The sequence below is a fragment of the Carettochelys insculpta genome, chromosome 13 (genome assembly GCF_033958435.1).
Source record: "Carettochelys insculpta isolate YL-2023 chromosome 13, ASM3395843v1, whole genome shotgun sequence".
NCBI lineage: Eukaryota > Metazoa > Chordata > Testudines > Carettochelyidae > Carettochelys > Carettochelys insculpta.
In genome coordinates this window covers 22,088,840-22,233,018 of record NC_134149.1, presented here as the reverse complement: position 1 = coordinate 22,233,018, position 144,179 = coordinate 22,088,840, and the positions used below count along the sequence as shown (strand labels likewise).

General features: G+C 41.5%; 3 protein-coding genes and 1 long non-coding RNA gene across 4 annotated transcripts; 3 read left to right on the top strand and 1 right to left on the bottom strand.

Annotated features, from left to right (window-relative positions):
- The first annotated feature begins 47,097 nt into the window (after window positions 1–47,097).
- Window positions 47,098–67,745, top strand: LOC142020169 (homeobox protein CDX-1-like). The gene is made up of 3 exons (XM_075007816.1): window positions 47,098–47,545; window positions 58,375–58,520; window positions 67,497–67,745. Exons 1-3 carry the CDS (start codon window positions 47,098–47,100, stop codon window positions 67,743–67,745), a joined length of 843 nt encoding a protein of 280 aa, XP_074863917.1.
- Window positions 67,746–79,449: 11,704 nt separating this feature from the next.
- CDX4 (caudal type homeobox 4) lies at window positions 79,450–88,644 on the top strand. Its single transcript, XM_075007852.1, has 3 exons — window positions 79,450–79,879; window positions 85,354–85,499; window positions 88,438–88,644. Exons 1-3 carry the CDS (start codon window positions 79,450–79,452, stop codon window positions 88,642–88,644), a joined length of 783 nt encoding a protein of 260 aa, XP_074863953.1.
- Window positions 88,645–103,490: 14,846 nt separating this feature from the next.
- Window positions 103,491–107,493, bottom strand: LOC142019995 (uncharacterized). The gene is made up of 3 exons (XR_012647251.1): window positions 107,423–107,493; window positions 104,159–104,208; window positions 103,491–103,607 (listed from the first exon to the last, which is right to left on the bottom strand). It is a non-coding gene; the product is annotated as an uncharacterized LOC142019995 (long non-coding RNA).
- A 589-nt stretch (window positions 107,494–108,082) lies between these two features.
- On the top strand, window positions 108,083–143,762 carry CHIC1 (cysteine rich hydrophobic domain 1). The gene is made up of 6 exons (XM_075008037.1): window positions 108,083–108,243; window positions 116,915–116,969; window positions 130,968–131,123; window positions 137,931–137,987; window positions 138,217–138,276; window positions 140,020–143,762. Exons 1-6 carry the CDS (start codon window positions 108,083–108,085, stop codon window positions 140,068–140,070), a joined length of 540 nt encoding a protein of 179 aa, XP_074864138.1. The 3' UTR covers window positions 140,071–143,762.
- The last annotated feature ends 417 nt before the right edge of the window (window positions 143,763–144,179 follow it).

Below are 144,179 nucleotides of genomic sequence, written 5' to 3'. Positions count from 1 at the left end.
GCATTCCTCATGGGAGCCTTATCGCTGCTTTCCTAAAAGGATATGTGATCTCCATCAGTGTAGCCATGAATTCCCCTCTGGCTCCTCTAAAAACCATTTCCTGGGGGTGTGATGAAATTTATGAATACAGGTGCTGGAACTAGGGACCCATGTGATGCATCCCCAATTTAAAAGGATTTCTCTATATTAGAGGACTTACAGTTTGGTTCAATGGCTATTAAATTTTTCTAGCATCTCTGCTTGCGCACATGACAAACAGCCATGGGCTGTCAGGGAAGAGGCAGGGAAGGCTCTTCACTGGGTAAATTCCAAAAGAAGGTGTGGGGCAGGTCAAGATGTTGTGGGAAGGTGTCTCTGTGTCTTGCCCAGGTCCCACACCTCTCTCTCTGGCTGGAAGGTTTACGCTGCACCCAACTGTTTTTCTGGAGGGTTGGTCAGTCTATACCCTCCCCTAACCACAGCCAGGGCTTTCAGTCTTGCTGGGGGAAGGGAGCCCAGGCATTCTTCCCACATCCCCACTGTCTTTGACAAACACTCTGCAGTCTCTCCATATCTTCTTCTTCTTCTTCTTCTTCTTCTCCACTACTTCCCTATCTCATCCACCTCGTCTCTCACTCTCCCCACTCCCTCCCTGACTGGGATGGCTTTTGAAAGCCCTGCCAGCCCACAAGCTGTGAGCTCAGCTGGCTCTCATTACTTAATTGCAGTTCTTCTCTGTTGCTTTCACCTGCATTCTTAAAAAACGGTTTCCCTTCCTCTCTTAGTTCAGGCTGCATCCTGAGGTGCCTTTCCCCCTTTCCAACACGCTCTTCTGGCCTGACCCTGTTATAGTGTATAAAAATATAAACCGCAGCCTCTCCTGACACAGTACCCCTAGCACTGTTTGTTTTTATTTTGGGGTGTGTTATTATTATGCTACTACAGGTTGAACCTCTTTAATGTGGTACTCTCTTATCTGGCAATATCCATAATCCTGCATGATTTTAGTTAGGTGGGTGACCACTTACCATGGGTGTGGCCAAGTTTTCCATAGACCCATAAAGTTTGTTTATAGCCTCCAATCTTGGCTATTATTTAGCTGTAATGTATCCCTAAATGTATTACAGCTGTTATTTAGCTGTAATGGATCCCTAAATGTCTTCTGAGAGTCCAGCAACCAGTGGAATTCTTGGTAAAGCTACTAGACAATATTCATCTCCTTGTTTCAGCAAATTTTCTCATTTGGCACTGGTCAGGTCCCGAGGATGTCAGACTACAAAGGTCCAACCTTTACCACAGCTGATCTTTATCCAGCACATCTCCAAGTGGCATGGACTTTTAGAGATCCTGACACCCAAATATCCATTTACATAATCTTAAGAACAGTCATACTGGGTCAGATCAAAGGTCCATCTAGCCCAATATCCTGTCTTCCAACAGTGGCCAATGCTAGATGACCCAGAGGGAGCAGACAGAACAGGAAGTCATTGATTGATTCCTCACTTGACACCCATTTCCGAACTCTGAGAAACAGGCTAGTGACACCATTCTTACCCCTCCAGGCTAATAGCCATTGCTGTACCTAACCTCCATGAATTTATCTAGTTCTTTTTAGAGCTCTGTTGAAGTCCTGGTCTTTGCAACAACCTCTGGCAAGGAGTTCCACTGGCCTACTGTGCAATGTGTGAAGAAAAACTTCCTTTTGTTCATTTTAAATCTGCTGCCCCTTAATTTCATTTGGTGGCCCCTAGTTCTTATGGGAACAAATAAATATTTTTTCCTTATTCGCTTTTTCTATACCTGTCATGACTTTATAGACCTCTATCATATCCCTCCTTAGCCTCCTCTCTTCTAAGGTGAAAAGTCACACTCTTTTTAATCTTTCTTCATATTGCACCTGTTCCAAACTTCTAATAATTTTTGTTCCTCTTTTCTGAATCTTTTCCAATGCCAGGATACCTTTTTTGAGATGAGATGACCACATCTCTATACTGTATTCAAGATGTCAGCATACCATGGATTTATGTAGCGATAATAAGATATTCTCTGCTTTATTTTCTATCCCTTTTAAAAGGATTCCTCACATACTGTTTGCTTTTTTGGCTACTACTGCACATTGAATGAATGTTTTCAGAGCACTGCCCATAATGACTCCTAGATCTTTCTGTTGAGTGGTTATAGTCCCCATCATTTGGTATGTATAGCTGGGATTATTTTTCCAGTTTGCATTACTTTCCATTTACCAACATTACATTTAAATTAGATTAATCGGTGCTGCCAGGAGTTTATTTTTCACAAGCATTTCCATGAGGCTTTTGTAACCATCTGTTCATGCTTTCAACAAAAGGCATGTCCTACGCCACACCCTTCTGCCCAAGAGTCAAAAGTTTGGGTGTTCTGTGCAGGGAGCAGTCCTGCTGAAAGGGATCTAGGGGTCCTAGCAGACCACAAGCTAAATATGGGTCAACAGTGTGACACTGTTATAAAAATAGCAAACATGATTCTGGGATGCATTAGCAGGAGTGTCATAAGCAGGACACAAGAAGTAAGTCTTTCAACTCTACTCTTCCCTGATTAGTCCTCAGCTGGAGTATTGTGTCCTGTTATGGGCACCACATTTCAGGAAATATCTGAAGAAATTGGAAAAGTTCCAGAGAAGCGCCAAAAAAATTAATAAAGGTCTAGAAACTTGACCCATGAGGGATGACTAAAAGAACTGGATTTGTTTAGTTTGGAAAAGAGAAGACTGAGAGGAGACATGATAACCGTTTTCAAGTACCTAAAAGGGTGTTACAGGGAGGAGAGAGAAAAATTATTCTCCTTAACTTCTGATGATAGAACAAGAAGCAATGGTCTTAAATTGTAGCAAGTGAAGTTTAGATTAGACGTTAGGAAGAAAAATTTAACTATCAGGGTGATTATGCACTGGAAACTGCATAAATAGTCTAGGGAGGTTGTGCAATTCCTATTATTGGAGATATTTAAGAGTAAGTTAAATAAAATCTGTCAGGGATGATCTTGATGGTGCCTGGCCCTGCCATGGATGCAGGGAACTGGACTTGATGACTTCTTGAGGTTCCTTCCAGTTCTAGTATTATTCTATGAATTAGCATGTCACGGGGCTGCTGCCAGTAACACCCCACCAAGAGACACAACAGAGGAGTCACAAGCCTCCCCCAGTGATGCAGACCACCCACCCACCCACATCAGTCCAGCCTACCAGCCCAGACCACTGATTAGGTATGTCAGCAAGCAACAGAGACCAGCCACAAGAGACATGGTCAGGGAGAGCTCACACTGCCCTCCCGGACAACCTACAGACTTTTCTTTAAAGAGACTCTGGAGATCGCTCACCCAGTAGGGATGTATCTACATTACCACCCTCTTCTTTCCCTAATGGGCTTTGCTTCTTTCCATAGATACTGGAGGAGACCATCGATGAGGGATGCCAGTGAGTGACAGAGACCATCTGTGATGGGGTTCTGGGGTCCCCAAAGCTCTGCACCCTGTCCGCAGGCAGGAGAGTCTTTCACTCAGCAGGAAAACAGCAGGTTTATTAGCCGACAGGACACAGCATCGTACAGAGGAGTCAGTGCAGCCAGCAGAGACAGCCAGTCCAATCCATGTTGGGGAGAGGAGGCCCCGAGGGGCCCCCAGAGCTGGGGCCTTGCCCCCTCCTTTGTCTCTCTCTCCCAGCCCAGACTAACTGCTTCCCAACTCCCAGTTCCAATTCAAACCCCTCAGGCTCCACCTCCTCCTTTGTCTGCAGTACAAAGGTGTTACCTGGTCATCAAGGTTACCCTCAGCAGGAGCCCCACACCCTCTGTGAGCCACTCACATACACACAGGTATCCCCCACTCCATCACATCTCTCCCCCCTTCCAGACCGAACTGAGCAGGGTCACTCAACTGGTGACCTGGGGAAGTTCGGGGCTCTCCCCTCGTGACAGGGCATCGGCTGTACCCTCTGTTCTCCCCTTGATGTGCACCACCTCCACATCATAGTCCTGCTGGGGGAGGCTCCAAGTCAGGAGCTTGGTCTTGGCCCTTTTCATGTGATGCAGCCGGGCAAGTCCCTTTAGTTCCCTTGGGTTGGTTGGTCTCGCTGCTTCGGCCCCGGTCCGTCAGCCACGTTCTCAAGTCGGGCGGGCAGAGCCCATACAGATGCTGCAGCACCAACAGATTAAACAGGTCTTTTGTGGTCTGGGCCCTGCCCCATCTGACCACCAGTCCATACAGCTGCTCCAGCCAATGTCTGGAATTCAGTTACAGTCCAGTAACGGAAGGTACAAATGCTTCCATCCTTGGCATTTAGCCAGATCACCACAATGGCTGTGTGCCTCAGTTTCCCCTTTCATGCCACACAATAGGTTTGGAATGTTCCTTCTCATGTCAGAGGTTGCAAGACTAGTTACAGGGAACAATGGTGACATTTTAGAGTTACAGACTCCTTCAACATACAATTCATGCTTTTACATCAATGTCCTCATGTCACATGGCTCTTTTTAAACATTTAGTGCATGGTACAATTCTACAGCTTTTGGTAGCAGCACCCCTTGGTTACAGCAGTCAGCGTGAGTAACAGAACAAACCCATTGCAACTGTACATTTACGTTGCTCTTTGGTAGACCACAACTTTTGTGTAACCTCCTTGAGAATCTGGTATTTTGGGGATAAATGGCTGAGGCCTTTTTTAGCACCATCAAGTTCTAATCTTCTCCCTTGCCCCCTGGGGTGGAAATCTGATCTCTTTGGGTGTGCCCTCCCTTCTAACAAGAGCTGGGCCATTGATGATCTCAGGGAGACGGCCCCCTTCCAGCCAGTCTGGAAATTTGCAAACCAAACTGCTTTCTGAGAGTTGTTTTGTGAGTTCCAGACGCAGAATTCACGTGAAGGAATTCCTGTTTATCCCTTACTGGCCCACCAGGCCCACAGCTCCTTTGTCCTTTTACCTCCAACTTCTGCCTCCCCGTGGAATTAGAACTGGAGTCCAGTGTGAGAATATAAGTGTTCCTAGCATCTGGAGATGGGGAATTGCTGAACCTCTCCTGCATCCTACAGAGATTGGCTGTGCAGCTGTTTTACTTGGTTCTCACACGGCTGCTCACATTTCCTGATAGTTTTTACTTTACTTGCACCAGCTTCCAATTCCTGAGAAACTTTTACACTGCCTGCTTTGGACCCTTGCAGAGCACAGCCAGTGGTTTCACACTCAGGCAGGTCCTGGCCATCAGGGGCTGAAACAAACTTCTCCCCAGGCAAAGGGCTGCTCTGGCTCTTACAGACATGCACCTTTCCTGTTCACTCTCCTTCACCTCACTCCCATTTTCTGCCGTCCCCACAGACGGGTCAGGAAAAGTTTCAGGGAAATTCTTTTCCTGAAGAGCTCCCCCAAACAATAACTCACCCCTATCTGGCTCCACAGGGGCACTGCTCCCTTGAGCCATAACCAGCTCCTGGGTTTCACCTACACCCAAGATCACTTCTGGCCCATCAGGCAGATTCCCACGTAATCCCCCTCCAGGCAGACAGCCAGTACCACCGGACAGAAGGTTAGGATCCCTTTCCTCCCTTCTGCTACCAGCTCCTTTATCTTCATCAGTCAGCGTAACTCCATTGCCCGTTTGTTCTTGTGTCCTGGCGAGAGGATGACTCTGGTAGGACAGAGTCCTCTCACCCCCTCCCAATAACACCTCAGCATCAGGCAAAGAACAAGTACCAGAATCGTCTGGTCTCTGGGATTCCCTGATGATACTAACTGGATTAGACCAAGTTAAAGCATCATCCCCCCTGAGAGACACAGAGGCAGGCCCACTTCCCATCTGGGCTTCAGCTGCCCTCAGATCCAGCTCTGGGATCTTGGCTCCATCTTGAGCCCCCACAGGCTCAGGCAAAGGATTCACTTCCCCAGAAGCAGAAGCACTTTTCTTGCACCAAGGACCAGTGTCCTTAGCAGGGATACCACTGCCCCATCCCGGAGCCATTCCCTCTGCTCCAGCCCCCATGGCTGGATTTAGAGACACACCTGGAATGCTCTTTTCTGGTGGATCCTTCTCCAGCCACCCCAGGCTGGGGAAGTCTTCCTTAGACAATGGGCTAGTTTCCTCATTGGCACCTTTTCCAAACGCAGGCTCTGCTCTCTCCCCAGGCTGCTGCTGCTGTTCAACACAGACAGACAATGGGAGACACTCTCTCCTTTGTCCCAGCCCCCCGGCTGGTCTCCACACACACACAGAAGGTGAAGCAGCTTCTCTCACAGACAACTTGCCATTCCCAGTGGACAAGCTGCTTTTCTGCACAGACACACAGGCACCTTCCTCGGCCCAGGCCTGGAAAACTCTTCGCAGGTCTGTCTTGGCCACTAGTAGATGATGGGTTGGAATCGCTCCTTCCCTCCTTGAGCCGTGGCAGGCCACTTGGTTCAGAGCTCCATGCAGTCCAGGGTTCCCTGCCCCGATCCGGGCTCACCTCTGCAGGATTTTCCTTAACCCTCACCTCTGCCACTGCACATCCACGCTGCCTTGTCCAGCTTCTTTAATCTCGATTCGGTTTCCAGGTGCTGCCACTTCACAGCGGAGTTGCTCAGCGTGGTTGCAGCTCTCAGGCTGATGCCCTCTGCACCCCATGATTCCTGGAAGAATCCCTTCAGTGTGCCAGGCTCCTTGCGGGTCACAAGCTCCCTGGGGTTAGGCCGTAGGCCCCTCTGCCCTCTGGGACCAACTCCAACAGACTCTCAGAAGAACCCCTTCTTCAGTGTGACACCCGCTCTCAAGGACCATGAGCACACTGTCTTGGGAAGAACTCATTCAGCGTTAGCCTCCTTGTGGGTCACTTGTTTTCTGGGGGTTGGGCCCTCAGCCCCTCCACCTTCTGGGACCGACTCCAACAGATTCCCAGGAGTAACCCCTGCTCGGGTGTGGCACCCCTTCTCGAGAACCACGACCGCAGTTGCTTGGGTTTGGCCGCAGGCCCCTCCGCCTTGGGGAGCTGCACCTCACTGCCCTTCAGCACACCTGGGTCTCGCAGGCCCCACTTCTTCCAGGGCCCCGGTCACTTACTGCTGGATGCTCCATCCTCGGGGTGCAGAACATCCCACTTCTGACACCAGTGTGATGGGGTTCTGGGGTCCCCAAAGCTCTGCACCCTGTCCGCAGGCAGGAGAGTCTTTCACTCAGCAGGAAAACAGCAGGTTTATTAGCCGACAGGACACAGCATCGTACAGACGAGTCAGTACAGCAGGCAGAGACAGCCAGTCCAATCCATGTTGGGGAGAGGAGGCCCCGAGGGGCCCCCAGAGCTGGGGCCTTGCCCCCTCCTTTGTCTCTCTCTCCTAGCCCAGACTAACTGCTTCCCAACTCCCAGTTCCAATTCAAACCCCTCAGGCTCCACCTCCTCCTTTGTCTGCAGTACAAAGGTGTTACCTGGTCATCAAGGTTACCCTCAGCAGGAGCCCCACACCCTCTGTGAGCCACTCACATACACACAGGTATCCCCCACTCCATCACACCATCAATGAGGGAGATGGTCAGGAAAAACTCCCACCTCCTTCCCTGATGGACTAAAAACTCTATACTTAACAGGACTCATGAGGCCACCCACCTAGGAGAGACACATCCAGGGGCATCACCTACTTCTTTCCTTGATGGACCTTGTGCCTTCTGACAGGTACCAGAGCAGACCATCAATGTGAGATGCTGATGACTGACCAAGAGGGATGACAACAACCAACTGAGACCAACAATAAGGACCTAGGTCAAAGAAAGTTCTGCAGCTTCCCCTCAGGGACTATGTTTTTGCCACAAAGTATGGCAAAACTGACAAGGAATGATGTAGATGGACCTGGATGACCAATGAGGGACTAGGTCAAGGGAAGCATCCACTTCCTCTCCTGATGGACTATGTTTATTGTTTCAGGTATCCCACTGGACCAAAGAGGACAGAAGATCCACTGCATTGTAGGGTGTGCTCCTCCCACAGGACTATGTACTTTGCTAGGGACTAAGACTTTCTTTGCTTTATGGATGGGACCCCCAAGGACATTTATGGACTGTGGTTTAAAAACCCATCTTCATCTAGGATAATATGGTTTACAGTTATGGTTTTGAATGTACTTTTGTTTACTTGTTTCCCCCCAACCCAAACTTGATCCCCAAATTGCCTTGACTTTTGTGTTTTAACTTGTACTTGCTGTAACCTTTGTTTGAAACATTCACTCAGTAAAACTTTGCATTCTATTATTCTATGATTCCTTAGTAGGGATAGGATCCAGAGTGACATAGACAAATTGTAGGATTGGGCCAAAAGTAATTTGATGAGGTTCAACAAAGATCAGTGCAGAGTCACATGAACTGCTACAGGCTGGGGACTAACTGGCTAAGCTACACTTCTGCAGAAAAGAACCTGGGTATTACAGTAGCTGAGAAGCTGAATATGAGTCATCAGTATGCCCTTCTTGCCAAAAATGCTAACAGTATATTGGATTGCATTAGTAGAAGCACTGCCAGTAGACTGAGGGAAGTGAAGTGATTATTCCCCTCCATTCAGCACTGGAGAGGTCATATCTGGATACTGCATGCAGTTTTGGAACTCCCAATACAGAAGGGATGGGGACAAATTGGAGACAGTCCAGCAGAAGGCAATGAAAATGAGTAGGGGGACTGGGCCACATGACTTGTTCAAGAGAACTGGGCTTATTTAATCTACATAAAAGAAGAGTGAGGCGGGACTTGATACCAGCCTTCAACTACTTGAAGAGGTTTTTCCAAAGGGTATGGAACTAGGATCTTTTTAGTGGTGGCAGATGTCAGAACAAGGAGCGATAGTCTCAAATTGCAGTGGGGTAGGTCTAGGATGGATATTAGGAAAAAAATATTTCACTCACTAGGAAGAGAATGAACCACTGGAACACATTACCTTAGGATGTAGTAGAGTCTCCATCCTTAGAGGTTTTTAAGGTCCAGCTTGACAAAGCCCTAAGTGGGATGATTTATTTGGGTTTGGTCCTACTTGCAACAGGGGGTTGGACTAGATGACTCCTGACATTTCTTCCAACACTAATCTCCTATGATTTCATGATTATATTATCATTATCCCCATTCTACAGATAGAAAAACTAAAGAGGTTAAGTGACTTGTGTAAGGTTGCAGTATGAGCCAGTGCCATAGTCAGGACGAGAAGAGAGGTCTTCTAGTTCCCAATCTTGAGCTCTAACTACTTAACCACACTGCTGATCCAGCCACTCTATCTCAGCTAGAAAATACTTCCAATCTCACCTTAATGATAAGGAAATCTGGACACCGGTTCTTGTCCATGTCCTCTATGCAAAGTAAAAATTATTCCATTCCAACCCCCTCGGGAAAACATAATGAACAGGGACCCTGCTTTCGTCCTTCTGAGCCTAAATGTCAAAGTTGCTATGGCTCAAAAATGCCACCTACTTGTACAGTGTATATTGCTCCATACTAACATCTATGGGGTAACTATGTTAAGCTAAAAGCCAATTTTTCTGATATTAAGTATGATATAAGTGACCTAGAGGACCATACTCTCTTATGTCCAGAAAGTCAGGTTATTCATGCTATCACATGTTACACATGATCACCAGAGGGGAATAAAAATAATACCCATATCTTACTTGATACATTGAATGCGCGAGGAAATAAATTCTATCTTATCCCATTCCTGGAACTAAAATCCTCTCACCACAGAGACATCAGGGAATGTTGAGAATCTTTCTTCCTTGCTGATTAACACATGTGCTTGCTAAACAAAAACAGACAAGAAACAAAAGTTAAAAATAGTCTGGTCACGTGATAAGATTTTATTTTCTCCTTCTCACATCCCAAACACCATCTGTATCCCCTAAAAAAAAAAAAATGAAAAGAGACATGCAGCCTAAAGCAGCTCATATTTATATATGAAACCTGTCAAGTTAAAATAACTGTTTAAAAATATTCTTTGTACGTATTGTATTATTTCAGATGACTAAAAAAGAAATATTTTTTAAAAAATCTGATTACCATTAACCAACTGTTGTTGACTTTCTACAGCACTTTACTGATCCCACTTCATCTTTCTTCCTAGTCTGTTTCTATGCACTTGTACTATGTTGTTGAGTTTGGGTTGTATTTGCATTAAAAATACCTTCCATTACATTAATTATTCTTGATTTCATGACATAATCTCTATTTGTACTACAGAATGTAGATAAAAGGGCTGAAACTGATCAAAAGTCCAGACAAGCAACTTTCTTTGGTGTTAGAACCTCATCTGAACTATAAGTCAAGTACTATTTGTCCTTTCCTTAATTTAGCTGGAGATGGTATATAAAGGAGAAGGGATATAGCTTCTCCATTGCATGATGCCACCACGCCATCAATTGTGTTTCTATGATTTACAATGAACTTGCCGAAATCACTGCTCCAATATGCTTATCCCAGGATACAAGTACATTCTAAAATATATGTAAAACAATGTAAATAGTGGCATATGAGTAAATGTAATATCCATTAAACTGTGTAAAAAATTAAAGCGCACAAAAGCCCTTCCGACATTACCCAGGCTTAGTTACAGTCATGTTCAAGCACAAGGATGAAACATGTCTAAAATTCTACACTGTAACTGTAGAGTCATCACAAGTAGTTGGTCTCAAAATCTGTTTGGATCTTCAGTTGATCACACTTATAATGACATTAGGATACATGAAAATAACACATACTAATTAGATGACCCAATGAGAGAACCCAAAGATATATTTCATGGACTAGAACAGTTTCCTGGGGAATACAGGAACAGAGTGAGCACAACTATGGATCTCACAGTGCACATTCCATGGAAAATCCCAGTTGCTCTGTGAAACCAAATGTTGAAAGGGATTTTGAGAATGAAAAATTCAGTGATAATCAGTAAGGTATATATTCCTATAGACTGGACTCCATGGCTACGTCTACACGTGCAGCCAACATCGAAATAGTCTATTTCGATGAATAACGTCTACACGTCCTCCAGGGCCGGCAACGTCGATGTTCAACTTCGACGTTGCTCAGCCCAACATCGAAATAGGCGCAGCGAGGGAACGTCTACATGTCAAAGTAGCACACATCGAAATAGGGATGCCAGGCACAGCTGCAGACAGGGTCACAGGGCGGACTCAACAGCCAGCCGCTCCCTTAAAGGGCCCCTCCCAGACACAGTTGCACTAAACAACACAAGATACACAGAGCTGACAACTGGTTGCAGACCCTGTGCCTGCAGCATAGATCCCCAGCTGCCGCAGAAGCAGCCAGAAGCCCTGGGCTAAGGGCTGCTGCCCACGGTGACCATAGAGCCCCGCAGGGGCTGGAGAGAGAGCATCTCTCAACCCCCCAGCTGATGGCCGCCATGGAGGACCCAGCAATTTCGACGTTGCGGGACGCGGATCGTCTACACGGTCCCTACTTCGAAGCCTCCTCGCTAACCTTCAGCACTGTCCAGAGTTGGAAACAGGATGCCAGACTCAAAGAACCATTGATCTCTTGTGACACATCAATTCCTGTGACCCTAGGCCAGCATGAGGTCTCTTTGCTTTTGCATATCACATATGGGGACTTTAATGCATTTATAAACAGAGGAATATCTCTTTGTTTCCTGACTTTCAGGTCTTTGTGCACAGGTTTCTTTCTCTCAGCACTACAAGAACTGCATGATGACCTATCCAGACTCCAGGAACTCTGCACCATACACAGTCCATGTGATCCCTGAAAGAGATTCCTTTATTCTGTTGCTCAGGAGTTTTTTTTCATAGACTGACATCAACAGACAAAGCCAATTCTTCCCATTTCCATGGGCAATGGAACAGAAAATAAATCACAATAATAAGTCTTTCATCAGATACCACTGGTGCTCAGAGACCTGCTATCACCTGGAGGCATGTCAACTGGCAACGACAAACCCAGTTTGTTGAGTTTGGATTGAACTGTGTCAGTGTGACTAGCTGGGATTCCCCATTGCCTCGGTGAGTGACAGACTTGTCTCCTAAAAAGGCAGCAGTGGGTGCCAACTGGAACTTTTTGCTTTTTGTGTCACTTATTTATCAGCCAAATCCAAATGCTCTCCCCAGTCCCAGAAAGGTACTCTGGCATGTCCTGCAATGTGTTTGTAAGCTAGTTAGTGGGTAGTAACAAAGGGGTTGGTCGGTTGTTTTAGGCTCAATATAGTACTGCACTGATCCACAGCCATGACAAGCTGAACATTTACACTGGTATTCCCTCAGGCCTTCCAAGGCATCTTTGTTGCATCCTTTGCATCAGTTTCCCAACCGAAGGGTAAATCTCACCATTATGGTATTTTGTGTTTTACCCAACAGAAATGATGAGTTTTTCCTAAAACCCAGTTTAGGAGCTATAGCTACCTAAGAGCAGCAAAGGGATAGGATCATAAGGAATGTCATGTTTGTACAAACACCCCACTCTCTTCTCTCTTTATAGACTCCTCACAAATCAGTCATCCAGCTGATGCTGACATAAAGCTGCCTGAAGTGACTTGAAAGTGTGACTGTTAGGAAGTAAGGCATAACCGCCAAATTGGCTGAGAGTTCAGTACTAAGATTTCAGCAATGATATTATCAAGTATAAACTCCTCAGTCATTATAATATCTTTAACATGAAGTCCCCTTTGGCTTTGTGATCAATAACACCACTCAGATGATGAGTACACGTTTGGGATAGGTGGTCCCTTATATGAAGAAACACAGCAATCTTCAGGCCACTCCCCCTCCTATTGGCCCAGTCGCTTACCCCAGGTCAATTACACTTGAAATTTCACACCAAAAAACAATGTTTGTTGCCAATCCTATAATAAACTACGTAAGAACATAAGACTGGCCAAAATGAATCAGACCAAAGGTTCACCTAGCCCAACATCCTGTCTTCTGATAGTGGCCAGTGCCAAATGCCCCAAAGGGAGTGAACAGAACAGGCAGTCACTGAGTGATCCCTCTCCTGTCATCCATTTCCAGTCTCTGACAAACAGAGGCCAGGGACACCATTCCTACCCTTCCTGGTTAACAGACATTCATGCACCTAACCTCCATGAATTTATCTAGTTCTTTTTTTAACCCTTTTAAAGTCCTGGTGTTCACAACATCCTCTTAAAAGGATTCTGCAGGTTGGCTGTGTGCTGCATGAAGTGCTTCATTTTATTTGTTTTAAACCTGCCACCTATTAATTTCATTTGGTGACCTCTAGTTCTTATCTTATGGGAACAAGTAAATAACTTTTCCTTATTCACTTTCTCCATACCTGTCATGATTTTATAGACCTCTATCATATCCACCCCTTACTTTCCTCTTTTCTGAACTGAAAATTCCCTGTCTTTTAATCTCTTTTCATATTTCACCTATTCCAAGTCTCTAATCGTTTTATTGCCCTTTTCTGGACCTTTTCTAATGCCAAGATATCTTTTTTTGAGTTGGGGTGACCATATCTGTACACAGTATTCAAGATGTGAGCGTATCATGGATTTATACGGAGGCAGTAAAATATTCTCCATCTTATTCTCTATCCCATTTTAAATTATTCCAAATATTCTCTTTGATTTTTGACGGCTGCTGCATGTTGAGTGGATATTTTCAGAGAACTAGCCATAATGATTCCAAGATCAGTCTTTAGAGTGATTATAGCTAAATTAGTCCCCATAATTTTGTATGTATAATTGGGATTATATTCTCCAATGTATATTACTTTACTTTCATCAACATTAAAATTCACTTGCCATTTTGTCGCCCAATCACCAACTTTTGTCAGACCCCTTTGAAGTTCTCTACAGTCTGCTTTGGTCTTAATTATCACGAGCCGTTTAGTATCATCCGCAAATGTTGCCACCTCACTGTTTACCACTTTCTCCAGATCATTTATAAATTTGTTGAATGGGATTGATACCAGTACAGATCCTTGGGGCACACCACTAGTCACTTTTCTCCATTCTGAAAACTGACCATTCATTCCTACTTTTGTTTCCTGCTTTTAACCAGCTAACCTGTGTTTAACATCTGGACAAAATGGGCTGAAGCAAATAGGATGAAGTTCTGTAAGGACAAATGCAAAGTACTGCACTTAGGGAGGAACAATCATTTTCACACATACAAAACAGGAAGGGACTCCCTAAGAAGGGGTATGGCAGAAAGGGATCTAAGGGTCATAGTGGACCACAAGATGAGTATTAATCAACAGTGTAATAAAAGCTAACATGATTCTGGGATGCATTAACAGGAATGTTGTGAGCAAGACACGAGAAGTAATTCTGCTCTATTTTGCACTGCTTAGGCCTCAGCTGGAGTATTATGTCCAGTTCTGGGTCCCACATTTTAGGAAAGATGCAGAGAAGTTGGAAAGGGCCCAGAGAAGAGCAACTAAAATGATTAAAAGTCCAGAAAATATGACCAATGAGAGAAGATTAAAATAATTGGGCTTGTTTAGTTTGGAAAAGAAAAGGCTCAGAGGTGACATGATACCAGTTTTTAGGTCCTAAAAGGGTGTTATAAGGAGGAGGGACAAAATTATTCTCCTTAGCCTTTGAAAATAGGATAAGAAGCAATGGACTTAAATGCAGCCAGGAAGGTATAGACTGGACATTAGGAAGAACTTTGTACCTGTCAAAGTGGTTAATTATTGGAATAAATTGCCTAGGGTGGTTGTGGACTCTCCATCATTGGAGATATTTAAGAACAGGTTAGATAAATATCTGACAGGGATGATACAGATGGTTCTTTGTCCTGCCTTCAGTGCTGGGAACTGGACTTGATGACCTCTTGAGGTCCCTCCCAGTTCTAGTATTCTGTGATTCTATGTCCTCTGATATTATTGGGATTTGTGTGTTGGAGCAACTAGCTCACATGCACACAGAATGAGTGAGAGAGAGAGAGATGGCAGTTACTATTGTGTTTAATTTCTCCAAAGTTGGTTACCAGACACTAAGGCTATGTTTAGATTGCCAAGAACTGTTGGCAAAAGATACGCACATTGTGCAATGCATTTGCGGCGTATCATTTGCCGACAGTTCTGTCAGGAGAGGCTTTTCTGACATTTGGCCCATCCACATGGGGCCAAAGGTCAGAAAAATAATCTAATGAGACATCCCTTCTTCCTCACAGAATGAGGTGTATAGGGATGTTGACAGAATGCTCCTGACTGGCAGACCTCTTCCGAGAGATCTGCCGTCTGGCTGCGTGCTCTGTCGACAAAAGTTCTGTCGACAGAAGCCTACAGTCTAGACATATCCTAAGACGTACTGCTACTAACACACTCAACGTCCTCCTAGTCCATGCCTGCACTCCAGGGTGAGATGCTCCACAACCTTTCATTCCTGTGTAAGATCTTGGTAAGTTTGTGTGGGAAGATCTAAGCAGACCTGGAGAAGAAAATATCTTCTGCTCCCTTACCTGGTGTTTTGCATATGTGTCCTACTGTTGTTATATTGGCTCATGACAGTAGAAGCACCAGAGGCTACTGCATGTGCATATAAAGGATGGTTTAGGTCCATAGATATGTGTAATGGGTGATCTACTTGCTACTTCCTCACCACACCTCCTACCATTGCTCTTTCATAGAAAAGGGTGAAATCTTCACTGAAACACCTCCCTGTGCTCTGCATATTCAAACCTCAGTAGACATGGAGGTGTGGATCGGAAAGGGAATTAAAAAGGGAAAAGGGTCCAGAACATGACTTTCTTGGAGAAGCCATGGAGAAGGGTCATGTCTCAACAATATTTTACACACACAAGCCCCTTCCTGAGATGAGATCTGATGTATCAGATATCAGCTCCAAATTCCAACTTGTGATTCATGAGGCAGTATGGAACCCAGCCATCATTCCAGTGGTGATACTGAAGGAATCTATATCCCTCATCAATCTCTAAGCAAAATTAACAGGGATAGAAAAATAGTAACTGCCGATGTCTGTCACTAACATGAGCAGAAAGCTTTCTTGAGAAAGAAGCTATTTATAGTCAGTTGTCAGAGCAGAACCACACTTTAGCATATGCCTCCAACCTGACACAACCACCAACAGTCATCAGCTATAGATGTCATATTAAACTTTTGCACCGACACAACAGTTGCTTTAGTTTAGTTTGGGGTTTTTAAAAATAAGATTTACTTTTGTTTCTAAGCAGGTACGGATGCATGGACTGGTCACTGTGTAATGGAAACTTGGTTTTGTTTGTATTTATGTGTCAGTCAGCAGAATTTATATCCAAAACTGTGGTTTATAAAAAGAATTTTCCTGGTGTTTAAAACTTAGGCTGCATTTGAAGTGCCTATCTCAATGGATGATAAGATAAATCCTGAGACAAAGCAAAGCAAACAGGTTCCTTTTGACATTTCCTGCTAGAGCTTCCTTTTCTTGCAAACCTTCAAAAGACAATGCTCATGGTTTTGTTACATATGGCTTTTGCTAACATTTCAGATCTACATTCAGAAATCTTAGTAACAATCTTTATTGCCATGACCTGCCCTTCCTGTTTTCTAAAAACAAAATGTTATGTTTATTTTGAAATAGGGATATCCTGTTTTAAGGCTTTTATAAAAAGAAACACATACAGAGACTGGGGCCTCCACTCCTATTTCTTGTTCCTTTTCCTAAATGAAATAAAGAAACTGTTCTAAACCAGGAAGCAAATATGGCAAGAGAAAAACATTCGAGAATTAAGATCAATGAAGTTCTTGAAGAATGAATATCATAAAGACGATTATGGTTATTCTTTTAAAGAGAAGATTATAAATATTGTGTGTGAGCAGAACCATCCTGATGAGGGTGTGAAGCCCAGGGCCAATCAGCCTCTGGTGGGTTGGGGGCCCTGCTCTGCACCAGACCCACAGGTACAGGGCAGCTTCAGAATCCCAGCCATAGCTGAGACCCCGGGGCACATGGGGACAGGAGTCAAGGATGCTGTGACCTGCAGCACCCCAACATCCCTAGTTCCCACACTAACATCTTCCAGGACCAACTGTGCCAGCCAATTGCACCAAGCCAAAGGGCCCACTAAAGCACAGGACCTGGAGCAGTACCCCCCAAATCACCATACCCAAGTTCTGTATTAGACCTGGACTACAATTATTATTTTTATTGTGGTAGCACCTAACAGCCCCAATCATGGAGAGGGTCCTCATTGTGTTAGCTGTTGTACAAAAAAAGAACAGAAAGACAGCCCCAACCCCAAACAGCTAATATAAATTTGAAATGCTTAAATAAATACTGAAAATGTTCTTGTCGTTCATAGTGATCCTCTTGAACAGACTTTTTTTTCCCCTAAACTGGTATCATTAGAAACATTAAAAAAAAAAAAGAACTATTTATTTCTTTCGGGAGTTTTAACAGGTTTACAGATCATTATCACAGATAAAAGCAACAATCACTACAACAGTGAGGTTTTTTTTAGAGGAATGTATAGTAATAGATTTACCAGGCTTCCCTCTCTTATAGGATAGTACCAAATTACAGCATGTGCCTCTGTATACTATCAATAACATGCCTTATCTGGTGATTGTATTAAGCTGAATGAAATCTCTGATTTCACATATTTAATAAAGCAGGTATGTCTACCACATGATAATAGTAAAAAATAAAATGTGGACAGGTGTGCTGGTTTGGGGTTTTGCTGGTGGGTATACTCTGAGCGTGGAATAAATGTATTTGCTTGTGTTGGTAGAGTTGCCTGATGTCACTTGATGTTAACAACTAAAGTAATATCCCCAGTGGCCTGAACATGACAGCTTTTGAGTGAAGGGCTAGTAATTGATCGGAGAACAGGACAGAAAGGTTAAAAGAACAGTTCTTCTCTCAGCAGTGACTTGGTTAAAATGACTTTGTGGGGTGCTAACTTTGTTTCTGAATGTGTCCCCTATTAGGTTGTGCACAGTTTCCCCCAAAAAAGATGTTTTTTCTGACCAAGACCCCTGCAAACTCAGGCCAAGCCATAGAGTGTAGCTGGGTCTTTTTCTGCTCACTTCATTGTTCTCAGCCACAGAGATTCTGCAGGAAAAAAAAAGGTCCTTAGTTACAGCTATGCAAACCCCTGTTGTCACGTTTGCAGCCGCATTGCTTTCTGAGCATTTGCACACGTGACTGAATCGAACTTCAAAAAAAAAAAAAAAAACAATTCTGATGGTCAGACCTAAGACGAAAGAGACTACAGCTCCCCCTTCCACAGCTAAGTTGGCTCTGCAGCACTAGGACAAAAAACAGTCAAACTGTATTTTTTTTAAATTACAGTGAGTAGGTATGAGTCTGAATGCAAATGAGGAACAGATGTGGTAAAGATTCATTTTTCAGAGCAGAATCATTATGTATCATTTGTACTACAAGAGTTCACTGAGACCCCATTCAGAATTAGGGCCCCAGTGTTTTGGGAGGTGCCCACACATAAAATAAAAGGGAGCCCCTTGCCCTCAAACAACCAACAGTTTAAACAGGGATGAGATGTGACAAGTTGGAGTGACGTTCACATAAGAAGGCAAGGCAAAGTATGAGAGCCTGAACACATGGCTGCATATGTTAGAGACCTATATGACTAGAGGTGGGGCTTGCAAATGTTTTATTTAATAAATAAAATAAGTGATTAATAACCTGCAGGTACTACACTTGTGGATTCAGCCCAGCTGCTGAGAACAGAAGCTGGCTGCAGCGTTGGAAATGTGCTCAACCCATACCAGAGGTGTTCAAGAAGGAACCCCAATATGTCAGATGATTGGAAGCTGGGCTACAGGAAGGAGCCCTTGCGACTCACAGAAGAGCTCTTTTTAACTCACGCAAAGAGAATGTGTCCTAAATCAAAGCAGACCTATTTACTTGGACAGCTGATCTGGCAGGCTGAACTGATGCTAAGATATTTATAATCCATTTTTCATAATGTTCAATGTAAAATTGCTATGGATGGGGCTCCTGTGGGACCAGACATAGCTCTCATCTCGCGGGGGGGTGGGGGGAATCTGGAGCTGGAGTGGTTAGTATTCTTCTGACGCCTACACTAGCTCAGGACATTTCTCATAATAGCGTAAAACGTAGACTTCTTACAGAGGGAGGAGAGAGAAGACATTACAGAGCAATTCCTCATTAACTGAAATAGTCTAGTCTGAGAAACAACAAAAATCCAGTCATTTATAATATGTTAGGAATGAAAATTCTGCAGACATGACCCTTCACAAAAAGTATATCCATCCAGCGTGCTTAAATCATAAACAGTCATCAAAGAAGCTCTCTAGTCCAGACTGGTTTGCGGTGGAGATTCGGAATGCTATTCATACTAGCAAAGGAATCATATTAGGGTATATCACATCAGAATGAAAATATTCTGAAATTCAACAAACTCGTTTTCCCAGAAGTTCAAAATAACAAATCCCATTAGGTGATGTTCACAGTTGGGATCCTGAGAAGCACTACAGATTGAAATAACGCAGGCATCAATCCGCTGGGTGTGAGTGAAGCTTTAACAGCTGCTAACTATCTGTTGATCTAGTGTAATGTCCATAACGAATCATATAACAAGGAACACGGACTAGTGTTTAGCAGGAGCAGAGAGCCAAAGCTCCTGGGTTCAATTCCTGGCTCTGTTACATATTTACACTGTGGCCTTGGTCTACTCATCTACAAGCTGAGACTAACCCCTGTCACAATAGTATTATGAGGTTTAAATTACCCATGACTGAAAACCACATTGGACATTTGTGTATTTAAGACACTACATAGGTGCAAAGATTTAATGTTTATTGTGTATTCACTCTTTTGACACTGAAAATATATACACATGCTCTTCTCCATATGTTCACAAAGTGCTCTGAAATGTTTGGATTTAAGGTGCTATTTGAGAGCAAAGTATTAGCATTATTACTCATGTAGTTAACTCTTTGGAGTCTACAGATACTCATGTATATCTTTCCACACATATATGCAACTGACTACCTACAAAGCACCAGTAATCTTATGCTACTTAAGTATCATAGCAGAAGAATGATATGGTTATTTTAACACCCACTGGATAATTACCTACATACATTTTAATTTCTATAATTCCCACTAAAGGCAAAAACCTTAAATAAATGAGAACATATCTAGAGAGTTAGAAGTAGGACACTAAAGGTCTCCACTGTGACCTCCAAGCTTGTTTTGGGCTGTGCTGGTTTATGGATAACCAGCTTTTAACACTAGACCCATCGTGAGTTATAATGACTCCTCATTCTCTAACTCTGAATGTTTTTAGTCTCCCCTCTGCAGTGAACTTCCCTCCCTCTAAGATACATGGCTCATTGCTAAGTGACGTCATTGAGGGCATCTCATGAACTGAGACAGCTATGTGCTGCACATGGCCCTTTCAACCCTGGACATTGTGTGGCACTAAGGGCACTAGTACAATAATTCTGTTTACTCTGCAATATTCATGAGATTTCCGCCAAGTAAGTGATGGCTTTTGAGAAATGCCTATCTTAGCAACATCAAGAGCTGTTCAGTTGCAGAATCCTTTTGATCTCCTGCTATATTGGCAAGAGCCATATTGCACTGGTTTCAGAGCTGAAACATATCTTTGCGCTGCTTGGCAGGGAACTGAGCTTGATTGGGGGTTATAACATGTAATTTTAAGCCCTTCTGTGGCAAGGATGCATCAGAGCAGACACTCACACCAAAACAGAAAGAACTTCCTGAAAAGCCACTTTGTGCTGACTGTTATGATTTTTAAACAGGACCTTCTTAAACCTAAATTAAGATGTTGAACTACAGGCTACACTTGTAAATTAATCAAAGAGAATGTAAGCTGAAGTAATTTACTAGCATCCTCTCCAAGTAAATTACTTTAGATTCTCTTGCACTGAAACTTGCATTATGCTTAAAAGTTTAGGTTAATAGCACTACATTGGTCAGAGATGGTACAGAAAAAAACACGCCCCTCATTGACTGTTAAATTAATTCCCAGAGTAGGATTAGTGACAGAGAGATAGTCATGCTAGTCTGTATTCTATCAAAACAAAAAAGCAGTCATGCAGCACTTTAAAGACTAACAAAATAATTTATTAGGTGATGAGCTTTTGTGGGACAGACCCACTTGATCTGAAGTGGGTCTGTCCCACGAAAGCTCATCACCTAATAAATTATTTTGTTAGTCTCTAAAGTGCTACATGACTGCTTTTTTGACAGAGTAAGGTTAGTTGCGTGAGTGAAACAAGGCTTCCATCAACTAGGGAGAGGGTGTGGTGTTCCTATGCTGATCGAAAAACTTCTGCTGGTAAAGGCTAAACCTGCACCATACGGGTAGGCCCCATGGCTATACCAATATAAACTCTGTAGTATAGGCATATCTTCAGTTAGAACTTAGACTCTCAAAAACTACATCTTCAAATTCTACCCACTGAGTAAAACAGGATACTGAACTGGCATATTTTACATATTGAAGGTGAACAGAAGATCACAGAATCATAGAATACTGGGACTGGAAGTGACTTCGAGAGGTCAGAGTCCAGCCCCCTGCCCTAATGGCAGGACCAAGTACTGTCTGAACCATCCCTGATAGACATCTATCTAACCTGTTCTTAAACATCTCCAGCAATGGAGATTCCACAATCTCCCTTGGCAATTTATTCCACTGTTTGACCACCCTGACAGTTAGGAACTTTTTCCTAATGTCCAACGTAAACCTCCTTTGCTGCAGTTTAAGTCCATTGCCTCTTGTTCTACCCCCAGAGGCCATAAGGAACAAGTTTTCTCCGTCCTCCTTATGACACCCTTTTAGATACCTGAAAACTGGTATCTAAACTGGCCCCTCAATCTTCTCTTTTCCAAACTAAACAAGCCCAATTCTTTCAGCCTTTCTTCATAGGTCGCATTCTCTAGACCTTTAAATCATTCTTGTCGCTCTTTTCTGGACCCTCTCTAATTTCTCCACATCTTTCTTGAACTGCAGTGTCCACAACTGGACACAATACTCCAGCTGAGGCCTAACCAGCGCAGAGAAGAGTGGAAGAATGATTTCTTGTGTCTTGTTCACAACACACCTGTTAATGCATCCCAAAATCATGTTTGGTTTTTTTTCAACAGCATCACACTGTTGACTCATATTTAGCTTGTGGTCCACTATAACCCCTAGATCCCTTTCTGCTGTAGTCATTCCCAGACAGTCTCTCCCCATTCTGTATGTGTGAAACTGATTGTTCCTTCCCAAGTGGAGCAGTTTGCATTTGTCCTTATTAAACTTCATTCTGTTTACCTCAGACCATTTCTCCAATTTATCCAGACAATTTTGAATTATAATTTTTCTAAGTGATTTTTAACTTGTTCTTTTTTTATTTCAACTTCTAACCCTACCCCTTTCCCATTAGCATTCACTATGTTAGGCATTCCTTCATCAGACTTCTCAGTGAAGACCAAAACAAAGAAGTCATTAAGCACCTCTGACATTTCCAAGTTCCCTGTTACTGTTTCTGCCTCCTCACTGAGCAATGGCCCTACCCTACTCCTGATCTTCCTTTTGTTTCTAATGTATTTATAAAAAGCCTTCGTTTCCCTTCATGCCTGTAGCTAGTTTGAGCTCATCTCGTGCCTTAGCCTTTCTAATCTTGCTGCTGCATTCTTGTGTTGTTTGCCTTTATTCATCCTTTGAAATTTGTCCTTGTTTCCATTTTTTATGATTCCTTTTTTATTTTGAGATCATGTAAGATCTCCTGGTTAAGCCAAGGCAGTCTCTTGCCATACTTTCTATCTTTCCTTTGCAGCGGGATAGCTTGCTTTTGGGCCCTTAATTGTGTTCCTTTGAAAAACTGCCACCTCTCCTCAGCTGTTCTTCCCCTCAGTTTTGCTTTCCATGGGACCTTACCTACCAGCTCTCTGAGTTTACCAGAATCTGCCCTCCTCAAATCCATTATCTCTATTTTGCTGTTTTCCCTTCTACCCTTCCTTAGAACTGTGAACTCTATGATTTCATGATCACTTTCACCCAAGCTGCCTTCCACTTTCAAGTTCTCTGACAATTCCTCCCTGTTTGTTAAAATCAAATCTAGAACAGCTTCCCCACCGGTAGCTTTTTCAGCCTCTTGGAATAAAAAAATTGTCTCCAATGCAATCCAAGAACTTACTGGATAGTCTGTGCCCTGCTGTACTGGTTTCCCAATATATATCTGGGTATTTTAAGTCCCCCATCACCACCAAATCCGGGGCCCTGCATGACTTTGTTAGTTGTTTAAAAAAAGCCTCACCCACCTCTTCCACCTGGGTGGCAGCCTGTAGTAGACTCCTAGCAGGACATAACCCTTGTTTTTCACCCCTCTTAGTCTAACCCAGAGACTCTCAACACGTCCATCTCCACCTCAGTCCAAGTGTGCACATTTTTAATATATAAGGCAACACCTCCCCTCTTTCTTCCCTGTCTATCCTTCCTAAGCAGGCTGTACCCTTCAATACCAACATACCAATCATGTGTATTATCCCACCAAGTTTCCGTGATGCCAACGATGGCATAGTTGTATTTATTTATTAGCACTTCCAGTTCTTCCTGCTTCATACGCATACTTCTTGCATTTGTATATGGGCATCTAAGATATTGATTTGATCTTTCCTCCCTGTTTTGCCCTGACCCTCTTTTTACTCTGACATTGTTGCCCATGCTCCCTTCCATTTCTGACCCATCCCCCAGGTTTCCATGTTCTCCACTTACCTGTGGGCTTTGCGCCCCTGCCCCATCGAACCTAGTTTAAGCCCTCCTCACTAGGCTAGCCAGTCCGTGTCCAAATACGGTCATTCCCCTCCTTGAAAGGTGAAGGCCATCTCTGCCTAGCAGTCCTTCCTGGAATAGCATCCCATGGTCGAGGAAGCCAAAGCCTTCCTGGTGACACCATCTTCGAAGCCAAGCAAGATGGTATACATTACACTGGTTAGACTCACCTACGAATTCCATTTCTATATCACCATTCATGCATTGTCAGGTGTAAAAACTTCATAGCAAAGCAGCATTTCCTGGTCCCTATTCTGCAGTCTAAGCATACATTAGGACTATGGTCTTTGTGGTCTAAACGGCTTTGCAGCAGAATGAAGATGGAATACAGTGAAGCAATTCTGACATTTTCTTTTTACTTGCAAAGTTCAGGCTGCTATTGAATTTTCTCCCACCAGAGTTTCTCTGGCTCAAGTCCTCCACATCATGATCATATACCCACTAAGGACTTAACAGATCAGTGCAATGAGAGGAAAGGTGTTGGAAGAGGAGGTTTCACCACAGTTCTGGATATCTGGTTGAATTCCCTGCTCTGCAACTTTATCTCTGGCCAAACTTCCCACTCCCAGGCCTGCAGACAGGGGCATACAGGAGGCATTTACCCTAAGGGGTCCAGGGCTCTCAGCCACTGTCATTGCTACTGCAGCAATAGCAGCCGCCAGAGCCCTGGCCCCCTTTGAATCCCCACAGAACATGTGTTTAGATCACCTGATCTCAGCTTTTGTAGGACACTGCTGTGGGCTGTGCCCCCATCTCTAAACCACAGTAGGTTGGCAGGGGGTGGGTCTGACACAGCAAGACAGAGGTTTAAGGGCTTGGCCCAGTGGCATTTTATACATCAAGTAACAAGAGGATCCTTGTCACTTGGTCAGCTCTGGCCCTCCCTCTTACTGGGACCCCAGTCTTTAAATACCCCTCTGAAACCATCCCCCACTCATGCATCAATGAAGCGGGTCTTTGCCCATGAAAGCTTATGCTCCAAAATATGTTAGTCTATAAGGCACCACAAGACTTCTTGTTGTTCTCTAAGTGGATCCTCATCATTGAGCTTCTCACACACGTTCTGTTCGTGAGCCATATCAATTATGGTGTAACCGCTTACTGTAGGTTTGAGCAAAACGCTCATTTAGGTGACAGAAATGTAAAGATAAAAATAATTTGTAACATACTTTGATATCCTTTAAAATCAGACTTGCCTAGCACAGTCAGAACAATGGACCATTCAGTCAACTATCCCATCCTTCACAGCAGTCAGAATGCAGAACCAAATATACCAGAGGAAAATCACACAACACAGAGAAAGAATGCTGTTAACCCCAGGCAGCTTAAAATCTGAAACATGAGGATTTATATACCTCAAACTTGTGTTTAATACCAGTGAATATTATTATTCAGGCAATTATCAAATCTTCTTGTGAATCCTTCTAAGCTGTTTGGTCTAAAGAATATCTTGGTGCAGTGAATTACACATGCAATTTACTTATGCAAAAGATGTTATATATATATATATATATATATATATATATATATATATATATATACACACACACCCCTGCTGCAGTGCCTTCTCTCTGATCCTCTGAAGCAAAGCAGAGAGCTCACTGGCACATGATTTGCCTCCATCGCTTTTGGCCATGTGATACCCCTGGTGTTCTGAGTATTAGATTTAGGTTAGTAAACATGTGATTTCCAGCGACCAAAAATTAGAGAACTTAGGCCACAATAAAAAGAGGTAGGTTTTTCTGTGTGATGGAAATATGGTACCCACCAAGAGATGCAGACATTTGTTTTACCACCCACACATTTCTATTTTTAAATCAAGTTTTTGCTTCATTTTGCAGATGCTGTGCAATTTAAGCAACAGCTGTGCATTTACAAACAACCTACACAAGGCAGCTCACAGCTTCTTATTTCAGGGCGACACTGGAGTTTCACTCCAACACTGAACTCACACATGCTTCCAACTCGTGCATCGTCACTGGGATTTGCAGAAATACATTGAAAAGATCAGAATGAGGTGAAGCAAAGTTACTTGATTTATTTTTAATAATCCTATCCCATTCATAGTGAATTTTAGCCATGTTAATTGCTTGCCTGATGACTCTGAATAGTTTCCTTCAGCAAAGACACTATCAAAATAAATGCCTTACAGGTTTTTTATAGGTTCACTGAATAATTTTGCTCCTAACACAGGCTGCTCAGATACAAGTCCCTGAGCAAAGCTCTTGACTGGAATCCTGACTGGTACAAAATCTGTATCCACATCTAGTCCGCAACCTGCAAAGATGGTCTGCAAATATAAAGCAGATATCTGCAGATTTGCACAGCTCTACTCTTCACTCAGGAAGGTCTGGAAGTTTAAAACAGACAAGACAATACATTTCCCACTGTAACTAAGACTTATTGGAAGAGACACAAATCAGCTTAGTTTTCTTTAATTATTATACAATAGTGTGTGTGAAGTTATCTGTCTATATACTTAAACAGACCTCCTCACTGTAACCTTTGTACAGTTCATAATGGATTTTATCTTCCCATTGTCAGTGTGAAGCAGGAGAGTACTATCCCTATGAGATAGATGCGGAACTGAGGCAAAAGGTAGATTAAGTGACTAGCCCAAGTTTACTCAGGAAAACTGTGAGCTGAGCTGGGAATTGAATCCTGATCACCTGTGTTGCCATTTAGGGCCTTAAACAGCAGAACATCGTTCTGACATCATTAACATCCCTGTGCAAAGCAAGATTTTTAGAGGGTGATCATCCTCAGTAATCGTGCTAAGAGGCAGAGGAGAGGTGATGTGTTTATTAGAAGAAGAAAAAAATGAGTTAAGAATACCACTAAATCCACTTCAGTGAAACTTGACTCGTGGTCAGAGGTGAAAGGGCACTGCTTTACCTGTCTCCCAGACTGATCAGCAGCTGAGCAATGGTGGAGATGCAGCCTTATTAGGTCCTATCACTGAAAGCCATAGGATGGACCAAGGCGACTGCCCTGAGCCCCACACTTTGGGGAGATGCAGGATCCCTGGCAATCCAGGGGTGCCTGTGAAGGCGTTGGTGCCAGCCACAGCAAGCGACCTGGCCCTAGCTTACCCCACTTCACCCTGCTGGCTCCAGGTGTCACTGAGGGGAGGGGCTTGGTGGAAGGGATGGAATGGGGGCAGGAAGGGAGTAGAGCAGTGGTGGGATAAAGCAGGGCAGGGACAGGGCATGAGGTGGAGGTGGATGTTCCTGGCTATGCACCCACCTTGGGATGGCCCTGATCTGACCCATGTCAAAATACGCTTTGACCCATGTTTGATAACACAATTTATCCTCTGGTTGAGCATGATCCATCCTAATTGTTTTCCAGAACAGCTTGGCTGGCTAGTGTAGACAAAACTACTGGATTTTTCTCATTAAGTTTCCTCTTGGTGCAGCTTCAGCCACAGTGAAAATTATAGTTTCTTAAAGAGTTAGAGAACTTAGATTCCTGGGCTCTTTGGTGTGTGACTTTGGATGAATTTGTCTGTCTGTTTTTGCGGTCCAAGTATAAAATAGGCACCATACATGTCTATTTCATGGGAGTAAAGTGCTTGAAACTGAGATGAAACACACCTGGTAAGTGAAAAATATTACTTTCTAAATGGGCTATTATTTTTGGGTTTCCTTTTTATTCTCCTCTTTTCAACTACCCATTTCTCTTTGTTCTGTTTATTCCCTTTCTCCTGTATTTCCTTTTTCACCTTGCTCCCTGTTGCTATCAAATTTTGGCAGAAGGCAGCATTTATACATGCTTTACCTTCCTCATCTGCTCAGTGGACAGGTAAAGCCAAGACAAAAAAGGTTATGTCCACACTAGCTTTGTGCTTTTGAAAGAGATGCAAATGAGAAAATTTAAAATGCAAATGAGGTTCAGATTTACATATCTGGTGCCTAATTTGCATATTCTTCTTCTGAAAGAAGAGAAGAGGTGTAGACGTGGCGCTTTCGAAAGCAAACGCCATCTTCGAAAGAACCCTTCTTCCCATAAAACCTGTCTACATTGCTTTTCTTCTTTCGAAAGAAGAATATGCAAATAAGGTGTCATATATGCAACTCTGCACCTTATTCGCAGTTTTGTTTTCCTCATCTGCAGGCCTCTTTCAAAAGCACAATGCTAGTGTAGACACAGACAAAGGGAAATGAGCTGCATTGGGCTATGTCTACACAGCACCCTACTAGAAATAATTACGCAATTTGCACTATGCTGCATAGCTTATTTCAAGTAGATTTCAAAAGAGGCTATTTCAGCATGTGGCACTGTCTAAACAGCACCACATATCAAAATAAATTCCTATTTTGAGGCATTCCTGTACCCCTCATGAGATGAGGTTTACAGGGATGCCAGAGTAGCACACCCATTATCTCAAAAATTGCTTCAGGACAATGGGAGTGTTGCATAGATGCAGGCAACTATTTCAGGATACCTATATATCCCAAAATGGCGCCCACTCATGTTGACATAGCCTTGGAGGGCTAAGCTGAGAGATGGACTGTTACAGTGAAATTTGGGGTCAGCTCATGTGCCCTCTATTAATAAAGAATTCCAGTGTCTAGTTTTGATTGCTGCTTGGACACATGGCAGAGATTTTTTCCTGTTTTTAATGTCTGGGTCAGTTCAACTTTCTGCAATATTGGGCTAAGTATTTAATCAAAGATTCATTTAAAAGGCACTTGAAGCTGTGACAGATGCTTCTGAGCTGCAGTAAATTGAACGTTCTTTATTTTGATTACTTAACAGCTGTAATCTAATTCTAATAACAGGTGATTCAGGACCCTAATAGGAAGTGCAGGGTTTGCATCGGCTATGTATTAAAAGTGCCATCTAGTGGCGAACATTATGTTAAAGAGAGGTTACTTCTGTGGCTAGGTTCGATCTTCCAGGGTGACGTTTCACATTCTGGGGTCAATGACAACCCTGGAACTCCTTGTGAGCCACAAGGATTAAGGAAAGCCGACGGGAGGAGTGCTTCCACTGGCATTCTCCAGTGGGGACAGGGACAAATATCAATGGCTTGAAAAATCGATTTTTGGTATGCAGTTGGCATACCTAAAAGTCAGCAGCAGCCATTGATATTCCAGGTAAGTGCAGACCCAGCCTATGACTCTCCTTTAGCTCATGAATGACTAAGGGGGTATGTCTACACTAGGAGATTAAGTCGAATCTGTTAAGGTCAGTTTTATAGCATCCAATTTGGTAAAGTCAAGGGTACAGGTCCACACTGGCACAATTTGATGGAGTTCATCCCCAATAGGGCGGGCAGTTTCAACTTGGTCAGCAATGCACTGTGGGTAACTATCACATGATTCCTGTTGCCCCTTTTCATTCTAGGTTAAGCTCACAGTGTCTGACAAAACAAAAAAGTGCTGTGGATGGTTCTGGGTATGTCTCATCAGCCTCCCATAGTGCACCGATCTCCTCCCCCTCCCTTTGGAAAGCAACAGCAAAAGCATTTTCACATCCTTTTTTCACAAGGTATCCATGCAGATGCCATTGCAAGGCTAGCATGCATCCATCTAGCTTCAAACTGTTTAGCAAGGATTAGGAGCACTTCACACATTGTGCTGTGGTATGTGCAGAGCCTAAGCATCTTTCGGAGTGAGGAACACTCTGAGGAGGACATGGACATACATGAATGTGAAACATCAGAAAGGAGGAACAGGGAGATGCTGGCTGCACTTGATGTTTTCTAGACAGTGGAGTGCCAGTTCTTGTGCTAGGAAACAAGCTCAGACTGGTGACACTGCATTGTTCTGAAGATATGGGACAATCAGCAATGGCTACAAAACCTCTGCACGTGTAAGGTCACTTTCATGGAACTTTGTAAAGTCCTTTCCCCTGACCCTGAAGTGCAGCAATACCAAAATGAGACCTGCTCTGACAATTCAGAAGCAAGTGGCAATAGCTCTATGGAAGCTTGCAATGCCAGACAGCTGCTGGTCAGTGGGCAATCAATTTGGAGTGGCCAAATCTACAGTGGGGTCTGCTGTCATTCAGGTACCTAAGGCAATCAATACACTTCTGATACAAAGGACAGTGATTCTGGGAAATGTGCAGGACATAGCAGATGGTTTTGCTGTAATGGGTTTCCCTAACCGGGGGGGCAATAGATGGAACGCGCATCTCTATCTTGACACCAGACCACCTTGCCACGGAGTACATAAACCACCCGGGGTACTTCCGCATGATGTTGTAGACACTGGTGGATCACGAGGGCCATTTCATCAACATCAATGTGAGATAGTCAGGAAAGGTGCATGACGTACATATCTTTGGAAACTCTGGTCCACTCAGAAAGCTGCAGAATGGAACTTTCTTCCCAGATCAGAAGATCACCCCTGGAGATGTGGAGGTGCCAACAGTGATCCTAGGAGATCCAGCTTACTCCTTGTTCCTTTGGCTCATGAAGCCATACACAGGCAACCTGGACCACAGTAAGGAGAAGTTCAAGTGCAGGCTGAGCAAGTGCACCATGCTAGTAGAATGTGTATTTGGCCATTTAAAAGGCAGGTTCAGGAGCCTATTGACTTGGATAGACATCAGTGAAAGCAACATTCCTCTCTTATGGTGGCAGCCTGCTGTGCGCTCCATAATTTTATGTGAGAGGAAGGTAAAAATGTTCATGCCATCTGGAGAGCTGAGGCAGATTACCTGGCCACTAATTATGAGCAGCCAAACATCAGGACAATAAAGAGAGCACAGCAAAGGGCACTACCAATCAACAAGGCTTTGAAAACAGTTTTATGAATGGCCAGACAGCAACATCAGAGTCATGTCTATTTCTGTTAAGGAGGTGACCTCTGCATGATGCATACTGGCCTGGAAGCCCTCCCCACCCCCACCTTTTTGTACAATATACGTAAAAAAAATCACTGTTTTTGAGAGCTTTTTTTTTTTATTATTTAGGGGACAAAGTGAAGCACATAGTAAAGGAGTTCATGGCAGGCTTCAGAGTTGGGTAAGAAAGGACAAGAGATACTCTGCAATCACAAGTGGGGGGCATGCCAGCTTTCTGCTCTGAGAAACATCCCTCGGAATGGAATGGAAGGCTTCTCTTAACTCAACCTTCACCCTTGCCCTGCACAGAGGATTAAGGATACAGAACATGGTGAGGAGGACATGTGATTCATTATGGACTACAGTGGGGCTCTGTGCTCATCTACCAGGCACCTCAGGAGATCTGTTTGCTGCACCATCAGCTTCAACAACTCCTCCTCAGTCTGGACTTCACACTTTCTAAGTGCTCTCCTCCTCCTGATCCACTTGCCTGTCCACCTGGTCCACACTCCTCTCCCTCCAGCGTGGTTCTCTTCCATGCATTTAACAGTGCCCTGTCCATGTGGGCAGCTTGCACAAGCTCCACGAACATATCTTCCCGCATTTGTATTCTCATTTCAATCTGCGCCAGTCTAACAGCTGTAGGGGGGTTGGGAGTGGTGGTCAAAGAGCCAATTTTTGCACACACCACAACAAAACATAAGTGAAGGCCAGATATTAGGGAGTTACATTTACTGTAGGTGAAATAAATTTTACAACACACAAAGTAATTGTATGAAAGAGCTTTTACGGCAAACAGTAGGGATGTGTTATGTACAAGGACAAATTTTTACTTTTAGGTGACCTCTGTGCATCGGGTACTACACAGAGATCTTAAGGGACCTGCTTGACTCGGTTCACTTCCAATCATAGTAAGGCACAGATAGGGGCATGATTTCAAGCCAGTGATTCCAAAAGCAGTTTCTGCAGCTGTGCACGCTGCTATAGGGGGCATGGTGGCTTTTGGGGCTGTGGCAGTCATGGATGCCACATGCTTCCCCTTGCCACTTTGCTGGGATGGTGAAAGTCTCCCTTTCCCCAGGAACCCAGGGCAGGGAAAGGTGGCAGAGTGCAGGCACAGAAGTGCAGCTTGTGCTATCAGAGCTATGTGGCTCTCATCATCACTGCATGCTCCTCCCCCAGGCTAAGGTTTTGGGAGTTTTCCTTCGCCCAGGAGCCCGCGGAAGGACAGGGGAGGGGAGGGCATGCATGGCTGTGAAGCTTGTGCTCTCCCTCTCAGGGGTGTGTGACTCTTGCAGTGATCACATGCTTCTCCTCCTACTTTGCTGTAGCAGTCAAAGTTTCTCCTCCCTCAAGAGCCTGGGGAAGGGAAGAGGGAACAAGCATGGCCATGCAGCTTGTGCTATGATAGCTTAATGCTCTAAAGTTACATACCTTCCCCTGCCTTCTCTAGGTTACAATGTGAGATATTAGCCTCCTTAGAATAACACATATTGATGAGAAATGGATGTTGTACAAATATGGACAGAAGGTTGGTTGGCATGCTGCACTGCTGCAATGACACCCAATTACTTACTAGTGGCTTGGTGTGGAAAGATGTCCTGTCAGGGAGGTCAGAATAAGGCAGGGCTCCCTGGAAACCTGTCTGAGGGCTTTATGGATGTGTGCAGGGAGGGTTGCCACTCCATCCCCAGAACATTAACAAGTTATTCTGAGGGGTCCAGGCAGCATAGATATTGCACCTGCCACAGATCTCATCAAATTCACTTAAACAACTTGTAGCATTAAAAACTATTAAAAATGAGAACTCAGCAGAGTTGTCCTCCCTGTCACCAGGGTCCTCTGCAAAATGTGCTGTGAGGAAGGGATGAGATCCAAAGATAAAAAAAGCTCCTGGCTGTTGGTGAGATCAGCTGCTCTGTTCATCTACTGTCCATTATCCTTCTCCTCCTCTTTCTCATCCACCAACCATCATGTCTTCCCTGCTGTTGCCAGAGGCTGTCTGAGGAATCTCTTTGGAGGTATCCAGGGACTCTTTGAAGACAGTAGTTGGGTCCCTCCTTGAATCCCATGCAGCTGCTCACAGAATTGTCATGTTTGTGGTGACGACCCAGAATGTCTGTTTGCCTCCTTTGTCTTCTATTATGTCTACCTGAGCACCTTTATTTTCATGCACCACTGCTGGACATCTCTTGTGTATCCTTTTTCCACCATACCCTGTGAGGTCTTGGAATAAATATCTTTGTTTCGTTTACTGATTTGTAGTTCTGTCAGCACAGCTTCATACCCTGCATCCCCAGCAATAAGGTCCTGGATCTCCACCCTCCATGCTGGAGCTCATCTGCCACCCTGTGAATTCATGGCCAGATGTGCTGCCACCTGCTCCACTCAGCATGCTGGCCAAACAGGAAATGAAATTCAAACTGTTTCCTGCACACCTGGAGAACAGTGGACCTGAAAGTGGTGGCCAGAATGGTCACACTGGAACACGGTGGGACACCTCCAAGAAGCCAAGAACATCAAATTTCACAATGCTCCACCTGCACTACCCTCAAGACAGTCACCTAAAGTCAAATTTTGTGTTGCTCATCATGAAAAGCAAAAGTACAAAAATCAACTTTAGGAGTCTGTAAAGTCAGCAGAGCAGACCCTGCAGTGTGGACTGATTGCTTAAAAAAATCAACCTAAGGCAGATATGTTCAGCCTAATCTCCTATTGGAGACCAGGCCTAACTCTGTAGTTTTCAGTGCTGTCAGAGCTGTCCCATCCATATGACAAATCAAGGTGGCTGCTCCAGGCCCCATGCTTTTGGCAGCTCCACAGCAGCTGCCCTAAACATCCTATGGATGAGGAGGACCCAGAGATTTACAGGGCCTGGCAGTGAGGGTGGCGGCACCAGCAGCAGGGTTTGCCCTTCCCTCCCCCCAGCTCTTACCACACAGGGGCTACGTCTACACGTGCCCCAAACTTCGAAATGGCCATGCAAATGGCCATTTCGAAGTTTACTAATGAAGCGCTGAAATGCATATTCAGCACTTCATTAGCATGCGGGCGGCAGCCGCGCTTCGAAATTGATGCTCCTTGCCACCGTGCGGCGCGTCAAGACGGGGCTCCTTTTCAAAAGGACGCCACCTACTTTGAAGTCCCCTTATTCCCATGAGCTCATAGGAATAAGGGGACTTCGAAGTAGGCGGCGTCCTTTCGAAAAGGAGCCCCGTCTGGATGCGCCGCGCGGCGGCAAGGAGCGTCAATTTCGAAGCGCGGCTGCCGCCCACATGCTAATGAAGTGCTGAATATGCATTTCAGCGCTTCATTAGTAAACTTCGAAATGGCCATTTGCATGGCCATTTCGAAGTCTGGGGCACATGTAGACACGGCCAGGGAGTGGGAGCCAGAGAGGAACCTGCTGCATCTTGGATCCTTCTGGCCTGCTGCATGCAGCTTCTCAGCTGCATCAGGAAGCACAGCATCCCACCCTGTAACTTTCTGTCTCAGTATGTGAAAAAACACCCCCTCCCCCAAGCACAGATAGTTACAGCACTGCAAAGCGCCAGTGGAAAGCAGGCTACAGTGCTGGGAGCCGCACTTCCAGCAGAGTTAGCTATGCCCCTTGGAGACCCATCTCCCAGCATTCCTGCCGTGGTCATGCTGCCATGTTAAAGTGCTGCTCTAGTTGCCTTTCTATTGTAGACAAAGCCTAAGTTTTCCAGACCTGAAGAAGAGCTCTGTGTACAGGCCCAACGATGGTGGGGGTGTGATGGAAAGGGGCAGTTGTCCTGGGGCCCAGTGATTCAAAGGGCCCCAGGCTCCCAAGCACCGTGGCTGCTTTAAATTGCTGTCCAACCACCACCGCGCAAGTTCTGCGCAACTCTGAGGGTGGGGGGGGACAGGACCAATGCCATGGTCTGGAAGACACTGAGGGCTGGCTGCCTTGGCCCTGCCCCTTCCAGGGCTGCAGAGCTGGGCCCCCACACACACCTTGCCTGGAGGTCTGCAAAACCTGCTTGCTCCACTGTCTGTGTAAGCTCTAAATCTTGTATCTCTCACCAACAGAAGTTGGTCAAATAATATATTTTACCTCACCTATCTTCTAACTCTGTAGTGGCCATGATAGCGAATGTATCTGTAGTTTATCTAAGTGGGTCATCTAACCCCAGCGTACCATATTCTGGAACATTATTCCCTTTTTTAAAATCATACTGATTGCAAGCATGCGCCAGAGCACTGCAATTGGGAACTGGGTTCTAGTGATCCACATTTGAATCGCAAGGTCAATGTCTAACAGAGGATCAGTAGGTGTGCCAAATATGACATTTAAGGATACTCTATGCTCACAGAGACTGCTGACCCATTACTTTCAGCATGAAGAACATCACATAGCAGATGGGATTTAAAAGTCAAGATATCACTTTCCCAAATGTGAAAAATAATGTGGCTTTATTCTCAGTTGTACAATACAGATGCAGGTCTGAGACATTCCCTCTATCCAACTTTAGTGTTTTACACACAGAGGTCTGTCCAGCACAGTGTTAGGTCACATTTTTTCCTTGCTCCACTGGTCACAGAATTTATCCATTAGCTCACCCCACTTCACAGGGATGCAAAGCCTTCCTTCATACCTTAGGTTTGTTGGCATTTTAGATACAAGGTGACCTGCATGAGACTCCTGCCCAGGGCCTGACTTGGGGAAGGCCAACATGACTGCGGAGACACAAACTGACAAGGCATCAGCCACTGGTCACAAATCTTTCTGTACTTTGTTATGGAAAGTTTGCCAGGCAGAGCCCCATGTTTTCACATCACACTGGTTAGTGGTTTATCATGTTCAAGGGCATGAGTTTTGTCACTTTCAATCACATCACGTAAGTAAGTGGAATGACTCATGCAGCCGGAGGAGATCCATCCCTGTGTGAGGTGTTAAAAATTGAAAGCACAGCATGTCCTGAAAACAGCAGCTAAGGAGAGAGATGGCAACATTATGAGGGTTGTTATGTGGTTGTTTTTCTCATTTGTATCCTACATGCTGCATCAGTAAATATTTGGGTGACATAATTACTACCTATTGTCTCACGCAACTAAAAAGAAAATTACATACAATAGTATTTCTATGCCAGCTTTCATCCCAAGGTCTCAGAACACTTTATAAACATTTATCAAACTATACTAACACCCTACAATTAAATGGCAGTCCCGATACAACAAAACAACTCAGTAGCAGAGGTGGAGAATAGAACCCTGCACTCCTGGTGCTTATTCTTGTCTTACATCAATATACCACACTGATCACTCATTTTGTGGTTTCAGCTTTCCCTTTACAAAACAGAGAGGCAGTGGCATTCAGAATTTTCAGTCATCTACACAACAGTAGAGCCTTTTTAAGTGTATATAAACAGAAGAAAAATGCCTAAAAACACAACTTCTGATTAACACAATACAGCACTGGTGGAACAGGATTGTGGGTCTGACATCCATTACTCTGAACCTTGTGCAGCCATATCCCCCCAATATTCTCCTCCGAAAGGACTTCACAGGATTACAGAGATACTCCTACATGTTTAAAAAGTCTGGAACTCAGACAGCTTGACATTAGGGATCAGAGAATTTGTCTTGAAACATTTCACACCTGATGACTCCTCATGGCAGAGAAAACTATTTACAGCAACAAACTTGAAAAACACTTCCATGTTCTCTGAATGCACTACTTCAGATTTTCAGTGTATATGTGTTCATTTAGCTGAAGTACCATGGTGAAAATCACCACAATCAAAAGCAATTCCAAAATAAAACACTATTGTATATTCTTCTCTCCTGGGGAGAAGATGAGAGAACAAACAAGTGACAGTGTTAGTTGTATTACTTAATATCAGAGAGGTAGCCGTGTTAGTCTGTAGCTTCGAGAACAACAAAAAGTCTTGTGGCACCTTATAGACTAACAGATATTTTGGAGCATCAGCTTTCCTGGACTTATCTGATGAAGAGGGTCTTTGCCCACGAAAGTTGATGCTCCAAAATATCTGTTAGTCTATAAGGTGCCACAAGACTTTTGTTGTTCTCACATTACTTAAGTCTCTGCTGCTCAGACACTAAAATATTGAGCACTGCAGTATAAGAATATATTGACTGAAACAGACCAGATCTGAAGAGAACACAGTGACCAAAGATACCAAGAATGTTTAAATGCCGAAAAGGGGGATAAGGCACCCTGCAATTCAGGCAGTTGACCACTAGCTGTCTCCATTGTTTCACACAAGTGACAGAACCCATGTCTTGCAATTAAAAGAAACCCTGACTTTGTTTTCCAGTGAAACATCTGTTTTCAAATCCATCTTACTTGCTCCTGAGGAAAATAAACAGCTCATAAGAAAGCAAAAAGGAGATACTGTGCCATGTATGTTTGGTTGTTTTTCCCCACAGCACATCCTGTAACTATTTTTCTTTCTTTTATTCATCTTAATAGAATGACCATCACGGCTCTAGTGCTCAAGGACAATTATAAAATATTTTATGGAACAATAAAGACAAATTCACAGAGCCGTCTCAGTTGCATTTATTTATGCTGATGTTAAATTTAGCTCTGGTGTTTGAAATAGAAGAGGGCTCACCATCTGATGTTAACCTTATTGTACTGGAGCTGTGTTGGATCTCTTCCTTTACAAAGGACAAAGATACAGGAGAAAATCTAAGTATAAACATTGCCAGAAAGCAGGGAAATATACACAAACAAATATTTATACCTAAAACTCCAGAGTGCTGTGTGTGTGTAGCTATCCAAGTAGATCACTAGAAGAACATGTGTTGGTCTGCAATTTCCAGGAGTATTCCCATGATCAGAGATTTGGAAGAAATCAACTTCAGAGGCTCAGAAAGTCACTTTTTGAGATTTTTTAACACTGTGGAATATAACTAATGGAAACAGCAGAAGCCCGACCATTTAGGAACAGAGAAATTGCCAGACTGGATCAGACAATATAATGATCTTGTCTGGTACCCTGTCTCTCTGATACAAGTCAGGACCAATTGCTGCAGAGGAAATCTAAAACCTAAATAATGGGATTTCTTTTTTAATAAATGCTTCTGGAGAAAATTTCTTCCTAATCCCAGATGGCTGAAACTAAACAGTGGAGAATGCTATGTGAAGAAGCCTTTGCTTTGGTCAGAGAAGGGGTAAGAACAATGGCAAAATATGGATTTCAGACTTTCCATATTTAGGAAGAGTATGGGTTTGGGGGTTGTTTGCTTTAAGTTCCTTTCTTTCCTGTTTCTATGACTCTCTGTCATTTCCTTCTGTGTTTTGGCTTCTTCTCAGCATGAATCCAAAAAATGGGCCTGTTACCCACTTTATTACATTTATGAAGCCTGGATTTTCTCAGAGAAATATAGTCTGTCTTTAATATGATTGGGGATTTTCATCCACAGATAAAAAATGATATAGCCTCTTTTATGCTACAATGCTTAAGAATGCCTTAAAAGTCTTTTTTTTTTTTTTACTCAACACCTTATTTTGTTAAACACACACACAAAAGTCAAGCAGTGTTCACTGAATACAACTGACTAACTGTAATACTACGCTTTTTTGGATCATCACAATCCACTCCTATTATTGGCCAGCCCATCCAGTGATCAAAATTAGTCAACTACTCTCACAGACAAAGGTATTTTGGTGTCGGAACTAGTCATCCAAATATTACAACTCAGGAGGAAAATATGTGCATTCTGAGTGAAGGATGAGCACTTGACACAATCACACAATCTGGGTTACAAATACTAAAATGTCAAAGACATTCAGACCAGACATTCAAATTCTCCTCCCTTGTGCTGTTCACGCACCTGACTTCATCTACAATTGTAGACCTAGAATCCATCATTTAAAACCAGTGCAATTCCAGTGTGGAGGCAGCAGAGTGAAAACTGTATTGAAGAGAGGGCTCGGGCATTTTTCCCACTGTCATGTGAGGCTCTGAGTAAGGGAAAAGTGCAACTGCTAATCACTACAGTACACATATGAAAGGTAGAGCTGATTCAAGCTGCCTGTCTGGGTCACTTAGATGAAGTACATTATTTAGGTCAGAATACACCCCTTTGCTACCAGAGCCAAACTAAGACAATAAGTATAGCATATATCAGACCTACATTTTCCCTCAAAATATATTCAGAGGGAGTGGAGAGGAGTTAGGGCCTGATCCTGTAATGGACGGAATTTCTTCAAAGTCCATTCCAGAAGGAACTGTCTACACTCAGCGGCCCTCATTCATCAGGCCCATTTGCAAGAGGAGGTGGTGCAATGGGTGGGAATACAACCCCTCAGTAGGCCACCTCACTCCTTCCCTGCTCTGCGGCCACCTGGATCCCTCCCCAGCCATCCTGGCCAGGGATTACTGCGGCAGGGGACAGGAAAGATGCAGCTGTGGCAGCCACAGGGGAATACCTCCCCCTTGGCCTCCCTTGTGCCCCTGCACTCACTACACAGAGCTCCACTACATCTTCCAGGCCCACTGAGCCCTGCTGGGCAGCTGGAGGCCACCAAGCCACCCATGAAGAAGTGGGGTTCAGCAAGCCAACAGGCATAAGTGAAATGCCTCATGGTGAGTGATGGGGAGGTGGAAGGGAGGCCACAGGGAGGCAATACCCTGTGGCTGCTGCTAATGCACCCTGCCCAGCACTTACCCCAGGTACACCTCCCCCTTCCAGGCCAAGTGGGGGTAGAGGGATCTTCAGGACAAACTGGGCTTGGGGGAGTCCTTCGGCTGAGTGGGGGGATGGGGAAGTGTTTGGGCTGAGATGGGGACTGTGTTCAAGCTAGGGGTGATGTCAGGGCCTTGCAGTGGGGTTAGTCTAAGTGTCGGGGAGGTGTCCTTGGGCCAAGCAGGGCATGGGGTGGGGGTGCAAAACAGGGCAACTGGAGGGTGAGCATGGGGTTAGGCCAATTGGAGAGCTAAAGGTGGGGGAAGAAGGGCAGGGCCTGCTGTTGGGGAGGGTTCTATATTTACAGAAAAAAAAAAAGCAGACATACCCAGAAATTCCTGCATGTGGGCCTGCTCATTTACCTCGAAGGATCAAACTACTGGAAGGTTTCTTACAACAAGCATCTGTTTTGTCTGGTAATGGAAAATACACCAATGCAGCATTGATTATAACAAATATACCAAGAAGGATCCCCCAGCATGTACCACATCAGTCCCTCTCTGCTCTCACACTTCCCCTGAATACCAGATTAATATCTTCTACCGTACAAAGTATCACAACAAATATTGCCCATACAAAAGGGGTGAGTTAACTGAATATTCCCATTAAATCTAACCATGTTTGCTTTGAGGCAGAATAGCAGGCCCTACCTGAAATGAAATATGACTATGAATAGGGGAAGGGTCACCATACTAACAACAGACATGGTCTTTTATGCTTTCTTCAGTGGAAAAATGAAGCAATGTTTGCTAAATTTTACAAGGCACCGGTCAACTTTACTAGACTGATCTGAAATGTCACTGCCTGATTCTTGGTGAAGAAACCTAGCAACATTTGTGGGAGTTTTGCACAATAATGGATGATAAAATGCATCCTCCAAAGTTTTAAGACCACATTTCTGATCCAGCAGCTTCAATGCAAAATAATCATTCAGATCTTACGAGGCAGGCACCTCAGAAGCTAAAATAAACTCTTATAGGAATTATGGATAAATTATCATCAGATTAGAAAGAAGCTGCACTTTAACCCTTTCCACTCCACAGCTGGACAGATGATAGAAACTGAACAGAGCACCAGGTCTTGATCATCATCTCTTCAGGTTTCTTTTTTAATAAAGGTTAGTAGGTTTTGGGTGGGCAACCATAGGGGAAAAGTGCTCTATTTTCAAGATGATATACTGAAGTGATCTGCACTGCATACAGTAACATGGGGTATGTCTACGCAGCAGCCTTATTTCAAAATAAACTATTCCAGAAGAGGTCTTTCGAAATAGCTTGTTTTGACATAATGCTGCTACACACAAAAATGCATTTTGAAACAGCACTTAACTATTTCAGTATACAACATCTACATATGTCGGCTGTGTCTACACATGTCTCTCCCTTTTAGAATGGGAATTTAAATGACACGGATCAGAAATGGTTAATGAGGCACTGATATGAATATTCAGCACCTCATTTGCATGACAGCCAATAATGATTCAAAAGTGCTACTTTCAAAACACAAACTGGTTGTGTAGACACAGACACTTTGAAATAAACCCCAGACTTTGAAATTCTCTTATTCACAAAACAAACTGTGGAATTGACTTTTGAAGCACGACTGGCCGCCATTATGCTAATGAGGCACAGAATATTCCTGTCAGAACATCATTAACCAGTTCCAATATGTGTCAATTATATATCCCTTCCGAAAGGTAGGTGCATCTGTAGACACAGCCATAGAGTCTGTTTGAAAATAGAGCCATTGGATTCACTGTGGCTTATTTTGAAATAAGCTCTTTTCCCTGGCTGTGGCTACACTAGCTCCCACCTTTCAAAAGGGGCATGCTAATCAGCCACTTCAGTAGATGCTAATGAGGTGCTTCCATGAATATGCAGTGCCTCATTAGCATAATGGCAGCCACGCGCTTTTTGAAAACGCCACTTTTGAAACACATGCTGCTCGTTTAGACAGGGGCCGTTCGAAAGGACCACCCCACCGGATTTCAAAAGCCCCTTTTTCCCAAAACCAGATGGGAAGAAGGAGCTTTCGAAGTCCAGGGGTCCTTTCAAAAGGCCCCGTCTACACAGGCGGCATGTGTTTCGAAAGCAGCACTTTCAAAACATGCATGGCCACCATTATGCTAATGAGGCACTGCATATTCATGGCGGCTAGTGTGGATAGTGTAGCCATGGCCCCTGTCTTAACAGCACCTATTTTGTAACAGCTATTTCGAAATAAGCACTATTCCTCAAAGAATGTGGTTTAACTATTTCAAAAGAAGCCAACCACTATTTTGCAATTATTTCAAAATATCAGTTGCATTGTGTAGACTCTGGGATAGTTATTTTAAAAAAAAATAGCTGTTATTTTGAAATAATTTTGCTGTGTAGACCTAACCATGGTGACTTGCTGCTAGACTATTTTGGTTTGAGTCATATGTATAGGGAGCAGGAAGCTAGTGCCTTAGGAACAGATACAATGAAAGCATAATTACCCATCAATCCAGAGCACAACAGAGGAACCTACAGATGGTGTCAGAGAACAGATGCTTATCAGGAGAAGATGAAGGAATCAAATATATCTGAATCAATGCCAATTAGCAACCCAATCAGTGTAAAAATCATTGGAACAAAGAATACTTGTAGCAAAGTACAAGATTCAAATGTTCCCAAATCTGGAAAGAAGTTCAGAATCCACAGTTGGATATGAAATTTGTAAGCAGCCTGAACTAAAACCATGAATCCCAAATTCTCCAAACTTTGAACTGTTCAGTTTCCAGATCCCAGTTACAAGCCTCTCTTTAAATAGCATCAAATCGAAGACCCTCAGGAAAGTTGGCTAACTCAAGCAGGCTAATATATATATATTACTCATTATATTATATTATATATAAATAACTCAAGCAGGCTAAATATATATATCTATTGACTCTCTCTGTGAAGTGAATTGAGATTCTTAATGTTATCAATGTTTAGATGCATTGTATTACTACAACGTAACTAAACAGAAACACGGTGTTTCATTCAGAAACTATGTAGTGGCAGGGAACTCCTTCAGGCTAATTATTTCCTACATTGTTATCTTTTGTCTTTCTATTTTTCCTTTGATGTTAGGTATTTGTAGTTTTAAAAATTCTTATCTTAAACCAAAACTATTTTCTCAGCATGACAGATTTTCATGGTGTCACACTATGTGTGAGCAATTTTTGGTAAGATAAAAATACACAGCAACAGCTACACGTATTTGCATAAACTAAAACAAATCCACCAGAAAAAATGGGTATGTGACATGACAAAGACATAGAAAAAGAGGAAGGAATACACAGTGGGAATGTATTTGTCCTGACATAGGCTGTTGCTCTTTGCTCCTGATTCTGGGAGTTGTTTTCCAAAACAGGAACAGAAAATGGAAAGCCTCATTATTACCAGCTTGTAAAACAAAGAGTTATTATAGAAACAGACATATAATGACTGATTCAAAAGAAAACACTATATATATATATATATATATATATATATATATACACACACAAGTCAATTATCTTTGTATTACAAGGTGTAGGGAACTCCAGATTTAAGACTGACAACAGACTAATGGGAAATCTAATTTTTCCTTCTCTTTTCTTTACAAGATTGACATTGGCTGAAGAATATAAAATGTTGATACATGAGACAACAAAAAAGCCACCCATGCTATCACTGGTATGATCCAAAACCACCTCTTTCTTACAATGTTACAACAGTAGTGCAGAAAACTGTAGCATTGCTACAGCCTAAGGACCCAAATATTCCAGAACAGTGGGAAAAAGAATAACACATTCCAAACTGTGCTGCTAAGTCCAATCTCTTCTTCAGTGTTTTTGGGCCATTACTTCACTGTACTCCTAAGGGTTAAAATGTTGAATAAACATACTGAAAACAAGTGGAGGGCTGAAACTAGTGCCACACTAAATGAGCCACACTTCAATTGTTGATGATTTATTGCTATACCTGCATTTGAAGGGGGTTATGTTGTGTGTGCGCGTTTTAAGGGGATAAGAGTAAAATACCTTTTTGAGTGTTAAGGAAACTTAAATGAAGAAGTTCCTGCAAAGACCAAGGAATCTCTCTTTTGCTCCATTGCACTAGGGGCCCTATCCTGCCAGCTATTTAGTGACCACAACTCTCATTGACTAGATCCTAAATTTGTTTCCAAAGTGCTGAAAAGTGGGAGGATTCGTACACTAGTGAAATTAATGAAAGAATTTAATAGAATAGAGTCTTAATTGTGGGCTTAAAATATGTAGATACTATAATGACTGGCATACTAGAAACACCAGAAGGTAAATAGATATAGGTAGCTTGATCTTACTGGTAAAGATAAAACCAAATTACATTATGAACATATTCTCTCCCAGCAGGGGGCTGAGTTGCCTTACGGCATAAATTGGCATAGCTTCACAGAATTTTTGGAGCTGGTCCAGTCTACAATAGCTGAAAATTATGTCCCAGGATAGTAATATGGTTCCACAATACAGCTTGAGCCCATTTATAACTCTAAACCAAGACCTTAACCATGCAGATGAATTTTACACCAGTTTAGAGTCCCACTGAAGTGCCTGCTGGCCACATGGATGGATGAAGTGCCTTATACCATATTCAGGGCTCTGCCATGAATGATCTGTGATCAATGACTAACCCATAAGTCATTACTTATTTAATAACTTTAAACTTTTTTTGTATTTGTGGATTATCCAGATCAGTTTCTTCAAATATATTCAATTATTCAAAATAACTCCTATGGATTTCTCTGCTGTTTTTCTTCAACTCTGTAGCTTGATCAAGAACAGTTTTGTGCAACTATTCAATACCTATTGTTAAATTTGATTGACCAAGTAAGTCGCATGGGTACCTGAGCTAGCTGGATGAGTTCAAGAGCCTTTTTTTCTCTCTGTGATTGTTCAGCACCTAGCACAATGGGATCCAGTATATCACTGGCGCTCATCGGTGTTATGATGATACAGTAAATAAACTATGCCTGAGGACAAATGCCAAATTTAATTTCTGTAAACATTCACTCCCAGGCTTTTAAAAATTCCTTTTCAACAATTATGTCAGTAAAAGTTACGCACACACTAACAGAAAGCAAAGGGCAAAGAGGCACATTGCCACAAACATGAATTAATTTTAAAATGTTAACGAATATACATGGAGAATAGTTTGCGAAATTCACACAGCACTTCTGGCATGTTCTATAAAGATTCCCACAAGCACAGATAGAGGCCCTAATGTGAGAAAGCCTTGAGGCTATTGATCTCTCATAAGAGGAAACTGCAGAGGTGTTGTCAGATGTGTGATGAGATTCCAGAAGCCTCTAAGCTAAAACAGTGTCAAAGTGTAAAAGACCCTTAAAGAAAAAATACACCTTTGAACAAAGGAAGAAGTCATTATACTTTGCACCTGTTTAGCAGACATATCCCTTTAACATGTCAGCTCATTAATAATGGTGCAATTGAGCATCACATCATTAATGGGAGCATTGCTGTCCCAAACTAAAATAGGATATATTTTCATAAAGGGACAGTGCAAGGTGCATCACCTCTTTATAAAAAAAAAAAAATCTATGAATTCTCTCCTCACTATTGATTATAAACAGTCCCTTATCATAAAATTAGGGTTTTAATAAATTGCATTGTTTTGCTCTATTAATCTCATATAGGTTTGTTATTATGGGGTTGTCCGTGGAATTGAGCTATATATTTTTTTCAAAGATAAAGGGACATATTCTGGTATGCTTCTTGAGGCATGTGGGGTAAGGTGCTACTCAATGTGGGTGTGTCTACACTAGCCGGTTACTTCGAAGTAGCTGGCACAATGTTGAAATAGTATGCGTCGCGTCTACATGCGCCGTGAGCTATTTCCATGTTGAAATCGACGTTAGGTGGTGAGACGTTGAAATCACTATTCCTATGTGAAGATGGGAATAGCGCCCTACTTCGACGTTCAGCATCGAAGTGGGGTGTGTGTAGACGATCTGTGTCCTGCTACTTTGAAACAGCAGGATCCTCCATGGCAGCCATCAGCTCAGGGGATGAGAGACACTGTGTCCAGCCCCTTTGGGGCTCTATGGTCGCCGCGTGCAGCAGCCCTTAGCCCAGGGCTTCTGGCTGCTGCTGCTGCTACTGCAGCTGCTGCAGCAGCTGGGGGTCCATGCTGCGTGCATGGGGTCTGCAACCAGTTGTCGCCTCTGTGGATTTCGTACTGTGCAAGGCAAGTGTGTCTGGGAGGCGCCCTTTAAGGGAGCGGCTTGGGGCTTTGTTGGCCCCTTTTTTCAACGGGGAGTGCTTGTATGTGTGGATGCTCCGCTTTTCCTTCCGGGGCAGCTCCTTTCAATGTTCCCTGTTGCTTCTTCGACATTGAACATCAACGGCACCAGCCCTGGAGGATGTATAGATGATACGCGTCAAAGTAGCCTATTTCGATATCCTTACTTCAAAATAGGCTACTTCGACGTAGTGTGCTACTGTAGACGTAGCCTGTGTGTAATAGGAGCAGAATTTGGCCTAGAGAGCACTGAATTGGGGTTTATTTAGGGAAATTCTAGATAAGCAATCACAATTTCTATGGATAGAGGGCAAATTTGGTGCATCTCTGAATATTAACAGAGTATCTTTCTGCTAAATTTCTGGGTGTGATTATGCAATCCTTCCGCACGACAGCAAGCACTGACACCCAGGAATAAACTCACTGGCATTCAGGGGACTAGTTATGTGTATAAACACGTAGGAGGCATTGTGTTTTCTTGCACAGCTCCTTAACAAGGTGATAAGGGTTAGAACAAATAGAACTGCTGGGGCTTGTCAGTACACACCAACTTGAAGAGGGGTTGAAGTCAGTGAGTCAGCTTGTGTGAATAAACGCATGCTAAATGAGTAAGTGTTGTACAGTGTAGCACTTAGATTTCAAAATAAGGGAGAATGTTTTACACTGAACATTCTGGCTCTTTACCAGAGCAGAAACTATTGAACTGGCTGATACCTGTTTTGGACAAATGTTAGTTAGGCCATCTCTGCACTACCATTTTGTGAGCAAAACTTAAGTAGCTCAGGGGCGTGGAAAAAAAATTGCACACTCTAAGGGATACAAGCTTCATCAGCACAAGTGGCCATGAGCACAGCGCTGTGCTGGTGGCCACTCATTTGGGGTGATTTAATTATGTCAACATGCAAGCTCTCTCTCTTTGTCATAGAGCAGCTATGCAAGAGAGCTTACAGCAGTGCAGCTGCATCCGTCCAGCTGTGCAACTATAAGCTGGCTGGTGTAGACATAGCCTTCGAGCCTCAACTCTAAGTCCATTTGAGAGCTCCTTCTGGTATGGACCTCTCTTCCCCTCTGCTGTGTGAAGCACAAAGCATACTGCAGGCATGAAATGAACAATAATAGCGGTGAGCATTTCCTTACTGCTACATCTCTGTATTTTTCAGTGTATTCACATGAAAACTCCTTTAAAATCACTTCATGTTCAACTAGCTTATTTCTTTAGCTTTCATAGGTTAATCATGTGTACAACATGGCTCCAAAACCAAGGCAGGTCAGAGTGCATTAAAGAGGATGGGACAAGGATAGATATATAAAAGATCTGTGAGAAAGGAAGCACCAGAACTAGCAGCAAGGTGGGGCTGCCTGGATGGTCAGCCCTTCATTTGAATGCAAATGTAATTTTGGGGCAGGCAGTTATCTGTGACATCAGGCAGAACCTTAGTAAACTGTTACTACCAGCACCTGGTAACACCATTGTTAATCATGTGTAGTAAAGAGACATCAGGGCTAGCCTGAGTCATTTATAGAGCCAGTTGGGGCTAGAAAAGAGAGGGAAAGAAAGAGGAGGGGAGAAGGAGATCAAACAAACACTCTGAGGAGCAGGATGTCCTGGCAAGACAAAGCCAGGCTATGAGCATCATGTATGTGAGTTATCTTTTGGATAAAGAAACCAGCATGTATCCAGGATCCGTAAGGTGCAACAACAACAGCAACAACCTGCCAGTGCAAAACTTTGTCTCTACTCCATCCTATTCCGATTACATGGGATATCATCATGTGCCAAGTATGGACAACCAAGGACAATCTACGGGAGCTTGGGGAACTCAATACAGCTCACAAAGGGAGGATTGGAATACTTATGGCCCAGGACCCTCCAGCACAGTTACTGCTGCACAAATCAATGGCTCGTCTCCTGGGCAGGCTGCCTACAGCTCTGCTGATTACAGTTCCCTGCATCCTGCTGGATCTGGGGTTTTACCTCCTGTAGGTACAATTAACACAGAGCAAATTTCTCCCCACAGTCAAAGGCACAGCTCTTATGAATGGATGAGGAAAACTGTGCAATCCACTTCCACAGGTATGGGGGGTGCTGAGGTTTATTCTGAGAAGAGTTTTCACTAGGGCTTTGGTTTTGGTTTTTGTTTTGCTCAATTTCTAGTTCATAAGAAAAGCTGGGAAGTACCCAAATTAAAAGAATCCTTATCATTTTTGTGGGTTCTCTTACTGTCAGTTAAATATTGAAACTGCTCGTGAATGGTGTCTTTGGTCATGTGCTAATTTAACACATTGTTGTTCCTCCTTTTTAGTAATAGAGCAAATGGGAAGCAACCTCTGTGGGTAGTAAAAAATTGCTCAGTTCAGTGATTTACTCTATCTGTGATAAAATATGAAATAGTGTAGCAGGAATATTTAAGGCTATGATTTCACTGAAAATTGCAGAGAGATCACGAGTGTTTTAAAGCAACGATTTTTTTTTAAATCCCCTATTAATTTCCTTCTGATCTCATATTAAGCAAGAAAAAATGCAGGCCAAAACAATATATTTGGAAAAGGGGTCAGAAATGCAGATTATAATAGAAATGCTAACTCCAGCCTTGCAATCCTTACTAAGTTGGAATCAATAGGTCTGTAGTATGATGCCCCCAGCTCAGAGTCAATACCATAGCTCCTTTAAAAATTAGCATTTCAAAAGTGAATAAATAAGAGTGGATGAAAGGGCTTGCTTCACTTTACAGGCCTAGATGTCTTTAAAAAGGCAGGAATATATCCATTGTTACACATCTAGTCAAACATAGTGACCGATCAATTTTTGATTTATAATAGTGAGTGAGTAAAAGCAAAAGGTTGCACTTACCATCTAACACCGGAAAGTAAGTCATGAAGCACTGAGGAAAGCTTCTGTTTGATGATGGAATGAGGCGCTGTTTGGTGATTAAATACAGTATACATAAAACCAAAGTGGAGTCACCATAGAAAGAGACTGAAATGAAACAAAAGGATGCCTGTAAAGAACTATGGAAAAGTTAATTGTCAAGACACTGCTCCTGTATAGCAATGAGCACCATTGTCTCCCATTAACCTCAAGGAGAGTCAAGGATGCTCAGTACCTCTTGGAGGTGCTCAGAAACCTTCAATCACTTTGACTTCAGGAAATTTCTTTTTCCTTTCTCCAAATCTCTGTTCCAGGCACTGTAAGCAATGCTCAGTAATCATCAGTTAAAAGAAATACAAAACTACATTAAATACAGAAATACTTTAAAATGGTATATCAGATTTCCTAAAGCCAGACTGTGATACTCTAATGTTGAAGAGTATGAATATGATTAATCCCACTGAAATCAACAGGAAATTTTTAAAATAGGGTATTACTCAGGACAAGTAAGGACATCACCGTTCATCCCGTAAAAATAAATATATGTACCTGTTTTTTTAAAGTTGTATTTTTCACCATTCCCCCATCACAAATACAAACCAGGTTGCCATTTTCCCCCGTGAGAGTCCAAGAAATGCTGTAAAAGATAAAGAGCTATACAGAACTGGAGCTAACATACCAGATGGCAGAAAAACCTATTCCAAATATATTGCTCTATCCCATCCAGACTTGTTTAACTTGCCAGATCACACAATGTTTTTCTTCTCTTCCCCCCAAACCTTACAGCACTTCTATTCCTGTCTTTTTAGACTGCAAACTCTTTGGCACAGGAACTTGTCTCCTTATCTAGTTAAGCAGTGCCATACATAGTATGGGCTTTGTATTATAAATAAGAAACAAATAACATTCTGACCACCCATCTAACTAGCACACATTAGACTTTTTTACACTCATCCTACCAGCTCCATCCTAAAGGTGCAGAGTACTCATGTGAGGCATGGGGCACCTAGTAGGAACTCAGGTGCTGCTAAGTGCCAACTTCTTTTCATGCTACAGGACCTGGTCCTACAAGCCACTGTGGCTGTGTCTACACAGCAGCGTTATTTCAAACTAATCCATTCTGGAATAGCTATTCCAAAATAGTTTATTTTGAAATAACACAGCTACACATAAGAATGCATTGTGAAATAACACCCAGCTATAGTGCCTATTTCAAAACAATGCCATTGGATGCCATTTTGGTTTATTTCAAAATAGTGCTATTCCATGTCTTAACAGGCATTATTCCTTCTGCAATGAGGTTTACAAAATTTGAAATAATGCACCCATTATTTCAAATTTATTTTGAAATGCTGTGTGCATAGTTAGATGCTCGCAAAGTTATTATGCAGTAACATCTGTTATTTTGAAATCACTTTGCTGTGTAGACATAGCTTGAGCGTCCTCATCTTTTCTGTTTAATAGAAGGTGAAAGTGTTCAGCACCTTGCAGGATGAGGCCTCACAAAGATGCATATAATTATTACCCAAGGTCTCAATGGTGAGAGGTATTTAGATGTATAACCCCCATTAAAATAAATTGGAGTGAGGTGTCTAAATACTTGGGGGGGGGCGCCTCTAACTCCCACTGATATTCAGAGAGAGTCTTTCTATTGATTTAATGCGCATTGAATCAGTTCCTCATCAGACTTCCTTCAGTCTGAACAAAAATACCAAAACAACAGGTTTTCTTTCCTGCCTGCCTCTTTCCTATACTATTTTTTAAGTCAGGAAAGCTCAGCTCAGAAACAAAAGGCTTCTAAGTAGAGCCCTGATTCAAGCCCTAATCCAGTTTCTTCTTGTCTTTCTTTTCAGAAGAGCAAACTTTTACCAGTTTTCCAGCAGGATTAAAATTAACAGCAGCAGCACTCAACACTTAAGGATCTGATTCAATAAAATACTTTAGTATGTGCTTAATTTTGAGCATGGGTGTTCCTACTAACCTTGAGCATATTGGCAGTCCTCTCACACCTTTTCAAGTCCTTTGCTGGATTGGAATCAGAGAGCTGAACACTTGTAACATCAAATCCACTACAATTTACATCTGCAAATCCTTGTACAGACACTGATTCTGATCGTGCAGTCTCTCTAGATTAAAAGTATTGTTTTGCCTAGAAAGGACTGCAGGACTTCATTGTTTCATTAACCACCAAACACCCAGTTAAGTAGGTAAGCATAGTATCCCTATTTTACAGATGAAAAACCTGAGATTCAGAGATTGATGTACTTACAGTCCCTCAATCAGTTGAAAAAATGAATTAGAAGAACAGAGTACTTCTTGCTATTTAAATGCTGTGAAATGCTGTGCCTTATGACAATACAGTTTCATTATGGAGACAATGATAAGGAAACAAGATGATTTTTGAAAGATGGTCTTGCAATTCTGTAAGAATTACTCATGTTAGTAATATCCTGTGAAGGCAGCAGAGCTACTGGTATTAGGATCACTCACATGAGCAGTCCACACAAAGTTGTAAGGGCTACAGGTATGGGGGAGCCTACAGTGATTTTGTGGTGGGTTTTTGTGGTAGCCTGACAAATATTGATAGAAAATGTTGAACCTGTTCTCCACACTTCTCTGGTCTCCTAGTGGTCTTTCCACCTTCTGTGGAACCTTTACTATGGAGCTGGAAAGGGTAGAGAAAAGGATTACAACATACCTTAAGCTGTATTTTTAAAGCAATATTAATGCCAGATCCTCTGCTGGTGTAAAGTCAAGTAAATGGAACTAAGCTACACCAGTGGAAAATATGATTTTAGTAGTTAAATATCAGGGGTCAGCCTATAAGTCTTGTGGTGTTAGAATGCATTGCCATGAGGTATATACAGTCTGGCTGTGGTCCATCATTCTCAAGCTGTAGGATGTACTTTGTTTTGATGTGGAATGCTTCTCCTATCAGCTTTAGAACTGGAGGGACTGGGTTCTGAACCATCTCCCACCAATGTCAATGCTAACGTTCCCATTGACTGCAGTGGGTACAGGATTCAGTGCTTTGCACTGGTGAAAGTATTGAGAAGGCAGAAGTCGTCAAAATGTTTCAGACTTCAGAGAAAAGCTCAAGGACAATTCAAGGAAAAAATACTGATTATTAAATATTCAAAACTTTTATCCAATCATACAGCTGGAGCAAGACTCCTCTTGTTTATCTCACTGCCCTCCAAAATGTTACTACTCAAGAGTGTAGAATAAAGTCATGCCAACTATCACTAGGATACTTTATGTGAAAAAAACATGGAGTCTCCCCCGTATTTTCAGAAATATTCACAAGTATGATTAAGGATTAATTTTTGGTGGAAGGTAGAAGAAAACCCATCTTGGAAAACATAAATCACCATGTTGGCTTCACTACTTCCAGGGAGATATGTTGCTACTTTAACAGAAGAGGAAGGTAGGTTACCTTTTGTTTTTGAGATGAAATAAAAACAAATCTGCAGTGAAACTATATCCCTAAAAAGTATTTCTGTGACTCTAGTGAACACTTGCCTCTCTAGCTGTTTCACCAACAGTGTGAATTTCTTCATGCACCTGTATGGTAGAAGAGATGACCTGACATTAAAGAGAAAGGGGGCAAGAAGGGTTTTTGATGGTGTAACAGAGGGGAAGGAAGGAAACGTTGATTATCGGCAGAGCTGGCAATTTCCTGCACATGGAGACTCCTGTATCTCCCTTGTTCAATGTCAGCTTTCTTCTTAAGACACGGACTGAACCTTCTGATGATGAGAGATGCTGATGGCATCATTGGTATATGCATTAGAGATTATCTAATCTTTGTAGAGCATATCCAGCATCTTTGTCCAGCATCTGATAAAGTGAATCTGTGCTCACGAAAGCTCATGCTCAAAACTTTTCTGTTAATCTATAAGGTGCCACAGGACCCTTCATTGCTGTTACAGATCCAGACTAACACGGCTACCCCTCTGATACTTGTAGAGCATAGACATCCCATTCCTGACATATTTAGAAAGGAAAAAATACTGTGTGAAAGAATCTTATTTTTTCTCAAGGCCCAATCTTGCAACTTGCTAAACATCTAAAGAATATGTGAGAGACAAAAAACAGCACTATAACATTAGCAGGCATTTCAATTCATCCCTTGCTCCCTTGATGTTACAGAACCATGAAGAGAGGATTTTTTCTGATCTGGTCACTTACAAATCTATACACACCCTCACACAGCTTGTACTTCTGATATCCCAAAAAAATTCAAATTAGGTACAGAATTCACTCACTCAGCAGAGGGAGGTGAGGAAAAATAAAGATTCAGATTCAGATTCAGTTCATCTAATTTGGTTTACCTTAGTACCATATCTTCAAGTTTAAATTGGAAAAACAGAGAAGGTCCAAGAGTGTTGGCATAAAACAGAATAGATCCAAAATAGAAAATCCCGGTGTTACTAGTCAGGCAAAAGTCATAAAACTTAAAGCAAAATTTTGCACTAAAAATCTTATGAAGGATCTTGCCACCAGTACAGTGCTCTTCTTCTTCCAGGCATGGATCTCCACAAGCATATTTAGCAAGAAAAAATTATTAGCATCGAGACACACCCAGCAGAACTGAGAAAGAATTTTGTTCAGACTTTGCAAACATGGAGTAAGATCCTTAAAACATTTAAACACATAAATCTTTTTACTCACATGAGTAGTCCCACTTAACTCAATGGGACGTCTCATGGAAATAAAGTTACTGATAGAGATGTATGAAGGTTTGGGTCAATGTACTGCTTCTGAAATGGAAAGAAGCTGACCCTGTGTTTTAACTATTATTGAATCATACACAGAATGGAAGAAAGTGTTCCTTGTCTTGAATCATTCAAAACTGATTTGGTTTCATAACTATTGAAGTCAGTGAAGTTACTCAAAGGATGAATTTGGCCCTTTCTAGTACTACTCTATAAAGTAACCCCAGGCATTTTAGAAAGTATCTTACATCAAATCCCTGGGTCTGAGAGCAGGCAAAATCAAAACTCAGATTTCAATTTGAGTTTTGAAATGGCCCCTATCTTTGCAATAGACTAAATCAATACTTCCAATCCAGAAGCTCCCAAATAGTGGGCTATACAAAAATCCAGAAGTGAATTGTGGGTCTTGAACAAATTTTTGTGCCACAATGTATTATCTACGCTTTACTACGTGCAGAAGTTCTCATGTAACCAGGTATGCCATTATCCCCCTCTGGCACAAGTTGCATTTATGTAACTGAGACCAGATTATGACTCTCTAATTAATATGATACAGCAATATCTATCTAGCTCTCTCTATGGTCATAGGTAGATGCCAGATATTTTATGAAGGATGTTAGCTCACATAAGACAGAAGCTCTCAAACAGCTGAGAGGAGGCAATGAAAAAGGGGCTGAGACCAGTTCTAATGCTAATTTATTTTGCTTTGTAAACTAGTTGTGAGGTCTGAGAGTATTTTTTTTTCTTCCCTGGGCTACATTGTCTTTGGTTTTGAGGCCTATCTGTCATATTGAGGCAACAGACCCTTTTAACACTTCTCTTTGCTTTGATATGCAGCCCTGTCTCTTCCTTCTTCTTTTTTCAGGAGTTATATTGCCGGAAAGGGTGATGATTTTCACAGCAAATAAAGAGGCCTTATCCTAGCTTTATTGTCTTCAGAAGAAATGCTCTGTGAATTTTATGACCAATGAGAAAGCTCTCCCCTTCCCCCCACCCAGATCCTGGCCAGAGTTACAATACTTGCTAGAGTAACTACTAACAGAGAGGTAGCCATGTTAGTTTGTATCCTAACAAAACAAAAAGTCATGGAGACCTTTAATGACTAACAAAATAATTTATTAGGTGATGAGCTTTCGTGGGGCAGACCAACTTCTTCAGATCTGGAAATAGTACTGCACAAAAGCTCATCACCTAATAAATTATTTTGTTAGTTAGTCTTCAAAGTGCTACGTGACTGCCGGTTTGTTTTGTTAGAGTAACTGGGAATAGTTACTCCCAGGAACAGTTAAAAAACCTTTCACAACAAGCAGTCCTGTAGCACCTAAGAGATTAAATTACTAGGTCATGAGCTTTCCTGGGTAAGACCCAGGGACAGTTTCAGACAAAAGTATCAGGTGAGCCTCATTTGTCCAAAAGGTCTTTTCAAATGATCACTATTTGTAAAATAAATGTCAGGCAAACTTCACTGTACATAGGCTGCTTTTCAGAACCAGGCTACCATATGTTAGTACTAGGAGGGCACATTACAATGTAGGCTATTAGATCAAGTAAACACTTGCAATTCCATGACAGAACACCTCCCCCCACCACCCACCTCAAAAAGAAGAGAGAATGAAAATGAAGTGGGTTTGGCTAGAGGTTGGATTTAATGTTTACTTTTCAGCTGTAGAAGGGAAAATTTTAATTATTGAGAAGACGAACAGCATCTTCTTCACACCCAGGTTTCCTTGGATAAATTCCACTTGAAATCACTGGAGTTTTGGCTGCATAAAGGCTGAGCAGCAAGCTCAGGATCTGGCCCAGAAAGCATCAGAGACATTTCATTACGTTGAATTAATGGAATTACAGAGCTTTTGTAACCTTGCGACTAGTTTGGAGTGAACTTTTGGTTTGAGGAGCTTGTTTTGATTTAGCTATGGCAAATTAATTCAAATGTGCTCCTTCACCCTCTATATAAAATGCTGTGTGCATAATGGGGGTTGAGTCAGCTCCTAGTAAAGACGTTAAAGAGTCGCATTGACTCAACTGGACAATAAACATTTTCTCCTTAGATGTCCCCCGCAGTGAGGAGTTCTGCTATTCTCTTCTCTCAATGATTCTGAATGCACACAAAAAGCAGAATACTTAAATCACAAGCCACACCAGGCAAATCATACAGAATTTTGCTCTTTTTATTTACTTTAAAAAAATCAAGCCTTCTCGACTGGATTTGTAAACTGCTGCTGCCTTCAATAAAGAAACCATAAAGTATTACCATATGTAAAAAGTAACATAAGTCTATTTGCATGATTAGTAAACAAGCAAGACATAGAGATAAATAGATGCTGAGCTCTGCAAATATATTTAGCTTCTGATTCAGTTTAAAAAGCAAAGAAAATTTCCTCCTGATGGATAATAACTGTTTAATACTTAAAAATCAGAAACAGAGAGGTGTGTCTTCAGCTTTAGTCCCTGGTTTTGGAGATAAAAGTGGATCTGATATTTGTTTATGGCTTCTGAATGTGAATAGAGTTCATGATAAGATTACTTTGTAGCTCTTTTGTGCACTTCATCTTAACACCACAATGAGAGTTTCGGGAAATATCTTAGGGATTTTGTTCCACAGAATGACCCCAAATTCACATTAAAAGGGAGGGAAAAAAATGAAACAAAAACACAAGCTAGAGAAATCAAAAGAAGTTTTAAAAATATCAACTGAGGCATTAAAGCACCATAGGCATCATGTGTTAAACACTTTACACTTCCAATGAATGAAAAGAAACACACTTGATATCCATGGCTCTGTCTACACTAGACATAGCAGTCGACCACTGATATGCTATTTTAGCCATGCCAATTGCGTAGCTAAAATTAACTATCAGCAGTTGACTACAATGGCTGTCTAGGTGGAATAAGGTCTAGGGGAGCATTCCTCCTGTCCACCTTCCTTAATCCTTGATGCTCCTGAGGAGTTCCGGGGTTGACTTTCACTTCAGAAAGAGCCTTTTCATGCAGGTCCGAAACAAAACCATGTGGTCAATCTTCTGTGGTTATGTGGCTGTAAGCTAAGCAGGCTGCAGAGAATTAATACTGTTTTTCAGGACCTCTGTTAAATTTGTCAGTAGTATTCTGGAACGGAGATCACAAATAACTTGACTTCTGGTATACATATGATTGAGTTGACTCTGCTATCAGGCCAGCATAAAATTGTTTTTTCTACCTTGACTTCAGTGAAGTTATTACACGTTTACTCCAATGCAAACCAGAGATGAATCAGTGGGAAATCTTTCATGGGGAAAGTGTCAGACTTGGTTGAAACTAGACTTGACTTTGGATAGAATGGTTCTTAAACAAGCGAACATGAACCCGTATGAATGCAGACAAAAATATTTTTCCGCATCAAAATGTTCAGGCCTATCTCCAAATAATTCAGATTTGATGAGAAATGTCCAGATCACTTGAAGCCACTATTAATGCATATAACTCAGCTTTGGGCAAGCACAATGGAGGCTAGTAAACTACTTTGAGAGAGCAGGACCTTGTATTCTTCAATCTTGGGAAACAGAAATCCCAGAAGAAATCAAGTCTGTCACATTGGTTAAAACAGGTATCAACTTATCACCATACTTGGAATATCATTTATTAAGTATTTCTAATGCAACAGTACATAGGAGCACCAGCAGGACAGACAGACTTTCTGGGCCCCTTGGCAGGAGAGGAGGAAACCTCCATGTTCCTAGAAGGGGCAGGGCCTAGAGCAGAAGAGGTGGGGATGGGGGCAGCCAACTCAGCACTGCCCAGAGTGTGCTGGGCAGCACTCCCGTAGCACTTTAAAAAGCCCAGGGCTACAGCCACCACCTCTCTTGTGGTAGCGGTGACTGGGAAACCTGGACCCTTTTGAATTACTGCCACTTTCCCCCTCCCACCACCACCCCACCACCTGTCAGCAGGCCTGAGGAACTCTAGTCAAGGAACAGCCAGGTCCCATTGTGATTGGTGTGGGGACCATGATGATCTGGACTTCAGCATTAACAAAAGGGGGATCAATAGTAAGGAAGGGAGCTTCATAGGTTTTCTCCCTTTTCACTGCTGGTAGGACGGGTTGCCCCAAGAAACTGTCTTGCTATGGAATTAAGAAAGGTGCAGGTTTTTGGATCATTTTGCAGAAGTCCTTCTTCTCCCTTATAATCAGCGATTAACACACCTTCCTCAAGAAGGTAGGTACGCATAAGCCTTTTTACCAGACCAGGGCATTCTCCAGGCAGTAGGCTGTTCTGAGTTGCAGGCCATAATAATGAGAGTCAGGTAGGCACCGCTAAGGCCTTGAATTTAAACTGCTGTTAATCCCTAGGGCTGTGATGCTCTGATTGAATTTAAGCACTGACAAAGGGGAGAAGAGGAGGAGGTAAAGAAGGGAGCATCTGTGCATCTTCCCCTTTTCACTGCTAGTAAGACTGGTTTCCCCAAAAAGTTATCCTGACAGAATCAAGAAAATTGAAGCCAGTTGGCCAGAAATTCCAGGTGTCTGGATTTGTCCTCAATGGCTGTTGACAGTCATGATTACTTTTTAACAATCTCTTCTTGAGCCTTATCATGAACCAAACATGAAAGGATGTAATGAGATTAGTAAAAGAATGGATACAGCAACTTTGGCATGTTCTACATCAAGCATGATCACTCTCTCAATTTCTATTTATTTTCTACTGAAAATCTTTCATATTTTCACTCCTTGTGCTGATATCCGGGTATAAATAGTTCCCCTCCACCTTTTAACACAAGGCAAAAAAGAGCTCCCTATCAAATTACCAGTAACAGAACACTGCAGGTATCAATCATTATTATTATAGTTTTTAAGGCACCAAGAATACTAGACAGATAGTATCCTTTATAGACAGCAAAAGAAGTCTGACAATGGCCCTTTGAGGCAGGTTTCATCTCTGTTTAGAGAAACCAAGAAGTGATAGAGATGTTTTGTGACTTACAGAAGGCCAAAGAGGAAGTCTGTGTCAGAGCTAGAACTAGAACTCAGATTTCCTACCTACCAGTCCTTAAATTACAAAATTACCCTTCTTCTCAAAATAACAATGTGTTGATAAAGAAATCTGAACATCCATTTTTCATTTGTTTACTTAAGAACAAAGGTCTATGGTTCAGATTCGATTGTGGTGTAAGTCAACACTAACTCCACTGGAGGCAATTGATTTATCCTGGAGTAAGTGAGAGAAGAATCAGGTCCAAATTTTCAGGAATATTTTTTCAAATGTAAAGCAAAGGTATTTTATGCTATTTAAATTTAAAACCTCTCATTTGAAGCTATGTCTTCTTCTTTCAAAACAGGTAAAACAAGAACAAGAGAAAAATACCGGGTGGTTTACACTGATCATCAGAGATTAGAATTGGAGAAGGAATTTCACTACAACAGATACATTACAATCAGGAGGAAGTCCGAACTTGCAGCAAACCTAAGACTTTCTGAGAGACAGGTAGAGTATGGTTCTCATACTCTGATTTCTCATGCATAATTACTGTTATTTCAAGCGATGACAAGACTGGTTAAAAACACAAGTGTCCTCATGTGTCTCAACACTAAACAAAATGGCTGGACTCTGTTTGCAATGAACCCTTGCTAGCCTTATTTCCACTAGGGCATTATTTATACATTTTTGAACATTACTAACATGGGCTCAGCTGTACCAGCAGTAGCAATAGTGCTAGTGTAAGTGCAAACAAGGCATTGGCAGCTAGCAGCCTTTTAAGCACAATGTTGTTCAGACCTACTCTGAAGTGGTCTTAAAACAACAGAAGCTGCCCAGGTCCTTGTCCACCCTGGTGGGAAATTTTAGACAAAAAAAAAAATCTGAGGGTGTAATACTGGTGCCACAGAAGTCAATGGTAGAACCCTGGAAAGATACAAAATTTGTATCTGTATCTGCAAAAATGAGTTGAAAATATCCACAATGACATCCACAAATGCAGATACCCACAAATATCAAGTGGATATCCAGAAAACTGCAAAGTTCTAGATAGAAACATTTGTATCCACATCTGCAAAAATAAGCTGGGGATATCTGCATCCACATCCATAGATACAGATACCTGCAGATATAAAGCTGATATCTGTGGATTTGCAGGGCTCTTATAAATGAGAGTTTTGCTATTGACTTCAATGGGTCCAAGATTTCATCTTTAGTTTAAACACAGTAGCCACGTCCACACTATCAATTTCTTTTGGAAAATCAGGCCCTTTTTCAAAGAACACACGGTGTGTTCACACACAAAATGTGCTCTTCTGAGCCAAAACTGAAAGAACACAGCTCTTCTTCCAGAAGCCATCTGCCACTACCAGATCAGGAAGTGCACCTCCTTTCAAAAGCATCTTTCAAAAAAAAAAAAAATCACATGTAGATGCTCTGCTATCCCTTTTTTTGAAAGAGCAGTCCTCATGGTGCTGGATTTTGTAATCCCCAGCCTGCTCCTTCAAAAGAGGGGGGCTGTGTGGATGCTCTCTATCGAAAGAGCAAACCGATTTTTCAGTCTGCTTTTTTCTGTGAGGGTGTGCTGTTTCAAAAGAAGCTTTTTCGAAGAGATCTTGTAGAAGAACTTCTTTTGAAAGATCACCTCAATGTAGATGTAGCCAGTAAGTCTAAGTGACAGCCTTGAGTACATTTAGGAAGGTACTTGTTTATCCCCTGGGTTCCTCTTTACATATACTTGAAAATTCTCTGCTTGCTCAATATTTCCTCCATTCTTTCCTCTGATCCTGAGGTTCTATATCAGCAATACTATCCTTCTAGCCATGAGCTGAGTAAAGTTTTCTCTGGAATCCATCAGTGTCACATTTCTAGCTCAGGTATTTGCAATGCCTGTGCACTGCTTCTGCAATGCTTCTAGCCTTTTTTTTCCCCTCCTACCAGTTGAGCAAGAAGCATGGCCTCCAGCTCTAAACACTTCCAACCACAGGTGGCCCTGGAAGCAAGCCACTGAGATAAGGAGTCTAGCTGAATCAGGGACAGAACAAGGCACATAATTATTGCTTGGGTGAACATAATGGCTATGTCTACACTAGCCAAAAACTTCGAAATGGCCATGCAAATAACTGGAGAGCTCTTGATGTGTTGGCAGACAATTTGCAAACTAAATTAGATGAAATTGTTGAATATATAATCAGCAAGAATTATTCATAGTGCTCCATCAATAAAACTTATAATTCTGAATATCACTGCCTACTTTCAGTGCAATGATTAAAGGATCTCCCAGGTAACATGATGTAGAACATATTGGCCGTGTCTACACTAGCCAAAAACTTCGAAATGGCCATGCAAATGGCCATTTCGAAGTTTACTAATGAAGCGCTGAAATACGTATTCAGCACCTCATTAGCATGCGGGCTGCTGCGGCATTTCGAAATTGACGCGGCTCGCCGCCGCGTGGCTCATCCAGACAGGGATCCTTTTCGAAAGGACCCCGGCTACTTCGAAGTCCTCTTATTCCTATCTGCTCATAGGAATAAGGGGATTTCGAAGTAGCCGGGGTCCTTTCGAAAAGGAGCACCGTCTGTACGAGTTGCGCGGCAGCAAGCCACGTCAATTTTGAAGTGCCGCGGCAGCCCACATGCTAATGAGGCACTGAATATGTATTTCAGCGCGTCATTAGTAAACTTAGAAATGGCCATTTGCATGGCCATTTCGAAGTTTTTGGCTAGTGTAGACACGGCCAATATGTTCTACATCATGTTACCTGGGAGATCCTTTAATCATTGCACTGAAAGTAGGCAGTGATATTCAGAATTATAAGTTGTATTGATGGAGCACTATGAATAATTCTTGCTGATTATATATTCAACAATTTCATCTAATTTAGTTTGCAAATTGTCTGCCAACACATCAAGAGCTCTCCAGTTATTCACAGAATAATGTGCCCAATTATCAATTTCTTGTTTTTTATCATGTGATGTCCAAAGTGGATATAAATGTTACCAAATCATATTGTTAGCATTATTCATTGTGGCTGCCCTCAACTTATACAAGTGAAAATGACAGCATATGGTGTAAGACAGTGGAGAAACAGGACCTAATTTCACTACAAAATATTGAGCTGCAACAAGCTAGCAAGTGATTAGTTACAAGTATTTGCTTATCAGATATTTTAGTTTTCATTGGCCATAAAGGTCACATACATATTTGTTCCCTGTTTGGATTAACAAATTCATAATACATAGATTTAGGCATGCCCATAATTACTAATTCAAGAATTACTTTCTATCTGTATGACTTCAACTATGGTAGCACAATAACAGTATTACAACACATCCGCCACCCACTCCACTGTGAATGTAGTTATACACATGAAGCTTATTGCCATTCAGGAAGGGGTGTCAGCAATACCAATGTAAGATATCTCTTGCAGCATGATAACTGTGGCTACATCATCATGGAATACTAGAAGTGGAAGAGACCTCAAGAGGTCATAAAGTCCAGTCCCCTGCCCTCTCAGCAGGGCCAAGTACTGTCTAGACCATCCCCAATGGGTGTTTGTCTAACCTGCTCTTAAATATTTCCAGCAATGAAGATTCCACAATCTCCCTAGACAGTTTATTCCATTGTTTGGCCACCCTGGCAGTTAGGAAGTTTTTTCCTAATGTCTAATCTAAATCTCCCTTGCTGCAGTTTAAGCCCATTGCTCCTTGTCCTATCCTCAGAGGCCAAGGAGAACAATTTTTCTCCCTCCTTGTAACCCTTTATAAGGTACTTGAAAACTGCTATCATGCTCCCCCTAAGTCTTCTCTTTTCTAAACTAAACAAGCCCAGTTCTGTCAGTCTTCTCCCATAGCTCATGTGCTCTAGACCTTTAATCGTTCTTGTTCTTCTCTGGGCCTTCTCCAGTTTCTCCATGTCTTTCTTGAAATGTGGTGCCCAGACCTGGACATAGTGCTCCAACTGAGGCCTAATCAGCACAGAGTAGTGTGGAAGAATGACCTCTCGTCTCTTGCTCACGATACTCCTGTTAATGCATCCCAAAATCGTGTTTGCTTTTTTTGCAACAGCATCACACTGTTGACTTGTATTTAGCTTCTGGTCCACTATGACCCCTAAATCCCTCTCTGCAGTAGTCCTTCCTAAACAGTCATTTCCCATTATATGTATGAAGCTGATTGTTCATTTGTAAGTAGAGTACTTTGCACTTGTCCCTATTAAACTTCATCCTGTTTACCTTGGACTATTTCTCCAGTTTGCCCAGATCATTTTGAATTCTGACCCTACCCTTCAAAGCAGTTGCAACCCCTCTCAGCTTGGTATCATCTGCCAACTTAATAAGCATACTCTCCATGCCATTATCTAAATCGTTGATAAAGATATTGAATAGAACCCAAAACAGATCCCTGCAGAACCCCACTTGTTATGCCCTTCCAGCATGACTGTGAACTATTAATAACTACTCTTTGAGAATGGTTATCCAGCCAATTATGCATCCACCTTATAGTGGCCCCATCTAAGTTGTATTTGCTTAGTTTATTGATAAGATCATGCGAAACCATGTCAAATGTCTTACTAAAGTCTAGGTATACCACACATCCACCACTTTTCCCTTATCCATAAGACTTGTTATCCTGTCCAAAAAGGTTATCAGATTGGTCTAGCATGATTTGTTCTTTACAAATCTATGCTGGCTGTTACCTATCATCTTATGTTCTTCCAGATGTTTGCTAATGAATTCCTTAATTATATGCTCCATTATCTTTCCCGGCACAGAAGTTAAACTGACCGGTGTGTAGTTTCCTGGGTTGTTCCCCCCCACCTCACCCTTTATATAGATGGGCACTATATTTGCCCTTTTCCAGTCTTCTGGAACTCTCCCAACTTCCAGGACTTTTAAGAGATGATAGCTATAGGCTCAGAAACATCCTCTATCAGCTCCTTAAGTGTTCTAGGATTCATTTCTTCAGGCCCTGGTGACTTGCAGACATCTAATTTTTCTAAGTAATTTTTAACTTTTTCTTTTTTTATTTTATTCTCTAAACCTACCCCCCTTCCTACTAGCATACATTATGTTAGGCATTTCTGCATCGGCCTTCTTGGTGAAGACCAAAACAAAGAAGTCATTAAGCACCTCTGCCATTTCCAAGTTTCCTGATATTGTTTCTCCCGCCTCACTGACTAGTGGGCCTACCCTGTCATTGGTCTTCCTCTTACTTCTAATATATTTGTAGAATGACTTCTTGTTACCCTGTATGTCTCTAGCTAATTTAAGCTCGTTTTGTGCCTTGGCTTTTCTAATCTTGCCCCTGCATACATGTATTGTTTGCTTACCATCATCAACAACCATGGGTTCAGCACCCATTAGTGTCCAATGCCTCTCTTACTATTTCTGTCCATCTTTCCCTGTCCAGCGTGGAGTGGCTTAGTTTCTATAGACTAGCTCCACACCAATCAACTATATCATCTACCTATTCTCTGTGGGGTCTCCCTTTCCTATTCGAACCATCCATTATGCTGAATACCAGGGTCTTGATTTTCGCTCGTCATTCACTCTGCAGATATGCCAGAATCACTGTAACTTCCATTGTATAACCTTCTATACTACATGCTGCTGAATACCCATGCTTTCAAGAAGCTCACTTTTGTTCCTAACCTAATCACTTTGCTTTTCCAGATCTTATCCATTGCCTTCAAACTCGCTCTTGCTTTCTCTATGCTAGTCTGTTTCTTTCTTACAGTCTGGATCATATGTTATGTTGCTTCCCAGATATGTGAACTTCTCTATGTTCTCCAGTTCAATCCCATCTACACTGATTTTCCTTCCGATTTCCTTATCTCCAGATACCATTGTTTTTGTCTTATCGATATTTATAATTGGTCCATACTGCTTCCCTTCCTTGTTTAGCATCTGCACCATTCTTGCTAGCTTCTCTTCATCTTAACTACGTCATCTGTGAACCTCAAGTTGTTGATTCTTACCCCATTCACTGATATTCCTTCTACCTCTTCCTTGATCTTGTCCATCACTCTTTCTTGGTGTGTGATGAAAATACTCAGCGATATCGAATCTCCTTGTCTCGTACCTTTACTCATTCTAAACCATCTTCCCATCTCTCCACACACTCCCGCCGCTGCCTCCACACTGTCATTGATATCCTTCAACAACTGTATCAGTCTGCTATCCATTCTATATGACTCTAAACCCCCCACCAAGTCACTTTCTGATCTATACTATCAAATGCCTTCTGAAATCAACAAAGTAATTGTATATGTTCTTGGTTTTTGCTTTTTTTTTTTTTGTCGAGTTTTCTCCGCTATCAATCTTAGTGCCAGCATTTGCTGTATGGTACTGCTATCTTTCCTGAATCCCACTTGCTTGTCCACTTGATGTTCTTCTATCTGTGATCTCAGTCGCTCCATCAGTATCAGCAGCATCTTGCCTAGCTGACTTGTTAGGGCAATCATTCTGTAGTTCTTGCACTTCAACGTGTTTCCTTTCTCCTGTATCGATTGGTGCCGTGGGCCTGGCTTATCTGGGCGATGTCCGAGTCGGCAGTTTTATCAGCTAGTTGTACTGGCATCAGATTTCATTCGTATTGTTGTTTCACAATCAGCACATCCACACTCATTTGACCAACCCTCCTCCTTTATCCAGGCTTGGGACTGGCATGGAACCCCTAGAGGCTTGATGGCAGAGTTAACTGTGCCTACATTAGACATTATATTTTTGCTTTTTTAAAAAAAATCACATATCTAACTAACATAATGATACCAGTGCAAAAACTGTATGCAGAACAGAACTTAGATTAGAATCAGTGATTCCACTGACAGTAGTTGGACAGATCACTGAGCCTGTGAGGAAAATATATATGCTAGGGACTACACAGTTTAAAGCCACAGTAGATAAGGTTATGTATACCAGTTGCTGATAATCAGGGAAGTAGGAAAATGCATGCACCCCAGTGAGATACTGGGACAAATGGATTCTCTTATTACCCCAGAAATATCTCACAGGATTACAAAGAGGGAATCTTTCCAGAAAATTAAAATTAAAAATGTGAGTATGATTGTTTGGTGATACTATTAACATAAATGAATTATGAGAGACAGCATGAGTACATCTTCTTGCCTCAATGTATCTTAAAATACTTTACAAACTTAACCACAGATCTATATGTATTGTTTTACCCACATCGTAAGTGCTGCTGTTGAAGTGAAACACAGCAATTATTTACCTAGGGACAGCAATGCTACAGAATAGCATTTGGACAAGAAATTAATAGTACATGCAACTGAAATTGCTGTTGGAAATGTACGAAGCAAAATGGGCCTCTAATTCAGGGAAGACAGAAACAAGTGAGCAGGTGTGGAGGATGTTGAGGGGAGTTGTAGAGATGGGCAGCAAGGAAGAAGAGGGAGAGAATTAGATTGGGGAACAGAAAGTTACAGGTTGAATCTCTCTAGCCCAGCACACTCTCTACCAGCAATGTCTGTAATCCAGCATGATTTTAGTTAGGCAGACAACCAGTTATCACGGGTATGGCCAAGTTTCCCATGGTTCCATAAAGTTTGTTAACAGGCATCAGTTCTGGCTGTCAGTGTTCTGTGCTATTACTTAGCTGCACCTCTATATGTCTATTAAGAGTACAGTAAGCAGTGGAAGTGTTGGTAATGCTACTAGACAATATTGACATCCCATGGTCTGGCAAATTACCAGACAGGTCCTGAGGGTGCCAGACTAGAGAAGTTCAACCTGTATTTATAGTCTCACTCAACAAGGGGAAAAGGGCCAGCAGTCTGGGTCCCAGAAACCTGAATCAACTGGGACAGGACATCTGCAGGTACCTAAATGTAGCTTAGACATATCCTTACACAGTATGTAATGGGGAGGGGGCTGTATCATTAGTGAAGACAAAATGAATATCACATTTCAGGTTTTGCCACCATATGCTTTTCAGCATAGCACCTATGGAGAACATGGATTTGTATTTCTTTGCCTTGTCTCAGCTCACCACAGTCTGTGCCTTCCTGTGATGCTTGCAGAAAATAACTGCCCAATGAATCCCATTAGTTCCTGGATTTCTCCTAGGACTATAACTAGTTCCACCACTATTCTGTTTCTGATATGAAAATCAAAAGAATGGCAGATTATTTTTTTAAGTTGTGCCTCAGTAAACTCAGCTTGTATAACTTGGTGACGATTTACATTAGCTGAGGCTCATGCCCATGATCATTATATCAATGCAATGGAACTTTTCACAAGATCAATGGGTTAACCCTAGATTCCTGGTCAAATTCTATTATATTCTGCTTCCATAAAGTCCCTCCCCTCATAGATTCAAATGTACACAATATTCCTCATTACCTGTCCTACACTGTTGCTAATTCTTTATTGTCTATCCTAAAATAAACTGGAGGCATTATCACAACATGCTTGTCCACCATTGCTTCATTTCACCTCACTTGTGACTACATTTCAGTTGTAAGTGAAGTAATGAATTAGTATGTAGTTATTGTTCTGCCCATCAGTAGATGCGCACATTGCCCATTGACTTAAACAGACTGCATATGTATACTGAAAGGCAGAATTTGGGCCATATCTGTTTGATAAGTACAATAGAAATATAATACATTAGTATTATTCTGGAACACAGCAAAATTCTCTGCAAATCCTGCTGCAGAAGGCCTCAGCCGAGCACCAGTTCCTTAGGAAATGGGGGTCTATCCAGTGTAAAAAAATATTTAACAAAAGATATAGTTCCGAATTAAACTGGAATAAAGGTCACAGAATGAATTTTAATAAGAAAGGAGGTTGAAAGATAAGGTAGAAAAGCTGCTTCCATGGTCCAAAGTGAACGAGCTGCAATCATTTTACTAAATTATAATCAAACTTTTCAAATGTGCATACATAAAGATAAGGCTATTTCCATATTGAAGAACTGGTATAAATTAGGGCCAACTCCATGGAAGTTGGAGTTACACTACTGTAAAATTTTTAAATGAGAGATGGGAAAAATGCCATGGAAAAATTGGCCCTGATCCTTTGATTTAGCCAACCTGGACTCAGTGCATGACCAAGGCAAGTAGAAAGGTGGCTGTAACACTATTTGTATGTTCCTGGTTTCTTAGGCTACTGATGCCAGTTCAGTCCACACCATTAATTTGAGAAGTCTTACGTATTTGGATATGACACTGATGCATGCAACATAAGAAACTGGCTAAGATTTGTACACCCATCTTAAAATGTTACCTATAAAAATGCCAAAAAAATAAGAATAAAAGGTCTCACAACGCTGAGAAGCTGACAATCTAAATCAATCAAAAGGTACATTAACTTTTTAAAGGGGGGTGTTCTATTTCAGGGCTTACTGTTTCCTTCCCAAATGACCTACATGTTTATGCTTTTTTCTTATGACGCTTATTAGATAACTGACCAGATTGCATTCTTAAGTCTTGAACACATTTTCCTTTGTTCCTCTGCAGGTCAAAATCTGGTTTCAGAATCGCAGAGCCAAAGAAAGAAAATTAATGAAGAAGAAAATGACTCATTTTGATGGCACCAGCCTTGGCTCTATGCAGAGTGACTCTGGCTCAGTAAGCCCCATCCCAGTACATAATCCACAGACTCATTCGGATATGTCCAATTCCTTATTTCCCCCGCCACCTCCTCCTCTTCCAATTAACAGCTTGCAGCACAATGGGAACCTTCAGCAGATTGTGGCCTCTCAGTAAGGCCATTCAGAGTTATTTTATAAAGAACATTTTAAACCAAAAGTACATGGAGCACTACCATTCACAAGGGGACAAGACACCCAGAACTATTTTTATTTTGCAAGAGATCCCAGCACCACAACAACCTTGTGCACACACAGACTCCACATACCATCAACTCAGGCCAAATCCCTGGGGCCTGTGAAAGGACAGCAGAAGAGCCCAAAGCCAATGGAACTAGTGTGTGCAAAGGGTCCTGGTTGGGATGCTACAAAGGGATGCCATGCCCTCCCTGGACCACAAAGCAGGCACTTCCTCTGGCAGTGCAAAGGGTGGCTGGGAACAAAGGGGTGGCCAGTTGTTCTGCTACTATGTGGATCCATTAGTCAAAGGATGTGCAAGGGCAAAACAGGTACAGTGCACATGCTCTTTGCCTTGTCACTGGATTAAGAGGGAACATTCCTCCCCCTACTCATCCTTATGTAGGTTCCATGGTCTAATCTTGCTTTTTTAGGCTTTGCACATAGGTCCAGGATTTGGCCTTGAAAAACTAATTCACACTTTGGGCTACTTGACTGAAAACCTAGATCAAGGTGACTACAGATTGCTGAGTTATTCAGGGGAGGGATACAGCTTAATTTTTTAAAAATACAGAAATCACTCCCAAGGCTAAATAAATACTAGAATAAACGTGCGCTCTTCAAATCATCCCATAAATGTTTCTGGAAAAACATTATGGAGCTGTGATTCCTGACCCAGTTTCACTCATAGTGGAAGAGAAATAAGTTCCGCTCATTTTGTTTCTTAAAGAAATAGCAACGGGAGAAAAATTCTTAAAACTTAGATATACTTAAGGGAACAACTGGATTTTGTGAGACAATGAAACTAGTGTCTTGCTTCAAGAAAAAAAAACTTTGGTCAATATTATTTGAAATGGGAACCCTAATACTGAGGTGCTAAATCTATAATTAGGCACCTACATGGCCTGATTTTTTTCAAAAATGCCAATATCTCATGGACATCAGTGGGAGCTGTGGGGTACTCAACACTTTTGAAAGTGTGGCTACTTATATAGCTAGTTGTCTACAGATTTAGGTGCATAGCTTTAGGTACCAAGGGTAAAAATTTTAAAAGCACCTATGTCTCATTTTTAAAAGTGACAGTCTCCTAAGTCCCACTGACTTTCATTAAAACAATGTCTCTTAAGTACCTAAGACACTTTCAAAAATGGGACATAGATTTCCAAATTACATAGACACTTTTAAATATTTTACCCCAAATCTTGGTTTTTGTGTATGTACATTCTTGTTTTCTTCTAATTATATATCATAATATTATTTTGATGAGCTAATGTGGGTAATGAAAAATTACTTTGTATACAAAGAACTCTAAAATAAAGTGACTTTTCAAAAAATGTTTCCAACATGTTAACCTACTGCAGAAAGTATTTTCATCATAAGTCTGCTATTTAATATAATTACGGTATCAAGTTTAAATATTTAGTAGAGCTGGAGGGGTTATGATGACAATAAGATGGCTAAGGTGGCTGATAATGTCCCTTCCAAGTAAATCAATTTTAATGGTGTTTAGACCATGAAGGATCAGTTTTTATAAACACATCATGGTTGTTCAATGGCCTAAGTGAAATAAGGTTAGAGGTCCTAGTCCAGCTCCAGTAGGCATGTATCTGTATCACAGAATGCCCTCTAAAATTGCCTGCCTGGTCAGCACGAGAAGCATAAGGTGTTACGGCTAAACTCTAGAACTGGCCCTTCCATATCAAGGGTCATACAGATTAGCTCCACAGACTAAGGGAAGTCTGAACTGTTGCTGTTCTTCTTCCTGGGGGTATGTGCACAGGAAGACATTCACCATGGCAATTTGTGTGACAGAGTCACTCCACTAACACTTAGAAATGGTTTGAAAGCTCCTACTGCCATGATGAGGAGGGGTCTGACTTAACCCAGAAGATTCTTTCCCAGGAGTCCTGCCCACATGCTCCGGGTCTAAGTGATTGCCATATTTGGGGTCAGAAAAAAATTTTTCCATGGGTCAGAATGGCAGATCACCTACTTGGGAAGTATTGTTGGCAGAGATGGAAGAACAGATAAAAATATCCCAGGACAGGGAAAGCAACAGCTACATTCAAGACTCTCCATTCCATATAGAGTTAACAAATAATATTTGTAAAGATAAAAACTGCAGATCTTCAACACAAATGTGAAGAATGTGCTCTTGTATAGATGTGAAACCTGGCATACTAAAAAGTCTTCAAATCACAAGTTAAGCAGATGCCTGAGGTACATCCTTCACATCAGATGGCAAGACTTTATCACAAATGAAGAGCTTTGGAACAGAGCAGGACAAGAATCACTGGACATTCAAATCAAGAGAAGAAAGTGGGGATGGCCAGGCCACCTTCCGACATAGTCCATCAAGCTGTCAAATGGAACCCACATGGTAAACGCAAAGAAGGAATACCTCTAACAATGTGGAGAAGATCTATTGAGATTGAAGGACAACAAATGATGTACTCCTGGAGTCAGCTATAAGTTTTGCCCCAAGACAGAGTGAAGTGGAGGAGACCTGTAGATGACCAGTGCTCCTCTCAGAGTACAAGGGTTTAATAGTAGTAATATAATCAGATTGGCAGAGAACCTAATTTTTTTTTTGCCTTCCTCTATATAGCAGAAGATACAGGTAGTTTGCAGATTTAAACTACAGGTTGAACCTCTCTACTCTGGTACACTCGGGACCAGACCAATTCTGAATGAAAGAATTTGCCGTACAATGGGAGATCAACATTGTCTAGCAGAATTACCAATACTTCCACCGCTTAGTGGGCTCCTGAATGTCTTTTAGAGGTAAACTACACCAGCACAGAACACTGAGAGCCAGGACTGGTGGCTGTAAACAGACTTTATGGGACTACAGGAAACTTGGCCACACCCATGATAAGTGGTCGTCTAGGGAAGTAAAATCATGCCAGATCATGGATGTGGCCAGACAAGAGAGTACTGCACAAGAGAGTTTCAATCTCCAATACAAATGGTGGATTCTCTGTAATTTGAAGACTTTAAACCATGATCTGAGGACATAAGTAAGCCAGCCCAGAGATGACGGATCTATTACAAGAGTGGGTGAGTCAGGTTCTATAGCTTGAGCACGGGACATCAAACTAGATGATCATGATGGTCCCTTCTGACCTTAAAGTCTATGAGACATAGAGGAGAAGTACAAGGTCCATAATGGTCAGAACTGGGCACAAATGAGGCACAGAATGAAGACATATATACTGCTAATAAATTATGTGTAATGTATTTTATTAATCATATTTGCATTGCATGTCCAATGTTTGGTACCTGAAGATAGTGAAGTTATCACTTATCATTAAAATATGCAAGAAGTTACTGTAACCAGTCTATTCTAGAATATTGAGATTTGGTTCAAAGTCTTCTGAGGTTCATGAAAAGATACTCATTAATTTCAATGTGCTTTGGTTGCAGGTTCTTGATGACAGCATTTTGCTATCAAAGTGATTTACCATTTGCATTGCTAACCATATCAACCATATCCAGATATGCCCATCAGAAACTTAAACATCAGTCATTCTACTTTGAATTAAAGGAATTTTGTACATACATTGTGTACAAACAACTGTATATGGGATTTCTTCTTTATATTTTAAGCTTGATCTCAGTTGATTTTTAACAGAGAGAAAAGAGATGTTTCTAAAGAAAAAGGACACACATACACAAACTAGAGACCAAAGCAGTAAAATATTTTGAAATTCTAAATCTGAAAATCCTAACATTACATAAAGGAAAAGATTCTGCTTACTGTGCCCCCATACAATAACTTCTTGACCAATCCTGTGAAGTGCTCAGATACTTAGACAAGGTGCTAAGTGCTTTCAGCTGCTATTGATATTAACTGAAAATGAACGTGTTCAGCACCATGCAAAATGTGCCCTACACCCTGCAAGATCAAGTTCATAGTTACCTATTCTTTCATATCTCTGTGGAGTACTTTAACATTCCATTGCAAAATTAAAGAAGAAATTCAAGCCTTTGATTCAAAGGCTTCTGTATGAAAGGAAAAATATACCCAGGCACAATCACTTGTTCTTTATAACTAGACAAACATACCATTCAAGGAATGAGGGATCTGGCAAAAGAGCCTGTTCTATCTTGTTTACATGCAGAAGAATTATTGAGGGAGATAAGTGATCACTTTGAAGACCTACCTTATTTCTGTTTCAGTTTGCTGACAGCTTGCTTGCTATAGGTTGCTATGTGTGTCCAATCAGAAGTTGTTAAGTACACAAAATGAGGCTGAATTTTATTTGCCGAAGCAAATGTTCAAAGGTTAACATTTATTGCCCTAAAAAGCAGTATCTATACACCGGGATAATACTTTAGGGATCATTAACCTTCCAGTTACATCAGAAATATTTTGTAAAGCTTACAGCAAATTGATTCAACTAAATACCTTAAATGTGATTTTGTAATGTGGACTGGCCCCAAATGCACTACGAATAATATTTCTCATGAAGCACACATAATATGGTGATCAGCACAATCAGAAATAAAGAAACAGATAACCTTGGAGCCAATCAGCAAAAGAAGTGGTTTGATCAGTCAGCTGAGTAAAGAACCAGAAAACCAAAAACTGCTAGGGCTAATCTTTGCTCTGACACACTTCCATTGTGGCTTTGGGCAGATGACTTAAACATGCTCTGGATTTTGCTCATGTCTGTAAAATAGTGGATAACACCACAGGATTGTTATGAAGATGTTGTTACTAGCAAAGTTCTTTGAAGAAAAGCACAATGCAGACATTGCATCATCATACACCAGATTGCACCACAAGGGTACTGAAGGCCTTCATCTTTATTGTGATTGGACCCAAAACTGTATAAATCCAATTTCAGATGATTTCACTACAACCTTGAATTTTCTGCTCAATGGGAAGCATAAATAATATTAAACAGGGAAGGTTTGGTCCAAATGAGCACAGCAAGCAAATCCAAATTATTTTCAATCCTGCTGAGGTCTCTGCAGTCCACTGAACACTTGTCAGTGCAATTTCAGCCATGTGCCATCTTCTGTTCCAACTGATTTTTTCTTGTGTAAATGTATTTATGCTGGGTATTCAGACAGAAGTCTCAGTCCCACTTGGATCCCATATTCAATTTTCAAAGATATTAATAAAGTACAGGCTTGTTCCAGACCAAAATCTCTAATTCACTATAAAATGCGGAAGCCCCATTTCTTTTGACTGGCGAAATAGTGACCATCATCAATAGTCCCATTTTCTGGGTACTGAAAACATCTGTCTCTCTCTGGATACAGTTTCATATGTGCCCGATTACTTGACAGCACCTGCACTGATATCAACATCAATTACATGAATACAGAATAGGGACAGCCAAGGAAGTTACCAAAGTATCATGAACAAAACACATTTCAGTTCTTTTCCTCCAGTGTTTAAAACATGCAGTTAGGTCCCTGTGCAGCCTGAAGTGAAAGAGACTCCTTTCCTACTAGATTTCCCCCGACTTCCCAAAAAAAAAAAAAAAGATTAGGGTTAACTTTAAGACACATCATTCATGTTCCATTCAACGATTAAATAATCTCCTGTGACAAAGTGACCTATACTTACTCCACACCTACCATGTCTAGTAGGGGTACACTAAATCGAACACTAAGGGCATTCCTGTCAACCCCAGTACTCTTCTTCATTGTGAGGAGTAAGGGAAGTTGACAGGAGAATTACCCCTGTCAACCTCCTGCTGTAAGGATGGTAGAGAAAGTCAATCTAGCATATGTCAACTCCAGCTACGCTGTTCTCACAGCCAGAGTTGAGTATTGTAGGTTGACTTTCTCCCCTACCATAGACCAACCCCCAGTTACACAGTGGACCTCATGCCACCAGGAAATACTTTAAAGCATCCACACTCTGGACTGCTGTAACCCTCCTTCAGTCCTGAACTAATTCAAGCTGCCCTTTACATAAATCCATTCTGAGCTGCATGAATTATTGATTCAGGAAACTAAAAAGACAGCACTAAAACTGATTCCTTACTACAAAGAGATGTGAAGGGAAAAGGCCAAGGAGGGATATCACGGCTTGATAAAAGATCATTGTGCAATACTGGGAATAAAAGATTTTACTTCTACAGAGGATATATATACATAGCCTGTATAATATCTTGAAAGGCCTTAGACCGGGGTCTGCAACCTGTGGCTCTGGAGCCGCATGTAACTCTTTAAGGACTTCTTTGCGACTCCCAAAGCTATAATTGCAAAGTTAAAAAAGAAAAACCCTCCTAATTATTTTTAATAAACAGCGAACATCTAAAAGCCCAACAATGAACAAGTCATATTTAAAGAGCAAGCAATATGGGATCTCATAATGTTGGATAACTCCCCCTTTAATATGTGCCGTGTATTGTGGGATATGATACTGTGTCTGCATTTTGATTGTGTTAATAAAGTCTCGATAGGAAAAGGAAGCTTGCACCACTCCTGCTGTGAAGGGTGACAAACATTCTAAGAAAGAAATCTGAAATTAAAAATGAAGTAAAATTGGCATAATTAAAGTAGGTAGGAGTGAAAGTCAGGAAGATAGTGGTACAAACACACACATGCAAAGTGCAAGGAAACAGAGTATGTAAAAAGTCTGTGAATGTCCTGCAGTACACATATATCACATTACAAAGCATTGTGTGTGCACTGTTTTTAAAACAGGGGTTACAAAAAGTATGATTTGATGTTATTTTTTAATTACAGTCTCATATTCACATGAATTGCGGTTCTTGAATTATTGAGCTTTTTTCCAGATTTCAAAAAAAATGGTTGTTCTTGCTATTTTGGTTGCTGACACCTGCCTTAGACTCACTCTCTCTCCTTTCACAAATAACTTCCCATGACTTTCAAACATCCTTCTGAAATATTTTTAGAAAGAGAAGTATATGGCATTCAAAATGGCCTTCCTCAGGAAATCTCCATGAATAGATGACATTGTGATTTCCATCATCTTTCTCTTTGATAACAAAGACTTTACATACAAAAACTCCTGGTGCAAAGTTTCATCACGTGATGCAACCCTTCTTTTTCACAAAGATCCACTGCTAAAGTGAACAAGTAGTCCAGCCTCTTTGTTAAAGCACATGCCAACCTAAGTGCTTCGCTGGGTCTGAACAGGTAAGCCACAGATCCCTACAGGGACAAGGTGAGTTCACAAACAAAGCCTAACTAGTTATCTGCCCTGTACCATTGAGTGAGGTAGCAACCTCACTATCATATGACCAGGACATGACTAAAGGAGGGTTTGTGTCTGTCTGTTCCTGTCAATTTCCTACCAATTCAATCAACATTAATAGCAAGTTAATTTTCTAGTAAAGACAAACCCTAAAACTTTTGCTGGCTTCAAGCTACTAGCCGGTTGGCCGAGTCTTTAGTTTCACTTTTACTGCAGTCTTATCCCTTCACAGTGGAATGTTGGAGACACGCAATGTGTGGAACAGCAATAGTATTTCGGCAGCTTAGTTGTATTGGCATGGGTGCTAAAAATGTGCAGTCCTACCCAGAAATCTTATCCTTTATGTAAATCTGTTTAAGCAAAATGCCTTATCTAATGGTGCTATTGTAAGCTGATATCAAATCAGTAGAGCAATCTGCCATACGCATAGCCTGATCTAATTAAGAATAAGATGGTCTGGAGAGGACTGAAAAAGATCTGAAGAAAATTCAGATAATAGAACAGGCTAAAACAAGAAAGGGAAAGGAGGAGCAAAACCAAAAGATAAACCACTAGAGAAAGAAGGGTAGAGCTCTGCGATACAAAAATATAAGATTAGCAGACAGTGGAGAGCAAGGGAGAATACAGCTACTAACAAGGAAAAGGCTGGGAATAAAAAAATCATATGTAGCTACAAGTCACACTATAAAAATAAATGTGTTTGATTTATATGCATGAAAATGCCTTTGTTAAGAAGGACCAGGCTTCACTTAATGTGGTTGACTTGAATTTTGTAAACCATTCATTGTTACTGGAAGTCGATGAGCATAGTGCAAATTGAGTTGACAGCTGAAAATTCACCCACACCTAATTGCTGCTAGTTGGATTTGGCTAAGTTGATAATATAACAGGGTCCACATAGCAGTATACAGCAACGTAAAATCTGACACAATACTCACACGTAGGCCCTGTCTACACTAGCAAGGTCTTTTGACAAATATTTCAAGAGGAGGGGCTCTTTCAAAATATCTCACGGAGCACACACAAAAAAATTCTTTCAAAAGCAATTTTGAAAGAACGTACCCTTCCTTTCACAAGCACTCTTCCTTTCCTGTGTCAGGAACAGCACCTTACTTCGAAAAACTCTTTCCAAAGAAATGCGTGTAGACGCTTCATGGGCTGCTCTTTTGAAAGAGCAGTCCTCCGTGGTGCCGGCCAGCTGGAGCAGGGAGACACGCCTGTCAGCACCAATGGGCTTTATGGTCTCTGAGTCCAGCCACATTTTAAGATGCAAGGACCCAGAAACCCGTGGCAGGAAGCTGAGAGCATACTGGTACCAAGGAGGACATGAGCTTCCTGCAGCAAGCCCTCCCAGCAATGTATCAGCAGCACCAACCATCCCACTGACTTCATGGCCAGCAGCCAGGACCTCCATGCCCCCCCAGAAACCCCCCTCTGAGGGCTTACAGGAGCCCAGCCAGGGCCCAAAGGAAAGGGCCCCTTCATGAACAAAGGCCAAGTTGAAGGACCTCCTTGGAATGTGGAAGAATGATGATCTCCTCCTCCAGACCAGCAGCAGGCACCAAAACATCACTGCATTTGGGCACCTGTCAACCAGTGTGACAGCCAACAGCCAAGGGCACCCCCGCAGTACTGCCAGCCAGGTCCACTCCAAAGTGACGGAGCTGCAGTAGGCCTACTGCCGGGCCCAGGATGTTGCCAGCCACTTGGGAGCTGTGCCTACCAGCTGTCCCCACTATAGTGACTTACACCGCCTCCTGAGGCCAAAGGATGCAGCCAAGCCCAGTGCTCGACACCATGGCATGTCTGGACCAGGAGCCAGAGCCCTCATCGAATTAGGAAGGGTCTCTGGTCATTACACTGCCATCTGGATCCTCAAGCTAGGTGCCTTCCACCCAGGCCTCCCCCAAAGTCCTTAGGGACCCTCTGGTAGGTAACCGGCACTTCAGACACCCTGAGGTGTAGGCTGTCCACCCCTACCACAGCTGGTAGAGGGCCAGCCCCATGGCCGCTGGCCTCTGTCCAGACACTCCCCGGATGGCTACATCCACCGGGCCATAGAGTGGGCCATGCGCAGCACTCAGCACCCGCTCCCATGGACAGCACCACAACCTGCACCCCCTGGAAGGGAATGTGGGGTGGACTGCACCTGGTGCATGCCCTACCGATGCAGGGGCAACCAGCAGGGCTGGGGGGGCTGGCTGGGGAAGTGGGGAGCACGGCACTTGAGGCCAAGTCATGGGACTGATTGGTCACCTCTCTCCCCTTCTGTCTCCACAGCTCCACTGTCTGAGGGCCACGTGAGCACCATCCAGGGCCAGCGGAACCCTGCACCAGGAGACAAGGGGGCCAGGGTACCCCCACCTCTGATGCCCGGGCAGGCCTGCACCTGGAGGCCACGCTGCCTCTGCTACAGTGAGGAAGAGGCAGCTGCCCACACCATACAACCTGGGCACAGACTGCCATGCACCAGTGCCTGCTGGAAGTGGATGTGGTGTGGTGGAAAGAGGGTTGGGGCCATCACTGACCATCTGTCCCAGCCTTCTGCTGTCCCCTACCAGCCCTTCCTGCAGCTCCCCCACCCCACAGCCCCTGCCCTCCCTGCCTGCTCCCGCCTGCCCTCCCTCCAGCACCCGGCTGGCATTTGGCCAGTGGCTCATGGCCAGTTCAAGCCATGTTGAGCCATCCCCCTCACCCCCTACCAAGCCTGCTGGACCCCTCCTGCACCCCTATCTCCCTGTAGTCCCATCCCTATCCCAGCCCTGACAAGGAACCTGAACCCAGGCCAGTAGGGGCTCATGCAGCCAGCACAGCTCGCAGCCCCTGACCCTTGCTGAGGACTAAGGTCTTCCACCCCAACCCCAGGGCCCCTCCAGATTCAGCTGCCCACACCCCCACTTCCAGACCCCACGTTGTATACAGTTCTCCACATTGTATACAGTTCTCCCCCCAGTCCCCCGTATTGCTGGAAAATACCTCTTTTTTTCCTCCCTCACCCATCCCCACTGTTAGGTACACACTTACGTTGCTGGAATTAGAAAGGAAGTGTGAGTCTAAATGGTGTCAAAGTGCAAAGGGCTCTGAATGAAAAGCCACACCTCTGACAAGGAAAAGATCTCATTATAATTTGCACCTCCTTTGCAAGCATATCCCAGGACAAATAGCTATTGTTAGGCATGCATCTGAGTTCAACATGTGAAATGGAATCCACTGCACAGAAATCTAACATTCACTAACATAAAAGGTGATTATTCAACTAGTTAGACATGGTTTATCCTATTTGTTTAGGAAACACACAATGTCTCATCAAAACATTTGTGAAATTCCCTTTCTTGTTGTTACTACTGCTATTTGCTTTTACACCATCTAATGTGCGATTTGCACTCTATTCAGGTATGAAGTCAGATCCAGAAATTCAGATGTATCCTACCAATTACACTAACAAACTACTTTCCCCGAAAACATTAAATTCAAAACTCACATTCCTGTCTCAGAATTGTATGTTTCATATTCGTACCACCTGTAAGTAACTATAATTGAAAGAAACTCAGAGAATTTCTTTTTTTTTTTAACTTCACTCATTTCATTTGACTGCTCTCCAAGCCATAATATGCCTGGTCAGTTGCCCTGTTTACACTGAAAATGGAGTCAATTAGCTCATAATCCAAAAGTAGACTCAACCCCAGTGAAGCCAGTGGAGCTCCATATGGGAGCAAAAATCTACCCTGCTCATTGCAAGGTCAGGGTATAACCAGGAAAGTTTTAAGAATTATGTTTCAAAAATTCAAGGCGCTGCTTAAAGGATTGGTCTACAGAAACTGGAGTTCTTTGAAGCTAGACGGTTACAAAATATTCAAGTTAGCAGTGCTCCTCTAAAAATGGGTGGAAAAGAGAGAAATAATTTGTGAAATGCAAAATAAAGTTTTAATAAACATGTTTACTAGTTTAATTTTCTCCTTTAAAATTATATAAATAAATGCTTTAGACAAAAATCTTCATTTTAAAAGAGCCAAGGCAAAGTTCTTTTGTGTATATATACATACATAGGGCAAGTACAGTTAACTATTTAGACTTTAAAAATTCTAGAAGTACAAGCATTTCAGCCTCTTTGTGCTGTTGTAGAATTGTTTTAGGTGAGTGGAAATAGTATAGGAGATTCATGAAAGGTCTGTGAAACAGGAAGCAGTAGAACTAGCAGCAAGGTAGGGTGGCCTGGATGGTCAGCCCTTCATTTGAATGCAAATGTAATTATGAGCCAAGCAGTTACACTGACGCAAGACAAGATCTTGGTAAACCATTACCACCTGATGAAAAGAGTAGTTCATAATACAGGATGAGGTAGAAGACTCTAAGTAGAATATCATTTATCAATAACAGGAGTATATTTTTTTAAAAAAGTGAAAGAAAACATTGATGATCAGGATGCCTTAACAAGGTTCTTTCACCAGTTGCAAATATCATGTATGTAAATTATCTTTTGGATAAAGAAATCAGCATGTATCCAGGACCTGTACGGTGCAATAACAACGCTGCACCAGTGCAAAACTTTGTCTCCACTCCATCCTATTCAGAATACATGGGATATCATCATATGGTGAGTATGGACAACCAAGGACAGTCTTCAGGAGCTTGGGGAACTCACTATGGTACGCAAAGGGAGGATTGGAATACTTATGGCCCAGGACCTTCCAGCACAGTTGCTGCTGCACAAATCAATGTCTCGTCTCCTGGGCAGGTCTCCTACAGCTCTCCTGATTACAATTCCCTGCATCTTGCTGGATCTGGAGTTTTACCTCCTGTAGGTACAATTAATGCAGAGCAAATCTCTCCCACCATTCAAAGGCACAATTCTTATGAATGGATGAGAAAAACACAACCTACTACTGCAGGTAAGTGAATTTTCAACCTCCTAATACAACGTTATTATTTTTCACTGGTCTCATTCATAAAGAGTCTAAACTGACGCTCATATGAAGCTGGATTGCTCCTTATATTTAATTTAACAATTTATAGCTACAGTTTAAAGCTTCTGCCCTAAAATGTCTGTTAGTCTGTAAGGTGCCACACGACTGTTGTTTTTACAGATACAGACTAACACATCTACCCCTCTGAGACAAACTAAAAAGTGATCTTTGCACATGCAGTCTGTAATGCACTTTCAGATTCTTTCAGATGAAAGATGTAGGTAAAAATTATTAATATTACATATAGGAAACAGTATTCATAAAAATTTAACTAAAAGAAAAAGCTTGCAATAAGGTGTATTGAAAAGTGTTAAATGTACTTACTTTTAATAATTATATTCGCAAAAATACTATGTCACTATCTTGTTAGTCATTGTTCCACAAGCAGTATTTTGACATCTTAAGTTTGCCTTTATTAACAGTTCTTTAAAAGAAAATTCAGTGTAGCTTCCTCAAAATTATGATCATTAAGCCATCTTCTGCTGGTGTTTATATATTTTCTATTTCACTTTTTTGTGAATTTACCAATTGAGTAAATTGATTCCAGAAAAGAGATTAGCCTTAATTATGAATTTATGGGTTGTGTACTTCTTTTCTCCCCTGCAGACATGACACGTCCCAACGAAAGGGAGAAATAAGAGCTTTCAGTTTAGTTTTCATTTTAGTTGTCTTTAACTTATCTTCTTGTGCAGCAGGATTTTGTTGTGTGTGACATTTAAAAACTTCCCTTGTTCAAATTGTCAGAGCCTGATGTACTAGATTTGTGACAAGCTGCATGCCATAAGAACCTTTCTGTGTAGGTCAGCTGGATATAGATTAGACACAACAAGGCCTTCCAGTTGCTAAATCTATTGTTATGGTTAAAAATAGTAAGTATGTTACAGAGAAAGAAAATGGCCAGAGGAAAGAAGGGCGATTGCAGCTGGAACAGTGTTATAGGATAACATCAGTTACAGAGCCTATTAATCACTCAAGAATGAGATTAGTTTTACAATTGTTTCTGAGCCAAAATGTGCATATTTATTTTATATTTCATGTTTGTTAAAAAAATAAACTCTAGCCAGTCTTTACATATCAGCGAGTGGAGCCTATAAGTGTCCATACATACAGTGTTCCTTAAAATCAAGCATATTAATAGGGCTTGGTTTTCCGCGCACACTCACTTGCGCAAATAAAGAGTTTCATACAGGTAAAGCCCATGTAAGAGTAGGATGAGACACAAAAGAGCTGGTGTGACTGAATTAAAGGGCAATGGGATAAAATTCATCCTGAATTTGAATGAAATGAGTCAAACAAAATCAGGAAACCTAGTTCTATACAGTAAATAAGGATTTAGCAACATTGGGAACCACTAATGAGCCCTGACCTTGTGACTTATACACAGGCATAAATTAACGCACTATAGCTATAATTCAGCCAAACATTTAAGCAGATGCTTAAGGCCATCTTTATTCAGCAGCGCACCTAAGCACATATTTAAATGCTTTGTGAACACAAATGGACTGTTGAATAGCCTCGGTTTAAGAAACAGTCAAGCAGATAAGCCTGTTCAGGGCTTTAGCTTCCCAGGGCCCAATCCTTTGAGGTGCCTTAAACTCTCCCATTTGACTTCAGTAGTTTGAATTAATTCAGAACCTGACAGGATCCTATTAAAAATAACTTTGATTTGGAAAAATAAATATACTACATAGGATGCCTATAGCACAGTCCAAGAAAGATTCCAAAAAGCATGATTTTAGTACCATATAAGTCACTAACAATAAAATTGCATTTACATTTGGATTTACTATTTGCTAAAAACTTTCTACATAAAAAACCTAAACAAAAAGGATATAAAATTACATAGGCATCATATACGCTAATTGTTCAGTTCTTTCACTATAAAATATTGCAATAAGAATATCTTAAAACATTCTATCTTCTACAGAACTAATTATATCAAAGCATTTTCTTTGCACTGGGTCATTATATTCACCACTACCAGATGTACCACTACCTCATATGTATTTACAAAAGCTCTGTTCTGTATAGCTTTACTTGACTCTGGGAGTAAGACTGCTAACACTAGTCCACCAAGAATATTTAATTGTTTGATAAAGCTCATTGTTAAGAAACTATATCTGAAATATATGGCCCTGATCCTATAAAGATTTAATATATTCTTAATTTTACTCACCATGAGTAGTATGATCTCGCTAAACTTCATTTAAGTACATGATCGGGGCCAAAATAGATTAAATAAATGAGGGAACTTACCCTAATTTCTGTGCTGAAGATTCAGCGAGTATTACAAAAATATCAAAGTATTTTCTCTTAATGTATTAAATTTTGACCATACATTTTGTACAATACATCAAAATACTCCATTTTGCTGGATATATTTTAAATTCAGTTGCATCCAAAGCAAAACCATTAAAGTGATAACTCACCACACAAATTCTCATAAAAGAAAATACTATAATATAAAAAAATATGATTTGAGACTGCAATATAATAGACTCACTTTGAAATTAAATTAATATTTTTTATAAAGAATTACAAATTTTATAGCCCTCTAAAACTGTATTTTCAAAGGAAATGTTAAGTTACATTCTTCAAAAGCTACAGTGCAATTATGTTGGATTTTTAAAAATATGAAACATTATGCAACAAAAAAAAATTAAATGAAAATCAAGACAGGCAGCCACAAATAGAAAGGAACACATCTCTATTCCCCAGTATTTGATACTGTTTTCATTGGAGTCAAAACACAATCCCTGTTGATTTTAATGGAGTAGGATCAGATGTTAAATCCAATTAATTTTTAAACCAACTTAAGCATGTTATAAAACTCAGTTTCATTCTATCTTTCTGCAAGTGTGGAAGGGAAATGGAGGGAGGAAGAAATAGACATTTGTACAGCGGTCAAGAGAATGTAAAAAACCTTCTACGAAATGCATATGAAATTGCAGGGGCACAGTCTGGCAAATCACATTCACAAAAATATAAAAAATCTCTGTTACTAAAAATATCAGCATGTAGTTCAATTGGACTGACTGATCACAAGAGTGAAGATTATTCATAAATGGGTTGCAGGAACAGGCCTCAGATATGTATTCTATTTTTACATATTACTTGCACTTTATGTAGATATATGTGTATGTTTAGATACACCATGCTGTACCATTAGTTCAAATGTCATCACAATCAGTTGGAAAATTAAATAGGAAAGAAACAATACGGAAAAGGGCCAGGTCCCAGTTCTAATGCTAATTTATTTTGCTTTGTAATCCAGTTGTGACGTATTTTTTTTTCCTCTGGGCTACCCTGTCTTGGGTTTTGAGGCCTATCTGTCATATTGAGGCAACAGACCCTTTTCTAACACTTCTCTCTGCTTTGATATGCAGCCATGTCTCTTCCTTCTCCCTTTTTTCTTCAGGAGTTATACTGCCGGAAGGGGTGATGATTTTCACAGCAAATAAAGAGGCCTTATCCTAGCTTTATTGTCTTCAGAAGAAATGCTCTGTGAATTTTATGACCAAGTGGAATGGGATAAACTGTTCCTCCCTACCACTCTTTAGAATCTTGGTTATATTTACAGATCGTGGAGAAGGCAGAATAACTCTGTTGATTTTTAACTCTTGTTTTCACAAGATAGCCTAATGGCTTAAAGTGTAATTGGAGCATAATATCTAGACCATTGTTAACAGAGCAATCCCTCACTTAAGCCAGATATTTCAAAGGCAGGAATTAAGCCATCCTAAGAAAAGTAGAAATATGGGTTGAGATAGTCATCAAACTAGCATCACCAATAAATATGACTTTGTGATACAAAGATTTCCTATTTAAAATAATATTGGGTTTAGAAAATTTAGGAAATTACCCTACATCATGTAGCTTCAGATTTTAGATAAACTGCCATGTTCAAATCAACTGTGGTGTAGTCTGCAAATTAAAAAGGCATGAGCAAAAGAAATATTCCTTCATCTATTTTTGTCCCTTTCTTTTTTCTCCTGAGATGAAAGAGAGTCTGACATTTGTTTAGGGCTTGTAAATTCCAAACCAATTGGCTTGTGTTTCTGAATGTGAAAGAGGTTTTTGATAAGATCTTCTTGTAGCTCCTTTGTGTGGCGTGTGCTTCATCTTAACACCTCAATGGAGTTTAGGGAACCACTTTAAAGGAGTCTTTGTCCTACAGTTTGTCCCCAAAAAAAAAAAAACCTCACATCAAAAACAACCGGGGAAGATCACAAGGATTTATAAAACAAAACCGAAAAAAAAGGACCACATGACATCCACTTATCCATTCCAATCAACTTTGGAAAGTGCTAAAGTGAACAAATACATTACAGAATGATCTCTCCATACTTAACATTTGATAATCTTAACAACAGAAAATGTTCAAATATGAAAGCTTATCTTCCAAACTCCAATAGTCATGGTAATATTATTAATCCAGTTTATTTATTATAATATTTTGTCTGATTTTTGGGAGGATGGAGAGACCTTAAGATTGATTTTGTACACTACATATTTCCTGCTCCAGTACACTACCAAATACCTTCAATTCCCAATTGCAATTAAAGGCAATCTGTGCTACATAAGATCTAAGATCAAACCCAAGAGGCATTAAGCCTCCTGAATATCCAGGCTTTTATTTTGCAGGTAATTTTAATTAAATGTTATTTAATTGGTTCATGTGCCCAAATGCAGAACAAAGTAATTCATAATGAACATTTTTACTCTGTTTGTTACCAGAACATTTCTTTAATTTTATTATTTGGAAGAGATGTGAAACCAAAGTCTATTTCTTATGACTCCTTGGATGTACATCCCAACCAAACATGGAATTAGAGCATGTTTCTAAAAAAAAAGCAGATGGTGGCTGGGGGGAAAGCAATGTCTATGAGAATTCACAGGTGCATACAAAGACCACAGACTTCACTTCACTGGGCAGTGAAATACAGCAAACTCTGAAGTAGAAGACAGCAAACACCAACAATGTATACATTTACATCACATAATTGGTATAAAATATTTAAGGATACTCTCAGAAGAAATGTGCTATAGGATATTTAGTCTGAAAAATAATTTTAATGGATGATAATTTTGTATGTATTAGTGACAAAAAGTAATGAGGGAAAATTATTAAGAAATGAATCTGTAGAGCAGTAATGGAATAGAGAGCTTTAGTTAAACCTAAGGAAAGTTTAAGGAAATCTGCATTCTGGTCACCGCTATGCTATAGGCTAGGTAGGTCACTTAACTTCTCTGAATGTCAGTTTCCCAATCTGTAATAGAAAAAATAATCTCAAGTGGGTACTATGAGGCTGAATTTATTAATGTCTATAAAATTTTTGAGCTCCTCAGATGGAAGATACCACAATCACTGTACTAAAATACTGATTTTTCTTAAACAGGTAAAACAAGAACAAAAGAAAAGTACCGTGTTGTTTACACAGATCACCAAAGACTTGAGTTAGAGAAGGAATTTCATTGCAACAGATACATTACAATTAGGAGGAAGTCTGAACTTGCAGCTAACCTGGGACTATCTGAGAGACAGGTAAACAGAGCACATACAAGATTTAACGTATTTCTCCTATTTACAGGCCAGGTCCTATTAACTATAGTATCAAAGGTGATAAGCCAATGAATTCAGTGCTGATGCTCTACAGGCTGCATCTCCAAAGACTGGCACTCTTTCATCCAGCAATATCCCTTGTCCAGCATAATGGAGGAATGTTTCTGGATTAGAGAGCTAGGCAGGAGGACGTGCTGCAGTCCATGTTCTCAGCCAGCCCTGTGGGGGCTGGAGCCAGCATCCCTGGCAGCCCCACAGGGTGAGGTGGGGGAGATGCACTGGCAAAAGCCTGCATCCCCCCAGCATCCCCATGGGGAGGGGCAGCTGCACAGGGCCTGGGCTGGCATCCCCAGTAGTCTTGCAGGGCTGGCAGCAGCCATGCAGGGCTGGAGCCACTTCCTGAGCAGCCCTATGTGGCCACAGCTGGGTCCAGGGTCACCTTCTCCCGGCAGCCCTGTGTGGCTGGGGCTGGAGCTGGAGCTGCAGCCGGCTTCCCCCAGCAGACCCACAGGGTTGGAGCTGGAGGTGGGGCCAGAAGCAGCTGCATGGGGTCAGAGTCAGTTTCTCCTGGCAGCCCTGTGGGGCTGTAGCAGCTGTGCAGGGCTGGAGGTGCATCCCTGGCAGCCCTGCCAGGCTGGAGCTGGAGCCAGTGTCCCCCAGCAGCCCTAGCAGCATGGACAGGAGCCCCAGCAGCAGCCTAGGCCAGGGCACCCACACAGCGCCCAATGGGTGAGCAGCCAAGCAGGGTGGGGGAAGGGCAGTTCGGAGTTCAGTGGCTTGAGGGCTGGTGGCAGAAAACCTCTCCTGGTCCAGCAAATTCTCTTGTTCGGGCCAGCCAGGTCACAATCATGCCAGTCCAGGTAGGTGCAACCTGTATAAGTAACACAGGACCAAGAAGACACAGTTGATTGGTTGTATCAGTGTAGCTGCCATGGTTATAGAAGCGACAAATAAAAGAAAACTAACATAAGCATGGAGTCACATGTGTTCTCGCTGGTTACTATATAGGCAAAGTTTGCATGACTGGACTTAAGGAATTAACCTCCAACTATAGCCAAGGAAAACCATTCCTTCTTCCCTGTACATCAGCTAACCATGTTTATACAGCTGGAATTTTAAAAAGATCCATATAAACAAACATATCATTAGTATAGTTCTGTCCATTGTAACTATGGCATCTCCATTTTGCTTCATCCTTACAGTTGCAACAAAATGGTGACCCAGAAGAGAGCTACAGCACCCCACTCAGTTCAGCTATCAGCAGACAGAATGAAAATGGAGAATGCAAATAGCAATAAAACAATGTCTATGTATTTTGGTTTCATTTTTAATATTATTTTCTGTGGGCCACAACTTCTAGGACCCAATTCTGTTCTCTATGCACAGCTCAAGACTCTGTTTCAGGAAAGCACTCAAGCACATGCTTAAATTAATCTATAATGTTAAGCATATGATTACAGGCTGTCCTGAATATGGATGCTTCCATGAAATGGGGTCAAGATGTGCAGGCGCTGTTAGGGGAAAATCTATAGGGATTTAGTGTGGGGAAATCCTCCAAGAAATCACTGCTTTGGATACAGAACCCTGTGGAGCACAACTCTGCAGTGTGAGTGGGATATAAACTAGTGCATTGAGTCTTAGAATCCCATCCCTCCTTGCTCAGCAGAATTTTACCAGTTTTGTTGAAGTCAGCAGGAGGAAACAGGATTCGGTACTACTGAATAAAACTTCAGTGAGCAGAGTGCCTTTTCCCTGACTGGTCAGATCTAACTAAGAGATCTTTCTTTTTTAGCATATTATAAATGTGTCCTCTTCTGAGTAAACATAATCAGCTGTTTTGAATAGTCTCCTTTTTAGTTGCCTCCCTCTTCCTCCACATGCAGGCTAAGAGACAACATAAAGTAAAATGCGATCAATAAAGAAAAAAGTATAATGATGCACAGATGTACAATTTTAAATCAAGGCACTGGATTTTTAGAAATATAGTGTTAAAAAAGCCTATCCATACATCTCTATATTTCTTCTCATAAAACAAGTTTGTGATGACAATTAAATTGAAAGGGCAGCAGATTTAAAACTGAGAAAACTAAAATCTTTTAACATACATCATTAATCTGTGGCAATCACTGAAACTATATAACACTGAGGTCAACAGAAGAGCAAGATTTTAAAAAATGCAAACGTACACCATTATGTTAGTTTTGCCTTTTTTTTTTTTTTTTTTAAGTGCAAAAGGTAATAAACTCTCATGCCTCAGGACATAAATCAACCTCTAATTAACACAGAATAGGAAGACCTTCTCTTATGGGAAGATTCCATAATTGCCCCTTCTCAGAAACATCTGGTACTGACTACTGTGTCAGAGCAAAGATAGTAGAGTAGAGGGATCTCTCGTCTTTTCCAGTAAGGTAATTCCTACATTGGTGTAGTTATAATTAATACACAAAAATATCTATAACATGAGCAGACATGAGAAAGTAATGGAAGTTTTCAATAGCTATCCTGTAAAAGCCTAGTTATCTGGTACCCGGATAACCAACACAGTCAGTTAACTGCCATGCCACGGGGCTGGCTGACCAGCTGGGGCCAGATGCCATGATTGCCACAGAACCAACAGAGCAGGTCGGCTGCCCGCTGCCCATACGGGGGGCAGAGCAGGGCCCATGCCTGCTTGCCCAGCTGGGGGCACAGAGCAGGGCTGGCTGCTGGCCGCACCTCAAATAACTACCACATTTTTTATGCAGCATCCTCAGTTCCCCAGGGATGGCAGATAATAAAGCTTGTACTGTAATATGGTTGCATAATAAACATAGCATTTTTACTTATTAAGGCTGTTTTTTTCCTTTTCTGTTGCTAATGTTATTGCACACAGATCTAACTACTTCTCATAATTAAACATACACTGTTTATAACATTTCAGGTGAAAATCTGGTTTCAGAATCGCCGAGCCAAGGAGAGGAAAATGATTAAGAAGAAAATCACTCAGTCTGATGGTAGTGGGGGCTCAACTCAGAGTGACTCAGGTTCAGTCAGCCCCACCGAGATATCTAGCTCCTTATTCCCACCAGCAGATGCAATAAATGGATTACAGCACATTGAGATACAGCGTATCATAGTGTCAGAATGAACAGGAGAAAGAGAAAAGGATTCATCTTTTTGCTCCCTTTGAAATGTCAATTTTGTAAAGAACAATTCTCATTCAACTTTTTTCAGATTGCTAGCTGCACTGCACAAGAACTAGGGTTATGTTCAAAAAGTTACAATTATTTGCAACTATCTCAGGGAACCCTTGCTGCTAAAATCCATCACTCAGAAAAGTTTGAGTAGGAGATAACTTTGCTTCAGATACTAGCAGAGTGGAACAATTGAAAACTCAGGTGAATGTAGTACTAGTCCATTTACACTGTGTAAAAATTGTTACTGAACTGATTACAGTGGACTAATATATCAGGAAATATTCAACACTGGGTGTACTTGTGCATTTTCAAAAACTACAATTAGAGTAAACTGTAGCTGTTTATTAAATATTCAGTTTTAGACTATCAAACGCCACCTTTTTAAAAAAGACAATAAAAAATGGTTTAACTCAACAAGAAATAATGTTCTGTTCTACATAGGATTTTGCTTCATGTTTATCCGTATAGTATCTTAGTGCCTATATATGCACTGTGTTAAGCTATAATCGTGAAAGTAACTGAATGGCAATATAAACAATATATTGCATATATCTAAATAAAAGTATCATTTTATCTTAAATAATTGTACACAACACATTCAAGTTGCATTATATAATAAATATGACAACTGCTGTTTAATGCTAAAAATGTTAGCCATTTGTCAGCTATAGAGACTCACAGAATGTACCAAACGGTTCAAAAGATCTCAACATTGTTCATGTTTCAGTGACTGTACATATTATTGTTTAGGAATGTGAAATAAGTAACATTATCATGAAGTTGTTCAGTAATAGTGTAACAAATTCAGTTTACCTATTGACATAGAAGGTTTCAGTCCAAATACGGGCCTCCAGCTAGCTGAAGGGAGATCCCACTGATTTTAAATAAAATGTGTGTGTCAGTCTACAGGCAGAAGGCAGCCCTTACAATCAATTTGGGATGACAGAAAGAATACCACCAAGAGGTCAGAGCATAGTGTGTAATCAGTGGTGGCTGTCTAGCATTTACAAGCAACTCCATAACCTTACTTCTGTGGAAACAAAAGTATTTTTAGAAAGATCTATCATTCAGTTTTAATCTTCAAAAAGATAATAAGAAAGAAGGACAAGAAAAAACAGATACAAAGAGTAAGGAAAATCACAGTTCTCTGGAAAAACTTTCTCATGTCCCAAACATATTCACGACTTCAACAGGATTGAACTCTTTTTCTCAGAACAAAAGGATCAAATTATGCCTTTGTTACACTCACCCATAATAAATGCATCTGGGAGCAGAAGACAGGCACAGTATTTCCAATACCAAGTGACTTTTTATCTGCTTTTGAAGTTAAATAACTGCTTGCTTTCACTGTTTTAACAATTTAAAGATATCCCACCATAACTGCTGCAAAATGGTTGTCAAGATTCTAGCACAGCATTTTATACTTTTTTGTTTGTTTGTTTGTTTGTTAAAAGGATATAGCTAAGGTTAGATTTTACAGGCAGAAAATCGTCTGTAACCTTAGGGATCAATAACTTATTCTCAGTACTCTCTCCACAGGTGCATCTACACTAGGAACTAACTTTGAAATTAACTTTGAAGTTAGGCACTAAATCGAAATAGCCAGCAGAGAGTCTACACACATTTTTCCCTTACTTCAAAGTTAGGAAGCACTTCCTTAGGCTAAATCTCCGCCGCAACAACTTCGAAGTGTTTTGAGCAGTAAAGGAACTTCGAAGGAGCACAGGCACTTCTAAGTACCCAAGGATGACCCGCAGCAACATGCAAGCTGGCACTTCGAAGTTGCCGCAGGGGAGATTTAGCCTAATGAAGTTCTGCATATGCACTGCAGAACTTCATAAGTAATATCCCATCACCCTGATCAACATGCCCCCTTCGAAGTTGAGGGCTAGTCTAGACAAGTAAGCAACTTTGAAGTTATTTGTGTAGTGTAGACACAGCCTAAGTGTTACATTTTACAATATTCTATTTATATGAAATTAAATAATTCATAAATTCTTGAACACAAATTGCAAACAGCAAATCTTTTGTGTGCATGTAGGAATCAATCATTGCAACTTTTGTAAAGTGAGAACAAAGTCAGATTACTACTGGCATATGGATAGTCAAAAACTTTGAAATAATACTATTGGGCATCTATTTGTATGGACACTTTAAAGGTCAGTGAATTAGATCTATTAACACAACATCAATGTCAACATCAGGAGGCCAATTCTCACATAAAGGGAGGCTACAGCTTTTCTGAAGGTCTCAACTACTGGTAAGCAAGCTCTTCCTGACACCCCAGTAGTGTTACAATTATTCCTTCTCCTCCTGCTCTATGCAAACTTAATTCCACCAGCAACAGCTACTCATGCTTTGTCTACACTACACAGCTTTCTGTAACATGGCTGTGTCAACACCGTTGTGTGGCTAAAAGTTGAGCAGCACAGCCACTGCTTCTTGGCTCTTTTGCCAACAAAATACTACCACTCCCAACAAGCGGAGTTCATGTTGTCAACAGGAGAGTGCTCCTGCAGACAATGACAATTCATTCTTCACACTGGCACATCTTTCAAGGTTTTTAAGCACCTTTTGTTCAACTGACAGTTTAGACATAACAGACGCTTGACTTTCTCCTCCTGCACTAATGCTCCTCTGGTTCTTGAAGACTTAATTGAGATACATATATATCACTTATTAAACAGTAGCATGAGATTTTGCAAGTGAAAAAAGGGTTACAAACACATCATAAAATGTATATTTTCCCAGTGCTTTTCGAAACTGCTGCCCTGTCTATAATGCAGGGTCTATAGCGGCATAGCTATGCTAGCACAATTTCCAGCCCAGATGCCACCTACAGCAATGGATGAGGTTTTTCCATCAATGAAAGAAAACCACTGCCCCAAACTAATGAAAGCCAGAAGCATTCTTCAATCAGATTAGCTGCTACCTTGCTCTGGATGCAAATTTTTCACATTTCTGAGCACCACAGCTATGTCAGCCCATATTTTAAATGCAGATCAGGCTTCAGTTATGATGTTATTCTGCCTAATTAATTGGAAGGATCAAGGGAATGCTTGCTAAACAATTAGCTTTTTATAATTTGTATATTAATGGAGAAACCATGAAGTAAGTCCCATCAAAATGCTACTCTCAGCAGCACTGCGGGGGGGGGGGGCAGGTTTAAAAATATAAATAAACAAGCAAATAGTATTTTCTCTTCTGATACTCATCTAATATATCAGTAGGAAGCTTTTAGATGAACAGCTAACAGCTTAACAAATAACAGGAAAATTTAGAATTGAAATAGCAGTTTAGATTTTCAAACCTGTGTAGAAACATTAACTCATCAATCCTCACCATGCATGTAGGAAGCTTTTTTTTTTTTTTTAAACAGATGAGGAAAATATGACCAATATTAACTGGTTTGCTCCAAAGCCACTCAAATAGTCTGTATCAGAGCTGGGGATTAAAATTCAGGCATTTCTTGCTCCCAGGTTCATTCTGTTGTCCTGCTGCCTTCCAATCAAGAAGGAGGAAATGGCAAGAAAAAAAAGAGCTACCAAGCATTTTGAAACATTTCAGCTCATAGGGGAATATTTTCCATCTAAAGAGGCTCTTTCTCCAGTGAGTTTAGTGTATAAACTGAAATCAAACTTTATCTCCCTAATTATCTGGTTCAAATTCAAGATCATTCAAAACTAACATGCTGTGTTACCAATAAGTTGTGGTTTGCCCACTAGCCTTTCTGAGATGCCAGGCTCCCAGGAAGCACAGGTGTACATGAAGAAGGGGCAAGCAGGGGCACTCCTCCCACCCAATATTCATGTAAAAATATGTATTTCTGCTCCACCCCTGGACACATCCTCTGCTACTGCTTCATCAGTGGTGGCTAATTCACTATCCCAATCCCAATGGCTGAATGCTGTTCACAACCTCATCCCTAGATGCTGCTCCAGCCCTGGCTACTGACCCAGGTCCCCAGCCACTGCTCCATTGTGTCAGTCTAAAACCAGTCAGACTTAAATTCCTGGTACACTGCTGCCAGGAAGCTGCATGCCGACAGGAGAAAAGGAGTGCAAGAGCTGCTGAAAGCACAAGACTATCACTCAGAACAACAGAAGTTTGTGTAACGATCTCTTCTAAAATGAGATTTTGATTTTAGATGTGGATGTGCTAAAATGTGTAACAAGTGAAAGTCTCTGCATGGAACAGAAAGAGAATGGAGCATGTGTTTAAACCCCAAGAAGGACATTTTCAGTACATATATGTTTTTCTATGAAAAATGTTGGTAGAAGAAAAACAATTTTCTTGAACACTTGCTATGATTTTGTGCATTTTCATAAAAAAATTAAATATTTTGTTTTTTGCCAAATAAAAAGAGAAATTTTTCAACCAATCAAGCAGATTTTTTCAGTTAAATAAAACAATGTTTTTCTAAAGAAAACCACAGAATGTAGTAAAAAAATCATAATTTACTGCGGTATTTTCCATTTTGACAAAATAGATATTTTTCCACCACAAATCTTTGTGACTGAAAATTTTCAACCAGCTCTGCTTTAGAGGACTTAAAATACTACTAAGGATTTTAGGCTGGAATACGCAATTCTGCAGGAGTCAAGTGCCTACAGGTTGCACCTCCCAAAACCAGGATTCTCTGATCTGGCCAGACCACAGATGTTCCTGGAGAGAGCCCCAGGCCAGGAGGTTAGTCAGTGGAGGGCTAGCAGCTGGGAGTCCAGTGACGGGGGGAGGGGTGGGGGCTGCCAGCCCTACGCAGGGGAGCCTAGTGGAACTTATGCCCCCAAGGTCGGCAACCATAGGGCTGGTGTTGGGCTTCTGGAGTGTAGCTGATTCTGGCACTAGCCCAGCAGGGGTAAGGAACTGGGGCTAATGACAGTATGGCCAGGGCTGACGGTAAGGGGACTGCCAGGACTGGAAGTAGGGGGCATTGGAGGGAGGGTGTCCAGTGGGGGTGGCAGCAAAGCACCAGGTAGGGGCAGCAGGTTGGTGGGGGCCAGAAGCAGGGGACCTTCTCTGGTCCAGAAAATTCCCTTGTTCAGGATCAAGCAGGGCCTGAGGGTGCCAGACCAGGGAGGTGCTACCTATATAAGCCTATAAGCATTTATTTCAACCAATTCTATTCCCAGATTACAATATAAATTAGAACTGATTTACACTAGTACAGTCATTTCTATCTACCTGCCATGGACTCTTACACTAGATAGAATAGTGATGCCACATCCCCTGCCAGCCTCAAACAATCTTTTGTGTCAGGAACCAGGACAGTAGGGCTGCCCGTTCTGGTCCCACTGGCCTTGCACAGGCTGTACACCCTGGCTGGAATTCCTGCTGTCAGCCCTAATCAGGCTGCCTGCCCTGCTGCCAGGAGCCCTAGCTAGGCTGCTGTCCCTGCTCCCACTGGGCCTGCTTGGGCTCCACGCCAGGGCTGGACTCCCAATCGCTAGCCCCGCTGGGGCTGCTGGCATACTGTTGCTAGCGCTGCCTGGCATCCTGGCTGGCTGGCCCTGCTGCCATCGGCCTTGGAAGGTTTCTTGGCCACTGGCCCTGCAGCCAACTGATTCCCGGCTGCTGGAGCTCTCTAGCCCAGGAACATCCATGACTGGACCAAGAAGTCCCAGTTTTTAGAGGTTCAACATGTATTTGGACTTATGAATAAAAATCTAAACACTGGTCTGTTAAAAAAACCCAACTACTTAAAAACAGACTAGGAATTAGACAGAACCACAGCACTAGATCTGAAAACTTTCCAACTTTTAGAGAAAAGTGCAGAATCCAAAGCCAGACCTTGCCGCTAACTGCTATTTGTAGAACAGGTCAAATCAAAATCCTGGATCAGAATACTTCCAAGAATTTTTCAGGGCCACATACTGAGCCTAATTTTGCAACTTGGACCCAACTCAGGATTATAAACAAATGGTCATTACTGAGGGGCACAGAACTAAATATTCCTGCACAAATTAATTTTTTCCTGGACTTAAAACAGTTTTCATGCAACAGAAAAAGAATTAAGTTCAGTCTCTCCTATGTTCCCATCCCTCTCACATCACTGATACCTCTGACTCTAGCAAATTAGCTTGTTCAAAGATGCCTAGTGACTTAAACATGTTAATCACCCTGTAAAAAAGGGCTTAGGGTATCTCAAAGAGTAAGATGCGGGTAAGTGAGAGCAAATTCCTATCAAACACAAGAAACAAGCAGTGAACATAAGTATCATGAACCTGTAGGAATGGAAAGGACTCAGACTGATTTAGTCCAGCGTGTCCAACCTGTGGCCCGCAGGCCGCATGCAGCCCTTGACAGCTTGTAATGCGGCCCCACAAGATCGTAAACTTTTAACATTATTATGTGATTTATATACATTAACTATATTATATATTTTATATGCGGCCCAAGACAATTCCTCTTCACTCAATGTGGCCCAGGCAAGCCAAAAGGTTGGACACCCATGATTTAGTCCATCCCCTGCATACTGACGCAGGGTAAAGAAAGAAAAGAGGTACACAGAAGATTATCAGTGGGATGTGCTGTGAGAGAGAGAACCACTATATCAAAACAACAACAACAACTCCTCAGCTGCATCTTTGTGAAATGTTTGCAATCAATACAATACCTTAAATTTCCAAACAAAGAAATATTGGGTAATATTAATGCATCCTTCTATGGATGTTTCTAAAAAGATCAGTTTAAACCTCAATTATTTGACAGCATCACAATGGATGACTATTCGATAATTTTAACATTTCTAGCAGATGTCCTTTCAAAAAAATTATATATATGCTGAGGCCAGGGCAAATTTTGATCCCATTTTACACGTTTAGTAGCACTCCAAGAACTACTAACTTCAATGGGAGTATTTGCATATAATATGGTTCCATAGGCAACAATTGCAGAACTCCTGCAGGACTAATCAGATTAACCTCAGTGGCAGTATCAATCTGTGCATCCATGAATATGAAGGAGAAAAGTCTAGCATGGTATTTCTCAAATTGGATCACGGGCCCGCTTTGGTAAAGCCTCTAGCAGGCCTGCACCACTGTTTATCTAAAGGGTCGGTAGCAACACAGCCTTGTGGCTCTTATTGGCTCCGGTTCACCATTTTGAACAAAATGTCAAAGAAGCTGACAGCAGCCTCAGAAAAAATAAAATGGCGAACACTAGCACCCCTTCTCCAATATCATCCAGCACCTATGTTTTCAGGGTGAAAATTCCTCAGTGCCTATATGTCTGTCTCTGGGCATGCATGCTGCTCCCTAATTTAGTCACAGCTGCCACCTAAGCCCCAGAACCATCCATAAATTGGAAAATAGGTGTTTGCACATCTCACATGGTGGGCCTGATCTAGAAGAAATGCTGAAGCTGCCTTCTGGATCAGCCCCCATTAAATACCAGGCTAAAGGCAGAAAAAGGTGTTGGTGCTGGTCAACCTTCTACCTTGCAACTTTCAGCCTGTTGGTTAAACCACACATCTATAATGTGGGAGACCCAGATTCAATTGTGCCTTTCCTTGAATAGGAGAATGGAATTAAACACAGGTCTCTCACCTCTGGGCATAAGAATCACAGAAACGTAGTGTTACAAAGGGTCTTGTGATATCATCTAGTCCAGACCCCTGTCCTATGGCAGGACCATGTAAACTTAGACTATCCTAAGATGGAATAATTTCTAGTGATGGAGATTCCACAACCTCCCTTAGCAGCCTATTCCAGAGCAAAAATACCATTATAGTTAAAGAAATTTTCCTGTATCTACTCCCTTGCTGCAGATTAAGTCCATTAATTGTTGTCCTAACTTCAGTGGACATAAAGAATAATTGATTACAGTCCTCTCTAGAACAGCCCTTACATTTCAGGACTTATCAGACTCTCCCTCAGTCTTTTCCCCCAAAAGTAATAGGACCAGTTTTTTTTTAACCTTTCCTTGGAGACTGGGTTTCATAAGACTTCTACCTCTGTTGTAATTCTCCTCTGGACTTTGTCCAAATATATCCTAAAGTGTGGCACCCAAAGTGGACATATTACTCCTGATGAGGCTTCAACAATGAATACAATGCAGCAATCACTTCCCATGTCTTACAAATAACACTCTTAACTTATCCCAGAATGATATTGGCCTTTTGAGCAACTGCATGTCATTTCTGACTCATATTCAATTTGTGATTAACTATAATGTTTTTGGTGATGATACTTCCTTAAGAACAGATGTACTGGGTCAGACCAAAAGCCCATCTGGCCCAGTAGCCTGTCTTCTGACAATGGCCAAGGCCAAGCAGTTCGGAGAGAATGAACAGAACAGGCATTCAGCAAGTGATACCCTGTCACCCTTTCCCAACCTCTGGCAAACAGGCTAGGAACACCATCCCTGCCCTTCTTGTCTAATAGCCATTGATAGACCTATCACCCATTAACGTATCTAGGTTTTTTTGGTATTTTGTTATATTCTTGGCCTTCACAATATCCTCTGCCAGAGTTCCAAAGGTTGACTGTGCTAACAATCTTAATAATAACTAGCCTGAAGCCTGGATTTAAGACCTGCTTTTTTCTTTCATTTTATACAGACGTAATTAGCGTAAGCAAACATTTCCCTCCTAGTCTACACAAGGCAACAATTGCTTCCTGGCACGGCAGGTGCCTAGCTAGTTATTCCCCATTTTGTAGTTGTGCATTTGACCTTTCCTTCCTTCATGTAGGACTATGCATTTGTCTTTACCAAGTTTCCATTTTATTGACTAAACATCTGTTCTCAAATTTTTCAAAGCTGTTTTGAACACAAATCCTATCCTCCAAACTGCTTGCAACCCCCCTGCAATTTTACAAGTATACTCTCCAATCCATTATTTAAGTCATTAATAAAAATCTTGAATACTAATAAACCCAAGACAGACCAATTCAAAATCCTAATTTGATAGCAAAACCTTTGAGTAATGTTTTTCAACCAGTTATGCATCCACCTTATTTTCATCTAGTGTACATTTCCCTAGTTTACTTATGAGAATATCACATGGAACTATGTCAAAACCCTTACTAAAATGAACGTATATCACATCTACAGCTTCCCTAACATCCGGTAGGCCAATAACACAGTAGACAAAGAAAATTAGATTAGCTCTTCATTTGTTCTTAACAAACCCACATGGGCTATGATTTACCTCCGATTGGTTAGTTTAGGTGACTCCCCATTTAGTGGGCTGGCTGTTGTGGATTGTATTGTAGGTGATAGTGGCCAGCTACATCATTTGCAGGTAGGGGACAGAGCTCTGTAGGCTCATCCCCAACCCCTGTAAGCTGCACTTCTGGGTACACCACATAGGGTACTACAGATGGGAGAGACAGAGAGTTCTGGGCCACGGTTCCCATGTAAACTCACTGCACTTAGCATATGGCGCCAGCAGACCATTCCCCACAGTGGAAGAAAGGCCTTTTCTGGCTACCAATTAATATAGTTAGTCCTGCAATTCAAATGGTAGCAATGAGCACTGAATTTGCTGATGCTGCATGATGTGAAGATTGCTATAACTGTACATCAAATAATTTGTTTGCACCTTTTTTTAAGAAGTAGAAAATTAGATTTAAAAACATTAAAAGAAAATTATTTACATGGCAAAATCAAGCACTTCAAAGGTAAGAAATGCCAGCATATAGGTTAGCCATGAAACCTTCTTTCTGCCTCCTTGTACATATGTCTTGATTGCAGGCATCTGTCAGAAGCCTAGAGATCTCCCAACAAGAGTCTGCTGTTCCAGAAACCTTCTGCCAACATCCTGGTCATCCTCGTTCCACAAGGAAGAAGGGAGGTGTCAGGAGAGGGGGTTTCCTGACACTTGGCCCCATGTGCATGGGCCAAATGTCAAGAAAGCCTCTCCCGACAGAACTCTCCGCAGGAGATATGTAAATGCATTGTGTAATTTGCATACCTTTTACCAACAGATCTCTTCAGTTTTGATGTAGCCATACAGTTTTTAATTATATGATCACATGATTTTTTTTCACACAGGACCCCTGTGTCAAACTGCTTCGCAATACTCAAGAGTATGAGTACCAATCCCAGAGCAGACTGTTCAGAGGCAGGGCACAAACCACAGACTGTCTGTGAGTTCATAGGCAGCAGCTACCGTAGGCCAGGATAGGCCCTGCCCCCAGGCCAAGCACCCCTTTGTGGTTCCCATTGCTTGGCCCAGCCTGGCAGAACTGCCTACTACAGGGACCAAGACTTTAACCCCTAGGTACCCAGTGATGAGGTCTGGAGCTGCAGCAGGGGTGCTCTAGACTGCTGCTGGACAGGGAGAGCAGAAGCGGGGAGGGGGGGTCAGATAGAAAGGGGACGTTCCAAAGGCTAGCGTCCCCAAACAGCCAGGTTACCAGCCACCCATGTGGGAATACTTCACTTAGATTTCCCCAACCTAATATTAAATGTAAACTCCTCAGGCACAATAAAAGCCTAGACAAGGAAATACTATGATGTGTCCTGCCACCTAGGCAAGCTTACATTTGTGATATGATCAGTCACATACAAGGGACTATTAATCACAAATGTAAGCTTGTTGTGAACATTCAGGTTACTCCCTGTCCCAAAGGACCAGTCACTTACCCCAAGTCAGATGCACCTTAGATCTCACATCAAAGACAACTCCTGTAGATAATCATACAATAAATGATCTAAACATTTATTTAAAGAGACAAAGTTATAGCAGGTAAATATTTACAATTAATAGATGGTTCTATTATATGTTTGTGCCCTTTTTAATATCTGTGCAGACTCCATTACAAAGCTAGCATGGAGCCTGCCCAGTTTCAAACTGTAACGGCAAGTGTTATGAGCACCTCATGCATTGTGCTGCACCATATGCAGAGCCTAAGCAGCCTTCAGAGCGATGAAAGCTCTGAAGCGGACACAAACAGACATGAACATAAAACACCGAAGAAAAGGAAAGGGAAAGTGCTAACTGCACTCAATGCTTTGTACACAGTGGAGCACTGATTTTGATGCCATGAAAGAAGTTCAGACTGGTGAGAAGCTCACATATTGGCCACTGTTGGAAGACAGGATACTGGGCTAGACGTATCAGTGGTGTGACCCAGTATGCCCATTCTTATGTCTGTGACCCTGGGAATTCATGGTCAGATATGCAGCTCAGGTGTGCAGTCTGCTCTGTTAGCCATGCTGACCAAACAGGAAATGAAACTCAAACTTTCCCTGGCTGTTTCTTGTACACCTGCAGAGCTGAAAGTGGTATCCAGAGTCATCACTTCATCTGCAGTACCTTACGGTCGACCATGCAAAGTTAATTTTGGCATTATTCCTCATGAGAAGCAAGAGTACAAATTCAACTTTAAGAGCCCTTAAAGTTGAGGGAACAGACTGTGTGGTGTGTTCTGATTACATACTTTAAACCACTACTTTAACAATATTAACACTCGTGAACGAGACTAGCCTTAGTTATGAATTTGTCAGTATTCAACTGAGGCAGGGTGACCATGACATAAGCTGGCAAATGGTTTGCCACCCACACCCTGCCTCATTTCATGCACAGGATGGATGCACAGAGGCAGAAATCAGATTATACTGGCAACTGTAAATTTTGGCATTTCCTTATTCTCAAGTCAAGGGATAGCTCAGTGGTTTGAGCACTGGCTTGCTAAACACAGGGCTTCAAATTCAATCCTAGATAGGGCCATTTAGGGGTCTGAGGCCAAAAAAAAAAGATGGTGCTTGGTCCTGCCAAGAGGGCAGGGCACTGGACTTGATGAACTCCTGAGGTCCCTTCCAGCTCTATGAGGTGTGTGTTAGTCCTTGACTCTGCAAACAAAATTTATTTTAACAGTTTTGTATGTTGTTACTATTATAGTGACATAAGCAAAGCAGTTCAAGCATCCTTTTTTTTTTTTTGGTCACAGTCCCTTACATTTATTTGCAGAGATTATTGTGAATTATGTTGTAATTAGGGGTAAAGCTAAAAGATTTCAAATAGCAGCATGTATGAATTTCTAGTGATTCACTACGCTCTGGTTTTTCCAGGAAGAGGAAATTATGCGGTCTTCAGGAAAGACATCAGTTTGTTGCGCATTCAAAGGGCATGTCTACACACAACAGGAAGGTTGAATTAAGGTACACAATTCCAGACATCTCTACCGCAGGAGGTTGACAAGAGCATTGTACTTCCCTCACACCTAACAAGGGACAGGAGTACCTGTGCTGCCATGGGCACTGTGCAAATTCAATTTAGTGCATCCCCATCAGGTGTGCTACACTGAACTCTGGAAGATCGACTGTGGCAGAGTGTCAGTCCTCTCAGAAGTGTAGATATAGCCTAACAGAGCATTCATAGCAACTGTAATCAGACCTGCCAACGGAGACGGGAGGAGCAGGGGCAGGTGTTGGCAAAGGGACCGTTGCTCTGTGTCCAGCTTTCAAAGAGGTCCAGATCTCCAGCTGCCCCCTTCAAACTGCTACAGCAGTGCAACTCTGATTATACACACTTGGGGGCAGGGGAGGAGCACTGTGGTCCCGGTGGTGCTGAAGGCAGAATGCCCTAGGCCCTGCCCCTTTTCCCATTGGTCTCACTCCCTCCCACTTTGCCCCGGGGCCCATGGTGGTGCTGACTGTAGTACATGATTTAGCAATCTAATTCCCATTCAAAATAAAGGTTAAAATTCCAGGCAGCAATCTGAAAATTTACCCTTAGGTCTTAATCTACTGGCCTTACAGAACAGCAATCTGTGTTGTAAACACCTGCCACTGTAAGCTTCCATTCCACAGACACAAACATTCTGAGTACCTAAGGAAGTGTATGTACTGGAGAAGTACAGCAACGTACAAATTTGAATAGTCTATAGATTACATTTTCCCTAATAGTCTTGTTCAGTTCACAACTAGTTAAGACCATTCTGCTGAGAAAAATAAACTTGTACCTGTATTCTTAGGTAACTGGTAGGTGTTTTTATGGCTCAGCCATAAAGATGAAACAAGTTTTGAAAAGTCATTCAGAACTTCCCTATTTTATAAACCAAACATGACATCAATTCTCCTTTCACAGTCAATTACTCTTTCATATCACAACTGAGCTAACTTTTGAATGCCTTTGCCTGGCACCCTCAATACTTCAAGGTATGTCATACTACCAAATACTATAAATTAAATTTCCACTGCTTTAATAATAACCCAAGGACCCTGTGATGGGATAGTGAATACAAGCTCAGAGGTCTCACCCTCTTGTACTGTATTTTTTAAATATTTAGTGAGCAAAGGTTCTTAGAGAAAAGACAACATTCAGATTTATTTCTGAAAACTGGGGAGTATAGAGGACTGGGCTATACTTACGTGTAAGGTCTCTGAATGGAACTTTTGAAGTTGAGAAATTCCTTTAAGATATGATCTAGCTTTTTTTTTTTTTTTTAAACTTTGTTACTGTAAAAGGAAAACCCAGTATGACCTCCTGTGTAAATATATTATCTCTTCAGCAAACCTCAAGTCTGTTTCTCACTTGTCTCCCTTTCCCTTTGTGAGGTGCGATTTGCAATTCCCCTTTACAACAGCCTGTAACACCACATTATGTCAGGCATTAAAGACCAGGGCCCAGATCCTCAAAAGGTATGTAGGTACCTTTGAGAATAAGGGCCATATTCCCAGGAGCTAATGGTTTCAGCAAAAAAAGGTAGGGAAGTATAGCTGGGCTGAAATGAAAGGCACGAATGAAAAAGCAGGATGTAGTTTCTCACTGATAAATTATGACTGTAGTTTTAACAGTGTGGCCTATGAGATAGGCACACACCATAAAAATGCAAGGCTCTCATGAGACTCAGACCGCATAAGAAAAATTCTAGAGAATGGGCAGAACAGCTATGGTGGTAGCAGGACTCTTCTCTATGAGTAAGGTAAAGAAATACTCTGGGCCTCTTTTTCTCCATTAATCAAATCAACCTTGTCTGAAAAATATTAAATCTGAACTCTAATATCAAACAGTGCACCCAGCAAGTTGTCACGGTCCCCCAAGCTTTTAAATCTGATCACAGCTTGTCAATAAGGGATTAAAGTAGTAATGCTATGAAACAGAACTCCTTCTGCTTTCTATTCTTGTATTCAAATCTATGCACTCCTTTTCTCTTTTAATGAACCATTACAGAAAATGATCAGTGATGCCCAGATATATATGCCTCCTTGATACTGTTCAGATTGCCTGCTATTTTCATGAAGAGCTTGGTATAAGTTTCTCTCTCTTTCCGCAAAAGAAAAGGTAAAAAGTTATCACTTCACCAACTTTGTCTTCCTAATATTCCAGAACCAATGTTACTATAACACCACCGCATTTTCCCAAAAGGCAGTTTTAACATTAAAAAGATAAAAAAGTGCAGTAGTTTGCTGCACCATAAGTGAGGCATATCCAGCTCCAATGACCCCACAGAGATCTCCCATCTTACAATGGCTCATCTATCAAACTTAAATATCTACTGAGTCTAAAGATTCACTTCCATTACTTCAAAACTACCTACACATAGGAAGACGTACAATCTCCCTCGGGGTCAAAGAGTGAACTGCAGGCCAGCCCACTGGACTAGCTTGTTATATATGAAATTTAAGATCTGGCCACGTGTTCCTCATGTTGAATGATGATTGTTTGCTTAGGCCAGGGGTTGAAAACCAAAATAGCAATTTCCAATTTGGTAAAAAAAGTCAATAATTCAAGAGCCACAGTGCATAGGAATACAAGATAGTCCTTAATAAATAATGTCAAACCGTACTTTTTGTCAACCCTTATTTTAAGAATAGCACAAACACAATGATTTGTAATGCAATCCATGTTTACTGCAGGACACTGACAAACATTTTACATATTCTATTTCCTCACACTTTACGTGTGTTTGCACCACCGACTTCCTGACTTTCACTCCCAAATCTTCTTTCTTTCTGGAGGATGCTAGGGGGGATTATCAACATTTCAAGATCACATATCATTTGCTATTTAGATGTGAGTTGTTCATTTTCAGGGCTTCTAGACATTCACTGTTTATCGAAAATTATCTGGAAGGCTTTTTTTTTTTTAACTTTGCAATTTTAGTGTTGTGAGCCACAAAGAATCCCTTAAAAAGCTGTATGCTGCTCCAGAGTTGCAGGCCCCTGGCTTAGGCTTACTTTTGGGAAAATAGTTTTAAAAATACAACAACAAAAATAATTCATAAAAGGGGCATCTAGCTGTCATGCAAATAAGTATTAAGAAGAGTGAGAAATGTAATGCTATGTTCCAGAACAGAGTTACAGTATTTCTCTATATAATCACCATTTGAACATGCTTATTGTTACAAAAAGGAGAAAATAATTCAGCTAATTCAGCAATCCCAACTTTCCTCACAAATTTTGCAACTTCTAATACCATGTTAGCATGATATTTCCCACGTTCTTTTAATACATTCGTGCAACAATTTCTTGATTGTGCTCAATACAATCATTTATTTTGATTTGTATCCTCACCCGTCTGGAATTGTGACTTCAGTGTGTAGATAGCAGGCAATCCCTTGTCCCTGCAAAATGAGAAAATTAATTTGGACACACTGGTGGAAGCCCAACCCACATCACGTAAATATTCTGACAATGTAGTTTTGATGATGTCCTAACAAGTTTATATACAGATCATTACAGACCTATACTCCACAGGTAGCTCTTTTCCCATGAAATCACAATTCTTCACCAGTTACGCTATTGCACACTCCTTTCAGCACTTCTACCTGCAACTGAATGCTTATCAGACATCGTCTAAATTACTGTTCTGTGTGTTTGTACCAAAAGTGCTGGCTGCCACTCTGACACTTAGTTTTATTAGAGACACAAGATAGGTGAGGCAGTATCTTTTATTGGACCAAATTCACTAATTTAATGAATTAGCATTCTGCAGATATTGAGGCTAGAAATTGCTAATACGTAAGTGCCCTGGTTTTACACAGCTCCACTCTTTGACTTAAAACACTTCCAAGACAGAATTTTTCTGCTGCTCAGCAATAGGTCACACAGAAACTTGGACTCAGAACCTGTTTTTATTTTCTTCCTGGGAGTAATGATAGCCAAAAGGAGAGTGAGGTTATGCTCCCTGCAGTTATATCTTAAATAACTCCATGAAACTTTTTGCTTTAAGATGAGTCCACCAGAGTTGTAGAAAGTCAAACATAAAGGATAAGACCCATAATATTGTTGCATTTACACCTCCTTAAGTCCCTGTAGTGCATTAGAAAGATTTTCTATTCTCTTATGTCTTTTGTGTCAGTTAACACCACCAAAAGTCACTATGTATTTATATTACCTCATTGTAATACAATACTACAATACTATGCTTAGAAAGATCAGATTGTTATTGCTAAATAAAGGTTGATTCCACAATATGCATAAAAGCCAACAAAAATATTTTCATCAACATTATTTACAATTTACAGATAAGTGAAGAAAGAAAAATGCTACTTGACAAATTGACATATAATATTATTGATCCACTATTTGCACGTGACAGAAAGAAACCTTACACAGGTGTCTAATTTATAAAACAATCTAGAAAATAAGATTTCATTGCTTTTAAAAACCTATGACTAGAGAACACTTTCCTCCTGGGTTATGAAGAAAATTTTCCAAACATGAATTGTTACAAAGCTGTCTTCCTGGGATTGCAAACAAACTCCTCTATCTCCACTGCCCAGCTGCAAAAACTGACAAAACTCTAGCAAATATGTCCTTGATATTCAGAATATGATGGGCAGATGTGAAACAGTCCAGAAACATGCTGGTTCCATCCTGCTGCTACTTTGGAAAACCATACACAGCAGAAAAGACAGGTAATGGAATTATTCACCAAGGCGGAAAACACCCCCAAAAGCAAACAAAAGGAGAAATACATATGGAAGTGGAAGGTGAGCTGCTTACTTCCATAATTTTCAAATCTGGCTTTTAATAACCAGGCAAAGACGGATACTGAAGAGAGCACAATGGTGGGAATCTAATATACCTCTTTCCAGCACCTACAGCAGAAGTCAGACATCACCAAGTCATCACTTTTGGATCCCACTGGCAAGGACTCCCTTTTTCATCATGATCCCTCTAATCTTTTGCATCAATGGACAGAAGAAATGTTATGTCCACCAAGTATGTGTGGATGTGCATTACCAATAGAAATACATGCTGCCCACTACGGGTGGCTCTGATCAACTTGGTGGCACCTGAATCTATCCTATATGGCAAGTGCTCAGATTACAGGGAACACTGGTGTCTCAAACACTTTGGCTACGGTTACACTGTAGCTGTAACAAAATAACTTATGCAATTTGTGCAACACAAATTGTGTAAATTACTTCAAGTTAACTTATTTTGAACTTAGTGCCATCCACTTGGCACTGAAGTTCAAAATAAGAAATATTTTGAAATAAGCAATATTTCAAAATAAGCAAATTTTTGAAGTTTCCGCTAACACTTGTACGAAGAGGGGTACTGGAACTGGAATACTGCACTCCAAATAGCACTTCTATTTTGAATGCAGTATTTAGCTACGGAGTTGCTATTTCATGATGCATTTGTATCCCAGAATAGCAACTATAGCGTAGCCATAGCCTTTGGCATTAATGGCCTAGTGAACTGCATATGGTAATATATTTGGCCACCTAATACAGACCTGCTGGATGTTAACTGTAAGACACCTTCAGAATGCAGTATGCCTAGTATTATATGACATACTCCCAGGTCTGTTACGGTTTTGGACTTTGGCTGAACAGTACTCAGAATAGTGGAAATTTTAACAAATCAGTGAACCTCTTCACAGGAGCTATTTCACACATGATCACTCTCCACTTCCGCCACTGCTAGTCTCTTTACTATAGGGCTTTAATTTCTTGTCAGAACTCCCTTGTCCTGAAAATACTACTATAACAATAGATGTTTTTGTTTCCCTAGTGCTACTCCAAACTTTAATTTCTATCCATTGTTAATGGGCTGAAAGTTATATGGTTATTCAATCACCACCATTTCCCCTTCCCATCCTTGCATTGGCCAGCTAGCAAATTTCTTTTAGTCTGGATGAGCAAAAGCAGTGGTGGACACTATAGAAGTAGTAGGCCACGAATGCAAGCTCTAATTGTATTAGCTGCCTGAATTAAATAGGTAGGTAAATCACTAGCAGAAAAGGGTAGAAGTTAAAAGAATAATCAACAAAACCAGTAATGCTGATAAACCAGAGGATGGTCATAAAGAGAATGGCACTGGATCCCAGGCACTTAGGTGCCAGTCATCCATTCAAAGTTAATATTCTTCAAGTACCTATGGAAATAGTGCACTGAGCCATGATTGTTATGCTTTGGTTCTGTATAACAGTGTCCCTTAAACTTTTTGAGACCACAACACCAAACAGTAATATTTTTCTGTGGAACACCTATGAAAATTTTCTTCAAGAAACTGTTGTCAGTTCAAAAAACAAAAATAAAAACAAAAAGACCAGCAACATATACAACAAATCCAAAATGAAGTAGTTTAACAGGTATCATAGCAATGCAGAAGTAACATTGTATCTGGTTTTAATAACAGCAAATATAGACCATGGGTGTGCGATAGCCAAAAAAAAAAAAATCAGATGCTCTGGGCACACCAGTAACACATCCTTTAAGCAACACTGCTGTTGAAAGCCCTTGAACAGACATTCACTACAATGCTTCCGAAAACACAGTGAGGCAGAGCCAGTGTGACATAAGGGAATGGAACTCAATTGACCTGGGTTTTGTTTCTTGCTCTGCTGGGTGACCTCCGCCGACGCATTTTGCACCTCCGTGCCTCAGTTTCCCCCATCGGTAAAACTTGGAGACGGATAATCTCCTTTGGGACTCTCCCGAGGAAAAGCGCTAGGCATGAGCTGGTACGGTAAGGGACGCACACACCTGCCAGGGCAGGAGCAGTTTCTAAGCGTTGGCGCTTCAAGCTGGTCAGCCCTGTGGGGTGCTGCGCTGCGCGCCTGCCCCAGCGCGGGGGACTCCCCGCCAGCGGTCTGCCGAGGGTGGGGGGTCGCAGGGCTGCTTTCTGAGGTAACAGGCACTGGCTACGGAGAACGATGGCTGCGCTGAGCTCCGCAGCAGCGACGAGGGCTCACACCCCACAGCCATTCTTCAGTTGAATACACCCCCCCGTGCCCCGATTTACATAGAGTGGAGGGACCTCAGCTACCATGATTGACAGGTCTGCCCCCCCCCACTTTGCTGAGGAGCCGAAGGGGTGGCAAGCACACGGTTAGAAATGTCCCGCGCCGCTCTCTCGAACCTTTCAAGCAGAGCATGCGCACGCCACGGCTCCTGTATCACCCTCCACTAGCGGCCGAGTCCCGCCCACGCCAGGTCGATGCGCACGCGCAGTAGGCCGTTTGGTGGGGGGGCGGGGGAGATGAGCGTATTGCTCCCCAATATGGCAGACTTCGATACTATCTATGAGCTGGAGGAGGAGGAGGAGGAGGAGTCCGAGCCGGTGGTGAGGAGTCAGGAGCTGCCCCGGCCCCGAGACGCGCCAGACCCTGTGGCGGTGCGGGGCGCCGGGCACATCACTGTGTAAGGCGTGGGGGTTAGTGGAGCGGGCGCGAGTGAGGGGTGGTAGGCAGGTGGGAAGGGGCCTGAGGGAGCGTAGGCAGGAACCATGGGTTGGGGGAGGGAACACGGGGGAGAGGGGGCTTCGCGAGGGGATAGTGCTGAGGGCCTCTTCTAGCTGCCTTACTGAGCCCTCGGATCACAGCTGGGAGAGATGCTGGTGCTGAGAGTGGAGGTGACCAGGAAGAGTCTTGGCTTCAGACTACTCTGTCAACAATGCCACGAATAATGCCACAAAAGTAGCTCCCTGCCTAAGTGCTCAGTCACTCCTTAACATGCCTCTGTGCAGTGCACCAATCTGTTTATATATTTTCATTCTTTCCCTGAAGCTAGAAAATAAGCTGCTTAAAATCTTAGGTTCACTGCCTGGCCTGAGGCTGAAAATAGTTGCTGCCTCAGTTAACTTTTAAGTACCACAACAGACTCAATGAGTCATTTAAGTGTCTAGCACCACAATTTTACTGTCTTCCTTCTTGGGCTCAACTCAGCCATTGGGTCTCTGCACTGTACTGTATCGAGAGAGGATGTGTTGGACATTTTTTAAAATTTGAGTTACTGATTTTGATTTTTAATAGTTTTACAATGGGAAGGTCAGAAGTTTTATAATTACAAAATGTGGAACAAGATTAAATCCAGGAATTTTGCTGGTATTTATTTAGTATCATAATACACAGTGCTCAATCAGCATAACCCATTATGTCAACTGTTTTAAAACTACCCTACTTCTTACCAAGTGATTAAACTGAACATAAAGTAGCATATGAATTGCAATTTATCTTTCACACTAAATAGGATGGAGAATCACTAATATTTCATATTTGTGCATTAGATAACTCGATAAACCAAGTTTCATCTTGTGGGTGTATCTGAACTAATAAGAGATGCTGGATTTTTCTCTACAGTGTGATCTAGTGCAGAGGTCAGCAACCTTTCCAAGGCATAGTGCTGAAATTTTCCATTTTGCCCTCTATGCCCGGTCCAAGTGCTGGTAGTCCCATTTATAACAACTTCATTAATAAAGAAATTAAGATGCAGAGTTTTACCGTTTAGGTGTTGGTTGGTAGCATTAGCTGATCTTTTGTTAATCCTCAGGTGGCTTGGCTTTTAGCAAGCTCCAAATTGCAGGGGGGAGGAGGGTCAAGGCCGAGCTCCCACCTCGCGTGCCAATGAAAGATGGCTTGTGTGCCACTCTTGGCATCTGTACTGGGGATTGCTGACTCCTGATCTAGTGGTTTGAAGGAAAGGCTTGGTAAATAAAATTCTGTTGCATCCTAATAGAACCAAATTAGATTTCTATACTGTGTCTATCTGTAAATACACAAATCAGATGAGGTTTGAGCTATTATATATAGGTTGTTCCATGGCATCACAGAATTTCTGCTTTTGCTGATGGAGACGCTCTCTAATGTTCCCTCTACTCTTTTCCATCCATGTGCAGATTTTTTTTCCACCCATGAGCAAAATAAAATTTTTCGATGCACTGAGGAATATGTGAATGTGCACAACCAGAAGAAACAAATATAGCTGCAGGTGCTCTACTAATTAGCTGGGCAGCATTTGACTTTGTCCTGAGCAGCCACACAAGTGCACAGCTTACAGGGAACACAGATCTTCTCTATGATGGCATTAGTCTCAAAGGCAGTCTTATTTATCTTTTTATTCTATACTAGGAGCTTTCAAAATGCCAAAATACCAAATTCCTACCTAAAATAGAATGCAGTCTAAAAAGGAGAAAAGTTGGGTGAAAAAGGGACGTAACATAGTAAGAAAGTGATTGAAATGATAGGTGCATGTGTTTATGCAAATAGTATTTAAAGCATGTTTTATAGAAAAATTAGCTTCATGTATTTGTTTACATCTCCCACAATGGTCTTTGTGTTCTCTTCCCTGATGCCTGCATTGCATCAGTGCCCTCACTGAATTAATCCTTAAATCTGCTTCTTTTTCAATTCCCTAGTCATAACCCCTTTCTTGTGTGACATCTGCAAGAAAACTGCCAGGTAGTGATCTATAAGTCGGGGCAAAAGAAAGCAATATGTTAAATGATTCAGTAACTTGAAGTTGTGTATAATGTGCATGATCTTATAACTGGTATTCTCTATCTCTTTGAATAAGAACGGTATGACAGAAAGAAATGCCAGTAGAGTGGTCTTTATTGCCTGGTCCTGCTCATCATGTACGGCCAGTTAATAAACAGTCAGTTAATAAAACTCAAATAGACTCTGGAAAGTCAGAGTAGGTGATGCCAACCGCTGGGCAAATGAGAACTATTGTGTCTTTAATGGATTCTGAGTATATGAACAACAAGAAGTCCTGTGGCACCTTTATAGACTAACAGATATTTTGGAGCATAAGCTTTCATGGGCAAAGACTTGCCTCACCAGTAACTTTGTGATCATAACACCATTTCTTGTGTTGGAAACAACTTTCCAAGTTATTTCAGAAGATATGCCACCAGGAAGCCTCTTGAAGATTCCTAGACTGCTCCTGATAGGACTGCTGTTCTGAGAGAAGTGATACAGGCTCACCTAGGCTGAGTCTATACTTGCCCCCAACTTCGAAGAGGGCATGTTAATCAGGGCAATGGGAGATTACTAATGAAGTGCTGTGGTGAATATGCAGCACTTCATTAGGCTAATTCTCCCCCTACAGCAGCTTCGAAGCATCAAACTTCGAAGTGCCGGCATGCCTGTAGCCGTGGGTGCTTCAAAGTCCCTTTACTCCTCTATTGGCGTTTCTATCTGCCATATCTTTCTTATTCAAAGAGGTGGGACAGAGGATGAGAAATTTTGAGGAGTAAAGAGACTTTGAAGTAGCATGGGCTCTTCGAAATGCCTGCAGCTATACACATGCTGGCACTTCGAAGTTTGACACTTTGAAGTTGCTGCGGGGGAGAATTAGCTTAATGAAGTGCTGCATCTTCACTGCAGCACTTCACTAGTAATTTCCCGTCACCCTGATTAACATGCCTTCTTTGAAATTGGGGGCAAGTGTAGACAAGCCCCTAGTGAGTGAAAAACATAGGGAGATAACTGTTTTTACTAACTGTGTTTTATTTAGATGTCTTTTCTCTTCTTCCTTTAGAATTGCCTCTCATGGATGGTTATGATATATGATCCTGTAACAAATGATATAACATATCTGGGCAGGTTGCCAACCATTTAGGAATCTTGGCATTATCTACCATATACAGTGGGGCTGAAGATAATTGTTTTTATTTCCATCTAATATTCTGGTCCAGATTTCTTGAATGTAATTACTTCATGGTTAATAGGCTGAAGAAACTTGTATTGGTGCTAAAGTTTTATGCCCATGGTGATCCTTGTAAAGTATTTTGAAGTAACCTGCAATATGTTACCATACTAAATAATGATCCCAGGATTTGACCAAGATGTGTTTTGTTTGTTTGTTTGTTTGTTTGTTTTTTGTATTGATTCTTATGCTAACTTTTTGAGTGTACATTTAAGGGCTTGACATCATGATCTTCAGCTGATCATGGTTGTTGGTTGGAACCTGTATATTTAAGCTGCCTAACTCTTTCAGTTTTAAAAGATAGGAAATGCCGGTACCACCTTAATTCTGTCCCTTTTGCATATGCATTATAGTATGATCTTTAATGGTGTCATATTTTTTTCTGCAAGACTCCTGCTTTCAGTGTACCGGATGGAGGGTGATCAGGGACTGAGGCAGCTGCATTCAGTGTATGACCTTTGCCTTGTTTACTGCATACCATCAAAACCCTGTACTGAATATAGAATTAATTATTCCCTCATGGCTTTGACTGGAGCACTCATTGCTGTAGCTTCTGAGTCCATCATGAATATATCTCTAAATCTATCAGAAGACTGACAGTATTCTCCCCATTTTACAAATGGGAAAATAGAAGTAGGCTGGTTCCACACTTGCCCCCAACTTTGAAGGGGGCATGTGAATCAGGGTGATGGGAGATTACTAATGAAGTGCTGCAGTGAATATGCAGCACTTCATAGGCTAATTCTCCCCCGTGGCAACTTCAAAGAGTCAAACTTCAAAGTGCTGGCGTGCATGTAGCTACACATGCTGGCACTTTGAAGTTGGGCAGGGGAGAATTAGCCTAATGAAGTGCTGCATATTTACCACAGCACTTCATTAGTAATCTCCCATCACCCTGATTACCACGCCCCCCCCCTTCAAAGTTGGGAGCAAGAGTAGACAAGCCCATAAAGACTGATCTGTAGCCACACACTGACTCGGTGGCAGAGGCAGACTTAGAATTCAGGATCCCTGTCTGTGCTACTATCTTACCATCAAAAATGTTAAGCATCCACTGATTTCAGTGGCAGTTGTGACTGCTGGTCATTTTTGCATATCAGATCCCACATGGTAAGTTGCATGCCCAGAGAACAACGCAGCAGCCTCAAACTAAATATTTTTGTTTAAATGACTTAGTAATACTTGGTTTCATTTGACAAAAACTGCTTGGCTGCACGTGCTCACTTTAGAATTGCTAGGGAATATATGGGCTATGATCTGTACCTATAGTGTTTGGAGAAAGCTATTGAGGTAGTGCTAGAGTCACTAAAGCAGTGCATTACCAGTCTCATTGTGGACGAACAAGATGCCAGCCTTTTTAAAATAGTTTACAGTTCACCTGTTACTCAAAGCTCCATCTCTTGAAGCTGACAGCATCTTCATTTATTGTGAGTCTTCCTCCACTGGGGATGATGATTAATTCATTTTGTCAACTTGGACAAATACTCAGCCTTTCTATGTCAGAGACCCATGTATACTGAGGCTTAGAAGGATTAGATTTTTTTTTTTTTTACTGGTAATATCAGGAAACAATTTCATTGTACATACATAACCAACAAATATTTCTACAATGTCTATTTTTATATTCACACAGGCAAAATAAGAAAAATAGTCCTGAGAACTTCAGCATTTGCTTTAAGGATACTTAATTTGTATATTTTGATAGGATAACTTTTTATTTAACTAAAACATTAATAGATAATTGAAAAAATCTTACAAATAAGCATTGATATTCTGTAAAATATTGTATAAAATCAAATTTTGCCAAGCCTACTGTGCTACAGTTTAACTTTTTGAATCACCATGTAAGGCTTTTGGCATAGTTGCACACAACGTTCTTATAAGTAAACTAGGGAAATGTAGTCTAGATGGAATTACTATAAGGTGAGTTCACAACAGGATGTAAGACCATACTCAGAGGCCTTGTCTACACTACCACCTTCCTTTGAAGGAAGGATGGTAATTAGGGTGTTGAGTTTACTGATGAAGTGCTGCCATGCATAGGCAGCACTTCATTAAGCAAATTCCCCTGTGCAGCAACTTGAAAGTTTTAAACCTACCAGAACTTCGAAGTGCTGGGGCAACTTTGCAGTCCCCTTACTCCTTTTGAAGTGGGTGAGCCGCAGCTAGACATGCGCCGGTACTTCAAAGTTTAAAACTTCAAAGTTGCCATGGTGGGGAATTTGCTTAATGAAGTGCTGCCTATGCACAACAGCACTTCATCAGTAAACTCCCAAAACGCTAATTACCATCCTTACTTCAAAGGAAGGTGGTGGTGTAGACAAGCCCAGAGAGTAGTAAGAAATCATCAGTGGTTCACTGTCAAACCAGGAAGATGCATCTTGTGGAGTCCTGCAGGGTACAGGTTGGGGTCTGGTACTAGTCAATATTTTCATTAATGACTTGGATAATGCAGTTGTGAGTCTGCTCGTAAAATCTGTGGATAACACCAACCTGGGAGGGATTGCAGAGACTTTAGAGGATAGGATGAAAATTCGAAATTACCATGACAAATTAGAAAGTTGGTATGACATCAAGAAGTTCTTGAAAGATAAATGCCAAGTATTTCACTAAGGAAGGAAAATAACCAAAACACACAATAATGGGGTATGGGTTAGTACTCTGGCTCATATTCAGTTTGTTTACTATAACCCCAGTGCTTTTCCAATGTAAGTCAGTTGTGCAGAAGACTAATATCTAGGGCCTCACCACTTTCACAACAGTGAAAAACATGTCCGGGACTGTGAAGTCTGACTTCCCTGGTGAAATTTGGTCTTTCAGTGCTGCTGAGAACTTGGGGCTCTCACCTGTTTATCTGGCCATGTTGAAGGACAGGAGTTGTCTTTCACCTGCATGGATTCTCATGGTGGGGATACCAGATCCACGTCAGAAGGCAGTGCAGAAATGAGCATGGTACAGTCACTTCTGCCCATGTCTCAACCACAGCTGTTCTGTCCATAGGACAAAGTGGGGCAGCTGCCTCAGGACATGTGCCTTAGGGGGTCCTGCAGCAGCTGCCCCAGCCATCCTGTGGAGGGAGTGGGGGAGTATTATCTGGGGCAGGTATGGTGTCAGTGGGCAGTGTGAGTGTCTGGCTGCTCAGCTGCACTGTGCCCTCCTGGCCTGCTAAACCCTGCTTCTTTGTGGCAGTGGAAGCAACCTCTACTGCCCACAGGAAAGCAGGGCTCAGTGGGCTGGGTGTGCACAGCACAGCAGAACAGGTTGCTGCTCTCACCACCCACAAGGTGAGTGCCAGGGGGTGGGGTTGGGGAGCAGCTGAGGGGGAAGTGACTGCTATCCCACCCTGCCCTGCCCCGCCCCACCCCACCCCACCCCAGGTAATCCCTGGCCCACTTGGTTGGGGTTAGGGTAAAGACTCAGTATAGGAGAGGGGTGAGGCCCCGTGCCTGAGACACTGGCTGGAGGGGGGTCTTGCCCCAGGTGCCACCCTCAGCTTGGCCTCGGGGCTTCTTTTTCCATGTTTCTTGCTGAGGCTCAGGGTGAGTGGGTAGAAGCTACAGCCTGTGAAGGTTCTACAGTTTTCCCAGAATCCCATAAATTGGCCACCCCCACAGAAACATCCTCTAGCCCTGGCCATAGAAGTGAAGGTGGCATTGTTAGGGACCTCCTCTCCAATCCCGTTTTTTGTCAGGACACCCCTGGTTAGAACACCATGAAATTTCAGATGTAGACATCTGAAATTGCTCTGGCCATGAAATTGACTAGAATGGGCCATGAATTTGATAGGGCCTTACTAATTATCATTCTTTGATGTGTTAATGAGCATTTCATATGTAAGGTAAAGGAGGTAGTTCTCTTCTGCTTGTCACTGGTGAGGCAGCAGCTGGAATACTGTGTCCTGTTCTGAGTGCCACACCTTAAAGAAGATTTGACAAATTGGAGACAGTTGGGGCTGCACCAGTGAGGGCCTTTTTGGCCTCACTTGTGTGGTCCCCAACTGGTCTTTCTGTGAGGTCAGTGGCTCCCATACTGGAAAAGGTTCCTCACCCACAGAATACAGTATGACGCTTCTGCTGTTAAATTCTGGAACTCAGATGGTTAAAGGTTTTGATTTGAGTGTCTTAGTTGACATTCCTTAAATGAAACTAAGCAATGACATTCTTTAAGCAAAGTATCAGATGTTCATTTAAGGTGCAACCCTAGGGTATGCTTTTTATATATGCATGCACACACACAGATAGACATACACACACCAGTACTGCTTTTATTATATAATTTTCGAGCCTAAGCTAATTGATTAATAATATAGTAAAAGCATACTAACTGGTTAATAACTTAGACTCCTATCTCCAATTTACTTGTAGACCTACTTCAAGATTTGCAAGATTTCTGTCTCTTTCTAAATCTTTTTTTTTTTTTTTTAAGGAAAAAAAAAAAGCATAGATGCTTTGTGGGCCCCTATGTCGAAAGAGCAGGCCTCATGTCACCAAATTTTTCAATCCCTGGCCCATTCTTTCAAGAGTGGGGGCTGTGTGGACGCTCTCTATCAAAAGAGCAGATCGCTCTTTTGATCTGCTTTTTTGTATATGAACGCACTCTTTCAAAAGAAGGTTTTTTTTGGAAGAGATCTTCCCAAAGAACTTCTTTCAAAAGATCACTGTAGTGTAGATGTAGCTTTTAGTTTTTGCTGCCTTTTGCTGAGCAATGTCTAAACTTTATAAGACTATTTTTCTGATAGAAATCAAGCCACTAGAGGCAATTAATGTAAAATTTATGTTGCTTAAAATTCATACATCTTAAAATCATTAATATGCATAATACTTATGAGTTTTCATAAGCATTACATGGATTAATTTGCTTCAGTTTAATTGAACTATTTGTAAATATTAGGCTACAGGTTTTGTATCGGGAAGACAAACTAGGTTGTTTATTACTAGCTATATCTGTGAGATGAACAAGGACAAACTAACTTGTATAAAATTATCAGACCTCTTTTCAAATTGGAATCTTATTCTAATGTTCTAATTCTTCCTATAACAAGAAAAAGAAAAGTATATTTTGAAGACTCTCAAATTTAAAATTGGGATACTGCCATTTTCCGAGAGTTTATTTTCTGGACATCTGTTTAAAAATTACTTGCTTTGAGATGGCAACAGACTACATTTCTAGTCAGCTTTTTTATGTAAATACATTTTAGTTGTAAAAACACTAAACCGAGGAAAGCTTGCATAATATGTTAATAGTACAAAGAAAAGTAGACAAACATTTTACTCTCATTCTTTTTCTTAATGCCAAATCAAGTGTTACATAACTTTTTTTTTAAAAACTGAAACAGAATAAGTTGGATGGAATATATTTTGTTTGTGTCTCTTTTATTTTCAAGGTTTGGCTTGAGCAACAAGTTTGACACAGAATTTCCCTCTGTCCTGACAGGAAAGGTAAGTCTGAGTTTGCATTGAAATTTTAAATTCAAAAGACAGTTCATCCAATAGTTTGTGCATTACAAATGTCTAGAAGCATTATTCTTAAGTTCAAGTAGAAAAAAATCTGAGCCAAATCTCTTCCAGGTCACTAGTGAGAGAAGGTTGTTACCATCTGCCCTGTATCCTACATAAACCAGTTTAGCAGTCAGTGCCCAGTTCCTAGTGCATATGGCCACTTCATAAAAAAAATAGTCACCATAGTTGCCATCATTAGCAATCTGAGGAAAGACAGACCAAGGCCCAAGAGGGGGCTGACATTACCTACAATATTTTCACTCCTCTGCAGGCAGTCTCTTCAAAACATGACAATGACATACCCTGGGTTTATGGACCCAGAAGCCTATGCTACTAGTTTTGTGGATTAAATAAAGTTCTTTGGTGCTCAAGGTTTTCGGTCTCACTTCCCTCTTAAGCAATGAGCCTGACCCCTCCTCCTTCCAACACCAAACTCCCTCCCAGAGCCCATACCCCCTGCTGCACCCCATTCCTTGTTCCTGCCTGATGAGAGTGAGGAAGAGTGAGCAGCAGAGGCAAGGGTGATGGAGTGTGTGGGGACAAAGCCTCAGAGATGGGTAGGACGGGGCATTGCCTTGGAGAAACCATGGAGGAAGGGTGTTTTTGTTTGCACAGTTAGATGGCTTGCCTTATAAATCATATGGCTTTCCATGTAAGCCTGTAAAGGAAAAATAGTTTGATCTCTTTGCTTAATATATCTTCAGTTACTGGAACAGATGACCTTTTGCAGAAAAAAGAAAAAAGCACAGTCAGCTCACCATATTTTTGGAGGAAATTTTCCTACTCTTCGTAGTATCATGTATCTTGACTGCTCGAGGTTAGCAGAAATAACCTTTTAAAATTGATATCCCTCTAAAATGAAATATTTTGACTGAATTTTTGGTTCTCGCTTTAAACCTTTCCTTATTCATCCATTGCCCATATTCAGATTTCTGCTACTTTACTGTGACTTTGACTTTTCTCATTGTATGTCTTTTACATGCAGGTGTGTTACTCTACAATTTAAGAGATGTTTTCAATAAGCATATGTTTCTTTAAATGTAGTTACAAGTAGAGAAAAGCTCATGAATAATACTGAAAAGCATAATTCAATATAAAGATTAACAAATACTTGTTTAAACACAACTTTAATGGAAACTTCATTGTGCCTCTCATTTTCCCCTTACTGTTTTCAATCTTGTCTGGTTAATGAACATTCTGCAATTTCAGTAACAAAAGTTTTCATTTCAGGTCAACTGACTTTCTCCTAGGTTACAAAGAAAGAACTATACGTTCAACTGGTTTCTTATATTCCCGCCCCTTAATTTTTACTTCTTGAGGGTGTAAGTAATACATCACATATGATGTAAGATACCATAGAACCTCAGATTTGCAAACATCTCAGGGAATGAGGTTGTTCCTAAGTCTGAACAAAACATTATGATAGTTCTTGCTAAAGTTTACAATTGATCATTGACTTAAGACAACTTTCAAATATTATTATGCAGAATAAATACTATTAACCATCTTAATTTAAATGAAATAAGCACAGAAAGTTTCCTGACCTTGTCAAAGCTTTTTAAAGTTCCCCTTTATTTTAAGTAGTATTTAGGGATTTTTTTATTATTATTTTTACACATTTAATAGAGTATTGTATGATATTTCCTTTTTCTTTTTCTCTTTTGTCTCTGGTGCTTCCTGATTGTATACGTCTGTGTCCAACAGGGGTTTATGGTTGACTGATCAGTTCGTAACTCTGATGCTTGTAGGTTTTTTTCCAGAAATCAGAGTTCATGGTTTTTTAAACCCTATTCCCATAACAGTTTGAGGAGCAGTTGTCAAGTACAGAAGTGTTGAAATATACAAATAGTCTCCTGTTGAACAAAAAGTACATTTCTCTTGCTATCTGATACTGCAAATACAAAGTTGATAGTAAGTATCTTGTGCTCATGTGAATTGCAAGAAACAAACTTGATTGCCATGGCATTTGGCTGCTTGTTGATCTATTAAAAACAAAATACGTATGTTTAACTTCAATATAAATGTATTTTCTGTAGACAGTCAAAATTTACAAAGATACGTCTGGATGACTGAGCTCTGGAAGCCCTATATTATATGTCACATAGTCCCTTCTTTAGTCAACCATTCTTAAGTTGTTTACTGTAAATGTGCAATAAGAATAATGCACAATGCAGTAAAACAAGATATTATTTTATTCTGAATGCGGGCATAATAATTTAATTGGTCTGGGAGTTCATATTATCCTGTCCAGCAACATGGATGTATTAGTTAAGTCATTAGATGTAATATGTGTTTTGTTTTTATTTAGCTACTATATATTTGAGAATTTGTCTGTCCATCCATAAATCCATTTGTTCCAGAACTCCTCCCAAACAGTAAGAGCTAGGACCACAAAATTTGGTATGCAGCTTCCTCTCATAACTTAAAGCAAGGTTATGGTTTGGTTGTGCCAGCACAATGGAATGTGCATGGAATGGGATTGTTTCTTATCAAACAGAAAGGGAAGTGTGTGATAGCAGGGTCAGTTATACTCACAAATGACCACCGGGAGCAGCAAGCACAGGAGACAATTAGATCACACACTGACCATGGGGGGCAGCAAGCACTCCAGCCTCGCAGAGCAAGCACTGGCCAGCAGCATAGCTGCAGCCATCTCTGCCATGGGGAGCAGCTGCCAGCCAGGCAACACAGCCCCCATCACTGCAGCCACCCCCCAGGGAGCAGATACAACTCTCCCCACCCCATGCTCTGAGTCCCCCACCTCCTGCTGACTACCTGCCCTGACTCCTGCACCCCCACCTCCTCACCTAAATGTCTCACAACCCCCGGCCCCGGTCTGCCTCCTCAACCCTTACTCTGTACCCTTCTGTCCTTAGCTGCTACTCTTAGCCCCACCCCATCACTGTGCCCCTATCCTCAATCCGACAACCCCCACATTCCCAGACGTCTGCCCTGAAGGACCCAAGTAATGTTGAATAACTCTTCTAGTAGTAAATATTACTGGAGGAGAATCCAACAGTAAATCCTTAAAGTAGCAATAAATGTCTGATTTTTGGCTAGCTGGGTAACTTGTGTCTCCAAAACATATGAATTCTTTGGAATTATGGTACAGGCTCACATTGTGACTCTGGGAAACTTGCTGTGTAGCCTCAGTTTCCCCTTTTGTAATGTGAGGATAGTAATATGTAAACTTTGAAGTGCTTTTGAGATCTATGGACACGTGCTTGGTGGTATTATTATTACAACACTAATCTGTTTCTTAACTGAAATATTCCCCCATTTTATAGGATCTGGTTATTCATTGTAGAGTTCTTGAGTGTTAGGATGCAGACAAACAAGTAAGCATAAAACAGTAAACTGAAAAGCACACTGAAGCATTGCTCTCTTTTTTTTAGGAGAATGAGCACATGTGTAGTGGAGGTTACATGGACTCTGCAAATAGATAAAAGGGGAGAAAGTTTCAGGTGGGTCAAAATTTGGGCCTACTAGTCTAGTTAGCTAGAGTTGAACAAGAGGTGAGTTCTAATGTCTAAAATACAGATTGGTTAACTTCATTATTTTAAAGCTAGCTTCCTATAGATTTGGTGGCCAAATTCTAGATGTCTGTTTTTATAGATTTGTCAGGTCCATTTTAAATAATTTGTTTAAAATGTTATTTAAACTAAAACTTGTCTGTAATCTTGTATGCAATATAATTTATAGTCCATTTAGGAAACAGATTTCTTCATTCTCACAAAGGCTAAACCAAACTAGAAAAGTACTATTCGTGATATATGGCACAACAGCACACACTGCTCCAGGTGACAAGAAAATGACAGAGCTAATGAATCTTAAGGAAGAAAGTGGAGCTTCCTGCCCTGGTCTTAAAACAATAAGGGGTCCTATACAGAGATTAGTGTGCAATGTGGGGAAGTGTAAGCCATAAAACGTACCCTTCGTATTGTTTTCCACCATGACCTGTGATGGATAGGGTTTGTGATCATGATGATTGAAGGAGGCAGGTCAGGCCTGCTGGGCCTTGCTTGCTCTCTTCCTCTGTTTGCAGATTCGTTGCATCCTGTTGTAAAATATTATGATCCCCCCCTCTTTTATGTTGTTTTAAAGGCCTAAAAGGAATGAATGTTTCTTTACAACGTGGACTGCACAGCCAGAAGCAGCGTACTTATCTTTCTTTTCAGGAGACAGATAGAAACCTGCCAAGTGCTTTTTTTTTTTAAACCCACAATTATACAAATCCAGATTTCAAGCAAGCTGTAAATTATACGTTGATAATTAATTAAAATCTTTCCAATATAATACTTTTAAATTAATCTCTCAAAGCTTCAGAATTAAGTGCAGGAAAGCCACAGATTCAATGCAACGAATGCGTATGGCCCATCAATAAATTGGCACAATATTCTGTATTATATAAAAAATACAGTCCATGATTGATTTTTCTGATGTGAAAAATGCTACATCTTTATTGGTTTACAAAAGAATTTGATACCAAATGTACAGGAACTTCTACAATATCTATGGCTATGGCTTTACTAGAGAGTTTTGTCAACAAGACTGGTGGAGTGTCCACACACAAAATGTGTTTTGTTGACAGTATGTCAGCAGAAGTCAGCACTTTCATTGACAACCTTTTGCTTCTCCCAGGTGAGGAAGAGCACTTTTGTCAACAGATTCTGCTGACAAAAAGGCTGCATGGATGCTCTGGTGGGCCTTCTGTCGACAGACAGGGCTTTTGTTTCGCTGGGCGGCCCTGTTTGCTGAGCTTCTGGTCTGCCGTTCTGTCGAGAGAGGAGGGTTGGGCAGTCCGGCCAGTCTCTGTTGACAGAGCGGATTGCTCTTTCTAGCTAATTTAGTGTATGACCGCACTCTGCCAACAGATGTCTTGTCAGAAAATCTCTTCTGACAGAAACCTCTAGTGTAACTTTAGTCTATATGTACAAATGAACATGGTATAAATGCTTATAAAACAAATGAATTTCAAAACTCAGTTTTTATCTGTCAAAGCATTTGCTCTTCAATTTGTAAGAAAAGTTTCTGAGCTATAAATTAATTGTAAACTGACATGAGCAGAATTACATTGTTTCTGCCTACCCTAAGGTGACTCACCTTTGTATCATGTATTAAAATGTAGGTTTCTAATGGAGAACAGTAGCTCTTATTCACAGATGTGTTCATAATTGTTTGACCTTTTTTTTTTTTAAACTGTGGTAAAAAATGTAGTAATAACACATATGTAGTGCCATTCCCTTCAATTAGCTTGTGCTGAACAGTGTAAAGGGTTGAAACTTGATGAGCAACACTATGCCTGATGCAAAAGAGAGACTAGAATACAGTTCTCACTCCTTCAGCAAACTTGGTTTCACGGTGTTAGCAGGAGCAAAAAGTAGTACTTTATTTTTGTCACTTAAACTAAACAAATATGAATGACTCTGAATACACAAAAGTTTAACTCCTCTGGAGTGAAGAGGTGCCATTTGTGTAGAGTTACACTTCAGAATAGAGCCCTCATTTAAGATTCTAATTTCCGTTAATTTCCTTAAAAATTAACGCCAAAAATTCATTAATAAGGTCATTCCCAACGGGCATACAGAGTAAGCATATGCCATTTGTGACTGAAAAAATTGTCATTAGCCTGACAGTACATGAAGGTTTGTTCCTTTTAATACAAAAAAGTGCATTAAGAGAACAGAGGAAGCTGTGTTATGGAATTATATCAAATTTTCATAAATCTCACAAAAGTTAAAGATGGGGAAAACCCGTTAAATCTTCTCTACTCTCCTGCTCTTACAGGATTTTTTTTCTTACGTTGTTGTTCTTTTTTTAAAAAATCACAAGGCAGGGGGATTCTTGGGTTTTCCACACTGGATTATGTTGTGTGCCATCTGTTTTAATTTTAAAATTAACATAAAACCACCTACAAATAGCTGCAAGGACAAATGATTTTCCTTTGTTTCACTGAAAGTTGTTGTACAAAAAAGGGTATTAAATTTTGATATGTCAGCCACTATCAGTGGGGATTTTTCCATTTTTGCTTCTGAAAAGAATTGGGTTTTTTTAATTGTGAACTCTACACTGAATTTTAACTTGCCCTTTTGTCAGAGAATGCAAGCTCATTTCCTTAGCCAACAAAAGTAAACATTGTTCTTAGTCACAATACCTGAAAGTTTTTGTTAATTGGGAGCAAGCCTGCCTTATGTACAAATCCAAATCACCACTGATTTTAATGAGTGATCATTAAACAGCTATTGTGGTTTTTCTGGCATGCACATGTGTGGTCTTTTCCATGTTGTTTGGATTGTGCTACTTCCTAAGAGCTATATTCAACATTTTTTGCTGCCAACTCTGCAGATGTGAAAGAACAAAAGTGGCAGTGAAACTGATGCATTTTTGGTGTACAGAATTGTAGGATGGAATGAAGCAAGATTTGGTGAGGGTATGCAGGGATTACTCATGTGCTGAGTAAAGCCCAAATCTTGAAGGTTTCTCTGAGAGTTGCTAGTGGCCTGGAAATAAACCTTCTAATCCTTTCTCAACAATCAAGATGGATGGTACGGGTTCAGGAAATGGGATTTTGCTTTAATGCTAACAAAGTTCCATAACTTCATATAGCAATCCATTTCTGAAAAGTGCTTACATTTCATATAGCAATCCACTTCTGAAAAGTGCTTACAGTGATAAGAATAATTTCTATTAAATTAACAATACCAGTGATATCCTTGATTGTAATTATTCTAGAATTTACTCAGCTGTTCCAGTGCCTACCATTAGAAGAACAGCTGTCAAATTAAATTTAATCTTATTAAAACCTAGTAATAGGAAAATGGTTTGCTAACGCTATGGAAAAATAAAAGCATTCTTTTTTAAATATCAAAACCGATTAATCAGTTGCTATTAACAATGTGTCACTTTTTTTTGAAGTTGCATATAAAAATATAAATTCTAATCTGAGTCCTAACCAGATATATTTCAGAAGAAATTTTTTTACCTTTATTCAGTTTCAAATTTAAGAGCACATGTGGAATATGTGTGTGTTCAACCAAGTTCCTGTTCAAATAATATGTTCATGTTCTGTCCGTCATGATTTTGCCTCCACAGATCCCACTGGAAGATCCCAAGTCCTGCCATTCAGCAGTTGGGCTCATTTCAGAACCACCTTTTTGGAGAATTTTTGTCTGTCACTATCTTGGTATTCTAAAATCCAGGGTGTAAGCTCCTCCACACCCCCACAGTTATGTGTCATTATCTCTTTCCATTAGCCTAAGTTGGGGCGGGCAAGATACCATCTGCCCTCCTGGTCCCCTGGTGGGGATGGGGAAAACTTTACTGAAACCAGACAGTGAGAGGTGTGGTGATTGGGCTGGGAGGGGAGGAAGCGTACAGCGTGTCCCACTCCTCTTCCCTTCTGTCCCCTGCAAGGTGCAGAGAGGCACATGTAGGGAGCCTCCAGCTGTTTTGAGCAGGCTTGGGGCTGCAGCAGGCAGGGAGCCTGTCTTGTGGTCCTGCTGGTGTGTTGGGTAAGAGCTGCCGCCTAGGTGAGTGCTTCCCAACCAGAGCCTGCTTTTGGCTCCCCATCCACCCCCCAACTCCCTGCCCCAAGTCACCACTCAGATCCTCCCATTGCCCAGGTCACAACTCCTTCCCAGACCCTGCTCTTCTCCTGCACCCCTTCCCCAAGCCAGAATTTTATCCTGCACCCCAATCCCTGGCTCCTGGTCACCACCCAAACACTCCGCACCTCCCTCCCAGACCCTGCACCATCGTCTACACTCTTGACTCAGGTCAGAATCATCTCCTGCATCCATACCTCCCCCCCTGTACTTTAATCCCCTACCCCATGTCACAACCCCCTCCTTTACCCATACACTCAGACACCACGCCCTCTCCTGCATCCCCATCTCCTATCCCAAGCTCTCTTCTGCACCTAATCTCCATCCTAGACCCCACCCCCAGAGAGAAGTTCAGCCCTTGACCACTTACCACTTGTAGAGACCCCCAATAAAAATACTGGCCACCCCTCACCTAGGTGGATAGAATTCTACAATCTGCTTGCATTGGGACTAGAGTTAAGTATTTAGTTAATTAAGTATTTATCTAATAGTAAGTTAAAAGAATTTGTGTGGACTTTGTTTAGATTTCATTTGCAGCTCAAGAAAGAGATTGTAGTTTAGGACTCCTTGCCCTGACAATGAGGAAGTCATGGATACTCAGGCACTTAAGAGCACTCCTTCAAGAGGTGTCTCAGAATTGTTGCATGATACCAGAAGGTACTTCTGGGTCTTTCCCCAGAAAATTCTCATATCTGTTTTAGAAGGATCTAGTTATTGGATTTTGGAAGACTCTTTGAGGCCTGAAGCTGGATGCAAAAGGGAAGATTTGCCTATAAGGAAAACAGGCAGATATTCTTGAATATGTGAAACATTCCCCAAATCCACATTTCAACTTCTAAAAATAGCAGAAAGCATAGGTGCAACAGATACCCAGTAATGTTTACTGGTCCTCTTGGTCCAGTACAGACTGATGAAGATTGGTTCTAATTATGAAAGCTGTCTTTCGCTGGAATAGTTTAGAAAGCTGCACAATTTACTCAGTGGTGGTCTACAATGACATGTTAAACCCTACAGCTAAGTCCCTGATTATGACCATTGTATTCCACATCATGTCTGGCTTTGTAATTCTGCAATCAGATTAATATTTTATATCACTGAAGCTGGGAAGTAACAGAAGCTGCTTTTTTTGAAATTTTTTTGAAGTGGGTTCTGGTGCAGAATAGTTTTTCACCTCCTCACTCGAGGGTGGAAGAGGTGTTTTTTTTTGTTTGTTTGTTTGTTTTTAACTGAAGAAACAGTCATCCATTGTGGTCCATCAGCTTCTTCTGCCTTACAGTGAAACAACAGTTTTGCCAGAAAGTCTAGAATCCATTTTAATTTTAATTTCCCTATTGGACAGATGCTCTCAGGCATTGCAGAATATGAGGTCTCTTGCCAGTTTGGCTATGTCTAGACTAGAGGGATTTGGCAGAAGTTTTTGTCAGAAGGTATCTTCTGACAAAACTTCAGTCAACAGATCACGGCCGGACCATCAAAGCTGATCAGAAGAGCGATCTGTTCTGTCGTCAGAGAGCTGTGGACTGCCTGAATGCTCTATCAGCAAAATGGACAACTGGAAGCACAGCAGACAGGGTTACCCTGTGTCCCAGAAGCCCTTTCTGTCAACAGAAGGTCCCCCAGAATGTCCAGACTGGCTTTTTGTCAACAGAGGTGTTCTTTCTCGTGGCGAGCAAGGTACAGCTGTCAACAGAAGTGCCACATCCTATTGAAATTTGGTCTTAGTGCCACTCAGGTTGTAACATTTAACTTTTTCTGATTTCTTGGTAGGCAGTAGTTTGCTTTCTGTAAGGCTGTCTCTACACTAGCTCCCAACTTTGAAGGGAGCATGGTAAGTAGGGTGCTGGGAGATTGTTAATTAAGTGCTGCAGTGCCTATGCAGCACTTACATTAAGTTAATTCTCCCCCGCGGCAACTTCGAACTGTTAAACTTCAAAGTGCCACCTTGTGTGTAGCTACAGCTAACCTCTGGGTACTTCAAAGTGCCTGGACTACTTCGAAGTCCCTTTACTCCCTTGAGTAGCCTGGGCACTTCAAAGTACCCGTGGGTTAGCCACGGCTATACACAAGCCAGCACTTAGAAATTTAACACTTCCAAATTGCTGCGGGTGAGAATTAGCTTAATTAAGTGCTGCATATGTAGCAGAGCACTTCATTAATAATCCCCCGGCACCCTACTTACCATGCCCCCTTCAAAGTTGGGAGCTAGTGTAGACACAGCCTAAGAAGAATTGTTAATGACCAGATCTTAGAAACTTACATTAAACAGTAACTGGTTGGGGCTGAGGGCTTCATGCTTTTGTTTCTCTGATCAGAGCAAAGTCAATGGATATTCACACCAATAACAGCTGTCAATTCAGCTGTCAGCTGTTTTTATTTGAACAGGAAGGGGCATCAGTCTTCTGTCTCTTAACAAGTAGTGCATTTGTGATACTAATGCAGTCATAAGCATACAAACTTCAACTTTAATTTTGGAAGTAAAGAACATTCTAGCAGATAAGTAGCACACGATCAAATCTTGCAAGGCATCTTCAAAAAGTTTAGCAAATTCCTTCTCTGACAGCTGTTACCTGGAAGTAGTTGCTTTACTCTGAATCAGAGTACAGTGTAGCCAATATACTATTTCAGGGTATTTGTGATCACAACTTGGTGTCCAAGGTTGTCACACTGAAGAAAAGAATGTACATGTGTCTCCTCTTATTAAAAGTTCTCAGGAATATTCAGCTATGAGGCCCGGGAGATTCTGGTTGGGCTCACCAGGTATTCTCACTTCCATTAGCTCTGCTCCTGCTTGCAGCCTTTTAACCCTGAGGGCTGTGCCATTAGCTAGATCATCATCAGAAACAGAGTCTTCAATGGCACAACTTCCTCGTACTAATTTTCATGTTGCTGATATCACGTAGTGGTAGTAGTAGTAGTAGGCATCCTTCAGTCTACATAGACTATGGATTGCGCCCTTCATAGTTCCATTTGGGATCATCATTTGCAGCGTCGACTATGACTGAAGGCCCACACGAGAGTGACAGTCCTTGCTGCATCTGTTACATGTGTAATGGGTGTCTGGCAGGTCCTTACTGTGCTTTCTGTGGTCTCGTTTCTCCTCTGCTAGCTGTCTGATCCTCATCTCACCCTTCTGAAGGCCCTTGTGTAGTTCCTGCCTCCATCTGCTGCGATTGTCTGCCAGTTCCTCCCAGCTGTCCAGCTCGATGTCTACCTCCCTGAGGTCCCTCTTGCAAACATCTTTGTAGCGCAGTTGGGGGCGTCCGGGAGGTCTTTTGCCAGAGGCTAGCTCTCCATACAGGATGTCTTTTGGGATCCTTCCATCATTCATCCTGTGGACGTGGCCAAGCCAGTGGAGCTGCCACTGCCTGAGGAGGATGTGCATGGTTGGGATTCCAGCTTGCTCAGGGACGGCAGTGTTGGTCACTCTGTCCTTCCATGATATTCCGGGGATGCACCTGAAGCAGCGCAAGTGGAAGACGTTCAGCCTCTTTTCCTGGCGGGCGTACAGGGTCCGAGACTTGCTGCCGTAAAGGAGGGCGCTGAGGATGCAGGCTCTGTAGACTTGCATTTTGGTGTGGGTGTACAACTTGATGTTGTTTCACACTCTCTTGCTGAGTCTGGACAGAGTTGTGGCTGCTTTTCCTATCCTCTTATTTAGCTCAGTCTCTAATGACAGGGTGTCAGTGATGGTGGACCCGAGGTAAACGAACTTGTGGACGACCTCTAACGTATAGTTGTCAGTGCCGATTGGTGGAGGTTCAGCAACGTCCTGACCAAGTACATTTGTCTTCTTTAGGCTGAGGTAAAGCTCGAAGTCCTTGCATGCTTTGGAGAACTGATCCAGCAGTTTCTGAAGCTGGTCTTCTGTGTGCGACACTACAGCAGCATCATCTGCGAACAGCATGTCTCTGATGAGGACTTCCCGCACCTTAGATTTAGCTTTCAGCCTTGCAAGATTAAACAGTTTCCCATCAGATCTTGTGTGCAAAAAGTGCCCTCTGTTGAAAATCCAAAGGCGGGCTTCAGGAGGAGTGCGAAGAAGATCCCGAACAAAGTCGGAGCAAGGACACATCCTTGTTTGACGCCACTCCTGATGCTGAAAACATCCGATAATGTGCCATCATATTGGATGGTTCCTCTCATGTCTTCGTGGAAAGACTGGATCATCTTGAGTAACTGTGGTGGACAGCCTATCTTGTGGAGCAGTTTGAACAGTCCATCCCTGCTGACCACATCGAAGGCCTTGGTCAGGTCGATGAAGGCAATATAGAGTGGCTTCCTCTGCTACCTGCATTTCTCATGCAGCTGCCTCAGAGAGAAGACCATGTCAATGGTAGATCTCTCTGCGTGGAATCCGCACTGTGATTCGGGATACACCCTCTCAGCAATCTTCTAGCGTCTGCTGAGGATGACGCGAGCAAACAGTTTACCAGTGATGCCTAGGAGGGAGATTCCATGGTAATTGTTGCAGTTGCTTCTGTCTCCTTTGTTCTTATACGAGGTTATGATGTTAGCGTCGCACATATCCTGTGGAACTTCTCCCTGTCTCCAGCACGGACACAGTAGCTCATATAGGGGTTCCAGGAGGGTGTCCATGGCACACTTGATTAGCTCTGGTGGTATACCATCCTGGCCTGGGGCCTTTCCTACTGCAATGCTGTCGATGGCTTTCTTCAGTTTGTCCACAGTTGGTTCCTGATCCAGTTTGTCCATTACTGGTAGGAGCTTGACGGCATTGAGGGCTGAATCAACCACAGTGTTCTCGCGTGAGTACAGCTCGAAGTAGTGCTCAACCCATCGCTCCATCTGTTTGGCTTTGTCAGTGATGACTTCACCAGATTTGGATTTCAGAGGTGCCATCTTGTTCTGGGTGGGTCCTAATGCCTTCTTGGTGCCCTCATTTGTTCCCCTGAGATTACCAGAGTCAGCACTGGTCTGGATGCTGCTGCATAGCTCGAGCCAGTAGTTGTTGGCACAGCACCTGGCTGTCTGCTGTACTGTTTTTCTGGCTGCTCTGAGTGCTTGCAGGGTACTCTGGCTCAGTGAGCGTTTGTACTCCAGGAGTGCAGTGTGCTTCCTTTCAATGGCTGGAATCATCTCATTGGAGTTAGCTTCGAACCAGTCATTTGTGTTTCTAGCTCTTCTTCCAAACACCGACACGGCTGTGTTGTAAATTGTATCCCTCAAATGCTGCCATCTGGATGTCACATCGGCACCCCCAGGGCTGCTGCACAGATTCTCCTTGAGGTTCTCTCTGAACTTTTCAGCACTCTCTGAGTTTGCTGTCTTTCTGGCATCAATGTGGGGCCTTCCAGTTGGTTTAGAGTGGTACAGCTTCTTGGGTCTCACCTTGAGTTTGGAGCAAACTAGAGAGTGATCTGTATCGCAGTTGGCACTATGATAGCTGCGTGTCAGAAGGACGTTTTTGAGGTTATCACATCTAGTGATGACCACGTCTAGTTGATGCCAGTGATTCAAACGTGGGTGTCTCCATGACACTCTGTGCTGTGGCTTGGTTTGGAAAAATGTGTTTTGTGATGCACAGATTGTGGTACGTGCAAAGTTTGAGAAGACGCTGTCCATTTTCATTCATTTTCTCCCACAACGAAGTGGCCTAAGCAGGAAGGCCATGAGTCACGATTGGCTCCAACTCTTGCATTGAAGTCACCCAAAATTTACAGTTGTTCATGAGCAGGTATTTGCGCTACGGCAGCACTAATCACGTCATAGAACTTGTCTTTCACTTCTGGTGTGGCGTACAGGGTTGGAGTGTAAGCGCTGATCAGGTGGACAGGACCGGTGCAAGTTTGAAGTATGACCTGAAGGAATCTTTCAGTGAATATGCAGCACTTCACTAGGCTAATTCTCCCCAGCAGCGACTTAGAAGTGTTGGCATGCATATAACCATGGGCACGTCAAAGTTTGACACTTCAGAGTTGCCGCAGAGAAGAATTAGCCTAATGAAGTGCTGCATATTCACTGCAGCACTTCATTAGTAGTCTCCCATCACCCTGGTTACCATGCCCTCTTTGAAGTTGGGGACAAGTGTAGACCCAGCCAAACTGATTTATTAGCAGTTGCAAGACCACACAAGAAGAAACTCCTAACTTACTGCAAGTATCATTTTTACCTTTTTAAAAAAAAATCAAGCACAAGGGATAAATGAACTTAACTTTCATACTAGTTTTATGAGCAATATTTATCAAGGCGTGTGAAGCTTTTTCATACCTAATAACTGTACCTTTATGTGGCTTGTGTTGTAATCCATGTAACCAATGAATAACAGAGCACATCTGCAGTGGCTTTAGGTTAAAGTTTGCCATTTCTGTTGTAGGTTGCTCCAGAAGAATTTAAGACTAGTATCAGCCGTGTGAATGCATGTTTAAAGAAGAACCTCCCCGTTAATGTAAAATGGCTGCTTTGCGGCTGTCTGTGTTGCTGCTGTACACTGGGTTGCAGCCTATGGCCTGTTGTTTGTCTTAACAAAAGAGTAAGTACATGTTCCAAAGTCTCATTGTGACCAAAAATTGACAACTGCTACTAATGTTCAATACTTTTTACATAACAGTACCTTCCTTTATTCTGAAACTTACTTCTGTATGCCCAGCTGCCATCATAAGTCTCCCTTTTTAACTGGTTAGCTGTTAAGCTTCAACATAAATGGAAAATAGTGAAATAAATAAATTAAACATTGTTTACTTTATATATATATATATAGTTAATAACAGAAGGAGCCATGTTAGTCTATATAGTATCTAAACAAAAAAGCAGTCAAGTAGCACTTTAAAGACTAACAAAATAATTTATTAGGTGAGCTTTCGTGGGACAGACCCACTTCTTCACACCATAGCTATACCAGAACAGACTCAATATTTAAGGCATAGAGAACCAAAACAGTAATCAAAGTTGACAACTCAGAAAAAAAATTATCAAGGTGAGCAAATCAGAAAGCAGAGGGGCAGGAAGTCAAGAATTAGATTAAGCCAAGTATGCCAAAGAGCCCCTATAATGTCCCAGAAAGTTTGCATCCCGGTTCAAACCACGTGTTAATGTGTCGAATTTGAATATGAAAAAGAGTTCAGCAGCTTCTCTTTGTAAAGCAGACTGGAAATTTCTGGGACATTATAGGGGCTCTTTGGCATACTTGGCTTAATCTAATTCTTGACTCCCCCCCGCCCCTTTGCTCTCTGATTTGCTCACCTTGATAATTGTTTTGGTTTTTTTTTTCTGATTTGTCAACTTTGATTACTGTTTTGGTTCTCTGTGCCTTCAATATTGAATCTGTTCTGGTATGGCTATGGTGTGAAGAAGTGGGTCTGTCCCACGAAAGCTCACCTAATAAATTATTTTGTGAGTCTTTAAAGTGCTGCTTGACTGCTTTTTTGTTTTGATGTTAATAACAGTGAGTTTTGCTGGCATAGCAGTTAATTAGCCAAAGAACAGCCTAAAGAGACTGAAATCTTCCAGCCTCTCTCCTTTTTTCCCAGGCACGGATTTCTAAAATGTTGAAGTTATTCCACTTTGTACCTTTAAAACATTCTGGACTTGGAGGTTAGCTAACACATTTTATTCTACTTTTGTTGTTAATAGCAGTCCTCTACCCCCATGGTAATAGCTCCTTTGTAATAATGTCCAGTAATTGACATATCGGAGATCCATAAATATTATGTAACATTCTGCAGTACAGATGGTGGTAAGCTTGGATTTATCCACAAATTAAACAAACAGTACACAGATGTATCAGAAGCAGAGCAAATATTTTTGGCCATGAATAAGAATGCATCCTCAATGTGATGTGTAAGTTCTACAGCAGAAACGTACTTTAAATCCTAATGGAGGACCTTGAGTTGACACCTCTTACAAATCACTGTTACAGTATAAAGCAAATGAATTGGCACATGTCAAAAGAGAAAACTATAAAGCCTACATAGTCAACATGTTACATAAGAAGTGGTGTGTGCTCTTTTACAGAAGATTATAAACCAATTCATGAGCATGCACAATAATCTAGATAATTTAAATATATATAACCTAATCTGTAAAAGTTATTAATTTATAACAAAATACGTTAGCAGAATGCTCAAGACATGACCCTCGTACAGCAGAATATGCTATAAGGCAGGTCCCCCTTTAAAAATACTAACAATATTTAAACTTAAATTTCCATACTGAGAGAAACTACTTGACCACCATTTCTTATACAAGAAATAACTGGAAAAAAGTATAAACATGCCAAAGACACAGCCAACTTTTTCTTTTAATAACTGAAAATTAGTTCAATCGTATATAAAGTTGGTATGCGAGTGGAAAAATCTGCTTATCAAATATAATGGTATAATCTTTTGTTACAGGTAAAAATGGAATTCGTTTTAATAATGCACAAACAACATGGCCACAACAGATTTAGCTAGTTGGATTTCTACTTTTCTATTTAACTTCAAAGTTGAAATTTAAGATTCCTGCAAGTCAGTATTTGTGGGCCTTTTACACCCTTACTGCGCTCTTTGTAAACCTGTGTACGTTTTACATTTTATTAAAGGAAGAAATAGTTCATTCCTTCATCCATTTGTTACTTTCCTACTTCCATACAATAAATCCTCAAGTTATGCGGGTTGCATTCCTGCAACTCCTGCATAACTGAAATTTTTGTGCAAGTCGAGGGGAGACAGGAACCAGGCTGTAACCTGGTTCCTGGCTCCCCTGGGACTGTTGGAGTCGGGAAACTGACCAGCCCATGAGGGCTCATCAGTTTGCTGGCTCCCAGAGTGGCGGAGAGCCGAGAACCAAGAGCTTGTGGGACCCGGGAAACTGACTAGCCTATGGCTCCCCTCCCCTTGCAGCAGCCTTGGTCAGTTTTCTGGCTCCAGCCAGTGGAGGGGAGCCGGGACCTGGGGCAGCATGGCTCCCAGCTCCCCTCCATTCCTTGGAGCCAGGAAACTAAGCAGGGCTTCTACAAGCAGAGGGGACCAGGAAACTGTTCCTATCAGGGGCAGCAGTCTTGTTAACCTGAGACATGCAACTTGGTTGCACATCTCTCAAGGGTATACTGTATCAGGATTTTTCCTTGCAAATTGAAGCTGTTACAGACGGTCAAAAGATTGGTCCATGTCTCCCATTGTCTAGTTTTGTTTCTCTGTCTAGCGAGCTAACTGAAAAGGATGGTGCACTAAACTCCACCCAACAAAAGCCTAAAGGTGGCACTATATGAGAGCAAAGTGGTTTGACAGCTCCTTTAATACGTTCATGAAAGTTACAATAATGGAGCTGCTTGGAGTGAAGCAGAATGTAGGCAGGCATTTTCCCATGTCCCCATGTTTCAGTTGATATTAATTCCATGCTGCATCCCATAATATGATTTTTGGGGTATTCCATAAGCAGAGGGAACCAAAATGTTTCAGATTTTCTTTTAGAAGTCGCATCTACAGGTCCCCCTTTCAGAAATTAGGAAGAAGTGTTCTTTTGAAAGCAGGGTTTTCTTTTGAAGGAACCCCATCCACACGGCTGCTTTGGCTTCCAAAAATGGCTCTTCAGGAAGCTAGATCATGTGGGAATATGCAAGTGAGGCATGACATATCTAAATTTGTGTCATTTGCATTTCTAGTCAGCCACATTTGCATGTCCCTTTCAAAAGGGAGGGGCTGTGTAGACACAGCTGTAATGAGGCCATACTTCTGCTGGGGTGTGCAAGGAGACAATGCATTTAATGTTGGACCTCATAAGTGTTCATCCCTGTTCCCAAGATTAAAAAGCATAGTGCTTTAACCCACTGGCCTGCTCTCATGCAGCTGGCTCTTCCTCGAGTGCCGTTCCATGGCAGGATACAGCACAACAGCTACATCTGCCTCACTTTCCCTCCTTCACTGGTCCACAGAGATGATCTCAAGAACTCTAACTAGGCTGTCTATAGTCAAAATTTAGTGTCATCTTTGTCAGTCAGGGGCATAAAGGAAAACACACATCCTTGTGCAATCTAGCTATGCCTCCAAAAGAAAAAACAAACAAACAAACCCCAAACCAGTGTAGGCACAGCTGTGGTGATATTAGAGTGATTCTGTTAGCACAGATAACATTGTTTGGGGAGGTGACATTCCTACACCTGCGGGAAAAACTCCTTCTGTCAGCCTACATACTATGCTGGGGGGCTATGCCATCTTATGTGCTCTAGTGTAGCAGAGCCTTATCAAATCCAGGGGTGGGCAATAAGCAACCTGCAGGTGGGTTGCAATTCACCAAGGTTAGACTCTGAGAGGTTACCAAATGATTTTTTACATTCATGTCTGCAAGTACAGCCACTTGTAGCCCCCCTGGCCACGGATCAATGTTCCCAGCCACTTGGAGTTGCAAGCATCTGTATCTGCCAGCAGGCAGGTAAATAAAGTACATGGTGGCCGACCAGAGGCTAAACCTGATGAACCACGTCTTGCCTGCAAGCTAACTATGGATCACCCCAGTCTATTCAAATACAATTTTTGTCCATGTATCTCAGTGCTTCCCGACTTGGACAATGCAAAAGGGCATGGAACTGCCTGTTGCTGTTACTGTGGCAGGGGTAGCAGCCAAAACCATTGGCCCTTTAAATCACTGCTAGAGCACCACACGGCATGCCCTGGGCAGTATTTGGGGCGAGGGGGACATTGCAGTCCAAGCAGCACTTATGTCTCGCTGCTCCCATCCTGTCCCTTCTGCCTGAGGCTCTGCCCCTTCTGGTGCCTGGAGCAGCACCCCCTGCCTTGCCCAGGAGTCCAGCAAGGCTGCTGGCCCCACTGACAATGGCATAACAAAATCCCATGGGTTGGAGTTTGACCTACATCAACTGGAACAAAATGCAAACTTAAAAAATGAGAGCAGTTTAATAATAAGGAAAATTTATCAAGGAAAGTGATGGATTTTTCCCCACTTGAAGTCTTTAAATCAAGACTGGATGTCTTTGTAAAAGAAATGTTCTATCTCAACCACAGTTACTGGGTTTGACACAAATTACTGGGTGAAATTCTATGGAGTGTGATACACATGGATCAGACTAGATCACAGCCCTTGTGGCCTTGAATTCTATAGATGTCTTGTCTCCTCCTCTTTCACCTTACTGGTGAAATAGTTTGACTATTTAAAAAAATGAATTTTCCATTTGGCAATCCAAGCAACTGTTTTGAAGTTTACTTTTGTAAACTCCATATTGTAGGTCCCGTGCCTATGTGTGTTCTGTTCCCTGTACTTGTGACTCTCATAGTGTTTAAAAAAGTCCCTTGTTCTGGTGGAATATAACTGCCATGGAAAGTCTGAACTGGTGGCAAGACAGGTGATCTGTTAGGTACCTGTGGCCAGTCCCTTAGAGGATTTTGAATGTCAGAACTTAGATCTTAAATTGGATTCTACGTATTGGGAGCCAGTGCAGGGAGTAGACTGTCAGGATGATACATTCAGGCCGTGTCTACATGTGCCCCAAACTTCGAAATGGCCATGCAAATGGCCATTTCGAAGTTTACTAATGAAGCACTGAAATGCATATTCAGCGCTTCATTAGCATGCGGACGGCAGCGACGCTTCGAAATTGACGCGCCTTGCCGCCGCGCGGCGCATCCAGACGGGGCTCCTTTTCGAAAGGACGCCACCTACTTCGAAGTCCCCTTATTCCCATGAGCTGGGAATGCCCTTTTGCATTTCGAAGTTTACTAATGAAGCGCTGAAATGCATATTCAGCGCTTCATTAGCATGCGGGCGGCAGCGACGCTTCGAAATTGACGCGCCTTGCCGCCGCGCGGCGCGTCCAGACGGGGCTCCTTTTCGAAAGGAAAGTCCCCTTATTAGGGGACTTCGAAGTAGGTGGCGTCCTTTCGAAAAGGAGCCCCGTCTGGACGCGCCGCGCGGCGGCAAGGCGCGTCAATTTCGAAGCGTCGCTGCCGCCCGCATGCTAATGAAGCGCTGAATATGCATTTCAGCGCTTCATTAGTAAACTTCGAAATGCAAAAGGGCATTCCCAGCTCATGGGAATAAGGGGACTTCGAAGTAGGTGGCGTCCTTTCGAAAAGGAGCCCCGTCTGGACGCGCCGCGCGGCGGCAAGGCGCGTCAATTTCGAAGCGTCGCTGCCGTCCGCATGCTAATGAAGCGCTGAATATGCATTTCAGCGCTTCATTAGTAAACTTCGAAATGGCCATTTGCATGGCCATTTCGAAGTTTGGGGCACATGTAGACGTAGCCTCAGAGTCCTATGTTGCTAAGCATGCAGATGCTGAGTCTTGCAGATGCTGGAACTTTTTTCAACATGCATAGTTTCATTCCTACATACGTAACAGAGAGGGAGCCGTGCTAGTCTATATACTATCAAAACAAAAAAGCAGTCAAGTAGCACTTTAAAGACTAGCAAAATAATTTGTTAGGTCACCTAATAAATTATTTTGCTAGTCTTTAAAGTGCTACTTGACTGCTGTTTTATTCCTAGATGTGAGCTACATAGTGGACCCCACAGGTTGCAACTGTGTAGATCACCGTGACCAGGTTGCATGGGTTGTAATCTTTTGACCAGTAACAGATGCAAGATGGAGATTTGCTGACTTAACATTTTGGGCACAAAGTAGCTGAGTCCACAATTACTTGAAAATTGTACGGCTGAAAAAGGTATTTGGAATAATGGAACTTCTCAGTCTTTATAGAGAAATCACAGTCCATAATTCTGATGAGACACCCCTACTCTCCTACCAGTACAATCTGGCGGCAGCTACACTGGCCCCCACCTTTTGGAAAGGGCATGGTAATGAGCACCTCATTAGCATAATGAAGGCATGCGCGTTTCAAAAGTGCTGCTTTTGAAACGCACGCTGCTTATGGAAACCGGCCTTTTGAAAGGGGCCCCCTGACTTCGAAAGCCCCTTCTTCCCATTTGGTTTTGGGAAAAGGGGCTTTCAAAGTCTGGGGGGGGGGCCCTTTTGAAAGGCCCGTCTCCCCCCAGGAAGCACACCTTTCAAAAGCAGCACTTTTGAAATGCATGGGGCCACCATTATGCTAATGAGGTGCTGCATATTCATGTAAGTGCCTCATTAGCATCTTCCAAAGTGGCTCATTACCATGCCCCTTCTGAAAGGTGAGGGCTAGTGTAGCCACAGCTTCTGTGCTTGAGACAAGTGGAATAAAGAAGGCAAGACTTCTCCAAGGTGAATTTTTTTTTCTTTGCTTAGTTACCCTTTCTTAAAATGTATGTTGCCACTTTAAAAGTGATTCTTGAGAGCAGCAATATAACTCTTAAGACCTTTGGGAATAAGACTAGCATCTGAGCTATTTCTAATAATTGGCTTTCTTTCCTAGACTAGAAGATCAATTCAGAAGTTGCTAGAATGGGAAAATAATAGACTGTATCATAAGGTAAGAAATATTAAGGACTAGACTCTATAAATATCGCACTTTTATTTAGAATTAATAAAATTGTATAGTAGGAATACAGGAATTTACAATTTAGAAGATATTGCATTTGGAATACAGGAATGCTAACTGGAATTAAAATACTAAATTCAACACCCAAACAGATACTGCTGAAGCTTATATTATGTTGTTGACAAGAAATAATGCAATAGTACACCTTTAATTTTCTTAGCTTGGTTTGCACTGGAAGCTGAGTAAAAGGAAATGTGAAACTAGCAATATGATGGAATATGTAAGTATTATTTTTGTTACATTTTTAGAACCTTTCACTACAGTGTGATTCAGTAGTTCAAATGTCAGTAATCACCAGACTCTTTACCCTTCAGTCTCCTTATAAGTAATTTTTTTCTCAGCTAATGTTCCCACAACCTTTGGAAAGTCGCCATATGTGTCACTCACTGCAGAAACTCTTGGCTAGTAGAATGACTCAGTTTCATTTTGATACACAAAGATGATGATAAACCACAGGCAGAAGCTGCCCTTCTTAAAACTAAGACTTTGTCATCTGAAAACAGGGTTTTTCCTTTATAACATTGTCTGCTCAGAGCCTAACTATAAAAGATCTTTGTTGAATAGTAGACAACAGTTCAGGAGCCCTCTGAAGTCTTATTTGTCATGGTGACATTACAGATTCCTTAGCACTCCCTCAGTTCCTCTCCACCTATTAAACAGCCACTGAACCAGCCTATCCTTTTTTACATTATTCAGGTAACTGTAAATAACTCACAAGCAGCCAGCATAGCCTAGATTTAGAAGTGTTTAACTTTTGTAGTTTTTTGGCTAATTCATCTTTTTTTTTTTTTTTGCTTTGCGTTTACCTAGGAGGAGGCAATAGTATGTGGGCCAGATGTGGTTTGCCAGGGTTCATCACTCACAGGCTGCCAGATGCTTTGTTTACCTGTGCAACTGCAGGTGCAATTGCTTGCAGCTCTGATTGGCTGCAGTTCACCTTTTCCAGCCATTGGGAGCTGTGGAAAGTGGTGGCCTGGCCCACGTCACTAAACTATAGATCTTAGCAAGGATATGAAGCAACGAATAAAACATAATTTGCAGTAACCTTATACATCTGTAAAAGGTATTGCTAGTAGAAAAGAGTAGGATTATAATGTGTGAGAGCTTGTAACTGTGGCCTAGCATATAGTGGAATGCATGAACAGCTCATGCTCTAGACAGAGACTGGCTACAAATCAGTAGGTCAATCTCAGGCATTGGCTACACTAACCCTTGCCAGTGATCTACTTCCACTGTGCAAATAGCGTAGCTGAAGTTGACCTATTCACTGTGGCGTCTGGCAAGTGGTAAGGTCGGCAGAGGCTGCTCTGTCGCCAACACTGGCTATTTTTATTTTGGTGAAGTACCAGCATTGACACGAGAGCACTTGGAAATTGATTTATCACATCTAAGCAAATGTGATAAATCAAAGGCCAGTGGATCAATCATTGTAGTGTCAGTCCTCGGCTTAGTGTAAACACACTTGTAGCATGTGGTATGATATAGTAAGTGTAAATATGTGCATAAATTGATTCATGATTATGTATTTTGCATATGTGATATACCTTGTACCAACCCTACCTTCAACCATGATCAGCTCAAGTGTAGTTTGAATGTATGCCAATATGAACCCCTCAGTGGGTGGAGCTGAACTGAGTTTTTGGATTCAACAATACGCGCTAAAGTGTTCTCCCACACCTTGATGAGGTATTCTGGATAAGGTGGAAAAGGTTATGGAAGGAATGCCTTTGCATACAAGATCCTTTACAATGAGACCCAGGGTGAGAGAGAGAGAGAGAGAGAGAAGAGTGTGTGTGTGTGTGTGTGTGTGTAAATATTGATAACACAAGTCTGGATGGTATAAGTTCCATGCATGTGAAATCTAGTAGCAAGCACATGGCAATAAATGTGTATACAATTGCACTGACATCCTAAAGAATTAATCAGTTTGGTTAATATGTTTGTATTTTTTCTTTTTCAACAGGTAATACTAATAGAATTCTTACCAAAATATCCCATATTTCGACCTGATTGAGGAGCAGTATTCAGTCTTTCATGTTACCTGCCATTTCCTACTCTTAGTGCCTTGTAGATGATTTTGGAAAGAAGATGGTCTACTTTGCTGTGACTTAAAATGTTATTTGGTAGAATATCTTCCTTGCTATGTTGTTTTCTTTTGTTTCAGAAGAGAACAATTTGCACATTTTTATGTTAAATGAGGCTTCTATGTTGCACTCTGAATTTTTAACAATAAGAAATATAGTTGCCACTAAGAAGCTAACATCAGTGCTGCTTAAAACTTGTCTGAGCATGCTGCCTTATTAATTTCCATATTTGCTGTTTCCACATGTACATCCTAACACTACATCATACTGTGTTTCATTCTAAAATCCCATTTCTATAAATCCTCAACAGAAACATCCAAGTAAGCGTCTGATAGTTAGCAATGACTTTATATAACTTGCTTGCATAGGACTTGCTATTAACAGCACTGGTTTTGTCCTGCACTTTGAAAAATCATCACTTACATTAGAGGGTTAATTATTTTACCATCTGTGGATTTGTAAATAGTGCCTCAATGCATAATGTAAAGTGTGGTATGCCAAGGTTTACAGAATGTAATGTAGCTCTGATTGTATTGCCAACAGTTCTACATAGATCTATTAATGACATTTATTAGCATCCTGATTATAGGGACTCATTCATATGCCATTCTTATGGTAAAGCCATAATGAGTTTGTGCATACTATCAGGTGTAAGGCTCAGATGCACTTTGTTAGTGAATGGATGAAAAATGAATAACATTTCTGTGTTTCTTTGGAGGATTTTCTGGTGTCTTGTTTAGCACCTGAAATAAGGAAGCTTAAGTATTCTCATCCTTTAGAAAAGTTGCATTTGTGGAGAAGACTGCAAATAATATATTATCAGATCATCTTAAAAGCCTGTTTCCAAGACACAAATATGCAGAAGTCAGGAAAATATGTAGGTTTAAAAAAAAAAAAAAAAGCAAAGAAGCAAATTTAAAGCAATTGGACTGAATTGTAACTAAAACCACCTACTTGGGACAGGTAATCAAGACAAAGAATTAAACCTGTTATTTTTATAGCACTGTGGTACCTGATATTACTTTTTACACAGTAAGCAGTTCATTAAAACTACATCCTTTCCAGTGTGAAAAAGATCATCATGCATGCTGTCAAAAACAGAATAATAGGAACCATAAAACAATCATTTTGATGCAAGTCATGATGAGTTATTTGCCTCAAGGACTTTATCATAATTTTTTTATCCAGGCACTGCTTAGTTATTTGTGATGCTGTATGATGCCTACAATTTTCATTTCCTGTTGAGTTTAGACTTCCCTGTGAAATGTTAATCCATACTGAAAAGGGATGGTACAAATCCTTGTTGGAACAGAAGAAAGCATTTGTTAAACCATTGCATTTAAATACCGGCAGTTGTCGTGATTTCTAGCAGCCTTTCGTGACAGTAGTGAGGGACGGAGACAGCCACATAGTCTTCAGTCAGATTCTTCATGCATTTTGTTGCTATGCTGATGAGCAAGAAATTCCTGTACTTGTGGTGTAATTTCCAAACAGTTACCAAGATGATTCAAGCTGAGAAATCTGAATGCTGAAATGGATTGTCAGCTTAATAGACTGGCTTCAGTTTACATTAGTAGATCAGTATCCGCTAACTGCATTTTAAAACACTAGAATGTAAGTACTTTAAAAAGTCTAAAATAGTGTTTGACTATAACATTAGCTGCATCTTACAGATAAACTTTTTATCACAGAACTATACATAGTGCCATATTATACTGAGATGTGTCTAAGGGTGTCAAGCAGAGAAAATGCTTAAAAACTCACAAAATAGAATTGAAATAGCATGCTTAATTTTATATTCTATGTTTAAAACAGGATTCTGGGCAGCTAATGTTGCTCATAAAAGAATAATTGTCAATGTTTTTGATACCTTAAAACCTTAAGTAGTAGATGCTTCTTACTGGTATGCTAGAGGTTGTTAATAATTATTCCCTCTCAGTTTTGTTAACCAACAGCCCAGAAACTACACCAGTCTCCCTATTTCTTTTCTTCCTCTGAGTGACAATATTTTCCAAATGTTCCTGTGCAGCTGAGGGGACAAAAACAGCCAATGAAAGCTTGATGTTACCAGTAGTAGTGAATACTAAACACTCCTTACTCTCACACCTATTAGCAATTCTCCCCTTTAGAGACAAGTCTGTCTGACCTTAGGATATGCAGGTCAGAAGTGTTCCATCTGATTCAGAACACATTTTTATGAAACACTGCATCAGGCTGAGAGAAAATACAATCAATTCTCCCCAGTTAGACTGTATGTCATTAATTTAAAAAACTTGCACTGGTACCTGTAGAAAAATGACACATTTAAAATATAAATTGTGTAGATTTTTAAAATGTCACACTACAAATTATTTAGTCTTCACTCCCATTAAACTTTAATTAAGAAATGGTCACCTAAATTCTGCCTAACTATGTGACAATACTAGCTTATGGCCATGAGCATGAGAGCCAAAACAGCAGATTAAGGCAAACTGTCTGAATAAAGACAAGGCAATTTTGGATTGTGCTATAAGCACCAGCATGAAATACTTTCTGAATTAAAATGACATTTTTTTCATTTCAAGATAAAAATAGTCACATGTTTCTTTAAGCTGTGGGCAGCATTTTGCCTACAGGTTCTATTTTGGCTATCATTTTCTTTAGTATATGAACATTCATCTGATAGTTGTCTATCTTACAAAAATCTATATGACCTTAAGAGCTGTAAGTAAATATTAATTTGTAAAAACCCATTCATAATGAGTTATTGTTAATCAGAGAGGGTCCCTAGCAGTCCAACAAATAGCAGCGGTAACAAAGCTTATTGCAAATGGAAAGGAAAGTGCCTTGACTGACTCAAATGAAAGAGAAAATACTGTGCAGAGGACAGAGAAAAGGGAACCAGTTTAAGTGAATATCTGTAAACTTAATATGCCATACATTTCCTAAAAAGCAAGTCTGGAAACATAGTTTACTTAAGTCTAGTGTGAAGTTTTTCACAATACTTCGATCATGATTTTCTTTTCCAGATTTCTGCATTAGGAAGTGTTAGAATATTGGCAGAGAAGGAAAACTCCCATCTACCGGCTTTAAAATTACTTTTTTTGCGACTAGTTTTATGATGGCATAAAGAAGTATTAAAATGTATATGAACATGTGTAGAAAGTTTAGATTTGATTATGTATGACACTAGAAAAAATACATTTTTTGCTAAATTTAATGTAGTCTTTTTAAAATTCATATGCTCATCTTGGTAAGTACAGAAATCTGTATGCAAAAATATGAATATGCATATCAGTGTCTCCTTACATCAGTTGACTAATTTACCTATAAACAATAGCATTCAAGCAATAAAAATGGCAAACAATTAATATTCAGTGTAAATAATTCTGACCATTTTAGTAAACAATGTTGTGTGATATTCCTGTTCTGCAATTTTGTTTTTGTTTTCTGTGTTTGCTGTTTTTATAAAGCTGAAATATCATTTGTAACTCATCAGAAATCTGTTGTTGTTTAAGTTGTATGAAAGGATTTTTAATTGAGTCCTTAACATTTTTATTCTGTTTACAAGTAAATAGCCACTTTTTTTGAATAGGACCTCACACCTGGAAGTTTTTTAATAAAATCATAAATAAGCTTTGTCTCTACAATTTACTGCATTGACCTGTGTCATTAAAGAAGCTGGAAGTCACTTGTTAGTGGCTGTCTACATATACCCCTCCCTTTTGAAAGGGGCATGTAAATGAGACAGATTGGAAATGTTTAATGAGGCTTTGATATAAATATTCAGTGCCTCATTAGCATACCAGCACCCAGTTGTGCTTCAAAAGTGCTGCTTTCGAAATGCAAACTGGCCATGTAGACGCAGGTGCTTCAAACAAAAACCTGGACTTTGAAATTCCCTTATTCCCAATTCATTTTGGGAATAAGGGACTTTTGAAGTCTGGGGTTTATATTGAGGCACGCATGTCTACATGGCCAATTTGTGTTTCGAAAGCAGCTCTTTTGAAGCGTGATTGGCAGCCATTAAGATAATGTAGCGCTGAATATTCATATCAGC

Coding starts and splice junctions, on each gene's coding strand:
- CDX4 (XM_075007852.1), top strand. CDS start 79,450: ATGTATGTAAATTATCTTTTGGATAAAGAAATCAGCATGTATCCAGGA. Junction 79,880..85,353: donor AACACAACCTACTACTGCAG/GTAAGTGAATTT, acceptor TTTCTTAAACAG/GTAAAACAAGAACAAAAGAA. Junction 85,500..88,437: donor TGGGACTATCTGAGAGACAG/GTAAACAGAGCA, acceptor ATAACATTTCAG/GTGAAAATCTGGTTTCAGAA.
- LOC142020169 (XM_075007816.1), top strand. CDS start 47,098: ATGAGCATCATGTATGTGAGTTATCTTTTGGATAAAGAAACCAGCATG. Junction 47,546..58,374: donor TGTGCAATCCACTTCCACAG/GTATGGGGGGTG, acceptor CTTTCAAAACAG/GTAAAACAAGAACAAGAGAA. Junction 58,521..67,496: donor TAAGACTTTCTGAGAGACAG/GTAGAGTATGGT, acceptor GTTCCTCTGCAG/GTCAAAATCTGGTTTCAGAA.
- CHIC1 (XM_075008037.1), top strand. CDS start 108,083: ATGAGCGTATTGCTCCCCAATATGGCAGACTTCGATACTATCTATGAG. Junction 131,124..137,930: donor TTGTTTGTCTTAACAAAAGA/GTAAGTACATGT, acceptor TTTCTTTCCTAG/ACTAGAAGATCAATTCAGAA. Junction 138,277..140,019: donor CTAGCAATATGATGGAATAT/GTAAGTATTATT, acceptor CTTTTTCAACAG/GTAATACTAATAGAATTCTT.